At 41.8% G+C, this 127,121-nt stretch overlaps 11 protein-coding genes across 18 annotated transcripts in view; 8 read left to right on the plus strand and 3 right to left on the minus strand.

Annotated features, from left to right (window-relative positions):
* dynlt2b (dynein light chain Tctex-type 2B) overlaps nt 1-1,486 on the minus strand; it is a 5,183-nt gene extending 3,697 nt beyond the window's left edge. For both annotated transcript variants that reach the window (XR_014597317.1, XM_084012033.1), the window contains exons 1-3: nt 1,333-1,486; nt 748-881; nt 264-333 (exon numbers count right to left, since the gene is read on the minus strand). Coding sequence is in view for 1 of the 2 variants with exons in the window: in XM_084012033.1 (XP_083868159.1) it covers nt 264-333; nt 748-881; nt 1,333-1,379 (251 nt within the window). In the remaining variant the exon portion in view is untranslated. The remainder of the gene's footprint in view (nt 1-263; nt 334-747; nt 882-1,332) is intronic.
* A 1,743-nt stretch (nt 1,487-3,229) lies between these two features.
* LOC311015019 (receptor-transporting protein 3-like) lies at nt 3,230-4,525 on the plus strand. The gene is made up of 2 exons (XM_084012031.1): nt 3,230-3,479; nt 3,969-4,525. The coding sequence occupies exons 1-2, from the start codon at nt 3,337-3,339 to the stop codon at nt 4,309-4,311; spliced, it is 486 nt and encodes a 161-aa protein (XP_083868157.1). The 5' UTR covers nt 3,230-3,336; the 3' UTR covers nt 4,312-4,525.
* A 639-nt stretch (nt 4,526-5,164) lies between these two features.
* Nucleotides 5,165-6,455, plus strand: LOC311015020 (receptor-transporting protein 2-like). The gene is made up of 2 exons (XM_084012032.1): nt 5,165-5,339; nt 5,647-6,455. Exons 1-2 carry the CDS (start codon nt 5,191-5,193, stop codon nt 5,975-5,977), a joined length of 480 nt encoding a protein of 159 aa, XP_083868158.1. The 5' UTR covers nt 5,165-5,190; the 3' UTR covers nt 5,978-6,455.
* Nucleotides 6,456-7,582: 1,127 nt separating this feature from the next.
* Nucleotides 7,583-11,262, plus strand: LOC311015017 (5-hydroxytryptamine receptor 3A-like). The gene is made up of 10 exons (XM_084012028.1): nt 7,583-7,676; nt 7,839-7,884; nt 8,059-8,222; nt 8,476-8,520; nt 8,639-8,745; nt 8,966-9,135; nt 9,532-9,695; nt 9,933-10,143; nt 10,554-10,739; nt 10,837-11,262. Exons 1-10 carry the CDS (start codon nt 7,665-7,667, stop codon nt 11,121-11,123), a joined length of 1,392 nt encoding a protein of 463 aa, XP_083868154.1. The 5' UTR covers nt 7,583-7,664; the 3' UTR covers nt 11,124-11,262.
* Nucleotides 11,263-16,048: 4,786 nt separating this feature from the next.
* LOC311015244 (5-hydroxytryptamine receptor 3C-like) lies at nt 16,049-23,623 on the plus strand (the record flags this gene model as incomplete). The annotated part of the gene is made up of 10 exons (XM_084012373.1): nt 16,049-16,195; nt 16,966-17,072; nt 17,199-17,368; nt 17,493-17,656; nt 19,602-19,812; nt 20,328-20,537; nt 20,607-20,872; nt 21,889-21,949; nt 22,514-22,677; nt 23,519-23,623. 10 exons carry the CDS (start codon nt 16,049-16,051, stop codon nt 23,621-23,623), a joined length of 1,605 nt encoding a protein of 534 aa, XP_083868499.1.
* Nucleotides 23,624-31,135: 7,512 nt separating this feature from the next.
* LOC311015245 (5-hydroxytryptamine receptor 3C-like) lies at nt 31,136-36,537 on the plus strand (the record flags this gene model as incomplete). Its single annotated transcript, XM_084012374.1, has 7 exons — nt 31,136-31,433; nt 32,114-32,277; nt 33,727-33,833; nt 33,960-34,129; nt 34,979-35,218; nt 35,939-36,148; nt 36,263-36,537. The coding sequence occupies 7 exons, from the start codon at nt 31,136-31,138 to the stop codon at nt 36,535-36,537; spliced, it is 1,464 nt and encodes a 487-aa protein (XP_083868500.1).
* A 4,652-nt stretch (nt 36,538-41,189) lies between these two features.
* Nucleotides 41,190-54,895, plus strand: LOC311014461 (uncharacterized protein; the record flags this gene model as incomplete). Its single annotated transcript, XM_084011083.1, has 18 exons — nt 41,190-41,216; nt 41,990-42,096; nt 42,353-42,522; nt 42,857-43,017; nt 43,404-43,614; nt 44,032-44,241; nt 45,708-45,796; nt 46,059-46,251; nt 47,010-47,270; nt 50,573-50,733; nt 50,811-50,855; nt 51,539-51,645; nt 51,911-52,080; nt 52,463-52,623; nt 53,107-53,317; nt 53,573-53,782; nt 54,253-54,501; nt 54,600-54,895. 18 exons carry the CDS (start codon nt 41,190-41,192, stop codon nt 54,893-54,895), a joined length of 3,039 nt encoding a protein of 1,012 aa, XP_083867209.1.
* Nucleotides 54,896-55,719: 824 nt separating this feature from the next.
* Nucleotides 55,720-62,051, plus strand: LOC311014462 (5-hydroxytryptamine receptor 3C-like; the record flags this gene model as incomplete). The annotated part of the gene is made up of 9 exons (XM_084011084.1): nt 55,720-55,774; nt 58,742-58,902; nt 59,044-59,088; nt 59,533-59,639; nt 59,839-60,008; nt 60,117-60,277; nt 60,692-60,902; nt 61,129-61,338; nt 61,762-62,051. 9 exons carry the CDS (start codon nt 55,720-55,722, stop codon nt 62,049-62,051), a joined length of 1,410 nt encoding a protein of 469 aa, XP_083867210.1.
* Nucleotides 62,052-62,889: 838 nt separating this feature from the next.
* Nucleotides 62,890-66,868, plus strand: LOC311015023 (5-hydroxytryptamine receptor 3A; the record flags this gene model as incomplete). The annotated part of the gene is made up of 9 exons (XM_084012034.1): nt 62,890-62,955; nt 63,370-63,533; nt 63,637-63,681; nt 63,993-64,102; nt 64,630-64,799; nt 64,947-65,107; nt 65,812-66,022; nt 66,106-66,396; nt 66,651-66,868. Exons 1-9 carry the CDS (start codon nt 62,901-62,903, stop codon nt 66,866-66,868), a joined length of 1,425 nt encoding a protein of 474 aa, XP_083868160.1. The 5' UTR covers nt 62,890-62,900.
* Nucleotides 66,869-68,881: 2,013 nt separating this feature from the next.
* rubcn (rubicon autophagy regulator) lies at nt 68,882-87,690 on the minus strand. 6 transcript variants are annotated; one of them, XM_084012021.1, is made up of 22 exons: nt 87,488-87,684; nt 85,521-85,674; nt 84,925-85,008; nt 83,930-84,089; nt 83,642-83,748; nt 83,102-83,327; nt 82,464-82,889; nt 81,957-82,004; nt 81,226-81,321; nt 80,165-80,280; nt 79,857-80,055; nt 79,048-79,155; nt 78,029-78,103; nt 76,724-76,784; nt 76,428-76,560; nt 76,182-76,327; nt 75,934-75,998; nt 75,429-75,667; nt 74,841-74,902; nt 74,416-74,569; nt 73,958-74,051; nt 68,882-71,213 (listed from the first exon to the last, which is right to left on the minus strand). In XM_084012021.1, exons 1-22 carry the CDS (start codon nt 87,523-87,525, stop codon nt 71,077-71,079), a joined length of 2,928 nt encoding a protein of 975 aa, XP_083868147.1. In that variant the 5' UTR covers nt 87,526-87,684; the 3' UTR covers nt 68,882-71,076. The 6 variants fall into 6 exon arrangements, with proteins under 6 accessions (XP_083868147.1, XP_083868149.1, XP_083868148.1 ...); XM_084012023.1 differs by lacking the exon at nt 78,029-78,103; XM_084012022.1 differs by lacking the exon at nt 81,957-82,004 and having other exon boundaries at nt 87,488-87,683.
* A 2,686-nt stretch (nt 87,691-90,376) lies between these two features.
* tsc22d2 (TSC22 domain family 2) lies at nt 90,377-121,284 on the minus strand. Of its 2 annotated transcripts, XM_084012024.1 has the most exons (4): nt 118,934-121,284; nt 105,070-105,141; nt 93,226-93,277; nt 90,377-92,892 (listed from the first exon to the last, which is right to left on the minus strand). In XM_084012024.1, exons 1-4 carry the CDS (start codon nt 120,553-120,555, stop codon nt 92,578-92,580), a joined length of 2,061 nt encoding a protein of 686 aa, XP_083868150.1. In that variant the 5' UTR covers nt 120,556-121,284; the 3' UTR covers nt 90,377-92,577. The 2 variants fall into 2 exon arrangements, with proteins under 2 accessions (XP_083868150.1, XP_083868151.1); XM_084012025.1 differs by lacking the exon at nt 105,070-105,141 and having other exon boundaries at nt 118,934-121,282.
* Nucleotides 121,285-127,121: the final 5,837 nt, after the last annotated feature.

Below are 127,121 nucleotides of genomic sequence, written 5' to 3' on the forward strand. Positions count from 1 at the left end.
CCAGGAATTTCATGACCATGGGAACACAGTGCAGTAATACTATTAGAGATACTCTTTAATATAAAGCTGTAATTGCATTGCTGGTCTTTTGGGTTATATTGCAGCTTGAGCATCCATAATGCATAATACATTTTAAAACACATCCTCCAATTTGGCTCAATTGTATCTCCATCACTGAAGAGTTGATCGTAAGATGGGACTATCTAAATTTAGTGGTTTTACAAATTGCTAACTTTGTTTACCACTATTAAATATTCACTCACTTGACTCCTTGTCCTCGTTGTTCTGCAATGACCACTTGCACGACCAGCTTGTATCTGTCAAACCCCTTATCTGTTGGGGGGAAAAGTATTAATTTGGGGTGTTTCAGTACTTTAGTCAGTTGTCTTGACAATCGGGAGGTAAGCGTGTATAAAACAGTCAATGAGACATTTCCAAACTAATAAAGGTTTACCCAAAAGGACATGTTCAAGTAACAACCACAACTTGTAGTTTTGTGTTTCTGTTTTATTTTGTTGGCGGATCATTTTGATTGCTGTGTATTATGTCACACTAACACTGCAGTTCTGTTGCTATTTAATTGGAGATATTAAATCAGACTGTGAGTTAACACAACTGAGTATCACCTTATTCATATAGGTGTTTGGATGACCACTTTAACTTATTGTTTCTGAACAACACATTCAATTTACAACATTTCTGGACTGCTCTGTCCTTCTAAGTAGAGAGGAATAAGGCATCACTCACTCTTCACTTTGTCCTTAATGCATTCTGCCAGTGAGCAGGACAGCTCCTGGACTTCCTCTGGGTTGTACTGCATCCCGGACAATCGCTCCCTAACAATTTCACGAATGCACTCCTTCACGATGGCTGGCTTGAACCTGGGGGAGTTAACAGTGAACAACAAGGCAGGATATTGAATGCAACAGGTCACAGTGGCCACAAGTGATATTCCTCTCAGTTTAGGTTACAGAGCTGGAGCAGTCTCTTAATAAATGCTTAAAAAATGGTTGCATTTTTACTGCTGGTCCCCACTATCCCCCCATCGTCCTTGCGGTTGGATTAAGTTAACGTTAAATCAACTGACTAACGTCCATCAGCTACCTAGAGTATTGACGCCAAACGTGACAACATTCACGTCATTTCACTATCGTCAGTCCATTTAGCCAATGCTGCTAATGTAACGCTAGTAAACGTGAGCTTTATACTGTGAAAAGTAGCGCTTAAATAGTGGATAACGTAGCTAACAAAAGCATTCGTAAGCAATGAACTCGCTGGCTGAAAGCTAACTACCCGTAATTAATTACAATTTAACGACTCCGACAAACTCACTTGTACTGATGATTAGGTCGTATGAGGTACGTATCGGATCCCTCCATCGCATGTCAATAGTATAACGCTAGCCACAACAAGGGAGATGAGTTATAGAAGACACTTGCTAACATGCTAATCTTTGTAGAGTTGCAGCCGTTACCATAGTGACTCATTTCTCTACTTTCCGGTTTCAAAATAAGAGTACGGTAAATAGGTTTGTACTGTTATGTCGTAACCTACTCTAAACAGCAAATTGTTAAGTATTTCTTTCACGTTTACCCATATAAGAGTCTTGTGCAGCTCATTTTTTAAATTCAATTGTTTTGTTGTTGTTGTTGTTGTTGTTGTTGTTGTTGTTGTTGTTGTTGTTGTTGTTGTTGTTGTTGTTGTTTTTAAATAGGTTAATCCTCCAACAGAAAGTCTATGATGCTGAAATACTAGTAGCCTAATGGATTTTGAGTTAAGGATGTTAGAAGATCAAGAACTCTAAAGGTCATGTTTCGTTCTATTCATAACTTGTTTTAATTTTTAATTTTTGTTTTTCATTTCTCAGACATGGAGATGTTGCCGAAACCTTATAGCCTACCTGAGACAAATCACATCTGTCTCTTACTATCCCAATATGTATGTATTTCTGTGTTTATCACTAATGTGTCAGAGGAATTAATCATCTTGTCATTGTTCACATTTTTAATTTTTTTTTTTTTTTTTTTTAGACAAAGACAGCCTTTGGTTTCATTTTCTTCTAAAACAACACTATTGCCTCCACCATTTCTTACAATTCACCCCTGTCCCTTACTCCAACATGGAAATTGGGAGGGTTGGTATCTAGAGATGTAACAGAGCCAATTCATGCAGTCTTCATCATGATTTCTGACCTCCTCTGCTTTCAAGGCCAGGCAATTTACAACATACTCTAATTTGGCTTCACTCAGCTGAGAAAAGCAGCACAATAGTGCTACAGTATGATTGCAGGTGCAAATTAAGACCCCTTGTCCTGGCTTTAAAGATCAGTCTTTGGTAACAGCAGGGATTGCTTGAGCACATTCTCCTCATACTCATCATTCTCCCATCTTTGCTTGCTTTGTCGTGGATAGGAAGGCTGGTTTTAAATCACACAAAATGAAAGGGAAACAACAGTAAGCTATTTTCCACAGTAGGCCTACACTGAATCAAACCCTCAGGTGTTTGATCAGGTATCTCATATGGGCCAATTTTAACTATTTATATAATACCAAGGGTTTTTCCCTTAGCTGCAACAGCAGCTACATCCTATGCAGAGCCAAAATGCAAACATTCTATTTAAAATACATATGAAGATTTATTAGAATAATTAAAGGACTCATTTTGAATTCCGGATCAATTGTTCTTGTGTCAAAAAGCCAGAGGGGTAAACATTGTGCTGCTAATGGTTGAACATGGTGTGACGCACTACATTCAGTATTGATCTGCATTATCTATGCACCCATAATGAGGGGTGGATACGAAGAGCAGTAATGGAATTAAGCTCTATTTGAACGTTAAATTCGTTTTTTTCCTGGTAATTTATCTGCGTGGGAAATAGGTGTGGCGTGTGAGCGTGAACAGGTTGAAATTCATGCGTCTCAATGCGTGAGACTTGAGAGCCCTGCTGTTTGCACCATATAGGCATTATATAAACAGAAAGGTTCAAACTGGACTCAAAGCACACGAGAAAGAGGTATTTGGGAGCTACTTTCTCTATATGTCAATTATGATGACAGTCAAATGACCTCCGCAAATGTATCATGTATTTTAATAAAAACAAGAAAACATTATTATGTTTTCATCTAAGACGGAAAACGGAACCATAACAAACGTCCCATTCGCTAGAATCGAAACTTAAGGAAACCAGGTTCTCACTCTAGTTTCGTTTTTCCTCAAACCCTATAAATACAATCACAGTCTCGCAAGCTCGGCGTGGCAACAAGTCATTCCAACAAGTTGGTCAGGTCAGCTGTTTCGTCTCTTTATCAGCGCAACTGGCACACGCACGCACGCACGATGGCACAGCTGGAGTGGGCGCGCATCTTCCAGGGTAAAGCAAAGGATCTTAAAGACTCCTGGAGTCTGGATTTTGATGAAAGTCTCACGCTGGACAGCCACAAACCGGGCTGGAAGAAGGCAATCGTGACCACCAGCGCAAGGTGAGCGTGTTGAACTGCAGTTAAATACTGGATTTGTTTATTTATTCATGTTTTATTTGGGTTCATATGCATTAGTGTGTTCGCCTATGTACATGCACTAAGCTGTGTAAGCAAAATTCGCACATTTTGGTGACCAAAAAAACATACTGGTCCACACAATACATTTTAGGAGAGATAAGGGTCAGGTTAGGTTTAAGGACATACATGTAAGTTAATGTCATGTCCAGTGTGTAGGTTATAGTCAAGCTTGTATTTGTAAAGAAGAAATAATGCAATCATTAAAATGGTTAAAAAGAAAAAAAAAGATTCTGGAAACAGGATGGGGTATATATTAGATGTCTCCCTCTCTTATTGTTTTAGTTTTTGCATAAGTCACCGATTTGGGATTTGAAAACCATTTCCAATGTTTCTATAGCTGGAACTTTAGTTTCCAGTGTCACCTTGGTTTGTTGTCATGTAATTAAAGGGCCTCTTGTCATTTTTTTAAAGGTTCAGATGCAGCGATTGTAGAAGAGGGTGGTCTTCCAACAACGTGAGGGTGGTCTGCCACATGCGCCTGGCATTCAGGCAGGGCGTCGCCAAGGTGAGGCCCTTCCGTCAGAACTGCAAGGTGTGCAGCGAAGGTCCAATGGAGAAGCCCAGCATCGAATCAGGGAACATCAGCACCCTCCTGGACAATCTGGTGGAGAAGATCAGAATAAAATGCTACAATGAAGATCTGGGCAAGAAGAAGAAGAGTTTCAGAAGCTATGATGGCGAACGCCCCCATGAGTCTGCTCATTGTGAGGCCTGTATGCAAGGCGCCTGTCCAAAGAATAAGTCTTTTTATTAAAAGTCACTGTCATTCTGTTACATTGTGTTCTTATATGTTATGGTATACTGTGAATGTGTTGTTGTTGTTCAGTGCATAAGCTTACTTCTTGTTCTCAGTTTTCTTTCAAATAATTATCTGTCTGCTCAAAAGCATTAAACCATTCAACTTATTACAAACAGAAATGTAATAGATAAATGCATACAGAAAATAAATAAAATGTTTTTGAGATTAACGGTGTGGGTATTTTCTGTTTTCAAATATATTGGATTAATTTATTTATTATTTGTATAAAGAAGTCACTATACTTTTAAAAATGTTTTTATAATTTGGACATGTGCTGGTAAGGATTAAATAAAATGGGATATTGTATACAGTAAATACATACCGAGAAGACGAGGCAGCCTATCACCAGCAAGTGGCAGTGTTTTCATGAATACCACAAGAACATTTTTCAGTTTCATTTCTCGTGCAGTCCTTCACCATAAGAGCTTGGACGTGTTTATAAAACACATAAAGTCAGCAGTCGTATTTCAGTTAATCAACACTAATCAGATGAATATATGTGTTTCAGTCAACTATACAACCTTCTGTATAAACCCAAACACACAAATATGCTACTGTTTAATTACATGAGCTTTCCCTTCTCTAAATGTTTATGAATAGGCTACCATGTATTGATCCTTACTAATATTTGGTATATGCTTAACATTTGTCCCCATTTAAAACAACCATGTCGTTCCCTCCATTGAATTCATAGCACAACACTAGACCCGAAACTTAAGGAAACACTGGATTCAACTTTAAGTTTCATTTTCATTTTTCAAGTAAGCTGTTGTACAAATCAGCTGTCAGTGTTTTGTTTCCTCTTCAGTCCTCAGCACCGCTTGCACTGACAGGATGGCACAGTCGGAGTGGACACACATCTTCCGGATGAAAACTGAAAATCTTAAACAAGGAGACTCCTGGTGTCTCCAGTTTGATGAAAAGATTGTGCCTGACAGCCCGGACTTCGGCTGGGAGCAGTACATCAGGAACACATCTGCAAGGTTGGTAATTGGACTATTTATCACTGTTGTTGCTGGATATACAGTATGGCATTAGGTTAATATAAATGATAGTTTAGATGATGCATTTGGTTTATTAAGGTTTGCCTTTCAGTATATGTACTTGACAAAAAGCTGTGGTGAGGATATGGATCAGGTTGTGGTTAAAGAAATTAATCAGTTAATGATAAGTCCAGCTTGGTGAAAGTTTGATTATTTTAGAGTTAAATCTGTATCGGCTTGAAGAGTGTCATTTTTTTACCGGACCAGTTCAGACTTTCTTTGACTCTGCTCCTCTGTCATTGTCAAGGTTCAAATGCTCCATGTGTGGAAGAAGCTGGCCTTCCAACCGGGTCATGGTTGTCTTCCACATGAAGCTCACTTCTGGGCAGGGCGTCGTCAAGGCGAGGCCCTTCCGTCAGAACTGCAAGATGTGCAGCGCAGCTCCAATGGAGAAGCCCAGCATAGAATCGGAGAACATCGACATCCTCCTGGAGAATCTGGTGGAGAAGATCAGAATCAAATGCTACCATGAAGACCTGGGGAAAGGAAACAGGCCTTTCGTAAGCCTGGATGTCAAAAGTCCACATGAGCCTGCCCATTGTGAGGCCTGTATGCAAGGCATCTGTACAAGGAATTGAGCTTATTCTAGTCCTGCTCACTGTGTTAAGTGTCCTGAGATGACATCTGTTGTGATATGACACTATAAATAAAATTTAATTTAATTTAATTGTGGTTTTAAAGTCAGCTTTTTTGTTAATTTAAAAGAATTATAATGCATGTCCCAGGCTTTCGTGACTAAACTCATATTAGCAAAGCATTCAATATATAAGCCTCCCCCTCCTGTCATTCTGTTTCATTGCTTGTCCGTCTCTCATGTTGATCCACCAATTATCTGTAATCTTATCCTGTTCTGCCTTGCGGGGCAGCTGGAGCTGATCCCAGCTGACATTGGGCGAGGGCAGAATGTGCTCAATAGATAACAGTCATATTTATATAATAATCAAATGAATGAAAACTTTCACATTTATTCTTATGAATTTGTCTGCATCAAAACATTAAACAAGCCTTCTTATAATCAGAAATGTGACTGATAAATAAAGCTCATTTGAACAATAATCTAAATGTGTTTGTGATATGTACTGCAGTGTGGGTATTTTCCTTAAGTGGTCTGATTCATGTGGCATTTAATGTGTTAATATGGCACTCTGTACATATTTGGACATGTGCAGGTGATTATTTTAGAAATTGTAATATTATGCATAGGTTTCTTTCCTGTTTCCCACACTTATAGCTTGTTTGGCAAGTGTCAATGGCAACAGACATGAAGAAAAGCTGTTGTCCACACGTCATTAACAGAAGAAGCGTAAACGTAGAATAAACATAGTACTCATTGCTTGTTTGTATGTACTGGCACCAGTATTTTGCATGTTATCTGAGTATCTCAGCACGTATGTCTGTTGTATATCAGCCGAAACTTGTTCTTGTGAAATGCTTACTGTACTGATAGTGATATACTGATATACTTTCTTCCGACAAATGTACTTATTGCAAGTCGATTTGGATAAAAGCATCTGCTAAATGCCCGAAATGTAAATGTAAAGAGGCCTTGTGTGTCATGGTCCTGAATGATATTGGCAGGAACACCACTGCACTAGTCTCAGAGTTTCAACAAATTCAGCAGCGTCCTTCATAAAAATTACATTTCCAATGCACAAGGCTTATTATTGATTGTTTATGTACATTTGCAGTCAACTCTTAAATCATTAGACCACGGCATTGTGACAACTTGACCGAACAGCATTTACATAGTAAAAAGAAAGGTTGGTTTGCAGAAGCATCGCGTGCAATGTTGTGATGCCTGGTTCATTTTGACAGACGTTGATAGAAAATGAAAAAAAGGAGTTTGGCTGGCACACCAGAGGACACTTTTCTTACAGGCCGTACATTGTTTATTTGCGTATGACTAGCAGGTGCGACACCGATGCCGCTGTGGTCAGTCTTCACCATCTGCAAGTCACACACTGTGGTATACCCTTGTCTAGTATGAAACCACATACACGGAGAGTAGCTGCCGTGCAGAGTTTTCCATTTGCCACATCATTTGCAAGGGGGTTTGTCCACATCACTTTGTATATCGTGGCCACCGAGGCTGATTTTAGTCTCGCAAGAGTGAGTCTGCCAGGTGAGTGGAGGGTATTCCTTCTCCTGACTGATGACTATAACTACTCTGTTCAACTGACATCTGACAACTGAAAAATACGTCATTCTGAAGGAGCTGCTTTCATCTGACAACGAAAGAAAGAGAAAGATTCAACTCCTGACAACATGACACCAACGGTAAAGTATCTTCTGCTGGTTTATATTCTGTATGTTTTGAAATGTTATTTGTGATGCATTTGTTACAACACAATTTCTCTTTAATGGATTTCTTAAATAATTATACATTTTAACGCTTTAGTTTACATTTAAGTAATTATTGTTATTGTTGTTTTATTCCAGAGTTCAGTCAAGCCCATTGTGGTTGTGATTCTCATTCTTATACCAGGTAAGCTTTTTGGTATTCACAATACTGAGTAGTATACAATAATACGATGAATATGGTGGCCTATGTGCAATATTGTAATCCAAATACTGGACATACTGGAATTCCTTTGTATTCTGCATTAAATTGGAAATAAGTTGAAACTAAATGCATTTTCATTTTTTATACTTTCATCAGCCGCGTGCAGCGCTATCAAGCTGAACTGCTCTCAGCCGAACCAAATCGCCCTGCTGAAGGCCCTGACTCCGATCTTTAACCTGAGCGCCATACGGCCCGTCAACAACATAACGACCCCCACCAACGTCAGCACATTCTTCACCTTGTATGGGATCCTAGGAGTGGTATGTTCCAGCGCCCAGGAGATTAAAAGTATTATGCCGTGTGCTATGCATTGTACTATTGATTATTTTGCATTTGTGTCTGTTGCGCGTTAGTGAAATCACTAACATTAAAAATGTCTATACAAGCAGAAGCTTTATAAATGTGCAATTTAATATCATACATTGAATATTGATGAGCATTAAATAACCATTATGTAGTCTGAATTAAACCACTGTCGCTGTCTTTCCTTAAGCAACACTTCTTATCTTCCAGGATGAAAAGGCTCAAGTCTTGATGACTTACCTTTGGCAACATTATGTACGTACAGCACTCATTGATTGGCATTGATGTGGGATTAATATTTTTTGTGAATGTTTATTATTTAGGCTTTACTGTACCTGTTCTGTGCACTGTGACACTAGTTTTGCTCTTTTAGACATGGATGAACGAGTTTGTCCAATGGGACCCAGTTCTGTGTGGCACCAACAAGATTTCTCTTCCCAGAAAAAAGTTTTGGGTGCCAGATATTGTTATCAATGAATTGTGAGTATATATTACTTATAAAGCATTGTATGCATTATTAAGAGGTCAAACAGGCTCCTGTAGCACTACGCACTGTTTTTAGGTTTGGACTAAACAGTTGGAAGAATCAATTTCTTGTTGTTAGTCTATTTTTTATAATTTTATAAATCTGAAATCAAAGGTGAATACTGATATTTTGCAGAGATTATACTCATGATACTCCTCTGATCATGTCTTGTAGTATGGATGAAAACACAGCCCCCTTCGTCCCGTATGTGTACCTGTATAGCGATGGAAAGGTGCACGATTCTCACCCACTCAAAGTCGTCAGCTCCTGTAACCTCGATATCTACACCTTCCCCTTCGATATACAGAACTGCACTCTGACATTCAACTCCTACCTCCACTTTGGTAAGGCACCCACCAAATGTCCTTCTGGACAAAAGCATAAAAAATATAAATATGCAATAATGGTCTTTTGGGACGTCCAAGAGTGCATTTTTCTGCTCATACCATATCCACTTACCAAAGAGGGAAAAAACTCTGAAAACCATGTATTTAAGTTTGTTTGTTGTGAACTGAGCCAAATTTAAACTTATGCACTATGACATCTGCTCTATTAGAGTTCTTAAAAATGGACTGAGCTTGTGACATCATTGTAAGGATGATTAATGAGCATTGAAACTTTAATAAAATAATTAACTTTCCTTAATTTAGTGAAACTATGAATTCCTACATTTCTGTAATGTTCATATGTAAAGTGGCATTGTCTTTACAGGGTGATATATTTCTCTATTCTTCCCCCAGACACAGACATAACTATGCTCCTGGCAAAGAGTGTAGAAGACATCACAGCGCACTCCAAGAACGTGATGACCACCATGGGGGAGTGGGAGCTGCTGGATATCACCTCCAGTGAACACCGTGTAGCAACGAATGGCGGTCATTACGTTGATGAGCTTGCATTTCATGTGGGTCGACCGTTGCAGTGAACGGACCTAAAATGCATATATAATATGAAGTCACATTGTCATTTGCCGAATTTAAGATTTTAAATTTCATCTTCCTCTCTGGCTCCACGTGAGATAGAGAGAGACAGAATGAATACAGTGTAAGGCACTCTTCATCCTACTGTGGCCTGTCAGCTCAGTTTACAAATGTGCAAAGAAAAGGAACCTGCCAGTGCATTGCGTGTCTTCCCTCTGCAGATCAGAGTGAAGCGCCGGGCCACCCTCTACGTGGTGAACCTCCTGATCCCCAGCTGCTTCCTCATCACGGTGGACCTTTTCAGCTTCCTGCTGCCTCCGCAGGGTATGGATCGGTCCTCCTTCAAGATGACCCTCATCCTGGGCTACACCGTCTTCCTGCTCATCATGAACGACCTGCTGCCTATCACCGGAAACACCATACCTCTCATAAGTCAGTTCACACTCAGTAAAGGTCATATAGAACATCTGCATTAAAAGAAACTGCTCCCACGCTAAAATGCTATCATCCCTCGTTCATTTCGCCTGTCTTTGCCATCATTATTAAAGGGTTTACAGGTTTTCTTTGCAGAAAAAAAACATGTAACCAAAGATCTTATGCACATAGGTGTCGGGCAGGTTTTTTCAAATTCAATGTTCAAATTCAAGTTCAAACAGATCCTGTGGGCAACCTATGTTCACATTTACATCTAATTTACGTATGCATTTCCAGAAGAGAAGAGAGGGTTTTAATTATTTTTTTTGAGCAGCTGTCCACCCGTTGAAAATACAGTAAATAATACAATTCTGACGTATTAATGACATATTCTGACAGAGCATCCCCCCCCTGTCTCACTCTGCCAGATGTTTTCCTCTCTCTCTGCCTGGCGCTGATGGTGGCCAGTCTACTGGAAACCATCCTCATCACCAACCTGCTGTGTGGCTCAGCTGACTTCTCTCCCGTCCCTCGCTGGATCCGTGTGCTTGTTCTGCAAATTCTGGGCCGTCTCGTTGGCCTGCCTCAGAAGACTAAACAACCAAAAGATTCAGGTGGTTAAATACACGCAGGAAATGTGCAAATGTACAAAAATACAAACACAACACAAATGTAATGATCATTTTCAACTTTTTCCCCCTTGAAAACTAGACGTGAAACGCAACGCTGTGGTGGCACACATAAATGCAGATGATGGGCTTTCAGAGGAGAGCGGACCAGTCAGGAATATGGTCGTTCAGGCCCTGAAGGACCTGGGCAGGGACCTCAAGCTCATCCGTCTCCAGGTGGAGCAGCAGCTGAGCGGAAGCCAGGGCTCAGAAGACTGGATCCAGGTGGGTTTCATCATAGACCGCCTGCTGTTCGGCCTCTACATCATCTTCATATCAGTCAGCTTCATTGCCATCATCGTTATCTGGGTGAAGGCATACAGTCAGTAGACGACTACTGTCTTGTTTAATGGGCTCCATTTATGTAGTGAGCAACCTCTATGTTTGTTGAATTTTGATCCATACATGATCATGTTGTTGCTGTGTTTGGAGTCAAGACATTTATACATAATCTAAAGTTATTGTATTATTGTTAATGTTAATGACAGATGGTATCACAATCGGACATTAAACAAAGTTCACAACAGTCATTCGATGTAGTTATAAGCGTTTTGTGTTATATTGTGCCATTCTAAAATGGAGGAAACCATTGTAAACTAAATAAAATTACTTGAAAAATGTTCAGTTTTTGATTGACATTCATTTCAAACATAATAATCATATTCCAATTGAGATCATGCATTGATATTGGGTGATAAGGCTTGGCTCACTGTCAGTCTAAAGGTTTTGGAGTTAAGTTTAGTGTTATTTGCTGCAGAGCTGAAAGCACATTGTTATCTAAAATATCACTGAATACTGTTTCATAAAGATGTCCATAAAAACTAAGGGCCAAACCCAACATACATTATAAAATAGCCTATATCTACCCACTTGCCATAACATAATTAGACAATTCTACACAAAACTTCTTCAACTTTTTCCCAATGTTTTTCAATCCTGAAGACATATAGTTAGTTTTTATGAGCCTAGATTTCCTGTATGTAACTATCTGAACAACCAGACCCAACCAGGAAGTAAGCAAGAAGGTTAAAATAATTTACAGAAACAGTATCTTCTGCTGATCACATTTCAGTGCTTTATAAAACAAAACTTGAAATAAAGTGCACTGAGCCCACATTGACAACAATATATATGTATTTTTTATTTCCACTAATCTCAATTATCTCTAGTTATATGATTACCACCTAAAATGTGTGAAGAATACTTTACAGGGCAGCCCTAACTTCCACATCACTCTAACGACTAACAACTGCTTTTGACCTAATGTTGATGTTTTTAGTGCCGCCTGGTGAAAGTCAAGCCGTGGGTTCTATTCATCTTCATCTCTGTGCTCACGCATGGTAAGTGAAGCTCCTATGAAGCAGTGATTATATATTTATATATATATATAAATCACCTGCTCCTTGTAAGTTATTTCCAAGCATTAATTATCTCACAGTTATGATTCAAGTCAGTTAGTATCCAAACATGTAAAGGAAGTAAAGGTTTTGAATTCACAAAATAACAAAAGGAGGCAGGGGCACCTGATTTTTTTCTAAAAGACTATCAGTCTCACAGTTACCATCAGGACATAGTGACAGTACAGAAAAATCCATCCATTTTCTTCCGCTTATCCGGGACCGGGTTGCGGGGGCAGCTGCCTGAGCAGGGACGCCCAGACTTCCCTCTCCCCGGACACTTCCCCCAGCTCCTCCGGGAGGACCCCAAGGCGTTCCCAGGCCAGCCGGGTGACATAGTCACTCCAGCGTGTCCTGGGTCTTCCTCGGGGTCTCCTCCCGGTGGGGCATGCCTGGAACACCTCCCGAGGGAGGCGTCCAGGGGGCATCCGATACAGATGCCCGAGCCACCTCAACTGGCTCCTCTCGATGTGGAGGAGCAGCGCCTCTACTCCGAGCTCCTCCCGTGTGACGGAGCTCCTCACCCTATCTCTAAGGGAGCGCCCCACCACCCTGCGGAGGAAGCTCATTTCTGCCGCTTGTATCTGGGATCTTATTCTTTCGGTCATGACCCAAAGTTCATGACCATAGGTGAGGGTAGGAACGTAGATTGACCGGTAAATTGAGAGCTTCGCCTTTCGGCTCAGCTCTCTCTTTACCACGACGGACCGATACAACGACCGCATTACTGCAGCCGCTGCACTGATCCGCCTGTCAATCTCACGTTCCATCCTTCCCTCACTCGTGAACAAGACCCCAAGATACTTAAACTCCTCCACTTGAGGCAGGAACTCCCCCCCCGACCTGGAGGGAGCAAGCCACCGTTTTCCGGTCGAGAACCATGGCCTCAGATTTGGAGGTGCTAATCCTCATCCCGGCTGCTTCACACTCGGCTGCAAACCGCCCCAGGACATGCTGGAGGTCCTGGCTCAAAGGAGCCAACAAGACTACATCGTCCGCAAAAAGCAGGGATGAAATCCAGTGGCTCCCGAACCAGATCCCCTCCGGCCCACGGCTGCACCTAGAAATCCTGTCCATAAAAATAATGAACAGAACCGGTGACAAAGGGCAGCCCTGCCGGAGTCCAACATGCACCTGGAACAGGTCTGACTTACTGCCGGCAATGCGAACCAAGCTCCTGCCCCGGTCATACAGGGACCGAACAGCCCTTAGCAGAGGGCCCCCGACCCCGTACTCCCGAAGTACCTCCCACAGAAGGGACACGGTCGAATGCCTTCTCCAAGTCAAAACCAAAACCCACAAAATACATGTGGACTGGTTGGGCAAACTCCCATGAACCCTCGAGCACCCTGCGTAGGGTATAGAGCTGGTCCAGTGTTCCACGGCCAGGACGAAAACCGCATTGTTCCTCCTGAATCCGAGGTTCGACTAACGGCCGAATTCTCCTCTCCAGTAACCTGGAATAGACTTTCCCGGGGAGGCTGAGAAGTGTGATCCCCCGATAGTTGGAACACACCCTCCGGTCCCCCTTTTTGAATAGAGGGACCACCACCCCCGTACTGCCAGTCCAGAGGCACTGTCCCCGACTGCCACGCGATGTTGCAGAGACGTGTCAACCAAGACAGCCCCACAACATCCAGAGACTTGAGGTACTCATCCACCCCCGGTGCCTTGCCACCGGGGAGCTTCTTAACTACCTCGGTGACTTCAGCCCAGGTAATGGGTGGATGAACCTCCGAGTCAGTGGGATTGAGGAGATCCTCGAAGTATTCCTTCCACCGCCCGACGATATCCCCAGTCGAAGTCAGCAGCTCCCCACCTCCACCGTAAACAGTGTTGGTGGAGGGCTGCTTCCCCTTCCTAAGGCGCAGGATGGTTTGCCAGAATTTCCTCGAGGCCGACCGATAGTCCTCCTCCATGGCCTCCCCGAACTCTTCCCAGACCCGAACCTTTGCTTCAGCGACCGCTTGGCCTGCCGGTACCCGTCAGCTGCCTCGGGAGTCCCCCGAGCCAACCAGGTTCGGTAGGACTCCTTCTTCAGCTTGACAGCCTCCCTTACTTCCAGTGTCCACCACCGGGTTCGGGGATTGCCACCACGACAGGCACCGGAGACCTTACGGCCACAGCTTCGAACAGCCACGTCAACAATGGAAGCAGAGAACAAGGTCCATTCGGACTCAATGTCCGGTCAGAGCTCTCCCGGAGGTGGGAGTTGAAGACCTCCCTGACAGAGGGTTCCACCAGACGTTCCCAGCAGACCCTCACAACACGTTTAGGTCTGCCAAGTCTGTCCAGCTTCCTCCCCTGCCAGCGGATCCAACTCACCACCAGGTGGTGATCAGTTGACAGCTCAGCCCCTCTCTTCACCCGAGTGTCCAAGACATAAGATGACACAACCACAAAGTCGATCATTGACCTCCGGCCTAGGGTGTCCTGGTGCCATGTGCACTGATGGACACCCTTATGCTCGAACATGTTTGTTATGGACAAACCGTGACTAGCACAGAAGTCCAATAACAGAACCCCACTCGGGTTCTGATCGGGGAGGCCGTTCCTCCCAATCACGCCCCTCCAGGTAACACTGTCGTTGCCCACGTGAGCATTGAAGTCCCCCAGTAAAACAATGGAGTCCCCGGTTGGAGCACTCTCAAATACCCCTCCCAAGGACTCCAAGAAGGCCGGGTACTCTGCACTGCGTTTGACCCATAGGCCGAAACAACAGTAAGAGACCTATCCCCGACCCGAAGGCGCAGGGAAACGACCCTCTCGTTCACCGGGGAAAACTCCAACACATGGCGGCTGAGCTGGGGGGCTATAAGCAAGCCCACACCAGCTCGGCACCTTTCACCGAGGGCAACTCCAGAGTAGAAGAGAGTCCAGCCTCTCTCAAGGAGTTGGGTTCCAGAGCCCAGACTGTGCGTGGAGGTGAGCCCGATTACCTGTAGCCGGTAGCGCTCTACCTCCCACACTAGCTCAGGCTCTTTCCCCCCCAGTGAGGTGACATTCCATGTCCCCATGGCTAGAGTCACCGTCCGGGGATTGGGTCGCTGGGGCACCCGCCCAGGACAGCCACCCAAATCGCACCGCACCGGCCCCTTCTGAACCCTCTTGCGGGTGGTGGGCCTACAGGAGGGCGGGCCCACGTCGCTCTTTCGGGCTGCGCCCGGCCGGGTCCCGTGAGCACAGACCCGGCCACCAGGTGCTCGCCTGCGAGCCCCAACCCCGGGCCTGGCTCCAGGGTGGGGCCCCGGTGACGCCAATCCGGGCGACGTAAACTTCCTCGATCTTGTATCTTTCATTAAGGGCTTTGGAACCGCTCTTAGTCTGACCTGTCACCTAGGACCTGTTTGCCTTGGGAGACCCTACCAGGGGCATTAAGCCCCGGACAACATAGCTCCTAGGATCATTCAGGTGCTCAAACAGTACAGAAAAATGTGATTTTAAAAAGCAGTTTTTTAAATTATAATTAGTAATCTGTAGCTTTTAGGATAAAAATAGGATGAAAAATTGTTGAAAAATAGTAAAATTCCCCATCATGGGACTAATAAAGGTTTATCTCATCTTATCCTAAGAAGAGAGGGAGGTTTGGCCATTGACAATATACAATTTCCACCCATAAAAAGGGACCAAACAAAGGGGAAAAAAACTTCCAATCCAGGATGACTCACCATCATTGCTTTTTCCTATTTAAGGATATTTTATTTATTTGTAATACAATACAAATAAAAAAAAAAAAAATTTGTAATACAAAATACAAGTGTGAAGTACCTTTACTTGTTGCCAGTTGACGCTGCCAATCTACTCTAATGATCATAATGACATTTCTTTTTTTCCTCCGTAGCTCCTTGCAGTTCTATTATGTTGAACTGCTCTCAACCTGACCCGCCTTCCCTGCTGGCAGCTCTCCGACCGGTCTTTAACCTGAGCTCCATTCGACCCGTCATGGAGTTGTCAACCCCCACCAACGTCAGCATTGACTTCACCCTGTTTGCCATTTTGGGGGTGGTAAGGGACTCATATAAAGTTTAATCGACTCATATAAACTTTAAAATAACTGATTCTGAACTTTTCCCTAAGTTCAACAACCTTCTGTTTCTTTCTGCACACAACTTTACTGCGTTTAAATCCACCAAGACCATCCATCCATCCATCTTCTACCGCTTATCCTGGGGGGGGGGGGGGCTGACATGTAGAGACAGACAACCATTCACTCCCACATTCACACCTACGGGCAATTTAGAGTCATCAATGAACCTATCCCCATCCTGCATGTCTTTGGACTGTGGGAGGAAGCCGGAGAACCCGGAGAGAACCCATGCTTACACGGGGAGAACATGCAAACTCCACACAGAAGGAACCCGGGCCTGACCATTTCATCTTTTTGAGTTTCTACATCTTTCCATAAAAGAAAATGTCTGTAAAAGGAAAAAAAGGAATTCATACAGCTGAATGTTGCTTCTTTTTTCAGGATGAAAAGGCACAACTCCTGAAAACATTTATCTGGGTAACATTAGTAAGTACTTCCTTTAAAATGAATTTCTCATTTCTATCCACTCTCTGAAAAACACAAGTAGTCAGTTGTTTTGTATAACTGCAACAGGACACTGGATGCAACATGATAAATTCTACCAAAACAATCGTAATCAATAGCATAATTTATTATACAAATATAACATATAATAATAATATTGATGTTGCCCAGTTCTGTTAAAATGGGATCATTTGACATCTCAAAATGTAACTATGTGGTCACATCTGTCTGATTCATGTTGCAGCAATGGAGAAATGAGTTTGTCAGGTGGGACCCAAAACAGTGTGGTACTTCAAAGATCACAATTCCGAGGAAGCTGCTCTGGGTACCAGATGTGGTGATCAATGAATTGTAAGTACCATTCCACTGGCCTGTCAGAAAGTCGTTTCATTTCAAATTCTGTATGTTGAGAAAACCCAAGAAAGTGGATAAAACCAATCATGTTTTCTGGCCTCTATGTCTCTTCTCTCCCTGTAGCATGGAGAAGAACTCAGCTCCATTTGTTCCATACACTTATGTGTCTCATGATGGCTTCATGCTTGACAAACAGCCTGTCAAAGTGATCAGCTCCTGTAGGCTCGACACCTACACATTTCCGTTCGACATCCAGAACTGCAGTCTAAGCTTCAACTCCTACAAACACTATAGTAAGCAGAATCTGATCCAAATCCTTATTTTGTCGATTGAAAGGTGCAGACAGACATTTTGTCATTAATGTCATATCAAATGCATTAAATCTCACAAAAGCCCTACATAATATTTTCATTTCAGTGGATGCTCTGGTGGTTGAACGCTCATCAACTATAGAGGATATATTAAAACATTCTAAAGAAGTGATAACCACTATGGGTGAGTGGGAACTAGTTGGAATCACAGCAGAGACCTTCCTGTTACCAGGCTCTACTGGCGAAGGATACCAAGAGCTGCGCTTCTTCGTAAGGAAATACTGTAACCATATTGTAATGTTTTAGAAATATACGCGTATAGTAAGATGAGAGAAGACAAAAAGACAATAAGTCAGTAAGTAAGTATGTAAAATGTATGTATATACAGTATATACAGTTTACACTGACCCAAGTGCCGTACATAGTGCAAAAGCAGATAAAAGAACATACACATACACCTATATCCACATATTGTAGCCAATTTAAATAAAAGGTCAAAGCATGAAAACATACAGTATAAAACAATATATATCTCATAACAGGGCAGGAATAGTCAGGGAGAAGAGTGTGTTTTTAGCCTAGATTTTAAACTGGAGATGGAAGGAGCATCTCTGATAGAAGGCGGTTGTTGGTTCCATAGGCTTGACACAGCCATAGCAAAAGTTCTGTCGCCTAAGATCTAAGCAAGAGACCTGGGAGTTGAGTTGTGGTGAAGGAGCTCTACAATGAAGGATGGGGCCAGGCCATTTAGGGCTTTATAAACCATTGGCAGAATCTTGAAATGTATTCTGTGTTGAATGGGCAACCAGAGGAGGGAGGCTAGGATGGGGGTAAATACACTCCTTCTTTTTGGAACCAGTCAGCAGCCTGCTGCTGAGTTCTGGACCAGCTGGAGGCGAGAGATGTGTGATTAAGGGAGTTACAGATAAAGTGAATTACAGTAGTCCAGGCGTGATGTATTAAAAGCGTAGATTACTTTTCCAGATTGTGAAATGATAGGTAGGATATCATTTTAACGATGACTCTGAGCTGGTAAAAAATTGCTTTTGACTACAGCAGCAATTTGCTCTTCAAAACAAAAAAATTGTCAAAGATGACACCCAAGTTTCTTGGGTAGGGTTTGACATATGGGGTGAGATTGCCATGGTTGGACGTGGGTGAGGCTCTAGATTTAGAGAGGCCAAAAATAATAACTTCCGTTTTATCAATATTGAGTTGAAGGAAGTTACTTCCCATCCATACTTTTACCTGCTCAAGGCAATCAAGGAGGGTCTGGAGCAAATCCCCAGATATTAGAGGAAGGTATAATTGAGTCATCTGCATAGAAGTGGAATGAAATATTATGTTTTCTGATTATGTTGCCTAGAGGGAGCATGTATAGGTAGAAGAGGAGTGGGCCAAATATGGACCCCTGGGGGACCCCACAGAACAGAAAATGAGGATGATGAGAACTGGCCAAAAGACACTGTGAATGATCTATTTCAAAGATATGAGGAAAACCATTGAAGAGCTGTAACTCTTATACCAACCCACTGTTCTAGCCATGACAAAAGAGTGGTGTGGTCTACAGTGTCAAAGGCAGCACTGATGTCTAATAAAATCAAAATGGCATTTTCTACAGAGTCTAGGGTGAGGAGCAGGTTGTTAGTTACTTTCAAGAAGGCTGTCTCAGTGCTGTGATGTGATATAAAACCTGATTGAAAGGACTCCAAAATCTCACCATTGTTTAAAAAATGGCAATAGTTGCGATAGAACAACCTTTTCCCGGATGCTACAAATAAAAGGTAATTTTGAGATAGGGCGGTAGTTTTTAGGAGACTTTGCGTACAGATTGTGTATTTTTGGGCAGCAGCTGAACAACTGCATGCTTAAAACATTCTGGACCAAAACCAGTGGTGAGAAAGGAGCTGAGGATGACCTGAATACTTGGGCCGATGGTGTCAAAGGCATCTTTTATTATTTGGGAGGAGAGAGCATCATTAGGAGAACCTGAGGGCTTCATGACTCTAACAATGTCCCTCAGTTCATCAAATGACATGACAAGTAGGAAATGGTCAAAATAAGCATTTCAAACATAACTTCTGAGAGCCATCTTTTCAGCCAGTGTACAGAATGAATTGAATCATATCATCAATTAGTTCACAGCTGTACTGTACAAATCTAACGTGAAGTGTGAGGTTTACCAGCTGCTGTATTGCTGCCGACACTGCTACAGGTGGCAGTGAGACGCAGGCCACTCCTCTATGTGGTCAACCTGCTGCTCCCCAGCTGCTTCCTCATCATGGTGGACCTCTTCAGTTTCCTGCTGCCCCCCCAGAGTGTGGACCGGTCCGCCTTCAAGATGACTCTCATCCTGGGCTACACCGTCTTCCTGCTCATCATGAACGACCTGCTACCGGTCACCGGGGACACCATACCTCTCATGAGTCAGTTGACGATACAGTGCAAAAGTAACTTGCAGATGATGTATTATTTACTGAAAGGGTCACAGAGGAGCCGCAATGTTGTTTCACACTTGGAATTATATTGGGATAATCCTCTTAAAAAGGACTTGTAAATTTGAATCATAATCCTAAACACTTGACATATTTCAGTTATTTGTTTTGGTTTCACAGCCTGCACATTCCTGTTTTGGTCCACTGTCAATGCTCACGCAGGGAGTTCTCAGTGAAAAAGCTCTTACAAAACAATGAACTCTAGTTGGTTAGCACTGAACAGCAGAGACAAAGGCAACAACTGTGGACATAGTGGAGCATTTAGCAGCTAAAGGGAGAAAAAAACAAATCAGAGCTAAAAGGTCAATGAATATTGAAGGCTGAAGCACAACTCTATACAAATGCTAAGGGGATAATACTGTATGTCAGGGTTTTCAACCTGGATTTAACGTATGGTCTGTAGCTATGTAAAAAATGATTTTTAAAAGGACTAATTATTATCCCAGATGTGTTCCTGTGTCTGTGCCTGGCTTTGATGGTGGCTAGTCTCATCGAGACTGTCCTCATCACAAACCTGCTGTGTGGCTCCGCTCACTACTCTCCAGTCCCTCACTGGGTCCGAGTGTTTGTTCTGCACATCTTGGGCTGCCTGGTAGGACTTCCTGCAAAGCATAAATACAGAGAGGACACAGACATCCAGGATCCAACCATGCAAGGTAAGAAAGATCTGGGATGTGGTTTTAAACATTTATGCAGTCATTATGCAGAAATATCTCATCCAACAGTTGCCATCAACTTCCACCTCATCTCCTCTATGACAGAAATGAAAGTCTCATGTGTTATGGCAGAGGACAACAAGGTTTCAAACCAGAATGGGGCACTGGATGAGGTAAAGGCCCTGCAGGAGCTGAGGAGCCTGGGCATGGACCTCCAGGCCATTCGCCTTCAGGTGAAGAAGAAGGTGGGCGGAAGTACAAGCTCAGAAGAGTGGATCCAGGTGGGTTTCATCATAGACCGCCTGCTGTTCGGCCTCTACAGCCTCTTCATATCAGTCAGCTTTATTACCATCATTCTCATCTGGGCGAGGGCATACCATCAGTAGATGACTGCTGTCTTGTTTCATGGGTTCCATTTATGTAGCTAGTAACTCCAATGTTTGTTGAATTTTGATCCATACATGATCATGTTGTTGCTGTGTTTGGAGTCAGGACATGTATACATAATCCAAAGGTATTGTATTATTGTTAATGTTAATAACATTAAACAAAGTTCACTACAGTCATTCGATGTAGTTCTAAGCATTTTGTGTTATAGTGTGCCATTCTAAAATGCAGGAACCCATTGTATACAAAATAAAATTACTTGAAAAATGTCTTTCAGTTTTCAATTGATGTTCACTTCAAGCATAATAGTCATATTCCAATTGAGATCATGCATTGATATTGGGTGACAAGGCTTGGCTCACTGTCATTCTAAAGGTTTTGGAGTTAAGTTTAGTGTTATTTGCTGCAGAGCTGGAAGCACATTGTTATCTAAAATATCACTGAATACTGTTTCATAAAGATGTTCCTAAAAACTAAGGGCCAAACCCAACATACATTTCCATGCTTTCGGCAATATATGTTTTGAATCCAATAAAATAGCCTATATCTACCCACTTGCCATAACATAATTAGACAATTCTACACAAAACTTATTCAACTTTTTCCCAATGTTTTTCAATCCTGAAGACATGTAGTTAGTTTTTATGAGCCCAGATTTCCTGTATGGAACTATCTGAACAACCAGACCCAACCAGGAAGTAAGCAAGAAGGTTAAATGAATTTACAGAAACAGTATCTTCTGCTGATCACATTTTAGTGCTTTATAAAACAAAACTTGAAATAAAGTGCACTGAGCCTGCATTGACAACAATATATATCTATTTTTTATTTCCACTAATCTCAATTATCTTGTGTTATATGATTACCACCTAAAATGTGTGAAGAATACTTTACAGGGCAGCCCTAACTTCCACATCACTCTAACGACTAACAACTGCTTTTGACCTAATGTTGATGTTTTTAGTGCCGCCTGGTGAAAGTCAAGCCGTGGGTTCTATTCATCTTCATCTCTGTGCTCACGCATGGTAAGTGAAGCTCCTATGAAGCAGTGATTATATATTTATATATATATATATAAATCACCTGCTCCTTGTAAGTTATTTCCAAGCATTAATTATCTCACAGTTATGATTCAAGTCAGTCAGTATCCAAACATGTAAAGGAAGTAAAGGTTTTGAATTCACAAAACAACAAAAGGAGGCAGGGGCACCTGATATTTTTCTAACAGACTATCAGTCTCACAAATTGCTATCAGGACATAGTGACAGTACAGAAAAATATGATTTTAAAAAAGCATTTTTTTTTATTATAATTACTATCTGTAGCTTTTAGGATAAAACCGGGATGACAAATTGTTGAAAATTCCCCATCGTGGGACTAATAAAGGTTTATCTCATCTTATCCTTAGGAGAGAGGGAGGTTTGGCCATTGACAATATTAAAAAAAATCTCACTTCCAATCCAGGATGACTCACCATCATTACTTGATTTGCCACTCTTATGCTATTTAAGGATACCTTTACTTGTTGCTAGTTGAAGCTGCCAATCTACTCTAATGATCATAATGACATTTCTTTTTTTCCTCCGTAGCTCCTTGCAGTTCTATTATGTTGAACTGCTCTCAACCTGACCCGCCTTCCCTGCTGGCAGCTCTCCGACCGGTCTTTAACCTGAGTTCCATTCGACCCGTCATGAAGTTGTCAACCCCCACCAACGTCAGCATTGACTTCACCCTGATTGGCATTTTGGGGGTGGTAAGGGACACTACACTAACCTAAAACAACATCACAAGTAGGCCATCTTCCATTGGTTTTAATTGTACTCGACTTACATGAACTTTAAAATAACTGATTCTGAACTTTTTCTAAATTCAACAACCTTCCGTTTCTTTCTGCACACAACTTTACTGTGTTTAAATCCACCAAGACCATTTCCCTGCATTTCGTCTTTTTGAGTTCCAACATGGTCTTTTCATGAAAGAAAATGTCTGTAAAAGAAAAAAAGAATTCATACAGCTGAATGTTGCTTCTTTTTCAGGATGAAAAGGCACAACTTCTGAAAACATTTATCTGGAGAACATTAGTAAGTACAGCTGCACAGTGGTGTAGTGGGTGGCACTGTTGCCTCACAGCGAGAGGGTCCCAGATTAAATTCACGGGGCGAGTTCGGGCTGCTTCTGTGTGGAGTTTGCATGTTCCCCCCGTGTGAACCTCTCTCCGGGTTCTCTGGCCTCCTCCCACATTCCAAAGACATGCAGGAGGGGGATAGGTTAATTGATGACTCTAAATTGCCCATAGGTGTGAATGGTCGTTTGTCTCTACATGTCAGTCCTTCAATAGACTGGCAACCTGTCCAGGGTGTCAGGTAGGATCGGCTCCAGCCCCCTTGCAACCCTGAATACACGATACGCGGTAGACGATGGATGGACATTAGTAAGCAATTCCCTTCCCCCAGACTTCCCTTTCCCGTGCCACATTAACCAGCTCTGACTGGGAGATGCCTAGGCGTTCCCAGGCCAGTTTGGAGATATAATCTCTCCACCTAGTCTTCCCCGTGGCCTCCTCCCAGATGGTCGTGCCTGGAACACCTTCCTAGGGAGGCGCCCAGGTGGCATCCTTACCAGATGCCCGTACCTCCTCAGCTGGCTCCTTTGACGCAAAGGAGCATCAGCTCTACTCCAAGTCCCTCACGGATGACTGAGCTTCCCACCCTTTCTCTAAAGGCGGGTCCACACCGCACTGACTGCCCGACTCGCGTCGGTAAATGAAGTCGGGCTACTTAATATGGCCGACTCGAATGGCGGATTACACATTTGAATCGGCTGAAATGAACGCCGACGTGGGCCAATTCGAGCGACCACACCAAGGAGACTCATGTCACGGACGCCGACTCTCTCAAAGATGCCGATTTTCGGTCCGGTGTGGACCCGCCTTAAGGCAGACACCAGGCACCCTCCTAAGGAAACCCATTGCATCCACTTGTACCTGCGATCTAGTACTTTTGGTCATGACCCATCCCTCATGACCATTGGTGAGAGTAGGAACTAAGATTGACCGGTAGATGGAGAGCTTTGCCTTTCCGGCTCAGCTTTCTTTTTGTCACAACCCGGTATTACGCCTTCTCCAAGTCCACAAAACACATGTAGACCAGATGAGCAGATTCCCAGGCCCCCTCCAGGATCCTCATGAGAGTGAAGCGCTGGTCTGTAGTTCCATGGTCAGGATGGAATACACATTGTCAGAGGTTCGACTATCAGCCGAACCCTCCTTTCCAGCACCTTGGGGTAGAATTTACCCAGGAGGCTGAGTGGTGTGATACTCCTAGAGTTGTCACACACTCTCTGGTCCCCCTTTTTGAACAGGGGAAGCACCACCCTGGTCTGCCACTCCGTAGGCACTGTCCCTGAGTTCCATGCAATGTTGAATAGATGTGTTATCCAAGACAGCCTCTCCAAACCCAAAGCCTTCAGCATTTCTGGGCGGATCTCATCAATCCCCGGGGCTTTGCCACTGAGGAGTTGCTTGTCTATCTCAGTGACTACCACCAGGGACATCTCAAAATGTAACAATGTGGTCACATCTGTATGATTCATGTTGCAGCAATGGAGAAATGAGTTTGTCAGGTGGGACCCGAAACAGTGTGGTACTTCAAGAATCACAATTCCGAGGAAGCTGCTCTGGGTACCAGATGTGGTGATCAATGAATTGTAAGTACCATTCCACTGGCTTGTCAGAAAGTCGTTTCATTTCAAATTCTGTGTGTTGAGAAAACCCAAGAAAGTGGATATCACCAATCATGTTTTCTGGCCTCTATGTCTCTTCTCTCCCTGTAGCATGGAGAAGAACTCAGCTCCATTTGTTCCATACACTTATGTTTCTCATGATGGCTTTGTGCTTGACAAACAGCCTGTCAAAGTGATCAGCTCCTGTAGGCTCGACACCTACACATTTCCATTCGACATCCAGAACTGCAGTCTAAGCTTCAACTCCTATATACATGCTAGTAAGCAGAATCTGATCTAAATCCCTATTTTGTCAATTGTTGACAATTGACATTGTTGTCAATCATTCTATTGTCAAGTGCAGACAGACATTTTGTAATTAATGTATTTCAAATGGATTAAATCTCATAAAAGCCCTACATAATATTTTCATTTCAGTGGATGCTATGCCGATTGAACGCTCATCAACTATAGAGGATATAGTAAATAAATCTAGAGAAGTGATGACCACTATGGGTGAGTGGGAACTAGTTGGAATCACAGCGGAGACGTTCGTCCTAATAGGCTCTTCTGGAACAGGATACCAAGAGCTGCGCTTCTTTGTAAGGAAATACTGGAGACTGTAACCATATTGTAATGTTTTAGAAATGTATGCAAAGAGAAAGATGAGAGAAGACACAAATGAACAGGATGGAGAAGTCTTTTGGGAAGTTATTTCACGATATAGAGTATTTATGATGAATTTTAGTGTTAATGTTAAATAAAACAATGAAAATGTGAATCTATGGTACACTGCTGTGGATGCATGACCAGTCATGAATATAATGCTGTCTATAAATACATAAAATGATCAGCATTTAACACTCCAAATGTTAGTATGAAGTGTTAAAATGTAAAGTCTAGGTTTTAAGAACAAGAAGAGAGAGAGATGTGTTTTGTAACTTTTCCATAATAGATGTTCTTAATCGTGATGGTTTTATGTAGGCATTTGCAGTGTTTTGTAATTCTTTAATCAAATCTTGATTATCTCGAAGCATTTAGAACATAACCTCATAGAGCAATCTTTTCAGCCAGTGTACAGAATTAATTGAATCATATCATCAATTAGTTCACAGCTGTACTGTACAAATCTAACGTGAAGTGTGAGGTTTACCAGCTGCTGTATTGCTGCCGACACTGCTACAGGTGGCAGTGAGACGCAGGCCACTCCTCTATGTGGTCAACCTGCTGCTCCCCAGCTGCTTCCTCATCACGGTGGACCTCTTCAGCTTCCTACTGCCCCCCAAGAATGTCGACCGGGCGTCCTTCAAGATGACTCTCATCCTGGGCTACACCGTCTTTCTGCTCATCATGAATGACCTGCTGCCTATCACCGGGGACACCATACCTCTCATGAGTCAGTTGACGATACAGGCAAAAGCCACTCGCAGATGATGTATTATTTATTAAAAGGGTCACCAAGTAACTGCAATGTTGGCTCCCAGTCTCACATTTGGATTTATATTGGGAGAATCCTCCTAAAAGGAATTGTAAATTCTATTTACACTGTTGCCCATGAAGTTGGAATAATTTGTTTTCGGACACAATCCTCTGTTTATTCCTATTTAAATGCATCAGGAATCACCAATTGACCTGGCGCAATGATTACATTATGGGCCCTAGTTTCGTGGCGCGGCGCAGGGCGGCGCAGGGCGGCGCAGGGCGGCGCAGGGCGGCACAGGGTGGCGGAGCCGGCGCAATGCAAGTTTCGACCCGCGCAGCCTTGCGCACCGTCAGTTTGGCAGTTTGGTGGATCGCCTGCGCCAAGATGGGTGTGGCGGCGCAGCAGGGGGAGGCGTCACAGATTCAGCTTGGCGTAGCGGAAGTTTCGTGGCAAAAAGCCTCGCCTAGACTGCGCTGAAAGCTCGCCAGCTCCAACCTGGTCTACTTTCGGCGCAAGGCGCAAGGCGTAAATAAAGTCCATTCATTCAATGCGAATCACAGCTGGCGGAGTGGAAGTTTGGCTGACGGCGCGCAGTGCGCACACGTCACCGAGACCTCACAGGCAGGTTTCCACAGTTCCAGGCACATTTAAATGCAATAAATAATCACAACAAACACTATTTAATGCAACTAATTGAATCAACACGTGAATTTATATCTATATAGATTGTCCCGTCACATCTGACGTCAGATCAAAGGCGGATGGCACGCGTAACGGAAACTCAGCCTCTCGGACCAAAACATCTCCCTCTCTCTCTCCTGTTTTTTATAATATTGGCATTGTTATTATTATGATACGCGCGCACAGCGCGTGATGCAAGTGGTGGGAGCAGCGGCGCTGCTTCTGTCATCGGGTTGTCAGTGACGGAACTTGCACTGAACCTCCCCTAACGCATTAAAGGAGAGGAGAGGAGCTCATTTGATTGGTGAAGATCTGAATCGGCTGTATTAATCCCAGTCTACGCCTCGTCTCCTCCTCATCTCCCACTTACGCCTTCTTCTCCTCCCTCTTTGAGGTGTGCCTGCGCGAGCCTGCGCGGTGCACGAAACTTGCAAAGTCTAGGCGGACACACCCCGTCGGCGCGGCGCAGGTGCGCTGAAAGCTGACTGCGCCTGGTCTACGAAACTAGGGCCCTATGTGTCAAAATTACCCAGGTGAAAATGTATTCATGCATAACATTTGTTTGGCGTTATAATAGACAAGACATTTGCAAATTATTCCAACTTCATAGGTGACACCATATAATCATAAACACATACGGCATATTTCAGTTTTTTGTTTTGGTTTTACAGCCTGCAACATTACTGTTTTGGTCCATTCTCAATGCTCATGCAGGGAGTTCTCAGTGAGAAAGCTCTAAAAAAAAAAAAAAACCCCAAAACAATTAACTCTTCCTGGTTAGCACCAAACAGCAGAGAAAAATATGGCAGCTAGCTGGTAGACATAGTGGAGCATTTAGCAGATAAAGAGATAAAAACAAACAAAACAGAGCTAAAGGGTTAATGAATATTGGACTTACATTGACCAGAAGGACTGAAACACAACAGCGATACTACTGTATGTCAGTGATTTGACGGACTGTAGCTATGTAAAAATGATTTTTAAAAGGACTAAATATCATCCCAGATGTGTTCCTGTGTCTGTGCCTGGCTCTGATGGTGGCTAGTCTAATCGAGACTGTCCTCATCACAAACCTGCTGCGTGGGTCCGCTCACTACTCTCCAGTCCCTCCCTGGGTCCGAGTGTTTGTTCTGCACATCTTGGGCTGCCTGGTACGACTTCCTGCAAAGCCTAAATACAGAGAGGACACAGACATTCAGGATCCAACCATGCAAGGTAAGAAAGATCTGGGATGTTTTTTTAAACATTCATGCATAACAGTCATATGCAGAAATATCTCATCCAACAGTCACAGTTGCCATTAACTTCCACCTCATCTCCTCTATGACAGAAATGAAAGTCTCATGTGTTATGGCAGAGGACAACAAGGTTTCAAACCAGAATGGGGCACTGGATGAGGTAAAGGCCCTGCAGGAGCTGAGGAGCCTGGCCATGTACCTCCAGGCCATTCGCCTTCAGGTGAAGAAGAAGTTGGGCGAAAGTCAGAGCTCAGAAGAGTGGATCCAGGTGGGTTTCATCATAGACCGCCTGCTGTTCGGACTCTACATCCTCTTCATATCAGTCAGCTTTATTACCATCATCGTGATCTGGTTTCAGTCATACAACGCATCCTGATTTTGTCCTGGTTTTGTTTTTTCCTAGTTTGGGGGATCTGAATTATAATCTGTTAGCATGTTCTCGCATATTCTTGGTTAGTTATTAGTAAGCATTGACGAAACGTGAAGATTGGTTGAATTGTTGCATTTTATGTTACCTCACACCATCCATTAAATGTCCCACTCTCACATTTAATTTCAGAGTTTTGTGTGATTTTTTCCTTTCATTGAATATGATAACTCTTGCATTGCCATTGAAGCAACAGATATCTGTGCACTAACAATTCATGCAACAGTACTCTGTGACTAAGGGCCAAACCCAACATACATGTCTAATGTATCAGGTATAGGTTATTTTATATTCTGTAAAATAGCCAATATCAACCCACAATAAGGCAAATCTACACTAAACTTTTCAATCCTGAAGATTAATACACATGTAGTTAGTTTTAATTGAGCCTAGATATCCTGCATGTAACTATCTGAATAAGTAGAACCCACTAGGAAGTAAGCAAGAAGGTAAAATAATTTACCTAAAAAGCATCTTCTGCTGATCACGTCAGTGCTTTATAAAACATAAATCAAAAAAATGCACCCATTGATTTCCCATTAAGGGTCTTAAGAACTTAGGGGTTCTTTAGGACTTAAAGTGCACTTAGCCTACATTGACAATAATAATGATACTTAATCCACTTATCTCAATTATGTGGTTGCCACCTAAAATGTGTGTAGAATATTTTACAGGGCAGCGCTAACTTCCAACACACCACTCAGACTGACAACTGCTTTTGACCTAATGTTGATGTTTTTAGTGCCGCCTGATGGAAGTCAAGCCGTTGGTTCTATTCATCTTCATCTCTGTGCTCATGCATGGTAAGTGAAGCTCCTATAAAGCAGTGATTATATACATGATATTGCCAAAAGCATTCACTCACCCATCCAAATAATTGAAATCAGGCGTTCCAATCACTTCCATGGCCACAGGCATATAAAAGCAAGCACCTATGGATGCAGCCTGTTTCTAAAAGCATTTGTGAAAGAATGGGTCGCTCTCAGGAGCTCAGTGAATTCCAGCGTGACACTGTGATAGGATGCCACTTGTGCAGCAAGTCCAGTTGTGAAATGTCCTCGCTCCTAAACATTCCACAGTCAACTGTCAGTGGGATTATAACAAAGTGGAAGCGATTGGGAACGACAGCAACTCAGCCAAGAAGTGGTAGGCCACGTAAAATGACAGAGCAGGGTCAGCGCAGAGGTTGCTAACTTTCTGGGGTCAATTGCTACAGACCTCCAAACTTCATGTGTTCTTCAGATTAGCTCAAGAACACTGTGTAGAGAGCTTTGTGGAATGGGTTTCCATGGCAGAGCAGCTGCATCCAAGCCATACATCAGCAAATGCAATGCAAAGCGTCGGGATGCAGTGGTGTAAACTTCTACTAATCCAAGATGGCGGTGCCCTGTCCGGCTGCGGCTGCTTTGACTCTCGACAAAATGGGAGGTGAGAGACTGCTGCGTTATTGTGCTGACAGAGACATGGCTTAACTGGTCTATACCTGATGCGGCTGTTAGCTTAGAGGGGCTAACAACATTCCGGCTCAACAGGGACACTGTTGTGATGGGAAAATCCCGGGGTGGGGGTGTGTGCATTTACACAAAAAACAGCTGGTGTAATAATGCTACCGCTGTTTCCAGCCACTGCTCTCCGGACATAGAGTTTTTGACTGTGAAATGTAGGCCTGTCTATCTGCCACGGGAGATTGGCTACATTCCCCCCAGGGCTAACACCAAGGAGGCTCTGCATATCCTCTACAGCTCAATCACTGACAAAGTATTCATTCATGATTCATTCATTCTTCTCTGGAGTGATGAATCACGCTTCTCCATCTGACAATCTGATGGATGAGTTTTGGTTTGTGGGTTGCCAGGAGAACGTTACTTGTCTGACTGCATTGTGCAAGGTATAACGTTTGGTGGAGGGGGGATCATGGTGTGGGGTTGTTTTTCAGGAGCTGGGCTTGGCCCCTTACTTCCAGTGAAAGGAACTCTGAATGCTTCAGCAGACCAAGCGATGTTCGACAATTCCATGGTCCCAACTTTGTGGGAACAGTTTGGGGATGGCCCCTTCCTGTTCCAACATGACTGTGCACCAGTGCACAAAGCAAGGTCCATAAAGACATGGATGAGAGGGTTTGACAGAGTCCTGACCTCATCCCGATAGAACACCTTCGGGATGAATTAGAGCAGAGACTGACAGCCAGGCCTTCCCGTCCAACATGAGCGTGTGACCTCACAAATGCGCTTCTGGAAGAATGGTCAAAAACTCATAAACTGGGGACCACGAGTCATGGATATTTCGCTCCTTTAACCCCAGTACATCTCCTGGTGGCGGAGCGATGGCAGGGATCTCTCCCTGCTGATGCCCTAGGTGTTAGGCCCCCACCCCCTATACCTCCTCCTTACCCACAGCCAGAAGCTGCCCTTCTCTGCCTCTCTGCTAGCTCCTTGATGCCTTTCCGACACCCTGCTCCTATGCATCCGATGTCACGAAGATTGGACCATGACATGGGCCTGTCTGTGACGCCTCCCACGACATCCAACCTCCTTGCCGGCTCTGAGCGACGCTTTGACATGAAGGCGGTCTTGCTCTGTCCTTGGCACTTCTGCCACCACCATGACTCTTCACTGCGCTGTTGAGGCCTTTGACCAGAAGAGGGGGGTCTCGCTTCTTCCCCAGTCCTGCCCGCCCTACCTGGACTCTTCCAACGACCTTGTGGTGTTTCATGCTGACTGCCATGTCGACCACCTCCTGGGCTTTCCACTTCCTCCCTGTTTTTACCTGGGGACCAGCTGTTCTCACCAGTTTGTCAGTAGATTCCCTCAGCTCCAGCACCATTCGAGCCTTCTCCTGTCTGCATCCCTGGCTGATGGATCGCAGTAGCAGTTGCAGCGTGTTCCTGCCGAAAAGACCTACGTCTGAGACGCATCGTGGCAGTACCAGCCACTTCTTGATGAACAAGTTTGCCAGCCTGTCCATCTTGTCTGCCATTGAGGAGGGGACTTTGCACATCTTCAGAGGCCACAAATCCTTGGGTACAGTATGAACTGGTAGCTCCATACTTTATACTTGCCAGGGAGCTTGTCGATCCTGGCCAAACCATCTGCAAGCTGCCTCCTCACTGTTTCCCCCATCTACCTATCAGACAGGTCTGCCGTGTAGGATCGACCCAGGCTACGGACGGGTTGACTAGCCAGCAATGGGATCTCCACACCGCCTGTGACAAAGATGGTCTTGTCGCTTCTGACCCCTTTCCTTCTGGCAGCTGGTGTCAATGTACCCATTGCTCGTGAGGTAGCTGGTCAACCTCTTGACCAGGATGGAGAAGAAATATATATATTATATATTTACTAGCTTTAACTTTAAGGCTAAAACAGGAAGACAGAGAGAAATTGCAGTTTCTCCATCGTGGGACTAATAAAGGTTTATGTCATCTTATCCTAAAGAGATAGGGAGGTTTGGCCATTGCCAATATAACATTTAAACCCACAAAAAGTGACAAAAAAAAGAAAACTGAAATTTAAAAAAATCTTACTTCCAATGCAGGATGACTCACCATCATTACCTATTTTGCCACTCTCATGCTGTTTAAGGATAATTTAAAATGGCTGTTTTCAAAATGCATACAATTGTGAAGTATCTTTACTTGTTGCTAGTTGGTGCTGCCAATCTACTCTAATGATCATAATGACACATTTATTTTTTTCCTCCATAGCTCCTTGCAGTTCTATTATGTTGAACTGCCCTCAACCTGATCCGCCTTCCCTGCTGGCAGCTCTCCAACCGGTCTTTAAACTGAGTTCCATTCGACCCGTCATGAATTTGTCAACCCCAACCAACGTCAGCATTGACTTCACCCTGATTGGCATTCTGGGGGTGGTAAGGGACACTACACTAACCTAAAAAAAACCTCACAAGTAGGCCATCTTCCATTGGTTTTAATTGTACTCGACTTACATAAACTTTAAAATTGAACTGATTCTGAACTGACCTGAACTTTTACTAAATTCAACAACCTTCCGTTTCTTTCTGCACACAACTTTACTGTGTTGAAATCCAACAAGATCGTTTCCCTGCATTTCATCTTTTTGAGTTCCAACATGGTCTTTTCATGAAAGTAAATGTCTGTAAAAGAAAAAAAGAATTCATACAGCTGAATGTTGCTTCTTTTTCAGGATGAAAAGGCACAACTTCTGAAAACATTTATCTGGAAAACATTAGTAAGTACAGCTGCACAGTGGGGTAGTGGGTAGCACTGTCGCCTCACAGCGAGAGGGTCCCAGATTTGATTCCCAGGTTGGGTTCTAAATTGCCCATAGGTGTGAATGTGAGTGTGAATGGTTGTTTGTCTCTACATGTCAGTCCTTCGATGGACTGGCGACCTGTCCAGGCTGTCAGGTAGGATCGGCTCCAGCCCCCCTGCAACCCTGAATACACGATACGCGGTAGACGATGAATAGACATCGATAAGTACTTCCCTTACCCCAGACTTCCCTTTCCCGTGCCACATTAACCATCTCTGACTGGGAGATGCCTAGGCATTCCCAGGCCAGTTTGGAGATATAATGTCTCCACCTAGTCCTCGGTCCTTCCCGTGGCCTCCTCCCAGCTGGTCGTGACTGGAACAGCACCCAGGGGGCATCCTTACCAGATGCCTGGACCTCCCTCAGCTGGCTCCTTTCAACAAAGTAGCAGCAGCTCTACTCCGAGTCCCTCACGGATGACTGACCTTTTGGTCATGACCCATCCCTCATGACCATAGGTGAGAGTAGGAATTAAGATTGACCGGTAGATGGAGAACTTTGCCTTTCCGGCTCAGCTCTTTTAGTCACAACCCGGTATTACGCCTTCTCCAAGTCAACAAAACACATGAAGACCAGATGGGCAGATTCCCAGGCCCCCTCCAGGATCCTCATTTGAGTGAAGCGCTGGTCTGTTGTTCCATGGTCAGGATGGAATACACATTTTCAGAGGTTCGACTATCAGCCGAACCCTCCTTTCCAGCACCTTGGGGTAGACTTTACCCAGGAGGCTGAGTAATGTGATACCCCTATAGTTGTCACACACTCTCTGGTCCCCCTTTTTGAACAGGGGAAGCACCAACCCGGTCTGCCACTCCGTAGGCACTGTCCCTGAATTCCACGCAATGTTGAATAGATGTGTTGTCCAAGACAGCCTCTCCAAACCCAAAGCCTTCAGCATTTCTAGGCGGATCTCATCAATCCCCGGGGCTTTGCCACTGAGGATTGCTTGTCTATCTCAGTGACTTCCACCAGGGACATCTCAAAATGTAACAATGTGGTCACATCTGTATGATTCATGTTGCAGCAATGGAGAAATGAGTTTGTCAGGTGGGACCCGAAACAGTGTGGTGCTTCAAAGATCACAATTCCGAGGAAGCTGCTCTGGGTACCAGATGTGGTGATCAATGAATTGTAAGTACCATTCCACTGGTCTGTCAGAAAGTCGTTTCATTTCAAATTCTGTGTGTTGAGAAAACCCAAGAAAGTGGATATCACCAATCATGTTTTCTGGCCTCTATTTCTCTTCTCTCCCTGTAGCATGGAGAAGAACTCAGCTCCATTTGTCCCATACACTTATGTTTCTCATGATGGCTTCATGCTTGACAAACAGCCTGTCAAAGTGATCAGCTCCTGTAGGCTCGACACCTACACATTTCCATTCGACATCCAGAACTGCAGTCTAAGCTTCAACTCCTACAAACTCCTAAGTAAGCAGAATCTGATCTAAATCCTTATGTTTTCAATTGAAAGGTGCAGACGGACATTTTGTAATTAATGTCATTTCAAACGGATTAAATCTCACAAAAGCACCACATAATATTTTCATTTCAGTGGATGCTATGCCGATTGAACGCTCATCAACTATAGAAGATATAGTAAAAAAATCTAGAGAAGTGATGACCACTATGGGTGAGTGGGAACTAGTTGGAATCACAGCGGAGACGTTCATCCTACCAGTGTCTTCTGGAACAGGATACCAAGAGCTGCGCTTCTTCGTAAGGAAATACTGGAGACTGTAACTGTAGTGTAATGTTTTAGAAATGTATGCAAAGAGAAAGATGAGAGAAAACACAAATGAACAGGATGGAGAAGTCTTTTGGGAAGTTGTTATTTCACGATATAGAGTATTTATGAAGAATTTTAGAGTTAATGTTAAATAAAACAATGAAAATGTGAATCGATGGTACACTGCTGAGGATGCATGACCAGTCATGAATATAATGCTGTCTATAAATCCATAAAATGATCAGCATTTAACACTCCAAATGTTAGTATGAAGTGTTAAAATGTAAAGTCCTGGTTTTAAGAAGAAGAGAGAGAGGAGATGTGTTTTGTAACTTTCCCCATACTAGATGTTCTTAATCGTGATGGTTTTATGTAGGCATTTGCAGTGTTTTGTAATTCATCAAATCTTGACTCAAAAGATATTTTTCTAAGCATTTCAAACATAACTTCTTAGAGCCATCTTTTCAGCCAGTGTACAGAATGAATTGAATCACATCAATTAGTTCACAGCTGTACTGTACAAATCTAACTTAAAGTGTGAGGTTTACCAGCTGCTGTATTGCTGCCGACACTGCTACAGGTGGCAGTGAGGCGCAGGCCACTCCTCTATGTGGTCAACCTGCTGCTCCCCAGCTGCTTCCTCATCATGGTGGACCTCTTCAGTTTCCTGCTGCCCCCCCAGAGTGTGGACCGGTCCGCCTTCAAGATGACTCTCATCCTGGGCTACACCGTCTTCCTGCTCATCATGAACGACCTGCTACCGGTCACCGGGGACACCATACCTCTCATGAGTCAGTTGACGATACAGGCTAAAACCACTCGCAGATGATGTATTATTTAATAAAAGGGTCACCGAGTAACTGCAATGTTGGCTCCCAGTCTTACATTTGGATTAATATTGGGAGAATCCTCCTAAAAGGAATTGTAAATTCTATTTACACTGTTGCCCATAAAGTTGGAATATTTTGTTTTCAGACACAATCCTCTGTTTATTCCTATTTAAATGCATCAGGAATCACCAATTGACCAGGTGCCACGATTACATTATGTGTCACAATTACCCAGGTGAAAATGTATTCATGCATAACATTTGTCCAGCGCTATAATAGACAAGACATTTGCAAATGTTGTTTTCGTTTTACAGCATGCAACATTACTGTTTTGGTCCATCCCTCAATGCTCATGCAGGGAGTTCTCAGTGAGAAAGCTCTAAAAAAAACCCTAAAAAAACAATGAACTCTACCTGGTTAGCACCAAACAGCAGAGAAAACATGGCAGCTAGCTGGTAGACATAGTGGAGCATTTAGCAGATAAAGAGCTAAAAAACAGAGCTAAAGGGTCAATGAATATTGGACTTACATTGACCAGAAGTACAGAAACACAACTCTATATGAATGCTAGGGTTAGTGTATAGCTGCCTGATGAGTAAAGGCGATACTACTGTATGTCAGTGATTTGATGGACTGTAGTTATGTAAAAATGATTTTAAAAAGGACTAAATATCATCCCAGATGTGTTCCTGTGTCTGTGCCTGGCTCTGATGGTGGCTAGTCTAATCGAGACTGTCCTCATCACAAACCTGCTGTGTGGCTCCGCTCACTACTCCCCAGTCCCTCACTGGGGCCGAGTGTTTGTTCTGCACATCTTGGGCTGCCTGGTAGGACTTCCTGCAAAGCCTAAATACAGAGAGGACACAGACATTCAGGATCCAACCATGCAAGGTAAGAAAGATCTGGGATGTGGTTTTAAACATTCATGCAGTCATTATGCAGAAATATCTCATCCAACAGTTGCCATCAACTTCCACCTCATCTCCTCTATGACAGAAATGAAAGTCTCATGTGTTATGGCAGAGGACAACAAGGTTTCAAACCAGAATGGGGCATTGGATGAGGTGAAGGTCCTGCAGGAGCTGAGGAGCCTGGGCATGGACCTCCAGGCCATTCGCCTTCAGGTGAAGAAGAAGTTGGGCGGAAGTCAGAGCTCAGAAGAGTGGATCCAGGTGGGTTTCATCATAGACCGCCTGCTGTTCGGCCTCTACATCCTCTTCATATCAGTCAGCTTCATTACCATCATCGTGATCTGGTTTCAATCATACAACGCATCCTGATTTTGTCCTGGTTTTGTTTTTTCCTAGTTTGGGAGCTCTGAATTATAATATATTAGCATGCTCTCTCATATTATTGGTTAGTTATTAGTAAGCATTGACGAAACGTGAAGATTGGTTGAATTGTTGCATTTTATGTTACCTCACACCATCCATTAAATGTCCCACTCTCACGATTCATTTCAGACTTTTGTGTGATTCCTTTTATTGAAAATGATAACTCTTGCATTGCCAGTGAAGGAACAGACATTTGTGTACTAACAATTCAAGCAACAGTTACCACTCTATCCGGGAGCTTATTAATAAACAGGACAATGTTGATATGCCAAGTCTACTTCTTTTTTTCATGATTCCTAAGTCAAGGGCCTTGTGGCCCAAAGGTATATTTAGGCCAAGATGATTATGAAATCTGTTTTTACCTCTCAAGCTTGGTGTTTCCCAAAACACTTTCCTGGCTTAAGCTACACAGGCAAGCCTCTTCGTTCCTTGAGATGCATTTTAGGAATTGGGCCATCCATCAAGATGGAGCTTTGAGAATAATCTCTGGGTCACAAGCCGGCTGATCGAGGAAAAAGACCAGGAAGCACAACATCAGGATATGAGAAAGGTCCTGGATCTGATGACTGAAGTTGGCATGTGGTTGAGGAGGAGGACAGTGACAAAATGTGACATTTTTTTTTGGTAATTATCTTGGTAACTGTATCAAGCGTAGCGTTAGTTCTGGCAGGCCACGACGTCAAGCTCTAAATCAGCAGCAACAGCATAGCTGTCAAAACCGAGGAGATCAGCTGACTGCTCAGCTGACTCCCCGTGCTCGCTTCCTATTGGGAAATTGCATTCAGAGCGCGCTATTTAAACTGCTCTAGCCTGACCTCCCTCGTTGCTTCCTCTGCCGGCGTTTTCAACCCACCTCCACCCCAGCTCCTCCCGTCATCTGTTATGTACCTTACCATTGTTCTTGTTGGTTGCTCTGCTCTGTCTGGGGGTTTTCTTTGCTGCTACGCTCCCTGCTTATGCCGTTCATGATGGCTCATGAAGGGCAGGAAGATGCTCTTCTTGCCTCAGGCTTTCCACGCAAGCGCGTGGAAGAGCAGGGAGTCCCAGAACAGTACCATACCGCCAAATGAAACTTGTGCAAATAAATAAAGATTATTTTTGACAAAGTGGTCCTGACTGAATTATGTTTGAGGGCACTGAGGCTCTATAACCAATTTGCTGCTTGTATTTTTATGGTCTTTGAAGTCTGCATAATGTATATCTTTACTCTTGCATCATCAGTTAAACAACTAATGTTAGCATGTTTCAACAACCCATTTAACTGGAAGGCACAGCATTGTTCATGTTACTTTTAAGTTCTTCTGTGTGCTTTTTTTCCTCAGACCGTAGCCTACTCGTCTGAAATATGCAGCGAGACACAAGAAGACTTTTACTGTCCTTCTTTTGCATCTAATATGCATATTATATAATTAAAGTTTAAATATTTATATATGATTATCTTCAGACAAATGAGTGAATATGAGTGCAGAGCAGAGATACACTTCACACGTAAAAGTTTAAAAACTGTACACCTTTACATTGGAGAGAAGTCCGTCACAATGTTTCCACCAGTGTACAGGTGTAATATCATTTCTTTTCTTGAGTCTTTTTATTGCGTTTGATGCAAGTGTGAGTAATGATTCAGGCTCATTGAATCCTGAGGTGTGCTTCTATAATATTTGCACAGAATTGGCAAATTGCTCAAATCAACAGACCTAGCTTGTCAGACCAACTCAAAATGTAAAACAACATAATTTACATGACAATGAAAATGTAAAGAAAACACCACTCCCCTGTTTGTTTGTTTGTTTTCCTTTCAGTTGTCAACACTGTTATTTTGACAAACAAGACATGCATGCAAGTAATTCAGATGGGAAATCCATGAGTCCAGTTGAGCCAATTAGAAACAAGAAACACACATTTCTTCCAACTGTTGGAATGTTACTTTGAAATCAATAGGACAAGTGATGATGGTGGTTGAGCCGATACAGACAAGATGACCAAAGTAAAGACAGCCGGGCTCATCATCTGTTTTTCACTGCTTCACGGTAAGAAAGGAAGATTATTGACACTATATTAAACTAGAGAAATGTCTCAGTATCTGAGTTACCCATTTTTGCCCATCGATGTGTGTTTCTTATATGCCGACCTACTCTCAACAAAGACTAAAAGCAATTTCTGGATGTCAAACTGGAGAAAGGTTCTCTGATGTTTGTGGGTTTCGATCACTGCTCTTTAAACGCCATGGTTGGAAATTCCACCTCGTCATATGCTTTAAATGCTGTTGCTCCACTGAAGGTCTATCTGACAGAACCTTCTCCATGGTTGAACAATAACAGCTTATTAAAAAGAGAATCTGTTGATATCAGCTCAGCATTCACTCTAATAGGGTTGCCCATAAAGTTGGAATAATTTGCAAATGTCTTGTCTTTAATAGCGCCAAACAAATGTTATGCATGAATTTATTTCACCTGGGTAATTGGGACACATAATGTAATCATTGCACCTGGTGAAAAGTGATCACTGATGCATTTAAATAGGAATAAACAGAGGATTGTGTCTGAAAACTAAATATTCCAACTTTATGAGCAACGGTTTGCCTACAAAGAAGCCATGAGTGCCTTTAACAAAGCAATACGTCTGCAAGAAAGCATTCGTTTTCCCAGAGAATTACAGAGAATAAACTCCTGAATACTGTGACAGAGTGATGGTGGGCAGGGAAGGGATTGCACCTGTGCCTGACGAGGACATTTATGGGTTAAGAAGTGCTCGACCGGCGTTTCCCCTAAAAATCTGATCCCATTACAGGCCAAACCAACCCTAAAGCTCACACTCAGAAGTAGGGTCTCAAAGCTGTCTTTTAAATGTTTTTTTTTTTCATTTATTGTAGTGTTAATAACTGAACTTGGTTTGTTTAGTCAGTTTTGATCAAGGAATTTAACCACAGTGTTTGTTGGGGCAAATTATTATTTCAGTCTGTTTATTCTATATGCCGGTGGCGTGCACTCTTAAAATACTTGTGTTGTTGTATTTGCAGTGCATGGGGGATGTAGTATCCTAGAGAGTTGGTGTTATAAAGATTGGCTTTATGATCATACAGAGATAATTGGCCACCAATTGCTTCAATGCATGTCCATTTGGGAAGAGAGACATTCTCTGTGTGTATCTAATTTGGCAGCTGCATGACTTAATTATAATAAACGTGGTGTAAGTATAGTCACATTTGTATAGTCACATTTGTATTGCCTAGATGACAATGCACTGACCAGCTAGAGGCCAATATCCAACCTTCCACTCATCTGTAAGATATTTCAAATATATATATAGTTTCACTGCAACTGCTTTCTAAAAAACATATCTTGGAGGAATTTCAATTAGGCTTAAGACCTTAACACAGCACCTTAATAATAATAATTTTAATAGTAATAATAATAATTATAATTCAGATCTAACTTGGTGACATCATTAGCGAGCACAATGCATGTTACAATGTATGCTGCAGCTATAAACGCAATTACTTCTCGTCTTTTTGGTAGTAAACAAATATCAGCTTTTGAGCAAATAAAGTTAAACAAGGAAATCCTACTAGTCAGCCCTTAAACAAACAAAAAAATGCAGTTTAATAATCTGGGGAAATTAACTTTTAATGGGGTAAATATGAGGTTGCAAGTTTTGGTGTAATCCTATTCACATCTAAGCTTTGAGTCCTACACTAACAAAGTGATGACTCGATTACTGTAATGCAAAACGCGTTGGTAGCCGTGGGCGTGGAGCGTGAGCAGAAGGCAGCTGAGCACACAGCCCTACGGCTCCAGCGACCGACGCTGCAGGAGAGGAGGGGTTCAAACTGCCCGTGGGCTTAGAGGGAAAGTCTGATAGCTATAGTTGCAGAGTGAGTCCGTTTATTCAACAACAGTCCTGTAGAACAGCTGGTAGTAGACAGCGAAAATAAGGATATATGGTCTGATTATCCAAACTGGGACAGATCTGAGGATTTAAATCACCAGCTACACTAAGAAAAATCCCATTGGGTTGGTTTGCCACATGTCTGCTGACAACCTCACACAATAACTGCAGAAAATATTTTCAATTTGAATTAGAAGGACTATAAACAGCAGGATGCTATGATGAAGCCAGGTTTCTGTAGATGTAAGCACATTAGTCTGTTTTCCTTTGGTTAGGTGTAGAGGTGGGAGAAATAATCAATTCTATGAACAATTCTGTATCGATGCAGTAAAGTCTGTCATCAATTATTAATACAACAGACTACTGAAAACCAAATAATAGTAGCATGTAATAGTGTGATGATAGTTTGAATTTTGAATGGATCAATGTGTGTCACTGTTTTGAAGTATTTTGTTGAACAGTTCACTCAGTCTTTCTATACAGAATACAAAGTAATACCTGCTTTTGAGAAAAATTAAAGAAAAATACATTTTTGGTCTGTCGTGAATTTAGTTTCTGTCTTTCTCTTTTTGAACTCAGGTTTTGTTGCAGCATTGAACTGCAGCAGCCCGACTCCTGACTCATTGTTTGCTGCACTTGAGGAGGAGCTATTCGATAGAAAACTAATGCGACCATTAAAAAACTTTTCACATACATTGAACGTATCCGTCCAAATGACTGTGAGGGGAATTTTAGGAGTGGTGAGTTCATAAAAATCTATTCGTGCCTGCCCATAAATATGCATAATTTAAAAAGTATCCTTTATTGTATATAATTCATCATCATAAATATGTCTCATCTTCAGAATGAAAAAGCCCAGACCTTGACAACATTCATATGGCAAGTCCTGGTAAGTTTTCATACTGTTAAAAAAACATGAAGCTGTTCAGAAATGGTGAAAATGACAAAATGCTGAGACATACAACAAGATCAAGCACTGAACTTATATTTCTCTTATGTGCCAGATATTTTAATAATGTTTTTAGAGAAAATGTATGGTGACCATAATCTTGATTATGTAAAACATAACGATGTCTTATGGTGATTGTGCATATTTTGTTTTTCAACATGAGGTAACTAAATGGTATACTGGAATGAAACTCATTTTTTTCTTATGAAAGGAAGTGTGTTCTTGAAGTTTACTTAAATTTATTTTTAAATAAATCTACTAAAGCACTTTCTATTATAAATGCAAACTTTCTGAATTTTAACAAAATTAAAAAGACAATTACTTTGTGAGCATAAAAAAAATCTACGGCTGCCCAAAATATGCCTCCTTTAAGACTGAATGAGAACCCAGAAGGTCCAACCCACCATTTGAGACTTTTGCAACACAGAAAATATTTGTTAGTATCATCTATATATTGGTTGTGTTATTTTCTTGGGAATGGTTGACGACAAGAAAACTTAAATCCAACCAGACACATCCGTTGATTTAAAGTTGTTATAATGGCTGTTGTGATGTTCACTGTAGGAGTGGGACATCGAGGGTCTGAGCTGGGATGAGAAGGAATGTGGAACCGCGAGAGTCTCATTTCCTCGAGAAAAGCTTTGGATCCCAGATGTCATTGTCTCGGAGCAGTAAGTTAAAATAGTGTAGTAGTCTGTAATTACATCAATAAATCTCCTTCAACACAAGTATCTTGCAGTTCTTTTTTTCCACAACTTAACAGCTGTTTGTAAGCTTCCATTGATCAAATCATTATAACTCATACAATTATAAATATTAGAAATAACACCAAGATATTTTTCAATTCATTCTTAGTTATAGAGACCAATAAAATAATTATGAGTTAACGTGAATTACTTAATTTTATTTATTTATTTTTTGTTCCAGCATGGAGGAGGACCGATCTCCCACATCTCCCTATGTCTACTTGTACAACACAGGTCGTGTTTTCAATGATAAACCCATCAGATTGACCTGCTCCTGCAGATTAGTCATCTACACTTTCCCCTTCGATGTCCAGAACTGCTCAATGACCTTTGGATCATATTTACATTTTGGTAAGCCTGCGCAAAAAAACAAAAACCTTTGAAAGCTTTTACATAGGCAACTGGACTTGCTGATCTCAGAAATGCAAGCCCACCTCACATTCAGTTCCATTATTATGGCAGGAATTTACTTTGAGTACACTGAAAATTGTCATTAAATTGAATATTTTTTTGGCAGCAATTATGCATTATCAACAATTTAAATATCTCCAGGCCTGTCTGCCATGAACTCAGCTTTCACACAGACATCTTTCTACTCATTTGCAGAAGACAACAAGCTTCAATTCCCACAGACTGGGCATGTAATATGGAACCACAGGTTGTTTTTTTTGTTTTTTTATTCCAGCTGAAGACATTACGGTGGTTAAAAGCAAAACAGCTGCAGAGATCCTGAAGGAGTCCAAACAAGTGATACAGACCGAAGGGGAGTGGGAGCTCATAGATATCAAAGCAGCTCCAGTTACCCTGAACATAGCTGTTGGAAGCTACTCCGAGATCAGATACTATGTAAGTGTTTTAATTTAATTCTGTGTTTAATACCGGTATTTATCTGTGACACTTTCATGTCCACTTCCATGTCATGTCATGTTCGGGTCTCAGTAAGGCACGTCCCGTATTGCCAGCTATGCTTGTGTAAATTTGTAGTGGGCGAACACGTGGTAGTGAGATTATTTAGTTTAGTTTTTTTATGGAACATTTGTTAGTGGAGGCATGTGAACAGTGAACAAAGGGGGGCCTGTGATGAATTCTTGGGGTACAGTTAAGGTCTGGGGGGGGCATCAAAAGCCTTAGCAACTACAACAGAATACGTTTTATGGGAGCAGGTGGAGGAGGTCAATATTCCTGTCTCACTAAAGTCTTAAAGTTTGTACTTGTTTCTCGTCGTCCCCAAGATCATTCTGAAACGTAGGCCGATCCTCTACGTGGTGAACCTCCTGATCCCCAGCTGCTTCCTCATCACATTGGACCTCTTCAGCTTCCTGCTGCCCCCCCACAGCGTGGACCGGTCCGCCTTCAAGATGACCCTCATCCTGGGCTACACTGTCTTCCTGCTCATCGTGAATGATCTGCTGCCGGTCACCGGGGAGTCCACTCCTCTCATCAGTAAGAGTTATTCCTCTGATTTCAAAATGAGCCTACAGCTCCTATTAACATGGCCACACTGTAAAAAAAGAATTGTAAATGTTTTTTGTTAAATGGTAAAAGCCCTAGCAGCAGCAGTAATGGATACCATCAAAATTACATTAGATAAATATATAGATTTTACAGCCTATGTGCTTGTCGCTGGAAATATTATCATTAGTTAAAATTAGTCAAACTGCAGCTCTTATCGAGAAGAACGCCATGCAAGGTGCAATGCAATTGCACCACCAACCTTTCTACAGCAGCTGAACATTACAGTACATACGTAATTATTGCAGGACTGCTGAATGAGACAGATTTGATGGATATCGATTTAATGGAAAATATCTCCATATTTCTTAACCATTCCTTCATTTGTTTTGTTTCGTTTCCCCACAGACGTTTTCTTCACGGCCAGTCTTGCTCTGATGGTGGTGAGCCTGTTGGAGACGGTGTTTGTCACTAATATCCACTTCAACTCCAGTCATTACAGCGCGGTGCCTCACTGGCTCAACGTCCTAGTCTTACGATATCTAACAGTTGTCGTTTGTCTCCCGCCAATAAAGAAGAGCAACCGCATCACAGTCTCCCTTAAACCACCTGCTGCAGGTATGTTTATTTACCATAAATCCTCTAATACCTGTATTCTATTACCGGCCGGTCTCTAACATTGGCCGGTCTCGCTGTTGGCGGAGGTAAATAACGGCCGGTCTCTAATGGAGGCGGGGGCAAGTGTCCACAGGCAGCGTTATTTCCACGCTTCCCATTGTCTATATTAGGGGATTTACGGTATGTAAGAAGCCGTGCAATGCCTTCGCGTCGCGGGGAGTGTCGAGAGACGTGGCACCGCCGCCTCCCGCAAGCTATCGAAAATCTTTTACTGTTTGTCCATTTTGCTCAAGTAGAAATAGGGGCCTGTCTCTAATTCTGGCCTCCTTCCAATAAAGGCCTAGGCCGCGATGCGCTTGAGCAAATAAAGGCCCGGGCCTATATGAGAGGATTTACGGTATATAAAGTTCTTATGACATAATCTTGGACAATGGACTTGAGCTGTCATTAGGGATGGTTTGATTTTACATGAGCCGATCGTTGAATTTCCATTATCAGGATGTTAAGGTGTTCCTGATGTATCGAATTTGCGGTAATGGGACAGACGTGAGATCACAGTAACCTTGACCTTTGAGCACCAAAATCTAATCAGTTCATCCTCGAGTCCAGCTGGACGTTTGTGCCAAATTTGGAGAAATTGCCTCTAAAAAACAGAATCCATCTGGCCACCAGCTATCACCGGAACGGGGGCATGAAAACAACAGCACAAGTGAGAAACGCAATAAAACAACAATTACGGACATTAGCATGCCAGGCTAACTAGCTTACTCCCCACAATAATATCGTAGTGTAGCATGTGAGGAGGGAGACTTTGTAGTCGATCCGGGCGGAGATGGGTAGCCAGTGTAGCGAGTGAAGGATGGGTGTGATGTGGTCATATTTGCGTACTTTCAGCAGGATTCTAGCGGCGCTGTTTTGAATGCTCTTGCCGGGAATCCCGCTGAGAAGTGCATTGCAGTAGTCAAGTCTGGAGGAGACAAAGGCGTGGATGAGCTTCTCTGCATCTCGTGGAGTGAGTGTGGGACGAAGTCTGGCTATATTCCTCAGGTGGAAAAATGAGATTTTGCAGAGGTGATTTATGTGGGCCTCAAAGGTTAGATTGGGGTCAAGCCTGACACCAAGGTTAGTGACTGTTGATGAAAGAGGGATGTCCTTGCCAGAGAATGTAATGCAATTTATGGAGGAGTTTCGAATTTGATGAGGGGAACCGATGAGGATGGCTTCGGTTTTCGAGCTGTTCAACTGGAGAAAGTTATGTCCCATCCACGCCCTTATCTCCTCCAGACATGCAGTGAGGATGGAGAGAGGTGATGCTGTTGATGGTGATGGATAAGTGTCCGTTCAATTGCGTGTCATCAGCATAGCAGTGGAATGATATCCCGAAGCGTCTGATGACTTTACCGAGGGGGAGCATGTAGAGAATAAATAGGATGGGTCCAAGCACTGATCCTTGTGGAACCCCACAGCCAGGGGCGGACTGGCCATCTGGACGTTCTGGAGAATACCAGAACGGCCGGTGCTGCAGGACGGCCGCCGGGCCGGCCGCTGTGCAGCCGTCAGTGTTTTTTTTGTTTTTTTTTTCTCTTTCTTATAATCTACTGTTGTTCCATGTCCAGACCGATAGGTGGCAACAATGCGCCTGCAGGCCCATAGATGCGCAAGCTCACTCGTCACTCAGCCGTGTGCAAGTGCAGATGGGAGAGACTAGAGATGGATACTGTTGCTAATCCTAAAAAAAGGAAAGAAAAAGAAGGGGCTGAGAAGGTGAGGGAAAAAAAATTAGGCAGTTAGAGAGCGAAGCATCCAAATGTCGGAAGCTCACAGAAATGTTTGCCAGCGGCAGCAGTGCAGCAACTGCCGGCAGCAGCAAGTTTGGAGGCGGCGCCTGCAGTTCTGAGAGCCAGACCGCTGTGCAGGACGAGGCTGAGGCTGAGGCTGAGGCTGCAGCCGCAGCACAGGGACAGATAGATGAGGGACAGATGCATGAGCTGGTGGAAGTTCCCCAGACAAGTGCAGGGCATGTAAGTATGAAAGGGGGGAAATTAGGGTTACTTGCTAGGTAATCTGACGTTAGCAAATGTTATTTCAAGTTGCTACATTTACCAGAAATGAAACAAAACTATTACAGTTATTTATTAAATATTTAATAAAAGTAGTTGAACCATTTTTGTGTAGTAATTTCTGCACAAACTAATTAAAATTAGTAAGTAATAAATCAATTTTTAAGATTGCATGGAATAGATGATACATAATACATAAACCCTGTTGTTTTTTTAAAATCCATTCTTTCATTTGTTTATTTAGGTAGAGCATAGAGAGGATGACACTCACTCCAGCTCTACCCTGCATTACTTTGAGCGCCCCAAATCAGACAGTCACAGCCTAGAAGTGTTGTTTTCTTACCACGCTCAGAGGAAGACAAAACACCTGACTGTACAAAAAGCATTTACACTATGCTCTTAACACAACTTTTAGTCAACAGTGATAATGCTATAATTTAGAAGGTAAAAATATCATGGGTTAAGATTTAAGTATTTTGAGTTTTCGCGCATCCGTTGTGGGCTGGGCCGAGTCAAAGTCCAGGGCTGTTTTTTAGTCCCAGTCCGCCACTGCCCACAGCCAACAGCATGTGAGTGAGACCTTGATCCTCCCATGGATGGATAGCATGTGTTAGTTATTCATTCATATTAGCACTGGCTTGTTCAAAATTGTGTCACACTTAATAACACTACTTGATTTTTTGTTGTTATTGTTTTTGTCATATCCAGCAATGAATACCACCATGGCATTTCCAAGAGATCTTCAGAGCGTGTCTGGTGATACGCCACCGGTGAAACCCCCACCAGACCCGGTCCTGGATGAACTGAGGAAGGTGGGCAGAGATCTCACGGCCATCCGCCTCCATATGGACAACCGATTACAGGGGAGCAACACCTCAGAGGAATGGCAAATGATTGGGGCGGTCATTGACCGTCTGCTGTTTGGCTTGTACATCATCTTCATCTCCGCCTGCTTTATCACCATCGCATGTATCTGGATCTTCAGCAACACGTACAGAGACTGACTTGACGAGAGAGTCGACAAACAAAAAGTTGAAGTTGATAAATGTGTGAATTTGAGTGCAGAGCACACAAAAATTCTGAAATAGATAGACACTTTATACACGTTTGAATTTTGTGCAACTCGAGTCCTCTTAAAACAACAACATCACAAAGAGCAGTGTGAAAGTGTGTTTGTTTTTACTTTGACAAACATGACACGCACACAAGAAAATCAGGAAGAAAAGTTGAGAGTTGGGACTGAAAATAACCAATCAGAAACGAGACACAGCATTGTTCAGGCGGTTGACATTGGCCTTTGAAAATGAGTTCTGAAAGTAATTGAGTTGAGTAACGAGTAGTGAGAGTAGAGCAGACAAGATGACGGAGGTAAAGTCAGCCGGGCGCATTTTCATTTGTTTTTCACTGCTTCACGGTAAGGAAGACAGAATATTGACAATATAAGGATTAGCGAAATGTTTAAAAGATGGTGGCTATATGTTTGTTGCTTTTAATTTTCAACATACTATGCATGACTGGATAGGAGTTTTATAACACTGTTTGGCAGATTCTTGATCTAAATCACCCTTTTTTATGTTTTTAAGGGACAGTTTACCTCCAAAAATACATTATTCTTACCTGTAAAGATATTTCTCAATCTAGATTGTTTTTGGTGTTGCTTCGTTTTTTTTATATATGAGCCAGAGAGATGTCTGCCTTCTCCTGAATGTAATTATATTTGCATCCAGCTTGTTGTGCTCAAAAGCACCAAAAACAGTAGTTTGAAAAAACAACAGTCTCTTTCCAGAAATCGGAACCGATGATAATTCACAGACCTTGTTGTGAGCAGTTTCATGTAAGAACTAGTTTCTTTCAACCATAGTTTTACATGAAACTTCTCACAAGATAAACTATTTTTTTGTTGTTGTGGTGAACTGTCCCTTTAACCCGGACCCTTGGGGACGTTTTTGTCCTTTTCATTTTTGTTTTTACGAACATTTCGGCTGTGTTAACGCATATGGCATAAAATGCCAAGGGTGTATTTTTGGGGGAAATTATTGTTTTTTTCAACCTTCTATACTATGTCTATAATACACTGTGTAAACACTTTTGTTACACTGTGACCCTTAGAGACAAAAAAAAAAAAGTCCCCATTCAAACCAATTATAACTGTCATTTTTGACCCCAGGGCTATTGCAGCATAGCCTACAGTCATGATTTTTTTTTTTTTTTTGTCATTCTGGACTTTGTGCTCTAGAATTGTAGTTTTTACTATGTTCCACCAGATAAAGCCATTTTCCTATTTTGGGAACACAGAGGAAATTCCTAATTTTTCCAAATATTCATTGTCTGTTGTATTACAGATCATAGCAGGCCAGTGGAATACATGTATGTAACAAAAATGATGTGGGTGTGTAGATATGGATGTAAGAGAGTGGTGTATGTGAGTATTTTAATCTGTGATGCATTTTTATTTTTTATGCAGTTTTAGATTTGTAAACACAAATCTGACTCAGCAATTTAGGAGAACAATATGAAACCAGGAAAACTACAATGTTTGATCCCACTGCCATTACAGCATAAAATCATGCAATCTCTCTTTTATGTTTTTATTCTAAAGTCAAAACTTCAAAGTTGTAGTTTTTACTGTTTTCCAACAGATTGAGCCATTTTCCCATTTTTGGGATATCGGGAAAAAACATGCAATATTCCTTAGTTCCTCCATGTGTTTTTGAGCACTGGCAGACATTTGAGCGAATATATTCAACTCCGATGATGTGTGTGTTGTTGAAAAAGTTGTCAGAGAGAGAGTGTGTGTGTGTGTGTGTGTGTGCGCGCGCCCATGTGTGGGGGGGTGTGGTGAGGATGTGTGCATCTTTATAGGGGTGTGCATGACCATATGAACCAGAGCAAGTTGTTCTCATGGCATTATTTTCCATTCACTCAGTTTCATGTCTTTGAAGGATTGAAATTTAAAAAAAGCTTGATAAAAATGTTAATACATAATGATTTTATGGCACTTTTTTGACACAGACATTTTTGTCCTCTAAGGGTCACAGTGTGAGTTTTTTTTTTTTTTTAATCTGACACTACACAAAATAATGCATCAAAATCAATATTTTTGCTAATCATTGACATATCCCAGACTGTAATTGTGTGACCACTGTGACCAGTTTGCATCGAGTTATGGAAAATAATTTATGTTTTGTTTTGTTTTTTCATTAAAAAATGCTAATGCTAATTAACAAAATTGACAAAAACATTATTTTACTATATAAACAGCTTTTAACGAACCAGCAATTAAAGCTGAGATAAGTACAACATACTGAGAATGCAGCCATGCTAGCAGCTCTGTGATGTTACATTACTTTGAGCTAAATGCTAATGTCAGCATGCCAACACACTCACAAAGACAATGCTAGCATGCTGAGGTTTAGCATGTTAAAAGTGTGTTATAATGCTAATATTCACCAATAATCACTAAACAATGTAAGTGCTAAATTTCACTCATCACAGCTAGAAATGGTTGAGGTGCAAAAAGTTGCAACCATGATAAAAATAATTTCATTAAAACAGTTTATCACAGAACAGAAAACACAAAAAGTTGGTGAAAAAAGTGGTGTTTCGGTCAAACATTATTTACAGATTAACACAGATGGCCTCCAATGTTATTGAAATTTTGCTCAATTTATACTTCTTCCTATATGACATAAATACCCAATTAAATTGGACATATGTTTGAGCACATTTCAAATTAAAAAAATATAACTAATTTCAATCAATTTAGAATGTTTATTAAATGCTACTTTATTCTGGGGGGATATAATGCATATTAAAGTGTTGGCATTAAACAATAGGAAAAGATGGAAAAGGTTTATTGAAGGAGGAGGCTGTCAAGAAGTTTCTATTTAATTTGTTTTAAAAACATACGGTAATGATAGAATTCACATAATTTCCCTGTCCATATAAGATTGAATGTTTTATGAAGTGTGTTTATGGATCAAACATTTCCTTCCTTTTTTGATACCATTTTTTATTATTAAAGGATTCATTTGAACCTTTAATCTTTCTTATTCATTTAGTTTGTTAGGCCTGCTGATATGTGTTGTGATGACGTACATTGTGAGTTTGTGTTTATTAGGAAGTATAGGTCTGGTTTTGTATTTATGTATGTTTCAGTGTTGTTCTGTGGTTGTTCGTGACAAATCATGTTAATGTTTTTGTAAATCAATTAAAAATATATATTTATTTGGTAAATCTTATGAAATTATCTTTTCTTCTCATGAACTCAGGTTGTTTTGCAGCATTGAACTGCAGCAGCCCGACTCCCGAATCCTTGTTTGCTGAACTGCAGAGGGAATTATTTCCTAGAAAGCTTCTGCGACCTGTAAAAAACGTTTCAGATTCATTGAACATCTCCATGTCTGTGATTCTGGTGGGAGTTTTGGGAGTGGTGAGTGACAACCTTTTCAAACCAAGAACCTATATGTCAATTTTAGTCATAAATAATCATAAATGTCTCATCTCTAGGATGAAAAGGCCCAGGCCTTGACAACATTGATATGGCAAATCCTGGTAAGTTTTCAGTACACTGACAAAACGTATGAATTGAAAATTGTATCTCAAAACTTTTTGAAGAAAACTGTGTGGAGAAAATAATGCTGAAACATACAATAAGAGCCTGACTCATGAAATTATTTGTTCCATATGCCAGAAATTTTTATGAGAAAATTGATGGCCAAGTAGCATGATCTTGACCATGTTAAAATATTGCAATGCCTCATTATGATGGTCTCTTTTTTTGTGCTTTTTAACTAAATACCATTTTGCAATGATACTCCTTATATTTTTCTCTGCTAAGGTATAAGGCTGTCCATATTCTGTATTTTGCCGTCCAACATACGGAGGTAGTGCCATATAAATATTTTTGTTTGGTAATTTACAAATCTAAATATTTGTATTTGTTTCACAGTTTAAAAAGCCAAATGCAAAAAGTACAGCCAAAAGAAAGCACGGGTAGAACTGACTATAACTAGCTACATGTGTTTATTATATTTAGACATTTTCTCATGGCGTGTTTGACAGTATTTTAGCCGTATTCTTTTGACATGCCTTTAAAAACTATAGTGGTCCAACGGTCTTCTTCCAGCTTTCTATCTCGCAAGGGAACAAAATCATCCAGCAAGTATGCAGTGGCTTAGCTAAAAATGTTGGTTGTGATCTGTACATCCCATTGGTGTTGTCCTGTTTTAATGCAGGAGTGGGACATCGAGGGACTGAGCTGGGATGAGAAGGAATGTGGAACTACAAGAATCTCCATCCTTCGGGAAAACCTTTGGGTCCCAGATGTCCATATTGCAGAGTTGTAAGTAAAAATCATGTTCTGTATGTGAAGATGTTCACTCATTAGAAAAAAGAGTCACACCATCAACAGACCTCATCTCCCTCAACACAAATAGCTGGTTGCACCTTTGAACAACTTAAATTTTTATGGTTGGTGTGATCCAATTGTCCACTATAGAAACAGCAAAAATAGGAACTGAAAAAGGGATTTTTAGTTACAGAAACAAAGGAGAAGTGTCACCTGAGTGGAACATTTCTGTTTTAAACTCAATTTTATTCTTTTCCAGCATGGACGAGGACAAATCTCCCAAGACTTCCTATGTCTACTTGTACAACACAGGTCGTGTTTTTGATGATAGGCCGATAAGAGTGGTCAGCTCCTGCAGATTAGTCATCTACACTTTCCCCTTCGATATCCAGAACTGCTCGCTGACCTTTGGATCATATTTACACTTTGGTAAGCCTGCACAAAATACATTACAATAACCAAATCAAATGTGGTCAAAAGTACTGAAAGTCCACCTCACATTCACCTGTATTATAATTATGGCTTGGGCTGCCACTATACTTATTTTAGTATTGATTAATGTATCAACTATTATACTGATTAATCTTATATATTTTCCTCCAAAGAAAATCGAATTGAACATGTCATTTAAGTTATGCAGGCTGTCATTTTATAATGGAGCACAAAACAAATCGAAAACCGAGGTAAATACTAAACCGAGGACTTTACGCCGACTGATCCCTGCAGTCCTAATCAGTCCTAATTATGGCAAGTGTGTACTTGTACACATCACTTGAGTTTTATTACAATTTTTTATTTCATGTAATTCCAGCTGGAGACATCAAAATGTTTCAACGCAACACAGCTGAACAGGTCCTGGCGGAGTCCAGACGAGTGATAGAGACCCAAGGGGAGTGGGAGCTCATAGATATCAAAGCTGCTCCATTTACACTGGACATAAGTGATGGAAGCTATTCCGAGATCAAATACTATGTAAGCTATTTTTTTGCTATTTAATTTCCTTCTGTATTGTGTATACCTGTATTCCTACAATGTATGCAAGTATTTTATACCACCGTTTAACCAGTTGCGGTCCCATAGATAAACACTGTGTAGAGTATCTGTCAATTTGATGTGATTGATCTTTGAAATGATGAAGTGTGTTCCCGCTTGTAAAATTTGCAAAAAGAAACATAGTAATTATTGTATGCACTACTACATTTCTTCATTACATTTAACGCAGCTTTTCACACCATTTTTTGCACCTTTTGAGATTATCATATGCTTAAAACCTGTACATCTTTTGGGAACAACATGATAGTTGCTAAGGAAAAACATCCCATTGAGGAAACATCCCATTTTGTATCATACAAAATATTTGTCTTTATTATCCGTCCAGACAGACCTCCACATCCTTTTTTGTACTACATTCCTTTAAAAGTTCCTAAAAAATGTTTACTTGTTTCTCGTGCCAAGATTATTTTGAAACGTAGGTCGCTCCTCTACGTGGTGAACCTCCTGATCCCCAGCTGCTTCCTCATCACATTGGACCTCTTCAGCTTTCTGCTGCCCCCCCAGAGCGTGGACCGGTCCGCCTTCAAGATGACCCTCATCCTGGGCTACACCGTCTTCCTGCTCATCATGAACGACCTGCTGCCGGTCACCGGGGAGTCCACTCCTCTCATCAGTGAGAGTTATTCCTCTGATATATGTGGATTTAAACAGTCTAAATCAACCCCAACAAATGGATGTCATGCTATTTATTTCATATTATTTATAATTTTAGTAAAGGTGGTTCTCCTGCACTGTCCACTGAATTGTAACCTAATTAATGATGATTACTTCTGGCCTCATTGCCGTTTTAAAATGTAAATGTCCCTACCCGTTTAAATGAAAATCATCTCTTTAGGTCTTAACCATTCCCTTTTTTTGTGCCCGATAGACGTTTTTTTCTTGATCAGTCTCGCTCTGATGGTGGGCAGCCTGTTGGAGACGGTCTTCATCACTAACATCCAGTTCAGCTCCAGCCATTACAGCGCGGTGCCCAACTGGCTCAGTGTCCTTGTGTTACGATATCTGGCCGTCGTCGTTTGTCTCCCTCCAAAAAAGAAGAGCAACCGTGTCACAGTGTCCCTTCCACGACCGGCTGGAGGTATACCATTATCATCATATATCTATTTTCATTATTATTTCTACTGTTGAGGATTTGCTACTGCATCGTGTACGAAACTCTTGACAATGACTATAAGAAAAGTGAATCGAATGTGGAGTTACTATAGTTACTGTATGTCGTAAATAATGCTATTCAAGGCTGGCTTACCGGCTTGTTCCAAAAGCTTCTGACTCTGAAGTAAAATAGGAGTACAAGAAAAAAAAAAATTATTTGAGTAGTACAAAAGACTGATCGAATTATATATAACGTAGCAATATTACATAGTGTCCCATAGGTGCTCAATTGGATTTAGGTCAGGGGAGCATGAGGGCCAGTCAATGGCATCAATGCCTTCATCATCCAGGAACAATCTACACACTCTGGGAACATGAGACCGGGCATTGTCCTGCACCAGGAGGAACGCAGGGCCCACTGCACCAGGAGGAACCCAGGGTCCACTGCCCCAGGAGGAACCCAGGTTCCACTGCCCCAGGAGGAACCCATGGTCCACTGCCCCAGGAGGAACCCAGGGCCAGAAAGAACCCATTACCCACGGCACCAGGAGGAACCCAGGTTCCACTGCATCAGGAGGAACCCCAGGCTCATTACACAAACTTCTGGCAAATGCCAGTGGAGCTGCACAGTGCTGGGCTTTGAGTCTGTTTCTGGCAGTTCAGTCAGAAACATGCACACCAGTAGCCTGCTGGAGGTCGGATGTTGTAGGGCTCCGGCTGCTCCCCCAACTTAGTGGTATACTGTGATGATTAGGTGCTCCCTTCCTTTTTCTGTCTGTAAACAGTACTTTTTTGTTTGACAGTAACGAATGCCAGCTTCATCTGTCCAAGAGATCTTCAGAGCCTCTCTGGTGATACGCCACCAGTCAAACCCCCACCAGAGCCAGTCTTGGATGAACTGAGGACGCTGGGCAGAGATCTCGCGGCCATCCGCCTCCAGATGGACAACAGATTACAGGGGAGCAACACCTCAGAGGAATGGCAAATGATCGGAATAGTCATTGATCGTCTGCTGTTCGGCTTGTACATCTTATTCATCTCTGCCTGCTTTATCACCATCATAACCATCTGGATCGTCAATAACGTGGACGTAGTTTGAATTGATGATTTTAATCACACAATCATCATTACTTTGATGTCTGCGCTTGTAGAATATTCATATTTTTACGTCTTTGATGCAGGAGAAATCAATACATTTTTGCAGAATGCAGAAAATTTTCATTATTAATGATTTACATCAAACAAAAACCTATTCCAACATACATGTGGATGATGGAAAATCTGACTTGAACATGAAGGTTGGATGAAACGTATTAGCAAGTGATATATTATATCACATATGCACGGTTATAACCCCCTTCCCCTACTCATTTTAACATGCTATATCCATGTTTAAACAAAGCATGTTGCCTCGGAGGTGTTCTTCTGTTTGCTTATTTTCCTAAAAGGCTTTAAGCAAATGAAGTCCAGGACTGCACTTCTCTGAACTATGCAGCACTTAGCCACAAGACAAGACACAAACTATCCTTCCTTTGCATTTAATATACATATTAAGAATCCAAATCATCTCTTGCATGCATCCTTTCCATTTATATTTGATAACATCCAGATAAATGACTACATTTGGAGTCTCACTGTGTGCTGAGGTGTATGGTAGCAATATTTGCAAACGTCCAAATTAAACAGACTTAACGAGTGAAATGAACTCCTGAGGTAACAAAGACAACGTTTTCAAAACAGCATTAACAGCTCATGTCCCAGTTTGCTTAGTTTTATTTAACTGTGCAACACTGTTGTTGTTTACACGCATGCAAATGAGGCGGACAGGAAAGTTGAGTTAAGCCAGTTAAGGACAAGAAAACGGCATTTGTTCAGACTTCATAATGTGTCTTACATTATAAAGGGAGCGGAGCTACAGACAAGATGACGGCTGTGAAGACAGTCGGGCTCGTCTTCATCTGTTTTTCACTCTTTCATGGTAAGTAAGTAATCAATTGGAATGGATGGAAGATGAATTATAAAGTGGAATTATATTCCCATGGAAATGTTTTTAAGATGATTTGCAAACGAAAAAAAACGTAAAAACAACCTAAACTAAACACAAATGAATTTGATTACAGAGAAATGTTGGTCTTTTCTCACTTTATATTCATGAATCAATAAGCAAGAGAAAAACTACTGAATGACATATGTTACGAGTTGATTGTTGCCCTTAAGTGTATTACATATTGTGTGTGTATAAGTAAGTTGTTTTGTGGCATATTCATCCATACTGTGATGATGAATTTGAGTTTGTGAAAAAGCAGTGACAATTTGAAGTGTTAAGGATTTAAATAAACCATAAACTGAAATCGGTGAGATGTGTTACAGAATACATAAACAGCTTCCCAGAAACCAGTAAGTTAGAGTAGCAAGTATAGCCGAGTTGTACTGAGAAGTAAAACATATGTCAAGACTAAGCGTTTTCTCCATGATGCTGTTTGTACAATGAGAGCTCAACGCAATGCAAATGAAGAAAACAGATCTTTTCCAGAAAAACACACACAGCATTTAGAAAACAGTTTCAACAATTTGATAAAAAAAACTCAGCATTGAGGAAACATCTTCAGTATTTCAACAACAGTCAGCACTTAGCAACCATCGTATTATTTTACATACCTTAGCTTTTTATTTCTAGCAATTGTATTCAATCTGCAAATATCATAAAAGTGGTGTGCATTTGTATTTGCTTTGCTGAATAAAACGTAAGTATCTTAACACCCATGTTTGCCATTTTTTTAGATATTCTAAATCCAATGCAAAAATCGGAAGTTCTTGAATAAATACAAAAATACTAAACAAATCTGCTGTTAATTTATCTGACACAGTATACAAAAAATAGCTTTTACCATGTGGTTATTTCACGTATTTATTTCCACCGTTTCCTGAATAACCAGAAAACTACTTCACCATATAGGCCTAAATCATTATCGAGATATGAAATCACCTTTAGAAGATTTAATGAGTTGGTGGCTATCAACTCATTAAATCAACCCATGGTTTCTCATTCCATCTCAAAATTTGTAAAGTGATTTCCAGTGACATTTAAGCATAGTTTGATGATTATCGCGATCATATCGGGAATTCATTTGGCAAGGATAATCGCGATTTCCATATGATCTCATGGATACACAAAACCCAAATAGCAACGTTCGTATGCTCAGTGTCATCAACAGGGCCGGTTTTTGCTATGGGCAATGTGGGCGACCGCCCAGGGCGCAATCTATGTGAGGGCGCACGAGCGAGCGCCCTCCAAAAAAATAAATAAATAAATAAATAAAAAATAAATTTAAAAAACTGTCGCCATATCTCTATACTACCGCCGCTCATTTCCATGTCAAAGTTGGTGGAGTGGGTGCTTGGGCGCCCTCACGTCAACTTGCTGCTGAGAGTCAGAGTCATACAGGTTATGTGTGTGTGTCAGAAGAGGCAAGAGGGAGGGGGGCGGCGGGGGATCAACTTGCGACTGCAGAGGTCGGCAAGAGGGAGGGGGGCGGGGGATAGACTGATCCTAGGCCACCACACAACACAAACTGCTGCCAAATAAATTGTATTTCATTCCTAAAATGAACATAGACCCATATACCTACATGTAATTAATTGGGTTATGTGAAAAATGTAAAAAAAATAAAATAAATCTGTGTCAATCTCCGTGAATTTATTTACGTGATGTCACGTGACTCCGGTTGATTGACGGGCGAACGGACGGTGTTGGCAAAAGGTCATGCAAAAGTTAATGATGTCGAGTCTTCATTCTATTCAGATGGTATTAGGATGATGCAAAACAAAACTCGTATGTAAAATACAATATAGTTTACTGCACGAATCTTTTTTTAATGCTCCACAGAGTAGTTTTATTTGTTGTTGTTTTTTTTAGCTTTCTTCAGGGATTTTTCAAGCATGGTTATTAGATCCTGTGGAATCCTTGTGCAATTTACATTGGTACATTTATTTACCTTGTTTTTTCTCTGTTCTTGTTACCTTTTTGTATTTAAGATGATATATATTAAAATAATACAAATAATATAATATATTGTTGTGTTGGTGTCAGGGTTTGGGGGTAATTTTTTTTTTTTTTTTTTTGGCGACGAGGTGGGGGGGGGGGGGCGTTGCAAGGGATGGTTCGCCCAGGGCGTAAATCCAGCCAGGACCGCCTCTGGTCATCAATATATAACAGTACGATACAACTTGTGATCTCCTGTGAGCCACTTCCTCGTGTGTCATTCACCCGCACGCGCACACACGTGGAAAGGTGCGCAGGAAACCGACTTAAACAGCAGCTGGAGAGCAAATGAAGCTTACCTCTTCACGTGTGAAATCTGAGCTCCGGCGCTCGCTGCCTCCTCTCTCTCGGAGAAGCGGTGGAATCGCCGGTTGTGCGCGCGGTTCTCGCGGTGTCTTGTGTTCGGTGGGCACCGGGCGTTTAGTCGTGACGTCATCAAACTATTTTGAAGTCCTTAGTTCTCTCTTTTTTCGATTCAGATCGGTCGTTTTGACACGCTGCAGCATTTCCTTGCTCTTTTTGGTTTGTTTGTTTGTTTGTCACAAAGTACTTTGTATTTAATTAATAATTTGGGGAAATATGCCTACTGCACCCACAATGACAACAGCAGCCACTCTTTTCGCTCTTACCTTTCACAATAAAAGCCTGAGACATACTGTGGCATACCTGGCACTTTTTAATTGAAGGTGATGTCATTAACGACGCAGAGAAAATAACCTAGTAGTAGAAGAGTAGTACTAGGTCCGAAAGTGTTTTTTCAATTTGCGGATGAGCTCACTATAGTCCTCTAGAACTCCCTCCCAAAAAAGATTTGCCATTGAGCAAATATAAATACGAGAAAAAATGCATTTATATGGGCTATTTCCTGAATATAGATTGCTTCTTTCTCATTTTTGAACTCAGGTTGTGTTGCAGCATTGAACTGCAGCAGCCCGACCCAAGAATCCTTGTTTGCTGAACTTGAGAAGGAACTATTTCCTAGAAAACAACTGCGACCTGTAAAATCCTTTTTAGATACGCTGAACGTCTCCATCACTTTGACTCTGGTGGGAATTTTAGGAGTGGTGAGTCCATGACCTGCACTTAGTTCTATCCATGCTTTCACATACACATGTATGCACAAGCACATTTATTTCAACAGTGAATTCTATTCATCATTAATATGTAATTAATCACTAATAATCATAAATATGTCTCTTCCCTAGGATGAAAAAGCCCAGTCCTTGATAACATTCATATGGCAAGTCCTGGTAAGTTTTCAGAGCACATGAATTGAAGACTAAATGCATTAATTAACCAAAATATGCAAGAATAATTAATGTATTGGTACAAAGAGGAAAGAGAGAGATTGCCCTCAGTTTCTAAATACATTTAATATTAAATAACAGGATTTTTACTCGTGTCAAATACCCTTTGGGCACAATCCTTCAAAAACATAAAAATTGACAGCCGATTAATTATTTTGGTAAAAACTGTGACCTAAGAGTTATTTACATTGAGTAAGTATGGTCCAAGGGTGGATCTTTAGTGTTATTAACATTAACATTAATAGTGTTATCTACGGCAGAGAGGAAGCTACAGTGTCCTGGAATTTGGCATTCATTTGTTGACAATAAAAATGTAGAATATCACCAAACTTTTAAATCAAGATGTGTAAAGTAGTGATACAATAATTGTTCTTCTGTTTAATGTAGGAGTGGGATATTGAGGGGCTGAGCTGGGATGAGAAAGAATGTGGGACTAAAAGAGTATCTGTCCGTCGAGAAAAGCTGTGGGTCCCAGACATCTATATCTCAGAGTTGTAAGTAAAAGGATCTCCACTAGTCTGTAATATTGTAAAATCAATCACACCATCAATAAAGTTGAGGCTGTAGTGTGGATTTTGGCCACAGTTTTAAATATTTGGTGGCTACTTATTTGTTTCTGAATCCAAGGAAAATACTCCGCTAAGTGGAAGATGTATACGCAATTTAAATATCTTTCTATTTTATTCTTTCCAGCATGGATGAGGACAAATCTCCCAAAACTCCCTATGTCTACTTGCACAACACAGGTCGTGTTTTTGATGATAGGCCCGTCAGAGTGGTCAGCTCCTGCAAATTAGTCATCTACACTTTCCCCTTCGATGTCCAGAACTGCTCGTTGACCTTTGGGTCATATCTACACTTTGGTAGGTAGACGTCCATGAACTTCTACTGAAACTCCACTCATTTGCACCGCAAACAACACTTGGACTGGGAATATAATGTGGACATTCTTTCCTTAAATGATATTCCAGCTGAAGACATCAGAATGATTCAAAACAACACAGCTGCAGAGATCCTGGAGGAGTCCAGGCAGGTGATCCAGACTGAAGGGGAGTGGGAGCTCATAGATATCAAAGCAGCTCCAGTTACCCTGAACATATCTGTTGGAAGCTACTCCGAGATCAGATACTATGTAAGCTATTTTTGCTCATTTTATTTATTCTGTATTAATCTATTTAACATGAATTTTAAAATAGGCGTCATACCCTTAAGAAACTGTGTTCATGTGATTGAATTTATTGATCTCCAATATCAATCAAGATAAATGGTCATAGTTTATAAGAAGCAGCATATGCTGGAAAAAGCATATTTGTTTTTTAAAGAAACAAGTGTAGTGGATGTTGCTTTTGTGTATACTTGTCACAGTGAAAGCTTTTAAACAGAGAACAAAAGGGGACCTGTGATGGATCCCTGGGAACACCAAAGGTACAAGGCATCGAAAAAGAATTAGAAGCTAAACAGTTTAATGGTGGCTGGTGGAGGCTAAGGCCTTATTAATGGTCTCACTGAAACCTTTGCTGTATTTTACTTCTTTCTCATCCCCAAGATCATTTTGAAACGTAGGCCGGTCCTCTACGTGGTGAACCTCCTGATCCCCAGCTGCTTCCTGGTCACATTGGACCTCTTCAGCTTCCTGCTGCCCCCCCAGAGTGTGGACCGGTGCGCCTTCAAGATGACCCTCATCCTGGGCTACACCGTCTTCCTGCTCATGATGAACGACCTGCTGCCGGTCACCGGGGACGTCACACCTCTCATGAGTGAGTGACACCTCCACCAATGTTCCCAAACTATGGCTTTCTCCAGATAAAGGTTATTTATTTATTTTATATGGTTACTGTTCCTCTTGTCAAAAAGCCATTGAACATATCATTTTAAATCAATCAATGAGATCACTTCTATCCTCATGGCAGCTCATAAATGGCAGCCTCGATTAATAAAGCGTAAATAAAAAATGTCTATTTCTTAACGTTTTGTTTCCTGCAGACATTTTGTTCTCGGTCAGTCTCGCTCTGATGGTGGGCAGCCTGTTGGAGACGGTCCTCATCACTAATATCCAGTTCAGCTCCAGCCATTACAGCGCGGTGCCCAACTGGCTCAGTGTCTTCGTGTTACGATATCTGGCCGTTGTCGTTTGTCTCCCTCCAAAAAAGAAGAGCAACCGCATCACAGTCTGCCTTCGCCCACCTGAAGCAGGTATGGTTTGGTATAGTTTTAACTCAGAGAGACAAGTATATTCTTATGTGATTATATTTTTGCACATCATTCTGTAAGATCTTAACCACATTTATAGAATTTTTATTTATTTTTGAATCTACACAGAAGTAATAAAATCTGTTGGCAACAGATAAGTCGACAGGATTCACACTCCAATTGGTTCAAAAATGACCGTTAACTTTGATAATAAATCTCCCACTGTTCTTGACAGGCATAGCAACAATAACTACATACAACATAATGTGCTCAGAATATTAACATTTTTTTCTTGTTACATTTGAAAAAGGATGTCTAACAAGTTGGTGATTTGATAATTCATTACATTTTCACTATCAGAATCTGCATTACCTGCCTTTTAATCCAATCTTGATTTTTTTTTTTCTCCCCCACACACATAACCAGTAACGAATACCAGCTTCATCTTTCCAAGAGATCTTCAGATCCTCTCTGGCGATGATACACCAGTGAAACCCCCTACGGATCCGGTGCTGGTTGAACTGTGGAAGCTGAGCAGAGATCTCGCGGCCATCCGCCTCCAACTCTACAAACACTACCAGGAAAGCAACGCTTCGCAGGAATGGCAAATGATCGGGGCGGTCATCGACCGTCTGCTGTTCGGCTTGTACATCGTCTTCATCTCCGCCTGTATGATCACCATTGTAGCTCTCTGGATCTGGGAAAACCCAGTCTAGGTTGACTTGATAGGAGCATTTAATCACACAATTATTGACTGTTTTTATAGCAGTTTCAAATGTTTACAGTTTTTTGCAGAAGGAGCTAGATAGAAAGTGGGTGGATGGAGGATGAAGTGAGAATGTGGCTGGTGGGAAAGGAAAGACAGGTTAAACAGGAATAAGCAGGACTGAGGTCGACTTTGTGACCAAACTAAGAATATGCTTTGACACCACAGCACTGGGGAAGGGAACCGATGTTAACTCCCTCAGGTGAAGGTGTTGAAAAATAAAATGGTTGAGTGCTTACCGAAGGTGTGGAACAACAAGTCCTATATGGCGTCCTTTTTGTTTGTGATCCATGTGCATAAACTGAAATTATGTGTAGTTTGTATTTCTATTCATTTATATCAGGAAGATTGAATGTCCTCAAAAAGACAGAAAATATCCTGTCTGTGTACTTGTTTGTAATTTTATTTCAGGTTTGTATTGAAAGAAAATATATCCACAATTTTAATAGTTAATGGGGCAACTAAATGTAAATGTTCACCCACCTGGAAGTTTTGTGTTTGTTTGTAGAGCTTTAGTCTGAATGTATGCTTGTGACTACCGCTACGTCCTCATATTCTGGGGACAAAACCACCAAAGTTAAGCCACCAAAGTGGTTGAAGTTAGGCTACGTTACGTGGGGGTGGGGTTTGGCATGTAGTGGTTGTGGTTAACACTCCAGGGAATTAATGTTAGTCATTTCAACGCCCTGCCAAGTGGCAAACAAAGTGTGTGTGTGCCCACTGCCGGGCGGACACCTCTTCACTTAAAACCCGATTCGATCATCGGTTGTGGAGATTGAGTCCATCGGAAACATCCAGCATGAGTCCGTCTCAGCAAAGCATCAGCATCAGCTTGGGTTTACTCTTAATGTCAGGTAATGATAAGCTACTTTTATTCATAGCTTGATTGTTTATAGTTATGTGTACATAGACTGCATGTTTAGCGCTGTAACTGAAACGTTTTAATAACTGTAAGAATTATTTTATAGTTTATTTTGTCCCACGTTCAAATCATCATATTGATGTCGTCTTCACTGTTGTGTGCATGAAAATGTAATTATTATTAATGTATATATGCAGAAAAAAACATTTATCTATCAGCTATACTTCACCTTATTTCACACACGTGATAAATCATGTGTAGTGTTTAATTCAAAATAAAGGAATCTTCCCACAAATTGTCTGAAGAGCATCTTCTAATTAAAATATGTCACTGTGACTTCATTTGTGCTAAGCTAACTACCATTATTACTCTAAGTAATGATTATTTAAACTCATTTTCTTGCCAGTGTCTCCATGTTGGAGTAAACTGTCCTGTAAAGAAGGTCACGGCGGTCCGACCTATGAGTCCATGCAGGCTGTGTTTGACCTGAAACCCTTCAGGCCAGTAGTGAACCTCAGCAATCCCACCTTAACCAACATCTCCTTCACTCTATATGCTGTCCTGGGGGTGGTGAGTGTGTCAGTTAGTGAGCTGAGAAAAATACAAACACCTGGTTTAAGGGGGAGCAACTAAGCTTCACACGGGGTTAATCTATTTGCCTACTGTATTTCAGAATGAGAAAACCCAAATACTGACGACCTTTTTGTGGCTGAGACAGGTAAGCTCTTTTTATTCACCATGTTTTGCTGTTTTTTACCTTTTGAGTTCATTAATTTATGCATTGTTAGGTGAACTTGGGTGTCCTTAAATTTGCCCCAAAATAAAATGTATTATTATTATTATTATTATTATTATTATTATTATTATTATTATTATTATTATTATTATTATTATTATTATTATAAGTAGCATTGAAGGACATAATACACTGTCAATAAATATGGTTTAATCTTTAAGGAGGACTACATACAGAAATTCTAATATAATTATAAGTTTAAGTTGGAAGTTTAACATTATTACTCACTGCAGTACTGGCACAATGAGTTCCTGGTTTGGGACCCTGATCAGTGTGACGGCGTCACCAGGATTTCTCTCCCTGTGAAGGAGCTTTGGTCTCCAGACATCATCGTGTATGAGTTGTAAGTTCTCTCTCTCTCGCTCTCTCTAAAAAAGTAACGATGAAATTTTGATGAAACTCTGATGTGGTTTTGATGTACTCCCTGGTACTTAACTATGATGACCCACAGAAATCAATCAAATAAAATTATGAAAAAAAAATAAATAAATAAAATTACATCATCATCACTCCCTTTTGTGGCAGCAGCAGTCCCAAAGGCAACACCAGGGTGTGCAAACGCATCATCCTCGAGGGAAACCACAGTCAACAGTTCAGTTTCTCCATTGGTCAAAATGATGCCATGGAGATCTGGGATCCCTCAAGAAGTTGTTACACAGTCAGAAAATGGCCAATATGACTGTTACAGGATATAGATGTCCACACAAAACATATCTGACAATAATGCATTCGAAAGTGGAGTGAGCAGAAAAGTCCTGTGCATTGTGGGTGATTTTACTCAATGCGTATGTATCTGTGTGGGTCTCACTATTATTATGTTTCTGTTATATGTCTTTGACTTCATCCTGACTCCTCCTCCCACCCTCCCAGCGTGGATGATGACGTTTCCCAAGCGTGCCCTTACGTCTACGTCAACCACACGGGTCACATCCGCTGGGACAGGATGCTTCGGCTCGTCTCGGCCTGCAACCTGAAGATCTTCAGTTTTCCCTTCGACATGCAGAACTGCACGTTTACATTCGGCTCCTACATGCACACTAGTAAGAAATATAGGCTTCACGACCTTTACACCATCATAAACCTATCCCGTCACTGGTGAATAGAACCTAAAGTCGGGGGAATAATATCAATGCAAAGGGAAGAAATTATGTTTTGCTTACTTCTTAGGGGTTTTTGTTCCCTTACAGTAAGGGACGTGAGGGTCGGTCCAGCCCTGACCTTTGAGGAGATGTCTGGAAACTCAAAGCGTTACCTGGAAGCCAGTGGAGAGTGGGAGCTGGTGGACATAGTGGGAGAGACCTCCATCCTCCAGTTTGGGATCGACGAGTGGGACATCATCACCTTCTGGGTGAGGAATAAGAACTCTTAGTGCTCATTAACGCCGAAGCCTGACCCTAACCCTAACCCTAAAGGGCGTTTACATACACGTGGATGTGATGGGTCGTTTCGCTAGAGGGCGCTGACAAACACGCGGATGTGATGGGTCGTTTCGCTAGAGGGCGCTGACAAACATGCGGATGTGATGGGTCGTTTCGCTAGAGGGAGCTGACAAACACGCGGATGTGATGGGTCGTTTCGCTAGAGGGCGCTGACAAACACGCGGATGTGATGGGTCGTTTCGCTAGAGGGCGCTGACAAACACGCGGTTGTGATGGGTCGTTTCGCTAGAGGGCACTGACAAACACGCGGATGTGATGGGTCGTTTCGCTCAGAACGTACACATACACGCGGATAGCTCAAATTGCGTACAGATAACACGTCACAGGAAGTGGCGTGTATATTCATGAAAAGTCATGATGCCACGTTGAAATATAAATAATGACACCAATGAGTTATGTATGTACAATGTATGCATATAAAACAAAACTATATGGGCTTTTTGTGTATTTGCTGTTGAGGTAGAAGTAGTCTGTAGTATTGAGGTAGTATCTTAAGAACATAGTTCACATAGGTATTATTGCAAAATAAGATATACATTTGACAGTTATACTGTCAGACATGCGTTATGTTATTTTACATAAATGTTATAAAAAACAGACTCTCGTTCCCTAGGTGGTGATAAAGCGGCGGCCGGTGCTCTACGTGGTAAACCTGCTGATCCCCAGCTCCTTCCTCATGCTCATCGACATCCTGTCCTTCTACCTGCCCCCCCACAGCGTCGACCGGGCCTCCTTCAAGATGACCCTCATCCTGGGCTACACCGTCTTCCTGCTCATCATGAACGACCTGCTGCCCAGCACGGCCAACGGCACGCCCATCATAGGTCAGACATATTATATATATATAATATGTATATATATTGTATTCCGATTTTCCATGATCTCTCGATCTATCCTTCAATCTTAGGTATTTATTTCTCGGTGTGTCTGGCCCTCATGGTCATCAGCCTACTGGAGACGGTCATCATCACCAACGTCCTTCACCACAACTCCATGAAATACCAAGAGGTTCCAAACTGGGTGAGGGTGGTCATCCTCAAACACATAGCCAACCTCATCTGCTACCGGTGGCCCGAGGACGTCCAGCCCCCCTCTGTGCCGCAGACGGATAAACCCCAAAGTTCAAACGGCCATCCGGAGTCGTGGATCATCCAGCCGGCCAGCCAGACACCAGCCCAGGACTCGACCAGCACCAGAGGTACCCAACCTCTGTCAATTACAAATGCTACTATGCCTTTACTTGAGCTGCTCAGTGGCCATATTTAACGAAATAATTCTATTAATGTCACAGAAGTAAATGCAGGAAGTTGGAATAATTTGCAATTGTCTTGTCTTTTATAGCGCCAAAATGTTATGCATGAATTTATTTTGTCTTGAAATAATCCATTATTATTATTAAGGCAGCTACACAACAGTTAAACTGTGATCCCTCCTATACTATCCTCCTGCCAGACCCACCCGTTCAGCCTGAGCTGCAGCAGATCTGTGAATACCTGGGCGACCTTCGGGCCCACCTCACCTCGCTGCAGAAGGAGAGCGAGCTGCAGGAGCAGTGGTGCCACGTGGGATATGTCCTCGACTTCCTGCTCTTCCGCATCTATCTGCTGCTCATCTCCTGCTACGCGTTGGTCATCATCACCATGTGGTGCATCTGGATCAGCCAGTCCTAAGGGATCCATTCAGGGACAATTAAGGAACAAATATAGCAATCTGTACAACTAGAAGGCGAAACATTATTTATTTGCATGTGTTTTTTGTCTTTCTGTGTCTTTGTTGCTTGTAGTTCTGTGTTCTGTAGCTCTATTGAGGTGTGGGGAAAAACATTGAAACGGCAGTTTTTGTAGATCAATGTTGAATGTAATTGTCTAATCATCCAGACAATACTAATAAAGATATTAAATAACACATTCAAAAGCCGTTGCAGGTAAAACATTAGTTAATTCTGTCCAGAAATGATCTCTGGTGATATCTGGTGCGCTGCTCAGTTTGATCAGGTTAGATCTTGAAAGCAGCAGGGGGCCATGATGTTGCCCTTGGTGAACACCGGCCTGAGCTGTACTTTGAGTTTAGTGCTAACCAGACACGTGAATAGCTTTGTTTTTTGCCTTGCTGTCACGAATACGAGCTGTTGACACATCTAATACAAATCCACACGAAGATGATCAAACAACCTGTTGTAAAAATCCAATCACTTTTATGCAAGCATACTGGGACTGGCGGTCTGCACACAACTGTGAATACACTCAAGGCGTTATGCAGCAATAGACCATAATCTAGAGTCAATATTAGCCTGTGGAGTTGGTTACACATTTCATTTTATTATTGCTAAATTAAATTTGATACGGCAGATCATAATCTATTTGATGGAGCAGACCGCCGGCTTTTTTTGTTTTGTAGTCAGAGACACTTGTAAAGGTGAAACTGAGACTGAAAATGACAGAAAATGAAAGCCATTCAGCTCATCCATCCATCCATCCATCCATCCCTCCCTCCCTCAAATACATACTTTACAATACAATACTTTTTACTAAAGTAAAATACAATAAATAATAATACAATTTCATACATAAATGAATGAAACACAAGAAAAACAGACTCCTTAACAATACACATTTCACTATATGGGTTTATGGTACATTAATAAATACTATTTCATTCCTTGATTATATATTTATTTAATGTAACAATATTTTATTTTCCATGTATCAGCAACTTACACGCTGTATTTTAAACCTGTTTGTCGGTTACAGCCTTAAAAAATGTTTTTGGCCCATACCGGCTCTGTGGAGGTGCACTTTTACTCCTCTTTCAATTAGCAACTAAACACAAAGTATAACGGTGACTCATGGAAATGTCATTATTGGTATTTGGTTATGAATGAAAGTTTTTTACCTTGTGATGGGGCTGAATTAAGTCAAAGTTGTAACATTACTACAATTGATCCTGAAGGGAACATTTTATCCAATACTTCAAAACATCATGTCAGCCTGAGTGAAATCATCCAGATCATTGCCTACAAGAGATCCATTGAATTATCAAAACATGCAGTAATACGTTTTTAAATTATCTGCAAGCGACACTGCTGAAAACGCTCTTGTGATTTTTGTGAGGATAACTAATCAGTACATGATGAATACAAATGTTTGAGATTGAAGTTCTATTGAAAGTCACATTACAGCCACTAGATGGCGCCACTGACTTGTTAGTTTTGAGATACTTGAGCAGTTCCAATTTCTTCTACTTTCTACTTCCACAATAACATTAGTGACTGTACTTACCAGCTGCAAGTGATGTCCACATGAATACAGCAATAATTATGTGTATTATCCTAAAATGGGTCATTCTGCATGAGTACTTTTGCTTTTTAAGTATATTTTGATGCTTGGACGTCTACGTGATTTTCTTACATATAACAGAGTACTTCTCCACTGTGGTATTGCTTATAATTACATAAAAAAAACAAGTACTTCTTTCATCTCTGTGCTGAATTAAAATATATTTTCATACACAACATGAAGGGAAGAGCAAAATATTTTCCCCCTTTCCATCCAGAATGTTTTGACAACAAAGGTCTGCGTTGCCTCACTGCACATTCATTGTAGCACACGCTGCAAAAATGCCACATTCTAATCAGTTCATCCTATTTTTTTTTTTTTTTTTTAAAGAAAGAAACAACCTTCATCAACAGTCTGGCCAGTTTTTATTGTCATCATACATCATTATGAACAAAGGACAAATTAACACATAATAATTATTATAACAATAATTAACATTTTTAATAAAACACTTTAATTTGTAGTGCACTTTAAACCTCTGCACCTCCATATTAAAAGGAGGTCCAAGTACAAACCATCTGCTGAGTATAAGGAGGCTTTTCAGTGGAGTCACTTCATTAAAGAGTTTCCTTTAAAAAGCAGCCTGAAGACACGCTTGCAGTTTATCTATTTATTACTCGTCTGTGGCGGCTTCGGGACACGGATATCACATGTATTGCTTTAAGTGAGCGTGTGTCGACCTCGTGAGGGATCGTACACATAAAGCGAAGCCTGTTGAGGACGGTATGTACTCTGGAGACAAATCAACATTAATGCGTTGTCACACAGGGCTCTTGGGACTGAAATCCAACGTAGAGGGTTTTTCAATCAAATCAGTGTCTTGCAAATTTGTCTTCCCGCATTCATTAACTATGGCATGATCTCATTATATTGTTCTATTTTCTTACAGATGCAGACAAGCCGTTTCCCTCTGTTACAATCTTCAGGCAAAGCTATGGTAAGATATCCAGCTGCTGACTCTCGCTACATATTTACCGTACATGCTTTACTTTAAAATATTCTTTTAAGGAAGGATAAGGTCGGGAACCACCATACTGGACTAAGATCTGTTGGAGGAGAAAACCGATTTAAATATGAAGAATTTCAGTCCAAAAGGTGATAAATGCATTTTTTTAGTAAATTATTATCTATTAAACTTGTGGCCCTCTTACTTTGGACTGAAGTGCAACCCAGGTGACAGGAGAAAACGGCAACGATGAAGATTCATGTTCTTACAACGAACATCACGAAAAATCCCCAAAGAGTGACCTCCCAACTTCACCCTCACCCAACAACACAACAGGATCAGTGCAATTAACTCGACTATTATTCGAAAAACGTTAGAAAACAAGTGCTGATTCGGCTGGTGCAAACAACGTGCATGACTGCATATACAGCAGGTAGACATATGTGCACGCACACACACACACACACACACACACACACACTCTTAATCACACCGCTTTCTCTAGTAACACACAACACAGCAGCACAAACAAATGTAGCATTTGGAGTTCCATTTAAAATATTTGCATCAATGACTCAGAAACTCTGAAGTCCAGTCCTTCCATAAAGTCAACTTCCCAATGTAACCCCACGAGTTCATTGGTCCCAGAGGCACACACGCTTGGCTAAAAGAGCTTAAAACAGGACAGTAAGGATATTTTTCATATTAAACTTAAAAAAAAAAACTCAAAATAAAGGGCAGGATTACTCAAATACAGTATCTGCACTGAAAAATCTGTCAAAACATAAACTTTCACTTGTTATTTGATTATTAATGTTTTTGTTAAATAGATCCTACCATTTCAGGTCACAACAAAAACAAACTTCAGCTAAGCCAGTAGCCAATAAAATCACCAGAATGTAAGCAGTTGCCAGAAGCTGCAGGAGGGAGAAATATCAAACCTGGGTAAAATAGTACTTGTTTTTATATATTAGTTTTACCACAGAGGAACAAAGTGCAAAAACATTTAGTGAATCTCAGGCCCGTTCCACACATGTAACTGCAACATGGCCAGCATAATAATATTCCTGTAAAGGGGAGGTGGATCCTGTCGTTTACACCTTTGCTGCACAACCAATGCTGCCACTAGGGGTCACCGATGTCAGAAATGTTCAAATCCTTTCACTGGAAATGTGATTACATCTTTCTTTTTTTCGTTTCCTGGAAGATATCCTGATTAGAACATTTTGATGCCTGAGGATTTTCTCCGTTAAAGTCACATTTTCACGGAAATTTGTACTCCTGTTCATAAATTACGCTGCCACAAAATGCTACCACTACTCCAGAGTGGAGTGCATGTGTGAAAGGAGCCTTAGCTTACACTAAATGCACCTGAAAATCAACAGTAGCAAATATTAACACACCTGATGCACTGATGTAGTAAAAAACCTGCACGTCTGGCAATCTCTTGAGATCAAAACATTTGTTTGCGGTACTGTCGGCCAGGTCCGAGAGGACCGGAACAGGAAAGAGAGGTGGTCGGTCGCTCACTACAATCATGGTCGCATTGTGCTCTTCTTTAGTTTTTAGTTTCTTTAGTTTCTCCGGGTTACCGGCTCTAGGGCCCGCCTCCCTCGTCCTCTTGCTCCTCCATGTTTTTGCGTGCCATTCTCTCCCTCCTCTCCGCCAGCCGCTGACATCGAGGACAATCTTTGCCCGTCCGGAAACAGCTGTGATGGTAACACGCGTGACACTCTGGAAAGAGGAGAGCATGACAAGAGTCAGAGATTAACACTTCAAAGCACAAATGCGTCATCGTCAGCATAAAAGGATCAGTATTCACAGAGAGCAGCACCATCACATGTTTGCCATGTCCACAGACTTAAACCAGTTGAACCAGTTCACTGACAATGACATGTCAGGTTTCAACAGAGCAGCCAATCATAATCCAACCTGAGGGAGGCTGGGTGAGGACGGGAGTATAAAAGACGCAGAAGTTGAAGGCAGTGCAGCAGTAGGGAGGAGGAAGGGAGCATGTGAAACAGCTAATATCAGGGATGCACCACACCCTAAACCCGTTCAGACACAACCCATTCTTCCCAAAGAGGCCACCAGAGTGCTTCAAAACGCTTAGCGGATGATTATGACTGCAATGATTCCACTGAAATTTGATTGGTTTCACCAAAAAAAATGCAACGAAAGATAAAATGACAGCCAACACAACTTCAAAAATAGCTTTTATTTCATGTTCACACGAAGATGAAGCTTAAATAATAGTAACTAAAAGAATAAATTACACATTCATTCTGACACACGTCACATTAATGAGACATTCTTCCTCTAAAAAAAAAAAAAAATCTAACATGGCTTAAAAACAACAGGCAATGTTTCCTCTAACCTGGTGGAAGAGTTTACATTCAAATTAAACACTACGTCTGCCGATTTCACACGGGGAGACGATTGGTGCAAATCAGCTGAGGCAGTGTTTGGGATGACTCCTCCACGAGCTCAGCAGGAACATGTGTAACAGACCAAACTGAATTTCATAACCAAAGGAAACTGAAATGTAAACTTTTATGGATGAAACACACACGACTACGTTAGTATCAATTTGCATATTCGTGGCCGAGACGCTCAGAGCCAAAGCCAGGACACCAAACCACCACTAGTGAGCTTCAGTACCAAGCTTTACCCACCAACACCGCTGATCAAAGCCAAAGACATCAGAACCAACGTCAAGAAATACCAACACCACTGTAGTGCAAATAACCTGGTGCCAAATGGAGTGCAGAGAATGTCTTAAACCACGGTTGAAAAGAGGCAAAAAAGGCAGAGAGGTGGAAATATAGAGGAAGGATATCACAGTTATTCTTACTACTTATAAGTAGTACTTAAAGAAATAGTGTGAATATGCTAAATAGGAAGCTACAGCCAGAAGGAAGTCACTGCACCGAGCCAAGCAGCAGCACACAACACTTTTATACTTGCGAGGATGAAAACAACAAGACAGAACATGTTAGTCAGTGAACAAAAAAGGAATATCTGCCAAAATGTTACTCATTGTCAATTCAGTTGTGCAACAATGCAAGAACATATTTGAAATTAAGAGACTACAAACACTAAAAAAATAAGAGTGGACTCAGTAAAAGCTATACTTTTACTTGATATGCTCAGAAGAGGTTAACCAAGACCAAAAGCCCTCAGTTAACGGTTTTCAAGCACTAATATCTTGACAAACACGAGCCACTGTTGTAACCTTTCCAGCAGATCCATCAAATACTAAACGTTCAGGGATTCAATGTGTAGGGACGTTTGGACGTGGAAACTTAAAATACTGCATCTCTCAGCTTTATATTACTCTTGTCCTGCGCTTGTCTCACTACTATGAGCCTCATCCTCTACCTGTGCAACCTCTCCACCTTCTGCCGTGCCCTCTTTTTCTCTCCCTTCCCTAATCTTCCTGCCTCTGGTATCCCTCCTGGCTTGGCGAGTTTTACGACCTCTCCAGGTTGTCCTGGTTATGACGGCTGGCTGTTCTATTTTCTCAACCTCCACCTCAACCTTTCCATCACTCTCCCCACGTCTATCCTCCCCTCCTTTGCTCCTCCCTCTAGAGAAAACCGACGTGAGCTGATGAGGTATAAACGATTTAAAAAGTGTAAACCGCTCCGTGTTTCCTGCACCCGATTTTTCTCTTTCAGCCGCCTCCATTCGGACTTTGTCTGAAATGTCATCCTCCTCCTCGGGCTCGCTGCTCGTTTTTCCTTCGTCCTCAGATTCTGTTTCTTTCTCCGAACTTTTTTCAGACTCATCTTCATCTGTTTCACCTTCATCCTCCATCTCTCTTTTTGAGGAACCCTCAGCGAGACTTTCTCTCCCTGACGGCTCACAATTTCCTTTCCTCTCTTGTACGGCTTCATCTAGACTTTCCACGCCACTGCATGTTTCACTGTCACTGCTCATTCGGTCTCCTTTCACGATATTCTTCCTTAGTTTATCTATGTGAAGAATCTTTAATAAGTCTAATTTTGCTCTTCTTGCATGGCCATCTCCCCTTTCCTTGCTCTTTTCCCTCTGCTTGTTGTCTTCCTCCCCATGTTGACCATTTTCTCCCTCCTCCCCCCCTTCATCACACTTTATCTCTTCCTCCCTCTCCGACTCTGACCCTCCAGTCTTCTCCTGCTCCTCCTCGTGGCTTACTCCTCTACTCCTGGAGAAAACCTTCGCCAATTTTCCAGGAGCGAAAGCTTGAAACATCCCCCCTCTTCCCTGCCTCTCTCCTGCCGTGTCTCCCCTTTCCCCTTTACTCGTCAGCCCCCGATCCACGCCTTGCTCTAAACCTTCCTCCCCTCCCTCCCCCTCCCGCCTGTCTTTGGAGAGAGCCCTCGCCAGCCTACGAGGTTTGGAGATCTTCCAATCTCTCCAGGTATGTGGAATGGCGGGGCGGGGGGAGGGGGCTCTTGAGCCGCCCATGCCTGCCACCAGCAGAGAGGGCTCACCTTCGCAGCGCTGGCACTTCTTCAGCTGGAAGGGGAAGATGATGTCTTTGTCGTTGCCGCAGAACTCACACACGAAGCCCTTTGCCTGGCACAGCTGGGGGAGATCAAAGAAGAGTGAAAAAATTAGGCATATGATTAAGCTGGGAATCTCCTGATTAATTGCTGACATTATAATAGCTGCTCATACTGTGATGATAACCCACTTCATATATCATGTGTCACTGCAATAAATTAACTGGATAAACTCCTCCTGTTAGAGATATTAATGATTAACCAATTAACCGACAATACTAATTTGGACTGACTAATGCTGCATGTATAGCAGTTAAAAGAAATATCACATTTTTAAAAAGGAAAAAGCTAAAAGGAGAAAAGCCGGTATGGGTGAACAACCAGTTAACGAAGGTAGGCCAAAGATCAGATTTTTATTTTTATTTATTAAATTAAGGCAATCTTACCACACAGCCAGCTGCGTGCATGGTACCAAGTTTAAGCAGCTCTTTCATCCGGGGAGCCAGTTCCCCGTTGCGCACAGCAGCGAGGTCATTGAGGGAGAAGAGGTGAAGGTCTTCGGTCAAGTGACCTGGCAGGGCGTCGAACTGGTCCAGCACCCTGATGGGGACACACACACACATAATGACATACTGATGATATCGTATCTGAAACCGCTTATCCTATTCATGGTCTTTTTACTGTCGGTGGCAGCCGGAGACCCCGGAGAAAAACCACACCGACACGGAGAATATACACCGACTCCAAACAGAGGTCCGGAAGAACCCAGACCCCTCTTGCTGTGAGGCGACAGTGCTAACCGCCACACCCCCAGGCCCCCCCCACAGGGAGATCCATGTTGTAATGAGTGTGAAACTAAAAGACAACTTACTCTTTAGCAAAACGACAGGTCTTGAAGAGATTTTTCATGTGAAACAGCTGCACTCTCAGAACCTAAACAATAACCAAACACACGTCATCTTGTTACTCAAACAGTGACAGAAAAGCAGTTTAACACACGGTGCGAGGAACAGGGAGGACCAGTTCAGTTTCCAATCACAGCATCTGTGCTGTTAAAGTGTTGAATATTCAGTGCGCCTGCCAGCTAACTGAGGGGGGGGGGGGGGGAGCATCACATTTCTCATCTCTTTATTTAGCAGCTGGCTCAGCACACCTTTAACAACAACTCTGCACCATTTTCTTTCCATGAAGAGGTTTTCATATGCATCCTTGCTCTTTAAGCCTAATCCTGCCTAATCAAGGACAGATGGCTGGGACTCTGTGTCACCCGACTGTTTGTGCTCAAAGACATAAATGGCTCCATTCATTCGTGTATATTTTAAGCAGCAAAACTGGTCACAAGTTTGCTATTTGACAATTAAGATACTAACAACATTTTGGCTATTTTTAAAAACAGAGCTGAAAGTGGTTCTAACGGTCTAATTCCCCGTCCTCCTCCTCCTGCTGCTTCTGTGCTCACCCTGACGGCCTCCAGAGCTTTGATCTTCTTGTACAGGTCACTGTTGATGTCGTTGGGGTTGAACAGCGGGTCTCCGGCAATCTTGCTCAGCAGGTCCCGGGCAAAGTTGCTGACATAGTACTTGCTAAAATCCCACTTCCTCAGCACTCTGCCGGGAACCACCGCCTGGGCGTTCTCGTGGCAGCACTGGCAGAAGTAACGGCCAAGGTATTCACAGTAACGCAGTCGCTTGATATAATCTGAGGTGTGGGCAGACAACAGAGACACAAAGTTTAAGAATCTCTGCATTGTTATGAATAAAAGGAAATGCAATAGAAAAACACAACGTTTTAGGGCATCAGATCAAGTCGGAAAAAAAGTCTTATAGATGCACTAGTGAAAATTAAAGGAAAAATAAGAACAGAAACCGTAAATGTAAATATACACTTAGTGTATTGATACGATTTGATAAGCGGAAACATGTTCAAATGCATGTTAAAACTTATTTCTTGTTGGCTTGTCATACCTGGGTCGATGCGGGTGCCACAGCCAGCGCAGCGATAATTCTGTTTAGCCACGACTATCTTCCTCCTGACAGGGAGAGAAACAAAATGTAAGTAATATAAAACCTGTAAAGACAAAGAGGGAAGACAGTGGTCTAACCTGCAAATTGAGATCTGGGTGTGTCATTTAAAGGATGACATCAAGAAAAGAATGGCAGAAAAAGGAACAAAAGAAAGCAAGAAGGGAAGGTAACACCTGGCGTGGACTCACTTGGGGGCAGAATGAATGTTGAAGATGATCTGCGGTCGGGGCGGAGCCCATTCCAGGTTACCTCGGACCCGAATCCTCAGCTTGTAGATGTCTGCGTGTTCGCCATCATCAGGCGAGATGGGCAGAGAGTCGGGAATGGGCAGTAGCTAGGAGAGAGCAAAGACGTTTAAGTGTTACTGCATGTTGAGTGCCATGTGTGGAAAACTCTTTCACTGCTAAGTATTACACATAAGCAAGACGTCGCACCTTCTGCGGAGCATCGTGTTCTGGAACCAGCCAGTCGAGCTCAGAGGCTGCAGGAAGCTGCATGCCCTCAAACTGCCTGAGTAAACCCATGGCTACTGACTCAGCAGAGTTAGACTGAAGGAAGGATGGAGAGCTGGAAACGCATAAAGGACAGAATATGACTTTTGTTTTATATATATAAACATTTTTCAGTTTGTCATCATCCACAGAGCCAACATACAATCATCAATTTAATTATAACATGACATTATTATTTATTATTAAGATGGAGTAGAGGGGAAAAGCAAGTTACTTACATGGACTCTGAGCTGAGAAACGACTTGCTGCAGGAGCTTACGCTGCGCTTAATATCTGCATCTGGATGACAATAAGAAAAACAGTCACCTTTTGACCACTTATGTGTAGTATATCAGTTATACACTTTTTTTTATCCACCAGGCAAAATGTAAGGTTTATAGAATTGGAGATAACTCTCAGCTGATGGATGAATTTGTCAGGGGGAGAACAAAACAAAATGTACCAGCAGTTGGCTGGTGGCACTATTTACTACACTGTAGTAACTACGGCTAAGCAGCGTTCAGTGTTTTGAGATGAAATTATTTGAGAGAGAAAATGTGACACAAAAATAAGAGAAATTTAAGAAAAAAACATCAAATCTCTGACTTCATTCAGTCATGTTTTAAACTGTAATTTAGTAGGTAGCATACAGGAAAGCCAGATAGATTCAAACATAGAGCAGTATTGCCATATTTTCTTGCAACACACCGCAAACAACACGTAAGCAATAGAACGGGAGAGCGGCTGAATGAATTCTTGTGTGACTAACTTTGTAAGTGATTGTAAGTGATTTTGTGTCCATAGGAGCGAGGTGCAATAGACCCAAGTGTGAGAGATTAGTAAGAATATTTCATCGCCAGCATTCGGCAAGAATGTGGAAAGAGTTTTTTTGCACTCTGGTCCTTGCATGAAGTGCTGACTAATTTCCTCAATGTCAATATTGTGACAAAACTGGTGTTTGCAAAGTAATTTCACACAAAAGACGCTCTCTCTCACACACACACACACACACACACACACACACACACAGACACAGACACGATAAAACAACCTGTGTGCCGTTGATGTTGAAAGCTGCGTATTTGATAGCACACACGCCTCATTCTCACCGGAGTCGCGTTAGAGAGCATGAATAATGAGTTAGGTGGCTAGATGAATGAATAAGTGAATAATCTCCGTCGTTACAGTCACCACAGAATGCCACATGTTAACTCGCTCTTCTGCTCCTGTGAGCCTCTCTGAACTTTTAACATGTACAAGCACATTTGTCCACCAAAACCCTAGAGCACTCAACAGCAAGCACCAATACAAACTGCCAAGCCCATCTAGTCAGCAAACGTGAGGAGGCAGGTGGCTCGACTCCAAACTGAAAACTAGCAGTATAACAGCAGAATAACAAAGGTAAAAAAAATTGTTTAACATCTAGTTTAACAGGTAGAAAATCTAAGTTTGGAGTGGAGCCATCAGCTTTCTCTCAGGAGTCCCTTATTGCAGTAAACTGTCTGTATTGTAGCTTTCAAAGCCTCGCCCACCCGTCCAGATACCTGAGAAGAGGGAGGCGAGTGACAGGGAGAGGCCGTTCTGAGACACCGCCAGCAGGGACTGGCCCTCACAGCCATCTGAGAGACAGAAACTAACACTCAGCACAACCGTCACCACAACCACAAGCATTGTTTTTTTTTTTAAACACTCCACAGAGCTGTAGGTCTGTATCACGGGCAAACATACGGAATACTGAACTGATACAGGACATGGAAGTGGAAGTCATGCAGCTCCAAGATATAACAACATTTGGATGCACAAACCGCAGTACTGAGAAGTGCAGTTATACATGAAGAAAGTCAAACAATACATGCACATATGGAAACCCACAACCCATGTTAAGAGTATCAAAGCAATACATGTTTTGACATTTCTATAGGTTAGTGACTAGTCCCTCGTGGTTACCATTTGTCACACAAAACAGCAATGTAAATCTAATCAAGTAATTCAGAGAAAAGCGTTGAAGTGTTGCCTGGAATATACCAGAAGCTTCTCCAGAACAAACGCATCCCATCACATGATCACGACCACATAACTATGAGATACAGCAACTCACATGACTGAATTCTCTATATAAATAGAAACGCAACGAAAACATTTTTTTACAGACTACAATTCTGTGACTTTTGTACCCAGCCTTCCATGTTTATGGTCCATGGTAAAAATGGGACATGCTTGGTTAGCAACATGAAGCAAGTGAGGTGATGAGGTTTGAATTATGGTTAGAAGCGAATCAAATTCATTCACACAGAAAAATTAGGAATTTTTCATAAAGATTTTTTTTTTTTTTTTTTAAAGAATTCCATTGTAGATGTGAATGTATTGGTCAACGGCAGCTGTAAGGTAAAACTGCATCATGCTACTCTGTACCTGTAGCCTGTTTATCAAGCAAAAGATGCTTGCTGAACTGACCAAAACACAAAATGTGCAGTCATATGCCTGAATGGATTAGTAACTGTGACACTCAAAAACAAAGACTGTTTATCTTTTCCTGGTGTTCCCCCCCGTTTCATCTCTCTACCTCGTAGTTCACACTCCTCCACCTCCTCGGCTGAGCCGGAGTCCGACAGCCCCTGGCAGGAGTCCTGAGAGCTCCTCCTGGAGCCTCCACTGTCAGTGGAATGGAAAACTACAAGAGAGGAAGTAGAGGAGAGATTAAAAATTAGATATTGACATAAATCAGCGGTAGCAAATGACACGGCGATGCAGTGAGACTAATCTACTGGACAGAGACTTAAACCGTAAAACAGGTCCACAATGTTCTCATCATTCCAGCAATTATGAGCTGTCATGTTGTGTAAATCTGCATGCTTTTTCAGAGGATGTGCCAAATGAAAAATAAATATTAAACAAATGAAAATCTGAATTTAAGTTAGAATTAGTATCTTTACATGAAAATATATAGTTGGAAGTTAATCTGTTTTTGTTGAAAACACAAAAAATGTGCATTTCTTTCCCTTAAAAATATGTATTTTCATAATCCCAGCCAATCTTTATTGATATACCCACACAAGAATGAACTTGTTATATTTACTCTGTTCCAATATCACTGCAAAGTGTGAGGAGCCTTGGGAATTAAGCCACAAGTGGGTGTTGTGGGTCGCATAGGACCAGATGAACATCACTTACAAAAAACAGAATTAGAATAAACAGGATGCTATTTTTATCAGTGTAGCTAATAGCAGGGGTATGCCAAACTGATATCAAAGCTACCCTGGCACTATTAAATCCAACTTGGGAAATTGTTAGTTGGCAAAGTGGTTGTAAATGATGGTTGTAGCTGGAAGGGAAGTCCTCAATGAAAGATTTTAAGTACTAATGTTGCCGTACGGTGCTGGGAAGTTGCGCAGGCCGGCACGCGGCTGCGTCGGATCTGCTGCCTTCGCAGGCGTATCTTCTGTTTGAGCTGCTGAATCTCAGAGTCGCTGTCCACCTCCTCCTCGCCCTCCTCCTCCTGACGCCGCAGGTTGTACTTCATCAGCTCGATGGCTGCAATAAGCGACTCTGAAATACTGAAATGTGCGTTCTCCTACAGACCAGGGAGAAAATCATGAATCAATCAGAGGAGATTAGACTAGACTAAATCAATAAGCACCAACACTAGTCTGAATTAGTCATGAGTTTAAATAGACCCGGACCTTCTCAAGGTCAGCACAGCTGCCAAAGTCCTGCTCCGACAGGTAGCTGATAAGGCTCTGACCCTCCGACGGCTTCCTGAACATCCCATCTGGAACACTGCTGTACTGGGACCCATCTGAAGACACCAAAACCAGTACACAGAAAATACATGACACCAGTATTTCGATACATGAGAGTGTGTTTCTGTTGTTTTTTAAATGTAATTTTCTTTTAGTTTTCAAAATACATGTTTCTGTATTAAAATGTCTCAAAAGCACCGGGTAAAAACTGAAAAAATAAAATGCTCTAAGCCCGCCCAAAGCCATTTGCATTTTGTCTAAACCATAAAAAAATCATATTAACACATATACACAAACAGACACCTGATCAAGCTATCTATGACCTTCCTGCTCAGGTCCAGAGTGACACCAGCTGACTCAATTGCTACATTCACATTCAGGAACTGAAAACTCATTTTTCTTCCACATTTTGTGTTAGCTTTCCTGTATCACTTCCTCTCACATTTAAGTTTAATGCAAACTTTCTTATATTTTTTATTTTTTTATATTATTTCTAATAATCACAGCAGGAGAACAAACGTTTTTTGCAATGGTTGCATTTTTTATGCCAATTGCAAATTGTTTTAATACTTTTTTCAACCACTGTTCCAAAAAAAACTTTTAAGCATCCCAGAGACAGCGTAAGTCCTAAAAAAATCCTAAATGTAATCTTTTTACTTTGCTATTGTCATTTTAGTGACTATTTACATAACCCAAATTATTATATATTTGTTAAAATATTAACTTTGATTCAAAAACATCTTGGCAATAGTAGTTTTAATTGTGTATTTTAAACTGCATAGAGCTAGTGTTAGCAAGTTAAAAACAGGAAATTATTCCTTCACTAATATCTAATTTATATCATTGTGAAAATATGTTATTCAAACAACTGTATTTATTCAAGTTTCACACCAAAACTACATTTGTGTTTTTTGGCCTACATGCAATATCCCGTTTGACTTTGAGTCGAGTCAACCCTACTTTAAACGCACATTTTAAAATATTGCAAACAGAAAACTCACAAGACTCCAAGTAGAGGGAACCGGGAGAGCTGACATCCTTGCGCTGAGGTGAGAAAGGGCTGTAGTTCTTCACACAGCAGTCATCCTCTGCTGATTCTAAGAGACAAATAGTCCATGTTAATGGTCTTTTATCACTTTAACGCCAGAATCACTCAAATAAACACTGAAATTCTTTAAAATGGATGGAAACATGCGTCACCTTTCAAACACAAGTAGGTAAACAGTTTATGCGTTTTGATTTTATTGTTGTTTTTCTGTCAAACAATCAATAAAATCGATGGAGATTGCTCACCTTATTGCATGCAGGAACAAAATAATGATTGCTGACTTTGTCAGTATAATGACTTGAATTAGGGATGTGCAGAAAAACTGAGTGACACAGAAGTGATACACTAGTACTCAATACCAGCACATCACTACCATAACTGTAATGAAATTAATATGTTTACAGATATTTTATAGAGAACTTCCACGATACTTTCATCACATATGAACACAACATATGAAGAATGTGTGCAAGAACAAAAAACACTGAAAGGGGTGATGATTGCATCAATTTGACCTGAGTAACACAAACCACAGTAAAAAGAAAAATACATCAAACACCAAAAAGCACATATCAGGAGCTGAAGGGAAGACATGAGATGAAAGGGATGGAAAAGGTTCATCAGCATGCAGGGGAAATAGTATAGTGGTGTAGTGATGGAGCACAGAGGAACTGCACTGCCAACCTGCTACCGGATCTTCTATTATTATGGTGATTTTTCGGTGACCCCCTCCTTCGCACAAACAGTTAAAAGAGAGAGAAATGGAGCAGAAGGAGAGAAAGTTACCTCAAGCCAAGAAGGGGAAACATTGAGCAAAGAGAATAGACTTTTAAAAGCTTCAGAGAGCAGGAAGTGGGCACCCTCCAAGAAAGTGTACAGAGCTACAAATAAACACACCGGATCTCACCTTCATTGTCGGAAAACATTGTGCAAAACAAGTTCACATTAATGTGTTAAGTTGTTGTTGTTATTAGTAGTAGTATTAAATTAATATTCTATAAACAGACACACAACACATCAACCAGCTGACTATTAAAAATAATTTGTGTACAACATTGATAGGAAATATAAGCCTCATGTTATTGGTAGATTAAAGCTGCAGCTTCATGCACATCCGCATAACTAACACGCACATAGACGGAGGGTAGCTCAGCTATTATCACGTGAGTTTCATGAGTTAAGTTTGCATACCATTCCAGAGTTTCTGATTGACCCCCGTGTCAGAAAACGAACGGGTGTGTCCTCGGGGCCCCCTGCCTGGCCCCCTCTGGCCCTCTGAGAAAGAAGAGCGTCTAGGTGGGGGTGGAGCTTGGGAACTTAGTTGCACGGACTGGTCCTGGCTGACACCCTGCTCACTGCTTTGGCTGGAGGTTCGGGAGTCACAGCGGCTGCGTTGCCCCAGGTTACCAATAGCCAGGTACTCTGGACCATCGTCATAGTCGCCGTCGCCAGAGTCCCCGGCCTCAGGCTGAAGGGAGGCAGGCGAGGGGGACTCTGTGAGGGAGATGCAGGGGACCGAGACTTGGCTAGGAGGGGGGGTCATACCCCGCTCGCTCTCCCCCGGCCTGGACACACACACCCAGGGAGCTCCCGGGCTGTTAGCTGGAGAGGTAGCGTCTGCAACAGAGCAGTTAGATGATAAGATGTGATGGACTGAAACGCAAGATCACAAGCCAGCTTCTACTGTTTCAATATCACTGGCACGAGCTTTGCTGGACAAGGATGAATTACATACACATACATACATACACATATGAACCTAGCGTTAAATCCCAATACGTACAAAACCACAAACCCCTTCAAACCTACGCTTGTGACCCTTTCCTCACTTGTGCTGTTGCTGTTTTGGGATCCGACTCCCATAGTGTTCCCAGAGTTGTGGCTGGTGGCGACGGCTTCTCGGAGGGAGCAGTTGGAGGTGGTGAGCCTGCGATTTAAAGTTTCTCCTCTGAGAGGCGAGTCCGCATTCCTCCAAAGCCCACCAGCTCCTGGCAAAACACACAGGCTCTGGCTCTTCAACAGGCCCAGGCATGGTGGGCTCTTCAGAGGGGACAGCTGGAGGGCGAAAAGGCAGAGATATAGAAATATAAGGCCTTGACCCAAATGTCCAAATGTTACCTTCACTTGAAAGTCACCCTCATTTTTCATTTCGGCTACACCGAAATAAAACACTATAATGCATAATATGTGTAATAAATACACATTTGTGCCAACAAAAATTAATATCCCATCATCCACAGTCCAAAAAAAGTAATTGACAAACGATGATAAAGAAAAAGATTAACAACAAAATGATAATTGAGATAATGAGATGAATGCAACAAAGCAGACTTTAGTGCATTTATTATAAGTAACTTCACAAGACTCACCCCGACCGTGTCTACTTGGGCCAACAGCTTGGGATCATTCTGCTCCACGGCTTCCAGACACTGGAACATGGCCGTCACATGGGGCTCGCTCAGCAAAAAGGCATCATCTGAAAGGCAGAGTTGGACGGAGAGACGGACAGAATGACAGAGAAACATTTATTTTAGTGAAGACACAAAAAGAAAAGTGAAAGTAACGCAGAAGGACAGGAACAGCAAATTCTCACTTATATCTTCTCAATTAAACTGAACCATTAAATCTGACTCATCATCATGACCGTAACAACTTACCGTTATAGTATTTGCGCGTGTGTCCCAGATGCCGGAGCAGAGGTCGGAGCTGAGCCGACAGCATGTGAACCTGTAAGCTGTGAAGGAGCCAGCGCTCGGCCTTGTAGCTCTCACCAGCACTCTTCATGCCACTGCTCAGCACCGGCTCCAGTCGACTGAACTGTGGATGTTGTAAATGTTGTTATATATTGCATATTGTGATTGAAAAACACTATTTATCTGAATACAACCAATACATTTTAATTTATTTTTGTTCCCCCTTATATTTTATCCAACACACTGCCGTCTGTTTGCATCCCAGTTTGTTGGCGCGCCTATTGTCAATGTAAATAGAGTGAGCAATAAGTGGAAAGATGTGTGAAGAGGGAAAAGGAAAGCAAAAACTAAGAGACGGTAAACAAGATTTCATCACATGATGATTTCATCATGCCGTTAGTCCTGCTAAAGGATGCAATGATGATAATAAGAATCCAACTACTCAATTAAAATACCACTTTTAAGAAAATCAGGCAAAAAGGATGATTAAAAGAAAAATAAAATAAAAGCATGTTGCAAAAGAAAAAATGTATAAAACCAGGGCAGAATCTTCATTATCTTAATGCTAGCTCATTACAGTCCGTTTTGTAATGTTTTGTCAGTGATTTATTTCCCCTTTCTGTTCAAGTGCAACACTAGAACACTGATTATACAGTTGTATTTACAGTATATTCGCCCATGCTCACTCTCTCCTCCTCAAGATTGATGTCTTTTCAGTAAATCTTTCTGTAAACATTATGAAAACTGTAAGTAAATTCACAATTTGCTCAAGATCAGGCTACCTTACACTGTTAGATGAGATGTGGCCTCACAGCTAAGAATTTAAATATGTTATAAGAAAAAGGGATGTTTAGCATGCGTTTGCATAATCTCGTCTTCTGTGACAATTTCAAGAGATTTTTATGCTGACTCAAATTCATATGAAATACCAGCCGGCATGTTGGGAGAAGGATTCATACCTGTTCAACATGCGAGGCGAGGTGGGGGCTTATGTAGCGAACACACCACACAAATGGCCAGTAGTCTCTCTGCTTGTAGTAGACCTGCAACAGAAAACCAGCATGACCCAGTGACTGAGTAATCCAGCTTCAATAAACACAACAAGCCATAAAGGAGGGAGTGCTTCTCTCAAGGAACCATTTCCTCCTGTATTTCAGGAAGTAAACTTACTTCTATAATTATGTAAATACTACAGAAATGACATGATTGTGAAAGCACAAAGTGATGAAACCTATTACATCCATTCCTGAGAACCTGTGGAAAATTGACAAACGTCATCTCTAATGAATAGAGACGTTACATTTACTGGTAGTGTAACTTAACGTAACCTTACTCCGCTGCTGCAATCGGATACAAACGAAAGCAGAATGTGATTATCACATTTGTAACATGAGTATGGTGAATATATCGAGCCAACTGATACCGTTTGTTGTCTGAGTGTGTGGTATCGTAGGGTTTATGGGACACACCTAGAATCAATTGTCAATGCTGGCTGGAGGTCACACGGAAAGTGATCAGCGCAACAGATAAATACAATAATCTCCTGAGGTCAGACCTGCTCATTTTTCAGTCTGTGGCTCAGGATGTTGTTCATGTCCTTGTGAAGTCGCTGCAGGCCACCGTAACGTGACCACACGTTGGGGTTATTGGTGGACAGAAGGCCCTCCACCGTTGTCTTCAGACTGAACAGCAGCTTCCATTGCTCCCGTCTGTAAGGGCAAACAGGGCAAACGGTAAGGAGTGAGACGAGTGAGATGGGAAGTTTAGGAATAAGGAAGGAGGTAAAGAAGTGCTGGTGTTAGCAGTGTTGTGGCTTAAATCATCACTCAAGGGAACAAAAATAGTTTTCCCAGAATAAAAGAAACAAGTGCTCAGCAGTTTAGTGATGATAACCTAGCCTTAGTCAGCGACAAACTAAGGGAGGGTTATCTCTCCATAGCCTAAATAGACGAATAAATAAATAGACACCTACTCCCTCTCTACAAACAAGAAGCACAAGCAGAAAGCAGAACTTTTTGACCCATTAGTGACATTAATGATTTACCATTATCCCAGACTATCCATACTACTTCTGCCTAAACAGGCCACCGAGTGCTGATGTATTTATTATAGGCTTTAAGTTGTTACTTTCCTGAAGTCTCAATGTTCATTTTACAAACCATACTGATTGATACGGAGCTACCTCTTTATTTTCCAGCTATGGAAAGCTGCGGCCCCAAAAAGTGTTGGATAAGAAAACATTATATCACACCACCTTCCCTAAGAGCCATGAAGCGCTGGCTCATATCCAGGATTTCCTCGTTTTGCCCTTAACTCAGCAGTCAAACCGAATGCCATTGAGAACTAGTCACGTAACTGCAGCAACAGGATAAACAAAGCTGCTGCCAAACAGACGCCAACAGCTGAGGCAGTTCTGCAGTACAGGATCATTTAAGTGGACATCTGCTACTTATTTACCCAAATATATATATAAGTATTCATCATATCAAAATTAGGGTCCAAAATTAAACCCAAGCCACAACAAAGGCTCTTTCTGTTTTGTGCAAGATCACATCATGTAACATGGAAAGAGACTGGCTGAATGCTCAAAAACATTCTCCAAATACTGTAGAGCATGATTTATTTCTGCAACATTTCCGTTTGTGTGACATCATGGGGCGAAAGGCTACAGAGAGGTTGAGAAAAATCTGCTTTGCTCTTTCTCTGGTCATTAACTTATCAATGAAACAATACTGGCGTCAGAAAATATATGTGCATTATTCAGACTTAAAGGTAATTTTAGCGTCTCTATTGCAACACTACATTCGATAGAAAATAAGTGAACTTATGAGGAATTTCCTCTTGCAACATACGCTTCCAGTAACAGTGCTTTATGGGTTAGTGCTGTCAGCTTGTGTTAAAAAGAAAAGAAAAGAAAAGAAAAGCATAAAACTTGCTAAATATGCCAGTATATGTTTTTCTATTAAGAGTGTGTTAATAAATTGCAAAGTACAACCAGCAACTTCTCTCACAGGTGTCAACTTCATTTGACAGCTAGCGTTAGCTGATAGCACAACCCTGCTAGGAGAAGCTAAGAGATAGCACTAATCAGGTTATAAGTAGTAAACGTCACAACGGTTTACAACAAATAACTGAAATGCATCCAAACTTAAAGTAATTTATCGACTGTTTAATCTCAGATATAAGACAATGTTGACACGCATAGCAGCTAGCTAGTGTTGTGTGCTCCAAGTTGTCAAATAAACGACATGGTCAGGCGAGCTAGCTCTGCCGCTAGCACTCCGGTGTCAGTTTATAGTGTTATAGCTAGCTCAATAGCTAGCTAGCTAGCTAGCATTATTACAGTGGTTCCAGTTGCTCTTCCAAAAACTAATCAAAGTAAGCGGTCGTCTATGGTGAATCAGCGAGTGGATTCTCGGTGATACAGTTTCTAGTTTTGTTGTTTCTTTAATTAACCACTGTCACTGTTAGCATTGCTAGCGCTAGCCGGACAACCAGCCCAGCCCAAGGCTGTCAACTCACCTGCGCTCCTCCGCCTCTGCCTCCGCCGATATCTCCATGTCCTCCGGGAGGAATCGAGTCCCGTATAAAGCTGCCAGTTTCCCCGATAACTGCAATATCCTATCTCGTATGAACGATGTTTACCGCAGTATTTGGGCAGCCTGAAGTAGCTACGCGGACTTCCAGTTTTCCGCCATCCTAGCCCCGCCTGACCGAACTGAATCAAAACATTGAAGGCCGCATGACCTGCTGCTATCATCAGCAAAGTGGGCGTTGATGTTCCCCCTCTGCTCGACCCACTTTTTTTTTTCTTAACGACATTCACGCCATTGCTCTGGAACCAAGACCATTCTTTGCTTTGTTTTTTGGGGGCGGAATGCTGGCGGGGTCACCACTGTGTTTGCGGCATTTGCATTATGTAAACTTAACTGTTGGCTGTGGCTGGTAAAAAAAAAAAAAAAGAGGTTTCTAGAGACATGCGAGCGCTCCAACAGAATTAACCTGGGTCAACACCACCACCTGCTGGTAGTAAATTATATTGCATGTATGACTCCTGCCCCCTGTTTGAACTCGCACGTCCGACGATGATTCATGGATAACATTCACTCTTAACTCACTTTAAAAAAATAGAAACAACAAGAGGTGTGGGCTATAAAACAAACCTAAAAAAGGAAAATACGTTTTAAAACAACAAGTCTCTTACATGTAAACAGTGTACATCAGACTAATATTTAATGACATGATTAAGTAGTGACAATTAGGGTCTTTCTATATTCAAATATACTTATAATATAAATATAATAACCTAACCTATGTATTTGACCTGCGGATGCTATAAAACGCCGCTCGCCGTTCCCTCCAGCTTTGAGACCACTTTCACTTTCTACCCACATGATGGCGCCACAGTCTTGAATTGCCTGTTAATTCCACCTACTTGAATTAATCAGTTGCACCGCTAGATGGCAGTGACGAGTCGAGAGAGTTCTCCACTGTGTAAACTCAGCTCCAGTAATAGCTGGGTGTGGCTGCAGATGACTGGGTGGTGAGTAATTGTCCTTGCAAAACACACACACACGTACAATGTGAGCAATTTCTGCAAAGCATAAATGATTGCTTCCTTCCGCTGTGCTGTGTTGGATTATTTAACACTTTCAAAATTCTTTGGTGCTGTTTGTTGACACTGAGACAAGATAATTAACATTTTGACAAGGGGACATATTATCTCTGAACATATATACATAGGGCAACACTCAAATTCTTATTGTTTATTATGTCTAATTTAGATTTAGTAGTGTTTTGTATAATGTTACTACAGGGTAAGTGATGTATTCCTATAAACATTGAGACTTTTATCTTCTTTTGGCTGCACATGCGTTTCAATACAAAGCACATTAATTTTTCTTGTAATGAAATGTGCTATTTAAATAAAAATCTTGCTTCTCCCATTGAAACTTTGACACAATTGTAGATTAAGTGTGTACAATTATAATTTATATTATAGACTGTATCTAGTCTTGAAGTAGTTGAAAGGTCAAAATGATACTGTGCATAATATGCACAATTTATTCTGCTGAACATATCTGTTTCATTTTTTAGCCAGGAGTCGGGACACGTCAGGACAATTTCAAAATCAAGTCACAGGGGAGAGGAAATGCTGATTTCTTCAGATGTCACCCTTCATTCATGGTCAAACAATTGCTAAACTGTACTTGCTCACAGTGACGTGGAAAACACACACACCCTGTTCTTGCCACGACTCTGTGGAAGCGGCCGTGTCTAACCTGCTGTGGCATGAACACCCATGATGAGCTGGATGTAGGATGAGTAAGAAGTGTCGTCACGGTGACGCAGAGCCCCGCTTGATCAGGAAGTGTCTGTAACGATGTGCCCGTGGCTGCTCTTTAATGTGATATCTTCATGCAGGAGTCAGGGAGTTGATGATGTGGTTTTTCCCCCCCCTGGAAGAGTCAGTAGTGACGGTTTGACAGACATGTAGCAAGAAAGCACGTCCAACACAGAGAAAGACGTGGTTAATTTGGCGGCTTTAGGGTGTAAAGCATGGTGAATAAAAAAAAAAGAATGTAAGACTCACATCTTGTTGTCAGTTGTCTGTAGCTATGTTACTATTAATGTGATTTATTGTGTCTTGTTGTACTTAGTTTATCTTGTTTTTGCCTTGTGCTTTGTTGTATCTTGCTGTACTCCAATTTAACTTCATTGTTTTAATCTTTTTTTCCACAAAAGCTAGGGACTGGTGTTGCAAATTAGCATCTGTTATAAGCACAATGATATACTTACATTGGATAGCTGTTCTCAGGTTGTCTATGTACACTGTATCTGGCCCTATCAAATCAACCATAAATAATAGGGAAAAAACAGGTGTTTTCAGCAGTTCCACACCCACCCTGATCTCTTCACCTTTTGAGTCAACCAGCCACTTTAATTCAGATATGAAAGGAGTCATCGGAGCATGCATATTCTCTCGGCTGAAATCATGTGCGACGTCCACAGTTTGATTTAGGACGTGACATACGTGCAGAACACCAAGGAAGATGACTTTGGGATGAATCAGTTATCATTCCTTGGTCGTTGTCAGCTTGGAGACGATGGAAGATATTAAACAACTTTCTTTTATTATATTTATATATCCAACTTATAGCTTTAGTTTTTATCCTTTACCTTTCATCACATTTATTTTTATATAAATAGGACATGATCAGCATTGTGCTGTATATTTGGATGTCACTCGATATCTTTATTTTAGTTAGTTCTACAGGTAACAGCAAATATGTTCATGTTTTTTTTTTTTTTTTTTTTAAATGATAAATGATCTGAAAGTTACACAATAGAATGATGTTTGAGTGTTTTTCCTGCTGGGGGAATTAAAAACAAAAATCAAGCATGAAGACATTCTCTTAATAAAACAGCAATTTATTTCTGACTGAAAACTAAAATTGTCTGAACAGCACATTACAAGGGCATTGTTAAGATATATTCTCCAAGGCTCAGTGATCACTTTTATACAGTACACTTGGCATGTACTAGGCATCTCCTTCAAATGAAAGAAAAAACAGAAAAGAATACTCAAGAAAGAGAGAAGAAATAAGCCAGTTTGCAAAAAAAAAAAAAAGAAAAGAGTCCATCCTGTAGAAAGATGACTGATTGTACAATTACCAAGCATTTTGGTTTGGTTCTAAGCCACAGAGAAAGAAACCCAATCGTCTGACGATGGCAGACGACGGCACAGGAGGCACAAAAGACGTGACATGTACAGGACATCCCATAATATGCGCACACACAATCGACTGGGCTCCAGCTTTTAAGTGTGAAATGTTTTAATAGTTTCCGTTATTTCGTTTTTCTGCGGATAGTTATTTTTTTTTCTGAGCGAAGTGTTGGTACGCTACAATCAAAATCTAAATGCTGAATTCATTAAATACATTAAAATCTGCAATGTAACAAAACCTTTTCTCTGCACATGAAATTCAACACAGCATTTACATGAAAAAAAAAAAAAAAAAAAAAGATGGCTCCTTTTCGGACTATTTCGTGCACAAGGCCCTTCTTTCCATCGGACACAAACCCCTTGCCACTCTTTCCATTCTGACCCTCAGCTACTTACTCCACCCTCTCTGCCCATTGTTCCCTTTCTCTTTCATAAATCATTTCACAAATCATTCACAGATTGACATCTTGACCAAAAGAGAGAGAAAAAAAAAAGAGTGCTGGATAAAAACATGAGGTAAGAAAGTGGTTTGATTATAGATCATGCAGAACATGCAAAAAAAACAGCAACAAAAATATAGGGAAGGAGAGTAGGGAAAAAATGAGTGTGCATTTAAAATGAAAAAAAAGAAAAGAGAGACTTACACAGCTTTGTGTCTTTGGTTATAAAGTAGGTCGAACAATTTTTCACAGCTTTTCCTCCCCTAGACCAAACCACCAAATTAATTTCCATTTTTGCTTTGACAAAGAAAGTCTAGAAAAAAGTAAATTGATAGTTTTCTTTATCGAAACATCCCATCACATCTTAATAACAGGTATTCTCCTGTACAAACCCTCCTTGCTCTTAATACTTTACAAAATATACATTCAACCTGGATTTCACCTAATGTAAGCTTGGCTTTAGTGTTAGCACTATTTCATGAGATGAAAAAAAAAATGTCTTTTAATGGAGCTTATTGCCTACTTATTGAGATCTACTTGTTGCAAGAGATTACCAAATTTAATACCTGACAGATTCTAAAATACCAAAACAGGACCAAAGAGAAAGGTTTTCTTTTTTTCTGTTAATAAGTATCTCCGTGACATTGTTCATTTACATTATGAAAATAGCAGCCCTGAAATAAATAAATGCAAATACTAAAACTGAACTATGGGAGGAGAAAAAAAAAAAAAAAGTATTATGATTCATGTCAAAGAACGGTGGCTCTGAGAAAAACAACGCAAGCTTTTGTTGCAGCATATAACAAGCCGAGGCTGTCGATTCGCTCCACTCAAGCCAAGGCACCCACCGGCTTCCTCCTCCACTCGGGGAGAACGAATCCTCTGCCCTACTTCTCCCGCCGCTCTCTGGCCTCTTCCAGCCCTGGAGCGATGGGGGGTTTGTCGGGGGGGGGGGAGATAGTGGGAGGACAGTCCCTGCTGGATGTCACAGGACCCTCGTCACCACAATGGCCCCTTCACAGCGCCACTTTCTTCCACCATTTGTTGCCCCGACAAATCAAGCTCCCCGACCCCTTTGACCCCCGTCCTCCTGCACAAGAACAACATGCAGTATTGATGGTGTGCACCGGCTCCCCCCCCCCACCCTCGCCCCTCCACCTCTATCAGTTTCCTTGCAGCCAACCACGGGGACAGAATAAGACTTTTTGAGCGGTGGTAAAATGTCTTAATAATGTGAAGTCCGGTGACAGCAACATGCACACACTGAAGCATGGCTCTTGGTGGCAAAACGAAGATTTTTTCCTTAAATGGAGCATATTGAACGCCTTTTTGCTTGATGAAGCCAAAAAGGGGAGGCGGTAGCAGTTGTTGTCTTTACTAACAGGATCTTCCACTCCTGTCCACGGGAGTCGTGTGTTTAAATGTGCGTACTGGGAGAACGGGGATCACGCCGAGGTGATGTTGGGCTGATGAGGGACGCTCTGACTCCCCTCGTGGTGAGCCAAGGGGGCGGCGGCGGTGTTGTTGTTGTTGTTGTTGCTTGCGACGAGCGGGTGTTGCTGCTGTAGCGGCGGCGACGGGCTGCCGCCCTGGATGAGCTGAGTGGAGAGCTGGCCGAGCTGATCCGTGTTGGCCAGCGACTTCAGCACGGCGTTCTCGCGCTCCAACACAGAGTTCCTCTCGTAGAGCTCCTTGATTTGCTCCTTCAACACCTCCACCTCCTCGCGAACGGCATACATCAGGTGGCTCTTTACCAAGTCCTGAAAGAGAGAGACGGACAGGGGAAATAAAATTAGCACACAAATTAAGCACATTCCATCATCAAAACAAAACATGCGACATCTCTGAACTTTGTGTAAACACGCCTCTTTTTTTTAAAGCAATGCTTAGCTCTCATAGCTGTGGAGAGGTTTTCCAACTGCATTATTTAAAAGTGCGGTTCAGAATAGCAAACGCAGAGGCTTTCATGAACTGAATGCAGGTCGTTACATTAAATGTGAATGTAATAAATCGAATCACGTTTCAGCTTGCAGAGAAACTGGGGCACCCGCCCACCTTCTGTTCGTAATGTTCACATCTGTGGGAAAACTCACCATTGCTTGCTCGATCTTGTTATCAATGGCAACGACGCTGGCCCCGGATGCACTGTGGAGACAGAGCTACAGTTAACACAGGATGCCCATCTCGAGCCTGCCACGCATTTTAGATTGAGATCAGCTTTTCATATTCCAACGACCACAATCCAGTCCGTAAAGTGGCAAAGATGTACGATTGGGGATTTCCCCGTTTCTTCACAAGTGCACAGAACAGATTAACAGTCAGTTTCCAGAAAGTGAGATGAACAGATTTTGAGTTTCACCAAAACAGAGAGCATAATTAAAAATAAAATACCAAGAAAAAAAAAGTTGAGTGCAGACTGATGACGACTTTCAATATCTACAGAGCCACTGTTCAATGTTAAGGCAAAGAAACGTGTTAGAAATATGCTGTTTTTTTCCCCCAGTCTTTTACTTAATCACCATACCAAGAATGTACATGAACAAGCATTAGTGTTGCATTTAAATGTCTCATGCAACAGGCTCCACTTCGGTTGCCAGTCTCACCCAAAAAACACTTCACAACCTAAAAATTAATATAGTGACACATCTGCATTAAGCCAGACAATAGACACTATTGTTTGTGATGCATCTTCTGCCTTTAACAAAAACCCCACCTGTTTTTTGACCATAACATATATTTGTGGGTATTTTTCTGACATAACTTCATATCTAACAGGTGTACATTTCCATTCAAGACAATAGCGATTCAGGTGCCCCACGTGACATCTTCCACCAGCTAAACCAGATGATCAACTCTGGATGGGACACAGCGAAGGGTGCGTCATCAGGCTGACCACATGTACGTGGACACACAAAGAACATAACGAGTGATTCAAGCGCACAAAGAAATCACTAAATATCGTGCACATGAAACGGCTGCAGCAGCAACAGGAGCACCGACAGCATTGCTCCTGGATGTTGTTTTAATTCCGGGGGGGGGGGGGGGGCAGCTTGGATCTATATGCACGGCTCCACCGCAATGAAAACCGGGTTACAGACAGGAGGAGGTGTGGCTCCTCCGCGCTGGACTCGTGTTCCGGGTGCGGCTGGTGTCGTAGTCATAGATCGTTGCGCTCTATTCTCCGGTTTTTAAAAATAAACAATCGCGTTCTGGAGAAACGTGGCGCACCCACGCGGCTTCTGTGCGCGCGCGTACCGCTTTGTTCGCACGTTTCCAAAAACCATTTCAGAGCAGAACACATTTCTTCTTACCCCTCCCCCCATCTAACAGGGAAAAAGAGGGAAAACGTGTCCCACTTGCAACATAAAAAGGACTTACTAGACCAGATACAAAGATCCTCACACGACAAAACCAGCGCCAGGTTTCAGGGTTTTCCACGTGGAAAAATAAGCGATGATATTTCTCCGTCTCAGCAGATACGGCTTTCTTGAAGAGGGAGAGAGGGGAAAAAATCACCGCCCTGCTCCGATGTCACCGCAAAACAAACAGGAGCGACGCGTTTTCACGCCACCAGACGGCGCTCTGGCCACCGATCTGGGATTTGGGGGTGACATGATGTCCAGGCGGCATCTTCTAATGTTTTCAATTAGTTTAAAAGTAATTTTGTCATCCAAGTGTAGCGAGAAAATGCTGGTGAATGTGGAGAAAACACGTTTACTGGATCGACAAGGTAGTCAGCTAAATATGAATCTTTTTATGGAATATCATCACAAATGATTCTTGTGCGCAAATTTGATGGATGTTAAACATGGAAATATACAGGTAAATTATTTAAACAAAACATGAATTAACTTAATAGTATAGTAGTAATCGAATATTAATTTAGAAAAAAAAAAAAAAAAGGTGAGCATTGTTCATCACAGTGCCCAACAAATATCACATGGAGCTCCAGTAGCATTGTCGTCGTGCATGATGGAGCGCACGTAGTCCGTACAGCGAGCCCGGGGGAGGGGAGGGGAGGGGGGACAAGCTACAGAAAGCAAAATAATTCAAACATGCAAAATTATATATTTTTTATAATATGCAGATTGGATTCCGACGTCCAATATGGCATTAAACGCATCTTTTGCATGTGCGTTACATGTCCAAATAAAGACGTACACGAGTGCGGCCCATTAGTCCCCCACAAAGTTTGCAGGTTTCACTGCAGGTAGGGCTATAATAATAATGCACAGAAGCAACAAAAACAAAAAATGCACAAAACATAAGGAACTGAAAGATTGTGTCAAGGTGAACGAACCCTGAAGTATCACACATGTGAGAGAACCGCGTATAAAAAGTCCATTACCTGACGCATCTCGACCTGTAAGACATCAGCCGCCCCGGAGGTGAGCTCCCCGGGGAGTAAGGGAGACTGTAACTCATTTTGCAGCGCATCTTTTCCCACCGTTTCGCCAAAAAGAAGATTGAAAAAAGTCTGTCTTGTTGTAGGGCTTCGGCTCCACCGACTGTTTTCACGCGAGTGCCTTCTTGTTTGCATGGGAGCAGGAGGGTTTGCTTGTGTTTAAAACCCAGGCATGGTCACATGGTGAGAAAACAAGGAGGCGGAGTTCAGCCTCTCCCTCCTCCTCCCTCCCTTCTCCACTCAATTCACTTCTTGGGAAATTCTTGAACAAATGACATTATTAAGTGCCACTGTCTGCCAAAGATGATACATAACAGGCTCAACGTTAATTAAAAAGTGTTTCGCATGTGGGACAGATGTCTGGTTGTCCGTTACGTAACAATGGGAAAAAAAGTCAAACTTTTTTTAGTTTCCGGCATGTTTTTGCAGACAATCTAGCCATTTAGTTGCACATTTTCTCCGTTTTCACACACCAGAGGAGCTTTTCAATCATGTTTTCAGTCACGTTGACTGCTCGGTGCCCTTTTTCCTATAATCATTCTATATCAAGAGTGCTGTGGAAAAGAGAAATTGTCAAATATGTGTACACCACATGAAAAAGAGGCATGAAAAGTCACTTGAGAGGGCTCATTTTTCCATGAACTGTGTGCGATAGAAACTCAAATGCAAATGAGGATGCTCCGCGTTTCTTTAGGTCACAGTGACGTTAAACCAAACACCATGGTAGATCACGCTGAATCCACACAATTCACATGCTTTACACGTAATCACATTATTAAACGTAGCATTCTAGTCTTCTACAGTCATCCTCCTCTCTCGGGGCAATGCAAAGAATGAACCGTGTAAGGCAAATAAGACTTCAAAAAGTCTACTCATCTAGATTTTTTTCTGTTGAATCTAGCATCCAATATGGTTCAGAGGGGGGTGCATATTGCATTACTGGAAATTAGTTGAATTCCCGATGGGCAACTCACCCTGTTGCGTGATCTGAAGGCCGACAAACACGGCAAGGAAGAATACTACCCTCCCTTTGAACTCTGCATTTACACACATCTGGGACAAGAATGTCCATGAGCTTTCGGCTGGAATGTGTTTTTATCAATAATAATAAAAAACTAAAAAACAAGGAACATACAGGTTTGAATCAAAGTAGCTTGTCAAGACAAGATCTGGCCTGAAGGAGTTACAAGAAATGTTAGGGAGACAACAACAAAAAAAACCTAATCTGTTGCCATTCGGTGTCCAAGGAAAACAGAGCAACCAGTACATTTTATTCAAGGAGGAAGACATGTGGCGGTTTATATAAGGACTCCTTGCTGTGTTAACCTCAACATGGGCCTTCCCCGCAGACTGCAGCGGTGCTCTCATCCGTCCCCCCCCCCCTTCCCCGAAACAAGTCTCCAGGACCACAAGGCAGCACATTCCATCCCTAGACACCTCCGGCCCCCGAGGCCAGTGACTCTAAACCGAGACATCTGTGTCAGAGCCGCCATCACGCTGTGACAGCATACAGTCCAGCTCTTCACCGAGGACTTCTTTTGGTTCGATCCAAACTAAAGTGAGCATTTTCCATCATTGGGCTCGTCTCCTCGTTAAGACACCAACTCCCCATAAGCAGCGCCACACACACCACAAACAGCTCTGGAGAAAAGATGTCAAGTGAATGCCTTTCTTTGTAAATATTACAGACTGACTTTATGTCATCTATATCACAGGAGACACGTGCAGTGCAGAGTGTGGTCTCCTCCATCACTCTGGGTGCATCACATGATGTCCTATAGCATCACAGATTCAATGTGTTCTCCATTAAAGGCACAGATGCACCGGCACACGTTCCCCGTCACAAAAGCATACCAACACTCACTGTAGGGGGAGACAGCTGAATAAATCAGACCTCAGCCTTTCAGTGACTACCCCCACCCCTCCCTTCAGTAAAGTGTATTTCAAAACAAAAGCTGGAAGGTGGGGGCTGTAACAACAGAGGAGTGCACTCACTGACGACTCACTGTAGCCCCTCTTCCAGACGCAGAGAGCTCCTTCCAAGCATCAAAGTTCTGCAGTTCAGCCACTACACCAGTAGAGGTCGGCAGAGGATCCAAATTAGCTGTGACACGAAACATCAGTGAACACGCACGAGGCAGCTTCAGGCCAGTGCAGTGTTAGTCATGCCTTTTCCTAAATGATCACAACAAATTCGTTGTCATGGCAGAAATCAACTTTTTTTCCCCCTCTTTTTTTTAAAAAAAAAAGAAAGAAAGCTGTTGCAGAGACAAAACTATTAAATATTATTGAGGTGTTGCAAGTGAAACTTTGAACGCTATCGAATGCTATAAATTAACGTGGAATGCAACATGTTCTGTAAGAAGGTTGGAAAAACTAGAAAAACGAACTACTAGTTAAAAGGTAAAAACGACTGCATGACCCTGCAGGCACTCAACTACTGATCACCCTCTCTGATTACAAAGGGACCACTATTTTTGCAGGGGGGCGCTCTGCAGGGGAGAGCCTATCATGTTTACCTATCCTGTTGGGTTAAATTAGATCATGGCAACTCACATTCGGGTTTCCACAGAAACCTCCACTGCAAAAAAACAAACATTTATAAGTGTCAGTTAGAGGGCGAGTACAAAGTTTGTCGGGGAGTTTAATTTTGGAAATATGTCAGCTAACGCTATTTTGTTAGTGATAGTGTGTTTGATATATTTATTGAACTGGCAACTAAAAAATAAAAATGTTTCAGCCAATATGGGAGTCCTTTAAGTGCTCAGGCAAAAGAGGAAATTTAAACAGCAGTTTATTTCTATGACAATTGTGCAATCTGGGGAAGATGGTGTGGATAAAATGAAAAAAGCCCCTGATTGCTCCTTAATTAACCTTGTTGTGAGACTGCTTTGTCAGATTTTCACACTGTTAGTCCAATGTCCTACCATAAACATCTTAAAAAATAATATTAAAACTGGACACAACATTAGGGAGTACATTTTTAAGTTCCTCCACTGCTTGCTGAAATGTTATCTTTCATCGTGCAGCAGGTGAGTAAATTATAATTTGCATCGAGAGGTGAATGAAACACGACGGATAGACTCGTCACGATCCAAACCAACGTGTTTAAACGATACACGAGGAATACTTGGTATGTGGTGAAGCAAGAACATATACATTTGCATATTGCACTTAGTCACCCTAAGGGTCAAAAAAGAAACCGTGATCTTTCGGATGCCATATTGTTGGGACTCTTCTTGTACATAAAGGGTGGATCATACTGCTGATTTCTGTATTCGGACTTATCAATGAATTGAGTAAGCGTTTCTTAAACTTGAGATCAGACCTACAAACTCTGGAGAAGTGAAAAAGGTGACAACATGCAAAACTAAAACCCTCTTCATTCACTTCTACTACCCTGGTTGACATAAAAAAGGTGACTGTAGCCAAAAGGTGACCAGTTTGCAGGTGTGTGAGATTGAAAAAAGTAAACTGGAACGCCATCAATGTGCTCGTCAGGATGCAATGGAGTTACACAAGGAATACTTTAAATACTTTAAATTCCCTGTTAAGACTGAATTGCATATTGAACTGAAATATTCACAAAAACGAAGAACCCTGACTGCACTTCTGTCCTCAGTTTCAAACAATGGTGACAATTACAGGATGCAGAAAGTTATGCAAATATGTGCCCGTGAACATTTTTCCGATTGCTGTGTTGTCGGGACGTGTTGTCTGCACAAAAGGGTGGTCCTGACTGACACAATGAAGACTAAACCAAATAAGACAGACCTCCCCCTTGTATGGAGATGGAGGTTTTATTTTTTCAGCACTAACTCATGAGTAGGCGTGTCTGCTGCCACCAAGCTTCCTTGTAAACAGACCGAAGGAACTGTCCCACGCGGACCACTCGCCTGTTACATAATCCCCAGACTCCAGAACAAATATATCATTCTGCATATATGTTCCTGCGTGACGCACTCAAACCCCTTTAGCCTGTCTTTCATTAAGACATGGATACCTCTAGCAGACCACTTGGGTGGATGAACCGGATGGAAGGGAGCACCAGAGGCGAATCGTGGCCCTCTGGGACTGCATACTAATAAAATCTGAATTTATGAGACGGCGGATCATCATCATCGTTAATTTAAACAGCATATGGAAGGCCTCGCTATTTTGGCATCTAGAAAGGATAAAATAACTGCCAGTGGGGATGTTTGCTAATTGCCGCCGAGCCACCCTTGACGAAAAGATTTAAAAAAATAAATAAATAAATAAAATGAGTATACTGTGACCATCAAACTCCAGACGCAAACACAGAGGGGAATCCAAGGCTGGGGTCTCATAATCACTGCCTTAACAAGAACTTCAGGACGCACCATGGGCTTCAATATCATATTTTACTACTTTTAACTCTGCCCCCCTGAGGGATTTGGGCTCGTGCCACTTGTTTGGCTCAATGTGGATTAAGACCTCACTGGAATGTGCCAAAAGTAATCCTGGCACCTCACCGTTAACGAGCCTCTGTATTCAGCAGCGCGTTTATCACGGGATCAAGGACCGAGCCTCATTTGGGCTTCCTCTCTGAAGTGCGGGGTTTGGGTCAGACAGATGTCATTAGGCACTATGCTACAAAAACACCGGGTCTGATGCATGTCTCAGCTGTTGTGTTGTCATGACATTACACAGTGGACATACAGCTAAAAAGATATGTTAAAGATTAGAAATGGGGTCTGTGGCCCAAATCAACTGTTTAATTTGAAGTTGGAGGTGAAATGCAAAAACCAACTATGCAGGTGCCTGTTAGTGCAGCGTTTGACCATGTGTGGTCCAATGCAGTGGGGGGGTAAACAGTAGATGCCTATGGTTATATTAGGTATCTCCCAGGTGTGAGTGTCTTTACCTGAGTATGAAGCAAGACGATGCTAAAAAAGAGGCATGTGTGCTCAGCAAACCCTTCCTGGATAAATAAAGGTCAAATGTCACCAAAGTTTCCAAAGATAAAGTTGACAGGATGAAAATGTTGCCTTCACACAGTGCCGGCTTTGAGACGTGAGGTCTGTTACATAAGCAGAACTAATCGTTGATGGTTATGATCGCCATCCATCAATTCCTCCCCGCATCTAAAAAAAAAAACACCCGATGTCTGAGATCAGAGCTCTGCACGATGTCAAGTCCCTTCAGGTCCATTAAGGCTTTGCATTTTGCGAGTAATCCGTTCAAAATGATGTACTTTTAAGAAGGCTTTTAAGAAAGACCGTGAAATTGAACTGGGCTAGGTTCTCTGAGGATATGTGTGAACAATTACAAAGTTTTTCCATTTGTATCGAGGGAATGTGACTCCAATTAAACATATGCCATGAAAAGAAGCCAAAATTGGTGAAAATTGATTGATGGATGTTAAATAAACCTGTGATATTTTCTAAAAGAGCCAAAGAAGCTCCCTTGTGTGGTTGTTTTTCTCTCAGCACATCAAGAGTGAAAGTGCAGCGTTCCCATATTCACCTTCTATATACACTTTCCCCCCCTTCTCGTCCCAATAACGCAGTGTTTGTTTTCGGTGTCATAAACGGTGCTCACATACCTGGTCTGGATCAAATAACTCTCAAAGGATAAGCAAGGGGGCCACTGATCAAGTGTGCTCAGTTGGAATATAAATCTGTCTTTTCTTTATTGTCCAAAAATCATAAAGTTGATCATTGTGGACTGAGGGCAGTAAAAGGGCTGCTGCTGCTGCTTTAGTTGGGGCCAATCACAGCCCTGCAGCCTCTGAATGTTTCCATTCAACAGACCAACAAATTGCTTTCCTGGAATGTTTACAAATGCAGAGTGTAACTTATAATTCAGTTAGGCTAACAAAAATGAATGTCTTGCTGGTTCACCTGCTAACAAGGCGAGATGTTGACCAAGCTGTATAAACTCAAAATAAGGATTAATATGATTTTGAGCTTAGGAATTGATGATCAGAAATAATTTCCTAATCCATGGTTGTTTATCAGCCCCTTAAATATGTGAAAAGAAAACACTACATGAGAAATTTAAGTAGGGGAAGAAACAAAGTGTGCACAATTATATTAGATATGGCTGCAATGTTAATCTAAATTATTTGATTAAATATTCTATAAAAAGCAGGAAGTAGTTCAAATGTCTTCTTTTGTGACTCCAGTCCAAATATTGTTTACCATCATAAAAAGACAGGAAACCATAAAATAATCACATTTGAGGAACTGGAACCAGAGATGATATTTTTTGTTGATAAAATTACTCAAATCAATAAATCAATAGTGAATAGTTGACAACTAATTTTCTGACGATCAACTAACATTGCTGCTCTAATATCAACAGTGAGGTTACACAATGAAAATGAATCATGTTTTTGTGAACATCTGTCTTGCAGAAAAACGTTTTACAGGGTCAATATTTGCATCATTTATTTACTTTTTTTTTACAGTGTAGTTTTACTTTTGCTATGAATCTTTACACAATTGTCCAGAAAAGCATGTTTGCCATGTTTCACAGAGATTTAAGCTAGACACTGTAAATGTTTCTACAACTATAAATCGTTTATGTTTCTACAACTATAAATCGTTTATACCCAAAAACTTGAATTTATCATGCAGGGACTTGTCACAGGTTTACAAAAGGTTCAAATTAGTTCTCACATTATTAACCAGCTCGGAATCTTTATGACCCTTATTTGAGCCTTTGGAGCTGCAGCAGAACTGTAAAGATAATTAGGAAAGCGTGTTTTGACAATGACAACAAGTAGGATAAGTAGGGCAACGTTGTCAAGGTGAGGTTTTACGTTTTTCACAAAGCAATCGATTGCAGGAATGCTCCTTAGTACCCTCAAACTGTTTTTGTGCAAACCCCCCCATTCACTTTCAACAAGTCCAACCTTGCAGGAAAGCTAGCTCAGGACAAAAGGAGGTGGAATGAGGCGACTCCGTTTTACCTGCAGTTCCTTGGAACGTTTTGAGTTAAAGCTGAATTATCAGTCACAGAGCCCAGAGGCAAGCGTGAGCTGGATGGGGAATAAACACAAATGTTGAATCATTTGCCAACCGCGACACCACAATCTTGCTCAACCGCTACTGTTAACATCCTCATCTTGACCGGCTCCCTTTGAACGAGAATATGGTCACATGGCCGTTGGTATATCCCCGAGCGTACCGCAGTGCATCACATACTCTTGACTTTGTCAGTTACATGTCTTTTACTACACTAATTCTCTTAATTTAGTTCAGCGGGGGGAAATTACAGCAGTGCTGATAAACAAGGATTATTCATATGACTTTTATCACATTCTGATCGATGTTTATCAAGTAATTTAATACTAAACTTTCTTTGATGCATTGGATCATCACAAATTTACAATTTTACCTCATTAAGGTTCCCTAAGTGCACCCTTTTTTAAATTTCAGGCATCAAAAATATTCATTTCGACGAGAGACCAGTTTTGTCCCAGCAACAAACACGGCCTCAAAATGGTATTTCTGTATTACATTTGGAAAATCTAGCAGTTAACCCTCTAGCAAGGAACCACTTCACTCACAAATATGGCTTATTACGTAAAAAAAAAAAAAAAAATTAAAATGAGCAATTTCCTTGGAATGCACCAAAGGATCCAAACAGAGAATCGTTGCCTCGGAGTGATTTGATCAGGCAGTATAATATAATTGCATGACTTGACAAGCCGACCACATGTTCAATTTTGATATGCTGCCACCTTAACTCCACCTTAACGTTTGTTTGCCACCGTTTGTTGGCAGTCAACTGAATTTCCATGGCAGAGAGTCAAGACATCAAAGAGCCTCCGTGAGATGTCACATGGGAACAAAAAGTGGCGGTGACTAATTTAAGTCACTCCAAAACCACATTAATGTTTACTCCAAAATTCAAAGCCAACTGGAATTCATTTCCCGTAGTATCAACGTTACTCGACGGGTAGAGATGTGTTTTAGCATAATTAAAGATCCCATGGATCACAAAGCTCCACCTCGGAGATTAAGAAATGTTTTTTTACTCTCACAACTATGTCTGTTCTGGATCGTAAGCAAGGATTTATATATAGATTTTTTTGCTTTCCACAATGTTCTGTCACAAATCAGAGAGCGAACTGCCCCGCGGGCACACACAACTAAACAACGGCGAAGCGAAAAGAGGAACGACGTCGCTGCTGCGAGGTGGAATTGTGAAATAGTGGAAACCTTCATGGAACTGTGCAACAAGAGAGCTGACGCTTTGATGTTTCCTCAAGGGACTGTCACGACAGAGTGAAGAAAAACAGTTGGCGAGAAATAGCAGCGGTATTTCAGCAACCTGGCGAGTAGGGATGACATCACACGAGTGGTGAGAGACGACCAGCGTTGATTGAGTAGGGATGACATCACACGAGTGGTGAGAGACGACCAGCGTTGATTGGACGGGGACCGATGTTTAGACTATTTTGTCTCGGGAAAGTCACGATAAGACTTTAGGACTCAACAATCACCTAATGTGACCATCAAGAGTGGCCATCTGAACCAGGCAACAGCACCCCTGTCAATGCGGAGAGGCATTTTTTTTTTTCCAGGGTATAGGGCAATAACTTCAGTCTATAAAAACAGTGAAAAAACCCACCACGCTTACCTAAAGCCATCTTTAAAACGTTCTTGTTTGTAGGGGTCAATCATCGACTATCGTTCCTCCAATAGTAGTTTACCACTTTCCCCCGAGTCAATGAATCTAAGTAATCACCAGCTTCTCATCTAAAAATACGAACTTCCGAGAATGTGACGTAATACAAACGCAACCTCGGTCCCGTTATCTCACTGTGATAGGCTATTTGCAGTGCTGAAACCCCCTGGCAGTGCGCCGCACACGTCGTAGGGGCAAGAGAAACCCGAGCATCGGATCCTCATGACAGACAGAATGTAGGCGCTCAAAGTGTCACACAAAATGCACACTTCCGACGGTGCCATGCTTTCCCCCCATGCATCACAAACTCGCAGCTGCTGAAATGTCCATCTCGACAAGTCAATGTATCCAGCGGTTGGTCTCCAAGTGCCATTTTTCGTTGAACAGGGGAGAAAGTTCGAAACAGAAGTAACGATTAATCATTTTTAGAATGAACCTGCTGCTGAATTAGGTAATATCTATAACCTTCATTTGGTAAATTTTCAATATTCAGTTTTCCTTTTTTTTTTGCACTTTATGCTCATTACAGTGGAAATGTATATGACACAGCATTAATTTTTACGTTAAGTATTTTACGTGCTTGTGATCTAAAAAATCTTTCTTACTAAAGCGTGCTCGTTTAAAACGAAAGTCCTCTGGATGAGGCGACAGTGTCTCACACCGTTGACAGTTTGACGTGTTTTCAGAAAAATGACACTCCAAGACTCCATAAATAACGGCTAGACGACAAGTCCAAAATGAACATTCTCTTGCAAGGTGCTCAGGGTTGAAGGGGTGCAGAGTCTGGTTTAGTAAGCCAGTCCAGTCAGAGGCCACACGGCCACACACACACGGCCACACACACACACTTAAACGTATCCCGAGCTCATACCTATCGTTGACAGGCTTTGACCCTCGTAATCTGCTAGGCCGGAAAGCCTGGTAGAAAGCAGTGGAAGGGTTCCTGCATTTTAATGGGGGGAGGAAACAGAGACAAGAGAAACATGAGTAAAGGAAGGGAAACATGTATGCTGGGGAGAGAGAGAGAGAGAGACAGACAGACAGACGGAGAGTGAGAGAGAGAAATTAGGAAGAGAGATTGTGAATGAGAGTAGAGCAGGAACCTGAACCACACAGGAGGTCAGGTCAGAGGAAATGATGATACAATCCAGATTGCACAGCCCTTTTTTGGAAATCTGTATCGTCTAGTTGCATTCCTTTCAATCACTTTCATATCCATCCTCTATCTAGTTTGTTTTATACCTCTTCTGGAAATCATACCAAAAATCAAATCAAATAACCTTAAAGTGGAAAAATATACATCTAAATAAATGTCTGTTTAGTCATCTGTAGCAGGTAACACAATGGTGAATGAGCCTAATGCCCACTGATGTCAGGATGTTACAGTTTGTCGATTAACCACCAAGAATATTTATGCGTTACGGGTTAATTTACAATCTATTTGTTACCCAGTCGAGCCGTTGGGACAGGACACACCGTGGCCCTTACTATGTGTGCGTGCAACAAGTCGTCGCACGTCTGTGTGTCCAGCTGTTTCGCACAAACACCGGCCCCGGCATCACGGAGCTCGCCGCGGCGTGCCCAGCGCCGTGGAGCATTTGTATGCGAGTCCAGCTGTGTTGGTCACAAGGCGAATCAAGGAGCAGACTTAAAAACCAGACAAATGAGTCTGAATACATTTCAATTCAACATCGATGCCACATCTGATCAACTCTTGTGATCAGCCCCAAAGCTCTGCAAGGAGATGCTTGAACAACTCTAAAACTACTCACTTGTAGAAAAGAAAATCAACTCCCGAGGGGAGATGCATTTTATGATCCACGTCAAATATTTGATGATATAATCTCAGTCCTGGAGATCTGAATTTTAAACCGTTCAATAAACTTGACTATACAGAGATTTATTTGAAGTGAAAATGTTCATAGAGTATTAGACTCCCTTCTTTGCAATCTGCAATCAGAGCTTACATTTAATTTGAACTTTTGCAACTTCAACTTCTTTCAGTATTTGTAATTTGACTGCCTCTAACACAGCGAGTATACAAAGTATTCTTCAGAAAATTGAGCCTTTTCCAGGCAGGGAAACAAGGTGAGATGTCATGTAACCGCTTACAAATCGGACAAGCACATGCCCCTGCAGTGTTTAAGTTCATGTCAGTTACCCTTCTGTCTGCAGCCAAACTGTAAAAGACTTGCATGAAAGGCTAGTCCTACAATATGAGCAGGGGTGGTCTACAAAATCGTTAAATGGATAGTTCCGTTATATACGAGGACCTGGAGGGCCGAAAAACAAAAGCAGGCATGATAAAGGAATTCATTTACTAAACTAGAAAATCACTGTTAACCATCCACTGCAGTGCAATATACAGCAGGGTTTCCATATCTAAGCCCATGACAGATTTATTTGCGCCACACCCCACACACACACACAGCAGCTGGACCGTCGAGTTTCCTCATGCACTGGTGAGGTATTTAGACTCCGCTGCAAGTTAAAAGAGCTCGCAAACAACATACTTCCAACACAGCAGCCCCGAGCTCGGCTCTCTGAACAGTAAAAATTCCTGCTTTCATTGGGACAGGGCCAGAGGTTTGTATGCGTGAGGAGTTCATCAGGCAGAGAGGAGAGAATCAGATATCTGACAAGAAGATGGGGAGAAAAGCAGCATTCCAAAGAGTGGAGAATGGGGAAAAGTGAGGGAAAACAAAGGGAGGTGTGGCGTGTCACCTCACCTGAACACCCTTCAGAAACACTGAAAAGGCCACTTTTAAAGGCCCACCACCCGTTTGTTTGGCCCCTCTCAGTATGTGTACTGTGTACAGACCAGTATAAAATAGACAACTAGGTATATTTTATGTTTTACAGCAGCTTTTCAGACCATCTTGCATTGCACTGTGGCACGACACAACAGGAGTGACACAAAATCACTTTTCATTAATTGTAAATCTTTGTATTTTTGACAATTTTAACAAAGCAAGCTTATTGTGTAATGTCACCTTAGGCTTTGGCAATATTTCACTATCGACAAAATAACCTTCAGATTAATAATCGTAAGTTGCAGGTCAGTCTTTACATAAGTGAGTTCTGTCTTTACATAATACCTTAACAAATTTAACCTGGTTGAAATTGTATTGCTGCTGGAAGCAAATGTTAAAGTGACTTCGGTGTGTCAAAAGGCAAAAGGCTGAATGTTGTTAGGTAGGTATGCAAACTGAAACTTCTGGCTGACCTACAGCCCCAAGTAAGATTAGGCAAAAAAAAAAGAAAAACATGAACTCACATACTCCCCTCAGACATTCATTAAAGCCTCGGTTATGCTTCCGCGTAGTGATCACGCAATGGCCACGCAGTTGCTTGGAGACCGTGATGGTTCTGCGTTGGGTTTACGTGTCGAAATGCAATTCAATGCCACACACTGGTAGAGGGTGATATGTTTTTTGTAAAGACTGACCGAGACTCTTGACGTATATCGTCGTTAGCCTCTTTATAGCCTATTTGTTTACCTTCCGGCTTTAAACATCCACAGTTTTTCAGTGTTTTACTTCTTTGTGCAAAAGCGACAAGGTGCAAACAATAAAAGTATTAAACGTTTAAATGGCGGTGTTTATGAGTGGAAACCGGAAAAGCGGTCTCCAGCGGATGTAGTTAGCGGACCAATCACAGCCAAAGTTGGTGTTGCGTCGCCTCGCGCGTCAAGGATTTTTGGGAGGTGCACGTCAGGCCCTTGCGGTGGACGTAAGGGGGGTCCGCAAGGACGCAATGGGTCCGTAAGCCCCCTTGCGTTGTGTCAACGCGGAAGCATAACTTGGGCTTTAGGCTGCAGGTGAACATGACTGCACTTGACCTTAATATGAGCTGCTGTGGATCAGAGTACTGCTTGTTCTTGAGGGAAGCCCTGCAGAGCCTACGGCACAGGCCACATCTTGACCACTTGAATCCACAAGATGTTAGGTGAATGTTTGAGGTAATTCTGATCCCACCCATCTCAGTATAATAGGTTGCCTGGGTCTATTCACCTGTCTTCACCTTTCTTTAGGGCTCAAATTGTATCATATGTCTATATTACATTTGCACTGGTCAAAGAAACAATGCAGGGAGGTAAAAAAACAACAACAACAACATAATAGTTACCCCTGTGTATGTCAAAATTAGGGAAGGACTTGTGTCCAGCAACTACTGTTTAATCAACAAACAACTTTTTTTGGTAAGTCATTATTTTATCAGATAATCAGGTGACTGTATATATTACTGAGTGGCATAGAAACATTTACAGGCTCCACTCGAATGAACAATTACAATGCTATTTATTGTATTTAACAACTGAGAATCTGTTTAAATAAATACAGTATTTTAATTATTACACTATCACAGTGTTTAATTAGTTCCACGTACTTTGATGGGGTGTATTTTTTTATATTCTGGACAACTGTTTTTACAGTCAACAGCATTTTGCATTCCAACAGCAGAGCAAAACACTGTGGAGAATAGGTGTTGATTTATGTAGTCATTGTTGAGTGAGATATTTATCATTTTGTTATTATAAAGGCGTCATCAAACAATGTGCTAGAGTTCCTTTCACATTGAGCAACCACCCTGTAAATAGATGGATCTCACTCACATGTTGGGCAAGAAGCCTGAAGCAAAGTCACACTATACCGTCAGATCTGAGCGGCCGTTCTCTGGTCTCATGATGTGTGCTTGACAAGGGATTTAGCAGCCAGAACTTCTGTCAATAGAGCAGCTTTGTTCCCATCACCATTCTTTATCACACATAAAGAGCCTGTTAAGTCAAACATGAACAACTATCTGCAGCAGCATTCAAGGTTGAGAAGACGTAAATCTGATTAGTGATGGCAAATGTTTTCAGAGCAGTAAAATGGTAACTCAAAAACTATTCCATTACATGTGATACAACAAAAAAAACGCCATGGCCATAATGACGTGACGATGTTCCAGCTCCAGCAGAACAGGAACTTACGACTACAAGCGTACCCAGAAAATGTGTATTAAAAGAAGACATGTGTGCTCTGACAAGTCGCAAGCCGGATTTTGACTTTCAATCCTTGAACTGCTGCGTGGGCCTGAATAAACACACACTCCCTGGTGTCACTCTAGGAAAGCCTCTGCTTTCAATGAACGCACACAACTTAAATTCCCACCGTTTAAAATAGCTTCAATATAAGTAAAAAAAAATCAGGTAGCATTACAAAAAAGACCAAGCACATTGCAAACACTGGGTTTTGAACTGTGGGTTGGTTTTCTTCAAGCCAAACGACTCTTTGATGCCAAGTGCACACAGAGTGGAGCGGACTATATACATCCACACGTGTGACTATATATCTTTACCTTCATGTGCTCATACCAAACTCTCTTCTTGCTCATATCACACACTTGTTTTTTGTTTTTTTTGTATGTAGGGAAAAGCTGGCTGAGGGATGAGATGTGACCCGGCAGTGAGGGGGTTCTTCTCATAATGTAATGATTAGGAGATGCCATGGGAGAGAGGGGAAGAGGCTCAATAGCAAACAGGGACATGACCCGCTGCATGGGGCCAAGCCTGCAGCCATACGCGAGTCAGGCAAGTCCCAGCTGTGCCCCCCCCCCCCTCCCCACTCTCCTACGGGATCTACAAACACACATGTGATAGAGAAGATGGGGTTTGTCCGGGTATTTGTGACTCAACTTCCCAAAACCTCAGGAAATAAGATCACAGCTCAATCTTCGGCAGTGTTATAGGAAGGCTCGGCAAAGACAAGCAGCAAACATGTAAAGTCAGGGAAAGATGAGTGAAAATATGTCACACTGATATGAGCATTCTCGTAAGTAGAGAGCGTTCACTGCTGCTTGGTTTACACATAATTGTTACCATGAGCACAGATGAGTCAGTTTAATTCAGGATCTGGGGTGGCTCATTCAGCCGGGTGGCAGCTGATAGCATCGGCCCTGGGGCTACAAAGCCACCCTATCTGCTCAATTTCACTTAGCAGGGCTCAAGTTCATTGACTCTGCGGGGCAAATCGAGTTTAGAATTGGTTCCTGAAGCGTGATGTTGGCCAAGTGAACTTTGTCATACTGGCCCTCGGGTCTGGTTCTGTCACGGCTTGTCAGCTGCCGTGTAATAGCACTGGCCTTAAAGTCGACGATGACTCTGCCCGGGTTTGAGCTGGAAAAGCCAGGTGTCAACATGCTGCTGATTCCTGGTAAAGTTTAAAAAAAAAAAGCTGTTTTGCTGGTTGCCTGGGCATTCATATCTCTGTGCAAGCTAAAGTACTAGCTTGTTCCTCAGACAAATGACAACAAACTCCTTTTACATACTGTACACTGGGTGTGGCTTTCTGCATGCTGTGAAGAACGCACTGTGCGGCCAATAGAAATGAGGCAGGCAGGCAGCTAAGTTAAATTGGATGAAAAGTTAATTCTGGTAGTTTTCAGAATTCCCCCGGATTATAAAACACCAGTCCCCATTTATATACTGTTCATGTACATATTGTGACTTGATGCACCGAATGCAATTTACGATTTAAAAATATAATTCCATGAAATGAACATCCCAGGGACTGTCACACTGTCGAGCAAGTTTATTGTAATCCTACTTTAATGACAAAATGCCAAATGCACTGCCCTTCCTGGGTTCAGCTGTGGTGCATTCATTCAGACAGCACAGGAATATTTTCCATTGTTTAGCGTGGACTCTTTTTTTGGCTGACCTCATTCTGAGCTTGAACCAAGGGGTCAAGCCAACATAGTGGCTATGAGTACTGAATTTAGAAATAAAAAAAAGTGGATGATAGATAAAATATCTAATTAATGGTGAGAAACCATGAATATCAATTTGAAAGTTTTTTTTTTTTTTACAAAACATTACTCCACAGGGTTTTCAGTGCACTTCTCCAGTTAACGTGACGTTACTTTTCACTGTATTTCACGTGTTCTTGTTTCGCTGTCGTAAGATAGATAAGAATGGTGGTGAAATGTTTTAGCGTGTCAAACTTAGAGACTGACTCACACGCAGAATACGGACTCAGGATGGTGTGAAAGTTCAGAACGAACCAGTCATCACACCTCACCAATGTGCTAACCAGGAGGTCAACATGCCTGATGTTGGCTCTTATTAGGGCCAAAGAGTGACAGTGGTAATGAGAATAACTAATTAAAAAAGCTGAAAGGCCATTATCACAATGACAATGGCATTTTTGCTAAAAAAAAAAAAATCAAGTGAATGAAACAAAAAGTTCAACAAATCGTTATTACATTTATATAAGGTCGTAGTTGTAACACAATACACACTGACACATACAGATGAAAGAGATATATGATATCATCTGGACGGCTTCTCTAGGTGAAAAAGAGGACGAGTTCAGGCACTCACAACAAATCAAACCTGATGTGATACGATGCCATCTGTTTGGCACCGCCGTTTAAAATGAGCAAATAAACTGTTATCAGTCTCTCCAACCGCAATGACTCATGTCCCGTTTCCTTTGCAAAAAAAAAGGCTCATTGTAAGACACCAGAGGAGGTGATATGGGGGGGCAGAGAGGTGCACACCAGAGGAGACACTCGAGACGAAGTTGACTTGAGAAAAAGAAGAGGAAGACGACAACAGAGGAAATGTTTGACAGAATACGAAAGGGGACATCAAAGCAGAACAGGAAATGTAGGTTCTTGCAAGAAACCTGCGCCTGTCTCAGCTAAAGGAAAGCACCCTAAAGAATTTGTTATGCCTGCCGATGTGAGATTCATCTGCAGAACAGATATATGACCCGAGTTGGCCTTCAGAGCAAGTTGTGCTCGTGTTAACTTACTTCCAGAAAAAAACAAGACTTGAGAGTAAATCCACTCTGACAAGATTTAGTATAAATATGAATCAATAAAAAATGTTGATGTGCTATCAATTCATTGTTTAAGTCACTTTTGACAAATTAATCGTAGTTCCAGCCTCTCAATTGTATAATTTGCTGCATTTCTTTGTGATGTGATAGTCAATACAGAGACATGAGTTTTTTAACTTTAGGTCATCTGTAGGCAAAACTTCAAGATTGATCAGTAATGAAAATTATCATTTAAAGGCCATATTACAGCTCATTTCACATCTTAGATCAATCTACTAAATCAAGGGATGGTATCAAAAAAGTTTGTTAATGCTATGTGTTTATGTTGAACATATATCAGCCAATATTTCACTTTAGGATTTAAAAACTAAAAAATGATATCTGCCTCAAACCAGTATCACAATCTACTAGCCTTCGCAAAAACTGATTTCAAGAATTATCTTCTATTCTAGAAGTGATTTGCATCACTGTTTGTGGACATAAGCATCCATAGACATAAGCATCCATAGACATAGGTTTTATCCGGACTTGAAAAAAAAAAAAAAAAAAAAAAAAAAAAAAAAAAAACACACAGACAGTGAATGGTGAATGAAAAAGACAATGAAGAATAACAGCTCCTAGACCCTGGAGGCGCCAAGGAGAAGCCAGACATGAGCACCCTCTAAAATCTCTTTTTCACTCTTTCATCAGACTTGGAGCCTCTTATCCAATCCCACACTGTCATACCACGACACACACACACACAAACACACACACACACACACACAAACACACACATTGAAGCACAGAGAGAGGATGGATGACTCAAATGCAGCTGCCTGCCATGCTTTCCACACATCCTCATTACTCACTATCCAGTCATCTCGGGGTTCCGGGTGGGGGGGGCAGGCACTGAAACCCTGTTGTTCAGCCCTTGCTTCCCCACTGAATGGCCGAGACACACAGCTCCACATTTTCTCCAGTAACTGGTTACCTTATTTAGGGGAAAATACATTTATATCCCACAGACTTACAGTCAAATCTTCTCCCCCATGCTTAAAGACTTAGCTCTGATCTGCGGTCAGCCTTGAAAACCTCCCTCAACAGAAAAGCATTGTCTTAGGAACTGCTGAATCACCTAACCACTGTATTCACCCCAACAGATTTGCATTTTCTTTTCTACTTGCCCTTCCCCATTGTGTTTTACTTGTTGAAATATAAGTTTCACCCCCTGCACTTATATGTTTGCTCATCATTAGCATTGGACAAAGTATGTCAGTTCTGCACGGCAGTCGTTTTCTTCTTTTTCACTTCCTCAATTTTGTATCAGAATATCTGACTTTACTGTAAACCAACAGTAGATTAAAAAAAAATCGGAAATACACTTGATGGCTTCCGAGGAGACCAAATGTATCACTAAGAGTGTCATTTCATTTCATACTTCAATATCTTATTTTCAGAAACTTCATATTACCACCCTCCATGGTGTTGCCCCATGCTGCAGTTTTAGGTCAACAACAGCACACATATATCAATGTCACCCAGAAACAGAGTTAGGGAGAGCTATAGGCTACAGGTGCTTAGTTTGGATGAACTTCAACACTGATATGCTGTTGTTGTACTATGAAAACAACCTGCATCGCTGTTTTGCATGGTGTTCACTAACTAAAGAATATTTTCATTTTTATTGTTTTGTCTTTAATTTAAATTTAAAAAACTCATTTCAATTTCTTAAAAACATTGATGATGTCTTCAGATTGCTTGTTTTTTTTGTGGCAAAACAGCAACAAAGCAGTTCAAAACCAATGATATTGAGTTCACTATCACATGTAATAAAGCAACAAAACTCTACATCAGAATCTGGAACTGGGAAAAGTTTGATGTTTGCGTTTGAAAAAAGGAGTTTAACAATAAACTGATTATACATATTGATACATGTTTGATCAAATGTATAATCCGGAAACCCAGACAGACACACAGCTGACAACCCAGCAGTTAAACTAATTGATGCAGTGGAGACTTACTGGGGTTAAGTGGCTGCATGTGTTCATGACAATGCATGCAACGTTGCGGCTATAAACTCTCCCGGACGGGTGAACTGAGGACTTAGTTGCCTGTTTTTTTTCCACCCACATACACTGCAGCTGGCAACAAATAATGGATTAAACCAGTTTGCTCATCGGGTTATCGTTGCAACCGAAGGGCTCGTTAGGACCTTTAACTAGAGCACCCCTGCATGCAAGGCACTAATCTTGTTGGTAAACTGCTAATGATCGCTTAACGTGGCTTGGCTATTGGTCAGAAAATAAATCTCAAAGATAGATTTTGACGATGGCCAAGATAAAAAAAAATAATACTGAGACTTCAGAAAGATGTGTTAACTCATCTGCTGCTCAAAGTTGTCCAGTTCTTAACTAAATTAAGTGGGATTATTTATTCATGAAGTCTGTAAATTGAGAGATTCTTAATTTAAAAAAAACACATGGTTTACCAATTAAACACATTAAACCACTCAGGATAGTTTCCATGGAAAAGGTAGGCTTACTGCAGCCTTTAAAAGCATCTTCCCTTCCAACTAAAAATGAAGAGCTATACTTCTTGTTTTTCATTACCATGGAAACATGTCTCTTAGTCCTGGAGCTTGCCTGGCTAACTTTTTAGACTTAAAATAAGTCAGCTTTAATATTTTCTTTTAAAAGTGTCTAACTTGCATTAGACTAATAAAACACAGATGGAACCAATGTGTAAAATAAAGACAAATTATATTGCTAACATCCAAAGTTATGACCAATACAATGGAATATTGCACAATCCCTCACCTCAACGTAGCCCACCCTTCTCCTTGTACAAACCAGTAACAAGGACAAATGACTTGGTGCATACTTAACAACATGCTGCAACAACTCAAAAGAGGAGTCTAACCTGTTCTGTATGGAGACCATTTTGGAAAAGACAACAAACATCAACAGTTTACACACTGTCCTCATTCCTGGAACAGTCGGCAACATACTCTGCGGCTGACTCAATGGCCTTGCCTGCTGCACAAACTGAGTTAGTTACGGTAGGCCGCCAGGAGTGTGGTGGTTTACTTGCTTTGGCAGGTCCACTCTAATTGGAAGTGATCCCCTGACCAAAATGATGCTGAGATAACAGGGTGGGTCCTGCTACGCTAACGCATTCAACCACTCTGCCTCACACAACTGGCCTCTTCATCTGATCATTGATAAACATAACAAACTTGGCATGTTTTAAAATCAATTAAATGTACCTTTACAAATTGAAAACAATACTGCTGTTCTGCCTCTGTGCAGAAGAGAGGCGTCGTCTTTGCAGAAAATTACCAAATTAGTTGGAAACTCTAGATAAGCAGAATGACGGTAATTCCCGGAGACATCAATAAAAGCTTCTCAGGACTCTGAAAGAAGGCTGGTGATTGCTCAACACAGAGACGTTAACCCTGATTTAAAAGCAAAGAAAAGATACTTTTGTGTACTTTTATGAACTGAGTCTGGATTAATTGACCTATAAGAAGACGATGTGAAAGTGAAAAAAAAGTGAAGTGACAATATTGCATCAGCACTTTAGAAGCAGAGAGGGAGAGTGTTAACAGCACGGTTTGGGATGGAAAAGAAAACCCAAGAGCCAGAGAGACAGAACAGACGCATTAAGAGGGAGACAGGCGGCAGGGTCAGTGGTCCAGCCCAAAAACAGAGCTGGTGAAGACCCGTCTGCTCAGCCCGGGGCATCCCACAATCACAGCCATTCAGGGCTCCTGGAATGTGTCCCCTGGAAGTTCAGGCAGGTCAGCTATCTGTGGAAAATAAGCTGCTCCCTTGTTTTCAGGCACTGCAGCAACCAAACTACAACCCCCAACACACACACACATCATCCCAAACCTGACGCTCCATCCCACACACTCCCTCCCTCCCCCCTTTGTGTTAAACTGTCAAACTAGGTAAAATGGTGCTACAGTAGAAGTACCAAACACGTGTAATCAGACTAATAACATGGCATTTTGGCAGCTTGGTTTACTTTCCTTGTGTTCGACCGAGTTCATCAGCTGATACCAGTTGCATTCTTTTAATCTGTCAGAAACAAACTATCATTAAAGTTTATAAATTATGCTTGTGACTAGATGGTGGTAGGTTCAAATCCCCATACTGACTAGGAACAATTACCTTCAACCCCTTTAATGTGTAATGTGTAGGCTAAATATGCACAAAGGTGAGACAGGGTAATGTTTAAAAAGGCCTGCTTTCTTATCACCCGTGGAAGATATTCACAAGCCATTACTACCATTTTTAGCCCTGGAAAAAGTTTTTCTGCAAGACTGTGGCACTGGAACGCCCTCAAGGAAAACAGAAACAAACAGTTTAAGGCTGTTGTGAGAGGTGCAGAGAGGGAGGAAGAAGTGTGTGCAGTTCACTTCACACTTCAAATAGCAGAGGATGAGTTGACGATGAAAGCAAGACAGCGCAGTAAAATGTGGAGGTATTGGGATTCTTTAACACCACGCAATTTAATCCAGGGAAAAGTAAATAATGTGCACAACTCATCAATGATAGTGATTAATTCGCATTATCAATCAGATGAATCAATTTGAATCCAGTTCTGTTATGCTGCTCGTCTGGATAAAATGGTAGGTTACAGTAAATTGTTCTCTCCATAGTACAATTAAGATACCACTGATGTTCATCTTTACATCTGAAATACAATGATGAATTGATGGATTAATAATTCAAATCCCTAATTTAAACAGTACAAGGGGGAGGTAGGGGTCAAGGGAGGAGTAATTCAGTTAAAGGGCAAGTGCTCTAAGGGGAAATCATTTTAATTTCACACCTCCACATCAACCATTGCTTTGTTCCACTTTTGTAATGGAATCTTACTCAAAACTAAAACAAACAATGAAACTTTGAACAGATTCCCCGATGAGACTGAGCTCATGCACAGAACAATGCACTCTGACAGAGGGTTTTTCCGTCAAATATGTTTTTTGGTCTTTGCCGAGATTTGCAAGAAAGTTGAGCTAACAAGGCATTTTAATTACAACTGCTGCACAAAAGCTTGGTGCAAAACCTGTTGAAAGTTTTTTTTAGCAATATTCATTTTGGTGTCAACTCAACGTGTGCCCATACGTTTCCTATTTTGTTGAAAAAGTGCTTACAAAGTGGGGCTGAAGCACCGCTATGTAGCAATATTCTTGCAAATTGGATGACACAGGGGGGTGAAACTGTTTTGAAATAACAGAAATTAGCTCCAAAACATTTCTACAGATGACGCGACTAAGACATTTAATCAGATTTACCGGTAATGGGTGTAACAGTTTACACACTAAATTATAGCAACCCTATGTGGGACCCTATTTGCCGAGGCTTTTTTTTTTTTTTAACTTATGAGTGTTTAGTCTTTACAATTTACAATCTCATGGGGAAAATGAGGAAATATGCAGAGAAGAAGATGATGTAGCTAAAACCCCTCACAGGTGAGCAACAAGTCGACACTTGGTTAAGCTTATGCATCAACGTGGACAGGCCTAACAAGGACTCGTTAGAGAGAAAGAGCAGATAGCATCGTGCTGATTCAGTCTGGCTAAGTCATCGCTGCCATACACACAGGTAGCTTACTTGCCTGCTATCAGTGCAACAGGTGTGTGAGCCTGTCTGCCTGTCCTCTCCACCTCCCAGACACATCCTGTCCTGCTGCCAGCATCACCATGGCTACACAAACAGCCACTGATGTCATTCCTCTTACACACACACAGGAATGACTAGGAAATGAGCACTGGCTGTTCCTTTCATAAAATCAGTGACAACACACATTTCTGCCTTCGGCGCACAATCAATGCATGTGTGATGCTGCTGTGATAAAGTATCTTAGTAAACAACGATTAGTTTCCGAAATATCTAGACTGTGTGACAGAAATCAGGCGTCAGCCTCTCTCTCTCCCTCTCTCCCTCCCTCTCTCCCTCCCTCCCATTCATAATAAGCACTGAAGAACAGAACAGAGCATACTGATAACCATTGAGGTATAAATAAAATAAAGACGGGAGAGATTATGCATGTGTGCTTGTGTGTGTTTACTCCAGCTCTCATCTAGGTAACAGGTCAAGTTGTGTGATGGCCATCCGACAGACCCCCAAAAATAGCTACAGTGTTTGCATTAGAAAAGTAGGCAAGTGAAGAGTCTGTATTTACAAGGTATAAAGTTGGGAGATTGGGATCGCTGCCCAGGGCAAGTATGCTAACTGTCTCTCCAACACAGACAGGAGAATGAAAACCGACCGCCTACGTTTAGGGAGTTATTCCCTTCTCAGCCACAAAACACAGCTACTGCATGTGTTGTAACTTAGTAGTGCTGGTTAATACCCCCTAAACACAAACAGCCTGTATGATTGAATAGGGGCTTGAGGGAGGGGCAGTGTGGGTGTGTATAGAGGCAAGTTATTATCCAATGTTTTGTGGATTGAATATTTATGACAAAAACAGAATATTCCTCCTGTCAGACAGTTTTCATTGGTTCACTACACCCCCCCCCCCCCTCTCCCTCTTCTCCCCCTTCTCAATTTGTAACACAAAAATTTGTCTCGTTTTACTGTTTCTTATGTACAACCAAACAATTATAGAGTGCCTAATTCTGGCACTGGTGAAGGGAGAGGCTTTCTCCACATTGTGGCGTATGACCACACTGCAGAAGAATGCAACAAGGATGTTCAATATGAGGGCAAACACAGATACACACTTACTACCTCCAACAATTTATCAGTGGTGCTCCAGGTGAAAACTTATAGGGTTTTTTTGCTCATAGACTCTGGCAAACCTAGAATATTACTTGATTGCCCGCACCTGAACAAAAAAAAAAGCAGTAAACAATATTTATGAAAGTGGAATAATTTCCCCTAGGCCTTTTTGTATTATATCTCTTACCTGTCCTCGTCCACATCCATGGTAATATGGATGCCAAACAGGCTGTTGACAGCAGGATTGGGCAGGTTGAGGCCCTCACCGATGAAAGACCTTACACCATCTTTCCCCGGCAACACAACGGCACTGGACTGAGGTAGGACATCGGACTTCTGCCTGCCATCTTCTGCCTGGTTACTGAAGATGGAGGGAAGGAATGTTGTTGCTCCTCCATGGGCTCCTTGGAGCATGACAAGTCCTCCTTTGCCAGGGGCCTGACTTGGCACTCCTTGTGGGGTATTCGTGGTACTGGGCACTGTGGCAGGTGCGTTCTGGACACCACTGTGGGGGGTGGTGGTGGTGACGGAAGGTGCAGAAGTTATGCCTAACCCTCCTGAAGGCTGGGTCTGGCCGACATGTTGCTGTTGACCACTTCCTGGAAGGATGGGTGCCATGGCTGATGTATTGCCAACTTGCAGCAGGAGGCCTTGGGCTGAGGATGCCTCTCCGCCAAGCCCTTGGGCTCCTGAACCAGCAGGGGTGATAGGGGGCATTGGTGCCTGGCCAGTTGGAGGCCCCACAGGGAGGGCAGACATGGAAAGGTTCTGAGTGCTTGAGACAAAGTGCTGCTGACGATAGTCCTGCTGGACCGCTGAGAGGCCAATAGGATGAGGAGAATAGGCAAACTGCTGGGCCTGCATGGCAGGAGGCATAATGGGAGACTTCTGATGCATGGCACCATGGTGCGCACCGTTGAGGCTGTTGGAGAGGAAGGTCTGGGGAGCCACAGGCTGCATATTGACCTGAGCCTGTTGTGATGCTGTCGTTGAATACCCTGTGGACTGGAAGGCACTTGCTCCACTCCCTATATGAGGAGCCAAGCTGTAGCCTTGCTGCAGAGACTCTGAAGGGTGGTGGTGGGTTGGGTGTGCGACGGAGTAGCCACTGTCCGTGGGGTTCTCCAAAGCCTGTACAGAAAAAGCACTGCTAGTGACCACGGAGTTGCCGGTGGCCCCTAGCCCACTGTCCCGGTCCATACTGTGATCAAGGTTTACGGTTGGCTTGATGCTATCCACAGTTCGATTAACGTTTGAATCTGAATCTTTATCGTAGAACTCAGTGCATGTCCACCTGCCCCGCCTGAAGGGCTCTCCACTACCATGGTCAAGTTTAATGACCCTGAAACGGGAACTACAGCTGGCGCTCACAGGGGCCGCAGGAGCCACACTGGTGGAGACAGTGACAGCCGGGGCTGCGTTGATGACAGACGGATGGGTGGCTGGGCTCGGAACAAAGGGTTGAGTCGTAGCCGGCACAGGCACACTTGCTCCTAAATGATGCGGGGTTACACGACCACCGGTGCCTATACTTTTATAAGGGAGCCCCCCATTGACAGGACCCGCGCTGGGCTGGACCTCCTGATGCTCCCCGACGTTGTTCAACGTCTCCTCGGACGAACTCCTATCACACACCCCGAGGTCGGCCCGGGAAACGTCAAATATTTCCGACGACACGTCCTCCGTCCGGGACTCGTCCGGGTCGTCCAGGCTCTCGGTGTCGTCAGTGATGCTGCTGGCCGCCACCTGAGCCTGCGTGACACTCGTGATCTGGAAACAACTTTTCTTCTTCGCCGGCATTTTCGACATGTTGACTGTCTTAGTCGGGTCTTGCTCCCCGGATGAAAACAAAGTGTCAAACTAAAATGTCTTGCGAAGTTATTCACAGCTGAGGGATGTGACACAGACACGTACAGTCACAGGACACTTCCATACCGTCTCTCTCCCTCTCTCTCGTGTCGAAGAAAAGTGTCACAACCCGAAGCCCAGATCATGCGAAACTCTCCCGAAGCCTTCCGCGGTGTCCAGGTCACAGCAACACGGGTGACTGCTGCTCCCACAACGGCCTCTCCTTCTCCCTCGCTCTCTCTCTCTCTCTCTCTTGACACCCGGGTCGGCCTTCCTTGTGTCCCGGCAGCGGAGTTGCAAACAGGCCCTTGTCAAAGTTCTTGTTCACCAGCTGCCACCGGTACTTTAGTCTGAGGCGGGCCCGGTCTCGCAGCCCACTCTTCTCTCCCTCTCAGCTATATATATGTATTTTCTCGCAGACTTGCTAAGTTAGCTAGTCCCCCCTACCTCGGTACCAGCATGTGCGACATCATGATGTAAACAAATCCATTGGCTTTTCAAAAAAAAAAAAGAATATATAATCCAGCGGTAGGTAGACAAAACGTCCCAAAGTCGGCGAAGTTGTGGCTCTCGTCGTGTGGAAAGCTCACTTTTGGCAGCTGCTCCTAGCAGCTAGCTGACAGATAACCACTTTACCACAGCGGCAGCAAGCTAACGGCTGCTAACTCCTGCTGCCTGCCGCTCTTCTAACCCAACCACTCGACAAGATGGCAAGAGCGAACTGCATCCTGGGTATTGAGGTCAGACTAGTTTTCTGTAACCTCAATTTTTTTTAAATTACAAATCAAAAACGCCATGTACTTTCATCGTGTGTACCGCTTGTAAAGTTGTTGAGAGTTTCTTTAATTTATATAGCTAAATTCGTTTTTACGTGGCTAAAAAAAACTATCGCTACTGTCTTCGTCACTTCCGGTTAAGATCCCGTTCCGGTAGAAGCGGAAAAAGAGTTCGCCAGCAGACAGATGTGCTGTTATAAGTATGTTCAATACTAAAAAAACAAATGTGGTGTTATACAGATATTTTGTTTCTTGTATTCCTTCTTTGATCTTGTTATTATGTTAATCCTGTTTTAATTATAATTTTTATTTTATGTAATTAGTTCATTTTACGATTGTAGGCACTTCTAACACTTAACTACATGAATATTTTTCCACTTGGCAATCCTTTTGTATCGATGAAACCTGTTAAGATGTTGATGATGCCATGTTTGAATTAAAAATGTCAATAAACAAAAACTAAATAAAAAACATGTGGTGTTATAATTTGGAGATGAGCCTTACATTCGGATAACATAAAAAATAATAAATGCAGTTTAACAAGTATGCATTTTTATTCACTGTTGCTGATACTACAGCCATCGTGTGAAATGTCCATTTTTGGGGACATCTTTTTTTTTTTGCAAGGGATTAAAGTCAGTAACATACATTCTGTGACTGCATGCAACTATAAATCACTTATCTCCGGGATCCAGACATGACTGACTTTGCTCAATGTTGCTGAATGGTGAACGGTCATGACTGCAGCATTATAAATTGTGTTTTGTGTGTGTCTGTGACATTAATAATAGTATACTCAGTTTGGTCACTGTGCAGATGTGGAGGTCATCAAGATAGATAAACTTAAAAGCATACGGATACTCAAGAAGGTAGATCAGAATATAAAAACAAAAAATCTCTTGTGTGAAAGTTAACTTTCAACTCATTCAAAGTCACCACACACCACTCAATAACAGTGTAAAAATGATGTGAAAAGGCTGAAATACATAAACAACCAATTTTTTTAATCACACATGAACTCAGGATTTCACACGCCTTCAACCAGCATACAAGTACTATTTTGGTATATGTTCATATCCAGTCATGTCCGGGAAGCAGGAAATGCCTTATACATATGGCTCATGACTATGGTGACCCCGAAGGGTAAAGTATGGAAAAAAAAATACACTCCTCCTATCTATGTTTTGGGATTTACAGCATATTATTCATTCATAATTCAGAATGCATTTTCCTCGAGTTACCTGTCAATAGAGGGTAATGTAAATGACACAAATATTAAATATGTTCTGAAGAAACAAGTTTCTTCCTTACAAAAAGATATGATCTCAAGTGTCCTACATGGACTCAAGCTGTACGATAACTGTACCTTACTTCACTTATAGTTGTTTAGATGACATGATATCTAGTCCTGCTTTGGAAGGATACACATATTTATATTTTCTTACGTATAAGAGTATAATTGTGTTTTTTTTTTTCTTTTTTCATCAGACTTTTAAGGAACACTTATTGCATTAAACACAGTGCAGGACAGAATAATTGACATTTGACCTAGAAGTTAGATGTTTGAAATAGTTAAGGAGGTTGGGCCGGGCCCTGTGACACACTTCTTATCAGGAGATTACAATACCTCCTTAACACACTGCCCAAGTGACTTCACAGTTTACACCTTTATTAATACGGTATGACCAGACTAAGATGACCCATATGTGACTCCTTCAGAATGACTAACAGAGGTTTAAATGATTTGAACTCCCCACTATCAGTAAAATGTTTTGGATTACAGGACGTTAATTAAAAAATAAACGATTTTAGCACTTTTACTTCAAATGTAACATGTCTTTATTTCACATACATTGTATTCATTACCTGATTTTTCACCCATTCCCTGATGGTGACTCATTAACAATGAACTAATGACTGGGGGTTATTGCTTCTATAGGCCATCCGAGGCTTGTTCTTGACAGTTTTGTCACAAGATCAACACATGACACAAAGAAAAATGAATGGGTCATAATGTTGGCCGATGTTTGAGGGACGTCAGTTCGGATCATTGTCAAGAGTTGTTTTTCTGATTTTATTTTTCTCTGATGAGGCGAAAACAAGTGATTCGTTTTTGTTTGTTGTTTTTTTTTTGTCCAGACCAAGATTGAGCCACAGATCAGGACTTTTGCGTTTCACAGCGGGACATCCTGGCGGCCTTGGGGATTTAAATCCATGTAATCTCAAAGTTCCCAGTTCAAGTTCAGCGGGGGTACTTTGCTTACTTCTCTCGCTCTCTCACCCAATTTCCTATCAGCTTAAAAAAGGCAAAACATAAATTAATCATTTCCCCTTCTTTCTCTTGAACTGCTCGACTTACTGTACTTGAATCCAAATCAATATATGCACATTCATGCAGAGTAAGTTAACGTGGAACACCCTCCATTCTTAGACCGTAATGGCATGATACAGAACTGCAGCTGTAGACGGTAGTCAGATATATGAAGGCGCAAGTGCTAGTTTTAGGTTTATTGTTTAAGGACAGACTCAAACCTATTACGTCACCTTATCTTTCTTTCTTTTGTATTGATTGCAGTTTAATTGCTATTAAAATGTGTGTGTGTGTGTCTGTGTGTGTAACCGTGTGAGAAATTGCGATACAACTTGTATTTCCATAAATGTATGTGTATGTAAGATGAGTGATGTACTGTGAGGTTGGAAATAGCTTTGCAGTATTATTCCCCTGATACGACTGACTAATCATTGAATTACAAAGTTACATAATGTCCGGTCGCAACTCACAAGGTCTGTCTGATGAAAACAATTTCATGCAGTCCTTTGATAAGACAGAGGAGATGGGAAAACAACTCAACGTAGATGAGGGTTGACACATAGATATACAATATTACATTTTTTGTTATTTCAACAGTTTTTTTCATTTGCATTCGCTTCTAGAGATGAATCCCAATGCATGTCATATGGGGTACAAAAAAAACAGATTAAATGTTTAAAGATCACAACTTAATTTGCAGACAAATTAGAAGTGAGATTACTCATGTGGAAAAACAGCTTTCTCTTTCCAAAGCTTTATGATTTAAAGCATTTAATTACCTGTTTGTGTATTTATTAAACCTCGGTGAGACTGAATTACAGAAAGCTTTACATTCTTTTCACAAACATTACTTCAGTCCTCTCCTAATGGACCTGGATACAACGCCTTATGAAAACAATGTTGCAACATCAGCTCCAGCAAGACCTCTATACTTAGACGCCCTCCTTTAGTTAGCGGGCTGTGCGTGGGCTTTCCCAGCCCCAGCCAAAGTGTTTGTGTAGCTGGTTGTGTTTATTTGCTCTGGTCTGAGGGCAAAGACTACCAGGCAATGGCTGCGGCGCGTCTCAGTCCAGCATGCTGGGTTCCACTTTCAGTGTACCACCACAGTAACAAGGCCGCCGTTGTGCACTCTGTATTTTAGGGGACCGGGGTCCTGGCCAGTGGTCACTCTCAGCAGCCCAAGTTGGGAGACCTCTGGCCTTTAGCAAAGCCCCCATGGGGCCTGATAGTACACGGTCAACAAACAGATTGGCCAAACATCACTCAGCACTTGCTTAAAAAAGGAGTTCCCCAGAGAAAAGGGCACAAGGGGTTGGTTCAGGGCACGTTGACCAGCCCCGAAACTGACATAATGAAATATGCACGTGAAACTCGTGCATGGTTTCAGGTTTATTGGGCTGCTATTTCCAGAGAAACAAACATTGGCTTGTTAGTTTTGACCGGGACCATTTATTTCCCTGTGTCTGACTGCTAATAAAAGTAAGTGTTAAATAAAGTTAAATTACCATCATGTGTGGACGTTTCAAGGTGCAGCTCCGTTCCTTATTTTTGCCCACACAAGCCTTCTTTTTAGTTCCAAATATACACAATTCTCAGAACAAGCTCTGAGTAGAAATGTGGTGTAGTTGAAGAGCTTGTTTAGTGTATTTTCTTTCTGTCAAACCATGCATGTTCCTTCTGTTATGTTTCACTACCTCATGAATTCCTCCAGTTAGCCCCATTGGGGGGGATACATAGTTCGGCCATTACACAATATCCTGAGGTTATATAATACTGTATATGCAATGTACAGTACGCCTGTATGGTAGAAAGGGGAGGGAAAAGCTCCCAAAGACTGTTGCTTATCAACTTCATTTTACAATTTCAGTTAATATGATATTGCAATTATATAACACATAAACCAGGCTGACAGAAACTCACAGAGGAACACAAAACCACCAAAGAAATTTCCCTTTGGGGCATTTAACACCGGAGATGCAATTGCCAGTGATTAATCTTATACGTCAACAGGTAAGTAAGATGGATGGGAAGTTATGATTGTCATGGTGTGAATCACCTTTGATCCACCTGTTTGTGTAACATGTAATCCCTCTAACTGCCGTCAAGGACAGGTTCAGACTTAATATCATTACGCTGCGTGTTGGAATCACAAGGAAACGGCGAGGAGGTGTTGAAAGTAGAAAAGTGGGGAAATGGCATTTAATGGCATTTCAAGGCACAGAGAACACAGAAAGCCTTGTAGAGACTCCCGAAAGTGTGATGCTCGTAGGGTTGATAAAGAGCAATGTACACTGGAGGCTGTAATGGTCAACAATACATACGTTTAACGAGAGCAACAACAACATAATTGTCACATCAGAATACATTTAAATTCCCCTAATCAACAAAAAAATCACAAGCTAACAGAAAACAATGAGTACAAAGTTCAGCATTGGAGTCTTAAAAGCCTTACAGCACAATAATAATGCCAATTACTCAGAAAGCAGAAGGAAAATCAGCACAGAGAAGGTGAAACAACATTCCTGGTGGGGCAGATTTTTTTGAGCTGTAATCCCGAATGAGACATAGTTTTGCTTTGTTTAAATGTGCAGATGAAAAACAATAGAAATCTCTATTCTTTCCCACTCTTTTCACAGAGTTTGGTTCACATGTATGTGTGAGAGAGAACGAGAGACAGTGACATCGTGCATCTATGTGTTATTAAGCACAGAAACAATCATGTATGGAAATACCTCGGAATGTGAGTCAGAGTGAAACAGTAACAAAAGGAAATGTAACAACCCACTTGAACTATTTCCTCTTCGAATTTCTGGCAATTTTTCTTTTTCATTGAGACTACGTGACGTGATGCAGGTGCCCAGTCAGAGAGATGAGGAGGCATTTGTTTTGGAAAAAAAAAGAGAAATGTTTTCAGTGGAAAAAAGGGCAGTGATCTACTCCCACTCTACCTCAACGCTCTAGGTCAGATGTTTATCTGGATCATTCACTAGAATCGTTTTGCCTTGACGTGTTTGACACAACAACAACTTGTTACCAGGAAATCATTTGCAGTAGTCTTTATGTCTTTATGTCTTTATTTGCAAGTTCACAGCACCTCGTGTGGCCAAATTAAGTAACTGATCAAAAATACATACTGTATACTTGTGTGTGTTGATGTGTTTGCACACAATATTTTGATATATCATGTTTTCCTACTCACATAATCTCAGCATTAAAGGTCAAAAGGTCACACTTAACTGTACTGACAGTAGAAAAGAGCAAGTAATCCTCTTTGAGCAATTGCACCAATATGACACCTACATACAGTGTCGCCCATAAAGTTGGAATATTTTGTTTTCAGACACAATCCTCTGTTTATTCCTATTTGATCACCTATCAGTGATCACTTTTGACCAGGTGCAATGATTTTATTATGTGTCACACATTATGAAATCACCCAG

Source organism: Eutrigla gurnardus, assembly GCF_963514095.1.
Source record: "Eutrigla gurnardus genome assembly, chromosome: 6".
Classification (NCBI taxonomy): domain Eukaryota; kingdom Metazoa; phylum Chordata; class Actinopteri; order Perciformes; family Triglidae; genus Eutrigla; species Eutrigla gurnardus.

Bases quoted from the DNA above. Each gene is read 5' to 3' on its own strand.
- LOC311015019 (XM_084012031.1), top strand. From the start codon at position 3,337: ATGGCACAGCTGGAGTGGGCGCGCATCTTCCAGGGTAAAGCAAAGGAT. The intron at 3,480-3,968 runs GTGAGCGTGTTG...ATTTTTTTAAAG, and splicing joins ATCGTGACCACCAGCGCAAG to GTTCAGATGCAGCGATTGTA.
- LOC311015020 (XM_084012032.1), top strand. From the start codon at position 5,191: ATGGCACAGTCGGAGTGGACACACATCTTCCGGATGAAAACTGAAAAT. The intron at 5,340-5,646 runs GTTGGTAATTGG...GTCATTGTCAAG, and splicing joins ATCAGGAACACATCTGCAAG to GTTCAAATGCTCCATGTGTG.
- LOC311015017 (XM_084012028.1), top strand. The intron at 7,885-8,058 runs GTAAGCTTTTTG...TACTTTCATCAG, and splicing joins GATTCTCATTCTTATACCAG to CCGCGTGCAGCGCTATCAAG. The intron at 9,696-9,932 runs GTGGGTCGACCG...TTCCCTCTGCAG, and splicing joins TTGATGAGCTTGCATTTCAT to ATCAGAGTGAAGCGCCGGGC.
- rubcn (XM_084012018.1), bottom strand. From the start codon at position 87,525: ATGGAGATATCGGCGGAGGCAGAGGCGGAGGAGCGCAG. The intron at 82,890-83,101 runs GTGAGGAAAGGG...GCTCTGTTGCAG, and splicing joins CCAAAACAGCAACAGCACAA to ACGCTACCTCTCCAGCTAAC. The intron at 74,570-74,840 runs GTAAGTTGTCTT...TGTCCCCATCAG, and splicing joins ACCTGTCGTTTTGCTAAAGA to GGTGCTGGACCAGTTCGACG.
- tsc22d2 (XM_084012024.1), bottom strand. From the start codon at position 120,555: ATGTCGAAAATGCCGGCGAAGAAGAAAAGTTGTTTCCAGATCACGAGT. The intron at 93,278-105,069 runs GTATGAGCTCGG...CTGTCTCCACAG, and splicing joins TCAAAGCCTGTCAACGATAG to TGCATCCGGGGCCAGCGTCG. The intron at 92,893-93,225 runs GTGAGTTTTCCC...TCTCTCTTTCAG, and splicing joins ACAAGATCGAGCAAGCAATG to GACTTGGTAAAGAGCCACCT.